Raw genomic sequence first — 144179 nt, forward strand, 5'->3', positions numbered from 1 at the left:
TAGAAAATTTTCTACAGATTCTGATTAAAAATTTGCATTTCAGTTGCAATTTTATTGAATTTTTTTAATTTCGTGCAAGGCTTGACACTTTAAATGGTTATTTGCTGTAATAAGAACTACTTTTTATATAAAAGAATTAAAAGAAAAGAAGTTAATTAAAAAATATATTAACTAAAAGTCGCAATAAATCGCGCTGCCATTATTGTCAGCACAGGTCCATATGAAGGCAAGACTAAGCAAATGCAATTTCTTGAAAATTTGTAGGAACAAAATATGAACGAAAGACATAGTGGACTCCTGCTCTCACGATGAGTTTCTATCTTATATTTATGATGAATTTCATTCTATTAAAAATAGAGAAGGCGTGCAAGACGCATTCTTTAAAGGTGGTGACACTAAACCAACAACAATGTTTTGTAATATACGTTTGATGTCACGGCATCGTATTGGTAAAATAGAAAGCAAATAATGAATTCACCTTGTTTTATTCTGCGCTGACAGCCACATGGACACGGCGAAAGAAAAAAAAAACCAAACAGCTGATACCTTTAATAGATTTGCCTTGAGGGCAGGGTAGGCAGAAGTTACGAAATATTCTTTTAAAACTGTGAAAGATTTCAAGGGTCAGGATTGAGAGGAGCACCGGAATTGTGAAATTTGGTCACAGTTGGGATCACCTCATCCACCTCTAATTTTACTGCACATTTAAATGATATTACTTGTTGAGTTACAATTGTTAAAATTCGTATTTTGAATAAAATATAAATTTATTTACTTTTATTTTCAAGCGATATCACTTCTAAGGCAAAAAAACAAGACGCTCAGTTTGTAATTATTTATTTCTTAGAATTTATTCGTAACTGGACTGAGAGGTATTCATAGATTTCATCAACATTTCTATATTCTTCATGTTCTCACTTTCGCATTCTATACTTGTAAGCCTGAATTTACAGATAACAAACAGGTTTCAAAAAATTGAAAGCAAAAAAGAATGTAATATATTTACATATCTACATACAACATGCTTGCTTTTCATTTGCAGAACACTTGTTGTATGCTGATGATCTTAAAATATTTGCGGTGATTAACAGTGTTAGGGACTCTGAAAAGTTGCAAACCGACTTGCACAATGTCCGGAACTGGTGCTATTTAAACCATCTGTCACTAAATATTAGCAAATGCTTTCACGTAAAATATGCTAAATCAAACAACACTTTGCATACTTCGTATAATATTGCTGGCTTACCTTTGCAATCCGTTGAGGAAATTAAAGACTTAGGCGTTATTTTCGACTCTAAGCTGAATTTCACCAGCCATGTTAACCACGTCATAAGACGATCATATGCGATGCTAGCATTCGTTCGCCGAAATTGTTCTGCATTTACCAACCCACACACTCTCAAAACATTGTATTGTGCTTTTGTTAGATCAAGATTAGAGTATGCCGCTATTATTTGGAGACCGTACCAAATAGGTCTGTCTAATCGGATTGAGAGAGTGCAGAAAGTCTTTCTTCGTTTTGCGCTCCGATCTTTAAACTTTTCTGAACCTGTACCATCGTACCGCTCTCGATGTTTACTAATTGACTTAAAACCACTTGATAGCAGACGGTCTATTCTATCGTGCTCATTTATTATTCGTATTATTTCTGGATCTATTGATTGTCCTTCCCTCTTAAGTAAAATTCAATTTAATATACCCAATATGAGGCTCCGACAGTACGAAACCTTTAAAATTGGCTTCTCGAGAACCAACTATGGGATGAATGCTCCGATTCCTAGGGCATGTTCAGATTTAAATAATTATGTTTTTCAATTCTTCTGGTGCTGATTTTACATGGCCGTATGGCATCTTAGTCAATCATCTTAAATCGTTCTTTTCTTAGTAACTAATAAACTATTGTAATAGGTCTATTTATAAGTTCGTGCGGTTTTACAACAGATGGCGTAACTTGATTATTATTCCATCGATCCACATTTCCAAACATTAATTGGAGAGCTACTGTCGTAAGGCACAAACGTCAGTATAAGTTTTTTATTTGAAGCGTAAACAACAATATTTTTACCACACTTGAAAATGTCGAATTTCGTGCCAAATAATGTGTTTTTGCGGGGAATTCTTCTTCATTATTTTAATATGAAGAAAAAAGCAGCCGAAAGTCATCGTATCTTGGTGGAAGTTTATGGTGAGCATGCTCTATCTGAGCGAACGTGCCAGAAGTGGTTTGCACGCTTTAAAAGTGGTGATTTTGGCTTGGAAGACGAAGAACGCGAGGGTGCGCCGCCAAAGTTCATGGATACCGAATTGGAGGAATTGCTCGATCAAGATCCGGCTCAAACGCAAGAAGAGGTTGCAAAAACTTTGGGAGTTGATCAATCAACCATTTCCAAACGTTTAAAAGCCATGGGAATGATCCGAAAGGTAGGCCATTGGGTGCCGTATGAATTGAAGCCAAGAGACGTTGAACGCCGTTTTATGGCATGCGAACAACTGCTTCAACGGCACAAAAGAAAGGGTTTTTTGCATCGAATTGTGACTGGCGATGAAAAGTGGGTCCATTACGACAATCCAAAACGTCGGGCAACGTATGGATACCCTGGCCATGCTTCAACATCGACGTCGGCGCAGAATATTCATGGCCTGAAGGTTATGCTGTGTATCTGGTGGGACCAGCTGGGTGTTGTGTATTATGAGCTACTGAAACCGAATGAAACGATTACGGGGGATGTCTACCGACGACAATTGATGCGTTTGAGCCGAGCACTGCGAGAAAAACGGCCGCAATACGCCGATAGACACGACAAAGTTATTTTGCAACATGACAATGCTCGGCCACATGTTGCACAAGTGGTCGAAACATACTTAGAAACGCTCAAATGGGATGTCCTACCCCACCCGCCGTATAGTCCAGACCTTGCGCCATCCGATTACTATCTCTTCCGATCGATGCAACATGGCCTGGCTGACCAGCACTTCCGTAATTACGATGAAGTCAAAAAATGGATCGATTCGTGGATTGCGGCAAAACCGACCGAATTTTTCACACAGGGAATCCGTGAATTGCCAGAAAGATGGGAAAAAGTAGTAGTAAGCGATGGACAATATTTTGAATATTAAATTTGTAACCATTTTACGTCAATAAAGTTTCAAATTTCGAAAAAAACCGCACGAACTTATTCATAGTCCTATTACATTAGCTTAATATAGTCTGTAAGAATGTATCCATTCAAAGACAATAAATAAATAAATAAATAAAATAAAAAAAAAAAAAATAAAAAAAAAAAACATTTTTTGTAAAACAATATTTGACGCTCTTCAACACGACCCCGAACATAATTTTTGCTGTTGGAATCGCTGGGTGGTATTGCGGCTTAAATGTAATTCCTATTGTGTAACTTCATTTCCTTTCCAATATGAATCTCGTCGGACCATAAATAGCGAATAAAGTTTAGGCCAGTTGATGGATACTTGTGAACTTCTGCCTAAATACCCATAAATATTTTTTTCCATTTCCGAGCCTTTTTATGCAACCAGCTTGTAAGCAAAGAAAACCGAATATTTTTTTTATAAAATTCTTTCTCAAAGCCGGCGACTTTTCACAGCCAGTGTATACAAATATGAATTATAATTGAATGTAGGAATATTTGTTTTTTATTACAGAATTCTTTATTTATCACAAAGCAAATATGGCTTAAAATATACCAATTCAATAACGCACTCATACATATGCATCTATTCATATATACTAAACCGATGTGGTATGAGTATTTTCGATGGCACGTGTTGATAACGAACGGAAGCACTTATCAGCTCCATTGTGGCAGAACAAGCAAAAAATAATAAAACGAACAAAGGTGTGCATATTGATTTCGGTAGATATATACACAAACACATAAATAAAAATTGAGTGTCTGTTTATGATTTTCGAGATGGCATCAATTTCTGATTTCTTCGAAATTTTTATGTGCAATGTACAATGTTTGCGATTCTGTTAATATCTATTGGCCATGATTACTATAAAGAAAAACGAAAAAGTGAACTTTTCAACTTAATAAAAAAAATATTCATATATGAAAGACGAAAGAAAGGTTTTTGAAAAAATGCTTTTTATGTTAGGTTGGGATTTGAATTTTTATATAAATATTGGATACAAGAAATTCAATAAATACTTAATTTTCTATGGTTATCACAAACTCTTTTAAATAAGGTTAGTTTAGGTTTGGCAACCGCATCGCACACAGAGCCAACGATGCCACTTAGACCACGAAATGGGTCCGTTGTGAGCCGCGGGGGCTGGGCTACATTTCCTTCTCCATATTGAACCATCCTGAGATTTTGACAAAGTGTAAAAGGTTGTTGATACCTAAAGTGTATAGATTATCTATATTCGTTAAGAAGTAGGGGCCCCTATTAAGGTCCTGATTTGAAGTCTATTCACTTTTATAATATTCTTGGACAGACGTAAATTTAGCCTTGGCCATGTTTGCCTAGCAATTTCACAGGTGTTAACGCTAATCCATCTTTGATTTGCAGAAATGATTAGTGCCTCCATAATGAGAAACTTACAAGTTGCGAGAGGTATCTCCTTTAAATAAAATAACATCAAAAATACAGTGCACAATACCGCTCTAGTGCTGGCATAGGCCCTCGGATATTATTTCTAGGAACATTCGATTGAAAATGTACGTGCATACATTAGACGGCATTTTTGATTATTCTGATTCGCTGACTTAACTCGAAAAGTTGTTGGAGCCCCAATACGAAACTTTCTTGATTACTGTGCATAGCTTCTCAGCTGCAGTAGTAGCAGCTATTGATGAAAAAAAATCTGAGTAGTGTCCTTCAAAAAATTTGTTTTTAAAAGTATATATTATAGTGGGGGAGTTTTTCAATATTAAAAATAATGAAGTAAAAAATCGTCTACAAATTTTAAACAAAAAAATTGTTTTTAAGGTACATTTTATTCTAAAAATAATCTGAACTATTAATAAAAAAAATACGAAAAAAAATGTTGATGGTAAATTCCGGCTATTAATGAAAAAATAAGAACGAAATCCTAGGGTTTGACAAAAACTGGACAAAAAAAAGAGAAAATAAAACCCACCTTAAAAAAAGTATATTTTTTATTCTCTGAAAATAGTCTACAAATAAAAAAAGAAAAAAAACAAAATACAATAAGAGAAAAATTTGGTTCGGGGTGCTTTTCAAAATTAACGAAAAAATTTGTTTTTAAAACATACGTTGTTCTAAAAATAATCTCAGCTACTAATGAAAAAATGAGAAACAAAAAAAAATCCTCTAAAAATTTTTAACAAAAAAAAAAAAAAAAAATTTTTGCCGATAAAATTCGTTTTTAAAAGAATACTTTATACTGAAAATGGTGCCAGCTATTACTGAGAAAAACGAGAAAAAAATCCTAATAAAAGAAAAAATTCCTCTAAAAATTTAGAACAAAGGAACTAAAATTTTTGCCCAAAAAATTAGTTTTTAGAAGTATATTTTATTCTAAAAATGGTCTCAGCTAGCATTAAAAACATGAGAAAAAAGTCTGTGTGATATGTTTTTCACAATTGACCAAATAAAACAAAACATATTTCTTCTAAAAATTTAAAACAAGAACATAAAAATTTTTTCCAAAAAAATTAGTTTTTAAAAGTATATTTTATTCTAATCTTGGTTTTAAAAGTAAGTTTTATTCTACTTTTGGTTTTAAAAGTGTATTTTATTCCAAAAATGTGAATGAAAAAAATAAGAAAAAATTCTGAGAAGGGGAGGGAATTTTTTTTGAAAAGTGACAATAAAAAAAATGCCTACCAACAAATTTCAAATTAAAAAGTAAAAGCGTTTGGCAAAAAATGTTGTTTTATTCTAAAAAAGTCTCAGCTATTAATAAAAAAATATGAAAAATATCAGAGGAGGTGTTTTTCAAAATTAACAAAAATTAGAAGTTTCCACAAAAATTACAAAAAAAAAATTAAAATATTTTTCCTTTTTTTTTTGAAGCATAAGATTTCAATTTTTTAAAAGTATATTTTATTTCAAAAAATTAAAAAAAAAATTTAAATATTAAAAAGAACCGAAGATGCTTCTTTGTGCGCTCAAAATGTTCAACTTTGAAGAAATTTTAAAACTACTAATTTTTTTTTTAAGTTTTCCAGTTTAATTCTTGTTATATTCGATACAAATTAATGAAAAACTAGCTAATAAACCTTTTTCTGTACAAATTGGTTTTTGAAAGTGTATTTTATTCTAAAAATTGTCACAGGAATTAATGAAAAAACATGAGTTTTTAAAAATTAACAGAAAAAGTTTCCTCAAAAATTAAAAAAATATGAAAACTTTTGCGAAAAATTTTTTTAAGTATATCTTAGCCAATTTTAACCAACAAAAATCTTAATTATTAAAAGGAATCGAAACGGTTCCGCTTTGAAATACTTTATACCAAATTTTCCAAATAAATCTTAAAATGAATGAAATAATAACAAATTAACAAATTTTCACAAAAACTAACGAGTATGTCAGAAATACTTGGATCACTTGAATGGGATGGAATCGCTCAATAATGGAAAGAGTTGTTTTTCAATTACCAAAATTTATTTATTATTAATTAACTTGATGAAAATTACTGACTGCACAATTGAGGTGCCATATAATTGAACATACCTAAAGAAAATTACTGCAACTAGCACTTCTCCTGCGATAATTTGTTTCTTCTCTAGACAGTTTTTCTCTCTTTAGTCTTCAATGTGAAGAAAATGTGGCAAAATTTAGTATAGTTGGGTACCTTTGGAGGCAACAGAAAGTAATACAATTACAATAAGTTTTTGAAAATCGGGGGTGGCGTGGATTGATTTCAAGTAAACGAAGAAATATAATTTACTTCGAACTTACACTGAAGCACAGATTCGCATCGAAGATAGTTGAAGACTTCCTTGTCTTTGGAAATATAAAAATTTATTTTTATGATTTTAATTTTAGAGTAGTTCTTAACACTATGTTAATACTGGACTAACTGCCAACATATTTGACAGTCGTATTTATACTTATACCTCATTTTACTGTTTTAAGTACACGACTTGTGCATTAGTTTCTTTGTTTGCTGTTTAGGAAAACATGTTTAACCTTTCTTATTCTTAACATATGTTTATCTTTTGTGATTCTCAAAATACATATAATACGTTTGGATTTGTTCAGCCCTGCATGATTATACGTAGAATTTACCCAACTATCTTTATCCATTATTTGTGAATGAAATCATTCCTTGACTAGATTCGCTCTCAAAAGTATTTATACTCTCCCACACAAATTTATATACATACAGTTATTATCACCTCGAACATCACAGCCACGCAATGCGAGAGAGAAATAAAACCCACGTAGTTTTCTATTTTTGTATCGGCAACTCTTCGATTGTTCTTAGTGAATGAAGCCTCGACTCACCGTGTGCATGCATTTTAATTACGAATGTTGGTTGCTTGCTCTAATTTGTACACAATGCACACGGCACAAGCACACACATTCGTGCAGTTATATTTAGCTACAAATTGATTCACAATCCTTTGCTATCATTCAATTACTGCTTCAATAGCGCTTTATTCAAGCAATATGTTTTATTTCAATTAAGTTTTTAATTAAATATACCAGTGTAATTACAAATGAAAATGACACATTGCTTGAGCACGAACACACATACATGCATACACACAAACATGCATACTCTCGTTCTTTCATCCGCATGTAGCGGCATAAGTAACATACCATTAAATATACAGAATATTTTCATAGGTACGTATGTATGTTTGTATGGATGTGTGTGCAAGAAGAAAAACATCACACATTTGCATATCAAAAAGTCGCAAAGTAATTAAATAAATCAACATAAATAAGTAAATACATTCTGGGTAATTATGGAAATACGAGCAGCTGAACAGCTTTTCTCTCATGGGTGGGTGCAAATATTATTATTTTTGTGGTAAAGTAGAAGTGAGTAATTCAAAGCTAAATAATTGAAATTAAATAAAATATTAATTATACTCGTAATTGAAAGTGTAGTGAGCTGTCAGTGTTAGCTGAAAGCGTTCTGTCAATTTTCCGCCAGACATCTTTAGTAAGCCATATCTCATGATGTATACATTGACTCTGGTCATACTGTACTGCAATTTTTGAAGTGGTATTAAATTTTTGAAAAGTTCTTTGACTTGAACTTGCTTGAACCATATGCAGAAGAATTCGAGTTTCTATTCACCAAATTTAATTCTTCATTCTGTGTACGAGAGGAGCAACACAAGTAATTCAATTTCAAGGAACGACAACTGAAATGTTCAAGGAACACTTCTAATATTCCATTTAGTTACTTGTAATTTATTTAGTTGCTTCGTCAAATTGTTTCATTTGTCCTGAATCAACACTGATTGATTGTCATGTCACCGGACTCTGATTTGCAAAGCGTCAAAGGTAAAACTTGAAAACAAAATTGATGAGGTTTATTGAAATGCAAACGCAAAATACCCTGCAGGACAACTAACTACAACGTTTCTCATAGCGTTTAAATTCTATCTCTTGTCAACGCTTACAACTGGTAAATTTAATATGGTAATGCCTTCTGAATTGTTCACTATTTATCTGACAGTGCTGCTCCAATGGGAAATAAGGGAAAAGATGATGACTTACGCACTTACATTAAAGATACCAAAAAATAAAAAAAATAATAATGAAATAAAATCCAAATAAATTTGAAAATCTTTAAAAAATTGGGAAATCTTTAGAAAAATTGAAAATCTTTATAAAATTTGAAAATCTTTATAAAACTTGAAAATCTTTAGAAAATTTGAAAGTCTTTAGAAAATTTGAAAGTCTTTAGAAAATTTGAAAATCATTAGAAAATTTAAAATTTTTTATAAATTTTAAAATTTAAAAATCTTTATAAAATTTAAAAATCTGTAGAAGATTTGAAAGCCATTAGAAAAATTGAAAATCTTTATCAAATTTGAAAATCATTAAAAAAATTAAAAATGTTTATAAACTTTGAAAGTCTTTAGAATATTTGAAAGTCTTCAGAAAATTTAAAAATATTAATTTAAAAGTCTTTATGAAATTTGAAAATCTTAATTAAACTTGAAAATCTTTAGAAAATTTAAAAATCTTTAGAAAATTTGAAAATCTTTAAAAAGTTGAAAATTTTTATAAAATTTGAAAATCTTTATAAAATTTGAAAATCTTTAGAAAATTGGAAAGTCTTTAGAAAATGTGAGAAACTGTAGAAAATTTAAAAATCTTTTTACAAAATTTGAAAATCTTTAAAAATTTGAAAGTCTTTAGTAAAGTTGGAAGTCTTTAAAAAGTTTAAAAATCTTTATACAATTTGAAAATCTTTATTAAATTTGAAAATCTTTAGAAAAATTGGAAATCTTTATAAAATTACAAAATCTTTATAAAATTTTAAAATCTTTAGGAAATTTGGGAGTCTGTAAAATATTTGAAAGTGTTAATAAAATTTCGAAATCTTTAGAAAATTTAAACATCTTTAGAAAACTTGAAAATCTTTATAAAATTTGAAAATCTTTAGAAAATTTAAAAATCTTTAGAAAATTTGAAAATCTTTATAAAAGTTGAAAATTTTTAGAAAATTTGAAAATTTTTAGAAAATTGGAAAGTCTTTAGAAAATTTGAAAATCTGTAAAAATTTTTTTAATTCAAAAATCTTTATCAGCTTTTAAAATCTTAATAAAATTTGAAAAATCTTATTAAAATTGAAAATCTTTATAAAATACTAGCAAACCCGGCCCCCTTCGCTGGGCACACTAAAATATAATAGATATGGTTTAGAACAGAAAATATATGATTTTCATATTATTTATTTCTTTATTCTTTATTCAAGCGCTTTGGCATAAACAATATTTTTTGTTTTTCTATTTGTTTTTGAGTAAATATAAAATATAAATTGAAAATCAGGAAAAAAGAAGATTGTTTTTAAATTCCAAATCAACGCATATGAATAAACAATCGTCTTTTTTCCTGATCATCCATGAATTTTTCGTTTCAATTTATATGTTTTATTAAGCATTTTAGCTTTTTTAACCATTATCCATTTATATTTTTCAAAAAAAAAAAACGAAAAAAAATTTTTTTTCCACGAACACATAATTTCATTCGGATTTCACATTAAATTCTCAAATTTCGTAAGAAATTATTCATTGTTCCAAAATCCACTCCAAAAAAATTCACAAACAATTTTTACATGTTGCACTTACGTTTTTTCCTTATGGCATCCAAATCAGAAAGAAATATTGACACATTGTAACTCACACCTTCAATTTGACAGTTCAGTTCCGCCCCAAGCGTTAAAAAAGTAATCGACATTATGGCTGGTTCAAAAGAACGCTGTACCCGTTGCCAGTGCTCCGAATTACAACCAAACTTTACGAAACCCATTTTCAATACTTACTTAACAATGTGTGTAAGTTTGGTTTAATTCGGTGCAAAGACACGGCGGGTCCACGTTTTGGCATATATTTCGAGACCCTAGTCATCAATAGGTATGAAAATTACCCCGTATTAAAGCACTTATCAACAGCTTTCATTTGATACCCATATTGTACATACACAACCAAAGGTTACCCGGGTCCACGTTTTGACCTATATCTCGAGACCCCAGTCACGGAGCGGCATGAAAAATACTCTGTACTAAAGCATTCACCAACAGCTTCAATTTGATATTCATATTGTACAAACACATTCTAGGGTCCACGTTTTGGTCTCTATCTCGAGACTCTAGTCACGGAGCGGCATGAAAGATACTCTGGACTAAAGCATTCACCAACAGCTTTCATTTGATACCCATATTGTACATACACATCCGAAGGTTACCCGGGTTCACGTTTTGACCTATATCTCGAGCCCTATTTCCAAAATAAAATATAATCCATGTTACTCGTGGACGATGTAGGTTTCGAATGGAGAAAGAATTTTTAAAATCGGTCCAGTAGTTTTTGAGCCTATTCATTACAACCAAACAAACAAACAAAGTTGTTTATAATATTAGTGTAGATGAAAATTTCTAAAAAATTTGAAAATCTTTATAAAAAGAAACCTTTAAAATTCGGAGGGATAGAGGTAGCTAAATTTTAATGCATGAATGTTTTTTAAATATAAAATTTTTCTGATATTTGAAAATATTTGCTTAATTCTTACAGGATTGTGAAAGAATTTTGTCGTAATTGCGTAGTGTAATCATTCTTAATTATATTTCGTGTAAATAAATAAATATATAAATAAATGAGATTAAAAAAAAATAAGCGCTTTAAAGTTTTCAAAAAATTTCTCCTAAACAAAGTTGAAAAATTTTTAAAATAAGTTTTTTTTTTTAAATAAATAAGTCCCTTCTCTGTTTTCTATTTTTATGTGACATTCTAAAGTACACAATGTTGTTGTTGGCCTAATGATATTACCTCTACTGAATTCGCTTTGGTTTTTCATCGTTCAACGTCGGATTTCAACATTAAAAAAAGGAAATTACTGGTGGGTCTGAAACTTCCAGCGGAGGCATGACATCACCCTGCAAGAAACCTTTTGACGGCTTCAGAAAGAAGTATACTCTCAAGAGCAGTGGCTAATAACATAATTAGTAAACTTTAGAGGAATGTTGTTAGCTACTTCATGCGCGCTTCTTATCGCATTCACTTTGTTGCGTAAGTCTGTGCGTGACTACCATTCTAATATATTTACAGAGTATTTACAGAAAAACAATTTTATATTGTCATTTTTGCCGAAATGATAGGTATACAATATTAAAGCTTTGTCTTAAGCTGAATTCCATTAAAGAGTTAGCCCACTGGCATTAACAACAACCGTTTTGGATTTTTTTTATTCAATAAAAATTATGAAAAAGGCGCCACGTTTGAAACGGACCCACTACTACAGGAATACTTCTATAACAGCAAATAGCGGTTGGGCGGCTCTTTTTCGACGAAGATTCCGATTTTTTATGAAAGGCGTGCACTTGGAACAACTGCACCAGCAATTTTTAGTTTAGGGTGGACAAAGAGGCTTTCTTTGTTTGTGCTGTGTATGACTCTAGCAGTAATTTGCTGTCTACATGTAATTTTGCGCTGGCTATTGACCTCGACCCATACAAAATTCCTTTTATGAAAAGGTAATCGCTACCGCGCGAAATAGATAGAGATGTCTACAGTTTTGTTGTATAGTTGAAGCATTTTTTTCTATAGTTGAACATTTTTAGATGTCGACGCTCTTGCCTTTTTTGTCCAAACAAACCAAATCGAAAATGATCCGTACATCATGCGAACTGCACCTCTCGTTAAAAAAGTTTGAAATTTCGATGTGGGGAAGGGCAGTTTTATCCATGTGACAATTTATTAATATATATTAAAATAAAAAATTTGAAATCGGTGGAAAATGGGGACAAAAGGACGGGGAAAGGCGGCCGCCGTAACCGAATGGGTTGGAGCGTGGTTACCATTCGGAATTCAGAGAGAACGTAGGTTCGAATCTCGGTGAAACACCAAAAAGAAAAAAAAGTTTTTTCTAATAGCGGTCGCCCCTCGGCAGGCAATGGCAAATCTCCGAGTGTGTGCCTGCCATGAAAAAGCTTCTCATAAAAAATATTCGGCGTGAAACTGTAGGTCCCTCCATTTGTGGAACAAAATTAAGACGCACGCCACAAATAGAAGGAGGAGCTCAGCCAAACCCCCAGAAAGGTACGCCCCAATTATATGTATACATATGTATTGATCTTAGTTGCATACAGTAGTTCTGTGAAGTTAAATAATGTAATTGTGCATGTACGGTTAAATTTTTCAGTTCAATAGGTCAACATTTTTTCGAGTTATGAGTACGGCTGGCAGGTTTCGAGAGAAACCTATTTAAATTTTTCGGTTTTATATTTTCAAAATTTATAAATTAAATTTTTGGGTAGGTAATTTTTATGGCATTAATGAATCTTTTATGCAAAACGATTTAATTTTAATTTTCACAGTGGCTAGGTTGGTTGGGTCATGTCGTCCGAATGCATACAAACGCTTCGGCTTTGAAAGTATTCGATGCGGTACCAACTGGTGGTAGCAGAGGAAGAGGAAGGCCTCCTCTGCGTTCGAAAGATCAGGCCGAGAAGGACTTGGATCCACTTGATGTGTCCAACTGGCGCCGGTTAGCACGAAAAAGAAATGACTGGCGCGCTTTGTTAAACTCGGCCAAAATCGCGTAAGCGGTTATCGCGCCAATTAAGAAGAAGAGGTTAGGCTATAATGGTTGCTAAGGAAGTTGGCCCACTTGGACGGCGAATTTTCGTTAATCCTTGTGATTTGTACAGAGAACTAATTGCTTATTTGTCGTCTGCTTAATTAAACTTTTTTTATCAGAAATAGCTGTTTGACGAAGCCTCGGATAACCTTTACTTACAGCTCATTATCATAAGCAGCATTAAAGTAATTTCATATATTTCTTCTACGCAGCAGCAACCTTCGAATACAATTAGTGAAATTAAAACAAGTTCAATCATCTCAACTTACACAATTCAAAGCATTCGCTTTTCTTTTGTTCTCGAATAATTCCATATTTTACTTGCTTCCTTAGCTGCTTGCAATATTTCCTATTTGTTTACTCCTTGATTTTGTTGCATTTACTATCATTCCCTCTCATTTTGTCGCTGTTTTCACATCTTTGCTGCGTTGCTCACCTTTGCAATGTTTTAGCGAGTCTAATAGTCTCGGTTCAAGCTTCTATCCAAATACACTCGAAAGTTTTCCTTAACATCGTAGAGGATTGCTTAAGGCTAAAGCACTCAAAAATTTCTCATCCTTTCTTTGCAAATTTGTGCGCAAATTGTTCGAGTGGAAAATCTTTGGCATTTACTTTAATACTCATATTTATAGCGGAGTGGAACAGGCTTAGTACGAAACATATAAGAACACTTGAATACTTTTGTAGAGTAAGTAGACATGCAATAGTCGTATTAACACTCAGCCAAGCGCAGAGAGACAAAGAAGTCAAGTGCGGCAGCTCTACGAGCCATAGTACATACATACACTCACACACACATACATACCACAACTCATAGCGACTCAAAGGAATACCAACTGCAAATGGTAAATAAAATGCCAGTGTAAAGTGCGCTTGTAGTGATTGGTATGCGTAGGAGTGAGTGAGTGAGTGAGTGTGTGAGTGTGTGAGTGTCTGCGTCTGTGCTTTGTGCAACATGGCACAAGTCTTGAAAACCAACTGTAATGTACAAATTTACTCAAGCATGCTTAGAGTCTCATAGCCAGGTGGTTCAGCTGCCCCACGTCCAGGTGCCAAAGTGCTGACTGCCAGCTGCTACGGCTCCCTGCTGACACTGCACCACCTTTGCTCTATCATCACTTGGCCGCTTCGCTACACTTAAATGCACAAAATGGGCACAAATGTTTGCTATTACATTTGGGAGTAATCGGGGGAAAAAATTCGCAAAACAAATTCCAACAAGTGTTGCGCTATGGCACACAAATACACACTCGCATTTGCAGATAGGCAAACATTTGAGGTACACAAGAGGCTTAGTAGCTCAGCTGCCAGTGAAAATAACAAAAAATTTATTTTTTATATTTTTTATTTCTTTTTTTTACTTAATTTTTTTTAGTTCCCCCATTTTTGTCAGAAATTCTATAAAGGTGCCCTAAATTGTGCAAAAACGTCTCACCCTCACCTGCATGTATTGTGTGTTGTTTTGGGGGAATTGCAATATTTTTCTATACTACTTTGCTGTTATTTCTATCCTTGAGATTTGTGGGGTGGCATAGTATTGCTTGTACCCTCCTTATATCAGCTTGGGTCTCGTGCCCAAGTCGCAGCAATATTCGTTAATGCATTTTGAAGCATTGGATTATAATTGATTGCATTCAATGTGTGCACAATAGTGTAGCATACGCTTAGGCGAACAAGCGTGCACAATAATGCAGATGTTTGTGCATGAGACTGCAGGCAGCTTTACTCGCACTTGGTTGGTTGGCTTTTTGCATGTCAAGTGGCATTGTTTATGGAGATTACGAGAAGACATTAAAATCAATCAGTGTTAGAGATTTGTTAATCCATACCAGCGTAATTATTTGCATGAATAATTGAATTTGTAAATTGTGTAAATGGAACTCACATACGCTTGTGTGTAAAGGTAGACTTATCAGAGTGGCTTAAGTGATTTTAGTGTTATAAAGCTGGTAGGGATATTTGCGACTTTATGCTTTCGAGAACAACCAGTTCGCGGTTGGCGGCTTCTATTTGAGAGGTTGAGTTAGTTTAGGATAAATGGCTTCTCCACTTGGGCAAATAATTAAAATTCGAACATTGTAATGTCATACAATTTGAGAAATTTGAGAGGCGATCCTGCTAATCTGGAAGAAGACGAAGAAATATTTCAAACAACAGTCGAAAAATTCATCCTTCATAATAGTCGGTTCGATAAATGGAATATTTCATCCAACACTTTAGCAGAAACATCTGCCTCCATTAGGATTCCTACGAATGTGAATTAGATCAATATATTTTACAGCCTTGAAGGATATTGCTGGCAAAAGGCAAAACGGCTTGCTAAAACTCTCGAAGATATGCATTCAGAATTACATTAAATAATATCTTCGATTCCAGATACATAGCGCTGGCAACACAGTGCACCCTAGAGGTCTAAGTGAGATCTTTGTACAGATCAGTCAACACTACCTAACCTAACCCAAAGGATACCTTCGACAACTGAAAGTGTCTGATCTACTTTGCCAGAACACACAGCATTGCAATGAGCCATAGAAGATAACAGCGTTGAAATATCTTCTCATCAACTTGGATAGTTCACGCTTGTCTTATTATATGAGATTTGGGGCACTGCTGCAAAAAGTAATCTAAGTATACTTCAACGAGTCCAGTCTAAAATACTTAGAACCTTAACTAATGCACCTTGGTACATACCTAACGCAGATATTCATCGCGACCTTGACATCGATACTATTGATGAAGCAATACAAAGCGCTAGCAGAAGACACATAAATAGGTGATTAACGCACACAAATCCTATGATGAGAGGACTACCAAATAAAGAAAAATCTACCCAAAATCGGCTTAACCGTCAAACACCAACAGATCTTGCAAAATGCATGTAATCAATTGTCAACTAATCGTATATGTCATTGTTAAACACTTGTTTTTAAATAATATGTATGTATACATTTCTTCTAATTGAGCTTGGGGGCATTGGCCCTTCAATATCACTCTCATTCCATCGTTTTGTAAATCAAATTACTTATTGTCTAACGACAGGTGTAATATTTTATGGAAGAAATAAAAAAAAAAAAAAAAATTTTATGACGCAGCAACTTAGGCAAAGACATAAACTGGTTGGTAATATCGTCCGAGTGGATGCAAATGCTTTGGCTCTGAAATTACTCAATGCAGTACCCGCCCGTTGATAGTAGAGGAAGAAGAAGATCTTCTCTGCAGTATAAAATCAGGTGGAGAAGGACTTGGCTTCCCTGAGGTGTATAATTGGCTCCGGTTATTTATTTCAGTTTAGTCAAAAACACAAAACTTCTTACGGACTATTGACTTGGCGCTAATATAACATAAGCCATTTATTAATAAAATAATAAATAAAATGAGATAAAACTAAAATACAATCTGATGGAAAGAATGATAATTTTATTAGCGAACTAAATATGCATTGAACAAAGAAGATAATTGATTTTTAGTAATTCTGTTCCCGCAATTCTATGATATGAAATTCAATAGCTCATTAAATTCGTGAAGAGCCCGAGCTATAGGTGCACTGGGAATCTGAATCTGAATATCTTGAGATAAAAGAGTTATAACTCAATCAATGTCACTTTGGATTAAATAAAACACAAAAGAACGCACTCAAGTGACTTTAATTCAATAACAAACGGGAGTTATAGGAGAGATATGGGACAGAAAATTTAACAAATCTTAGAACAAATTTAAGAGACATGTTTTGTACCCATTGTATTCTTGTGATAGCAATTTGGTGATAAGGTCTCCAAATAAACGAATCATTTTCCAGTCCAGCTCGAATAAACGTGATAAGCTTTAGTTTAATTGTGTAAGCATCTGAAAAGTTTGAACTGTTACGTCTAACAAAGCCCAAGATCAAATATGATTTCGAGATAATAAAGGGTGGTTAAGTTTCAAGGGCCGGTGTTGATTTTGAATAAAATACAATTTTTTTAAGAAATTATTGTAATTTCTCTTTATTATGATAATAAAATCTAGCTCAACTACGCATAGAAGAAAATATTGGCCAAATGGCCGCCGGGGCCTCAGCGACAAACCCCCAAAAACTACCAAATCAAAAAGTTCCTTATCTAAAGGATGGTTAAGTTTCAAGGGCCGGTGTTGGTTTTGAATAAAACACAATTTTTTTCTTAAATTATTGTCATTTCTTTATATTATGATAATATTGGTGGGGCTTAATTACGTATTGAACAAAATATTGGAAATAAAGACATGGTAAAATCCCTAGTCAACCAGATGACAAATATGATGAATATAATTACAATGCTTTTAAAGAATATGAATGGACAAAAGTGAAAAAATTAAAATTCTAATTTGGAATGCAAATGGACTAATACAGCACTATTTAGAACTAAAACAATTTTTAGCTGACAAAGAAATTGACATAGCATTGATTGCAGAAACACATTTTACTGACACAAGTTTTCTGAAATTTCCTAATTATAAAATGTATGTGACAAACCATCCTGATGGAAGAGCCCATGGAGGGACAGCTATAATAATTAAATCAAGCATAACTCACATAGAACAACTCCAATATTCGACGCCTCATCTTCAATCCACGACATTGCAAATATATGACAAAAATGGACCAGTATCTATTTCTTCCATTTAATGTCCACCTAGACATATAATAAACTCAGATGAATATGACAAATACATAAGAACGCTTAACAATAGATTTATTGCAGCTGGAGATCTCAATGCAAAACACATTGACTGAGGCTCAAGACTCACCAACAAAAAGGGCCGTATTCTAATTAACGCAATTAACAAAAACAATTGCAGATTTATAAGTACCGGAGAACCTACCTATTGGCCAACTGACGTAAAGAAAATTCCAGACTTGATCGATTTCTGCATAACCAAAAACATAAGCCATAACCAATTGACAATTCAGTCGTGCTATGAACTTTCTTCTGACCACACGCCGATATTACTTGAATATGTAAGTTATATAAAATCTATAGATACATCTTTTCGCATATTTAATGACAGAACCAACTGGGAAAAATTCCGCCACCATATTGACGATCAACTTATACCAAATGTGATATTGAAAACGCAACTTGACATTGAACGTGCCATTATCCATTTCAATGACGTAGTACTAGAAGCAGGGATCAGATCGGCACCAAAGCAAGAAAATAGAACAAATTCAGCAGTAACTGACGTTTCTATGAAGAAGCAAATTATTGAAAAACAAAGTTAAGAAAAAGATGGCAAAAAACTAGATGACCTGACGACAAGAGAAAACTAAACTTAGCCACAAAAATTCTTAAGGATACTTTAAACAAAAGAAATAATAAAGAAATCGAAAACTATTTGAAGAACCTGACTCCCAACAAAGATACAAACTACTCTCTTTGGAAATGTACCAAAACATTAAAAACCCAAATAAAACATCAACCACCATTAAAGAAAGATGACAATTCATGGGCCGTTACAAAAGAGGAAAAAGCGAAAACTTTAGCAAAATACTTTGAAGAGGTTCTATCAAATGACGAAGAAAAGAAAATTGACAACCAAAACAACTATCATTATGACTTTACAAAAATAAAAAGGACGAATACACACGAAATAATAGGTTGCATCAAAAAAGGACTAAAACATAAAATAGCACCCGGATATGACTTGATAACAGGAAAAGCATTAGTGGAGCTACCAACCAAGGCATATATATTTTTGCGAAACGTTTTCAATGCCATGTTTCGCTTGCAATATTTTCCGAAACTCTGGAAAGTGGCAGAGATTATTGCATTGCCAAAACCGGGTAAAGATCCAACTACCGTATCATCTTATAGACCAATAAGCTTACTACCGACAATATCTAAAATTGCTGAAAAATTACTGCATGATCGACTAACCCAATTTCTGGAGAAAAAACGTATAATACCGGATCATCAATTTGGATTTAGAAAAAAACATTCGACTATCCAACAGATCCACAGAATTACAAATAAAATCCAATCAGACTTTGAAAACAATCGTTATTGTGCGGCAGTATTCTTAGACGTAGCTAAAGCGTTTGACAAAGTGTGGCACAAAGGCTTACTCCACAAAATAAAAAGAATGATTCCTTTTGACTACTATCTTATCATAAAAAGCTACCTAACTAACCGAAGTTTCTATATTAAATATGACAGTCAATGTTCAGATATTCATCAAATAACTGCTGGAGTTCCGCAAGGAAGCGTTCTTGGACCTCTACTATATGTTTTATTCACCGCAGACATACCACCTCCTGACGAAACTAATTCATCAATTGCTACGTTCGCAGACGATACAATACTACTGGCATCGGATAAAAGCTTAACTATCGCTACTGAAAAACTGCAGCGATACACAAACGCAGTTAAGGAATGGTTCGATAATTGGTGCCTAAAAATAAATGAAGACAAAACCGTACAGGTTATATTTACTACCAAAACAAAATTTACTGCAGTTCCAATAAAAATAAATGGCAAAGCAATTACTACAATTAAACCAACTAATAAATACCTTGGAATACATTTGGACTCGAAACTAAATTGGAATCACCACATAAAGCAAAAGGTCAAACAAATAAAGGAAAAACTTCGACAACTTCATTGGTTAGTCAGCACAAAATCCAGACTTACTATACAGAACAAGCTATTATTGTACAAAGCCATGATTAAACCAATCTGGCTATATGGACTACAGGTGTGGGGAACGGCTAAAAAGTCTCACCTAGTAAAAATTCAACGACAGCAATCGAAGATTCTTCGAATTTTGACCATGTCTGACAGGTACACGAAAAATGATGACATCCACAGGACTTTTAATATAGCAACAGTAGAAGAAGAGACCAAAAAAATAGCAAGGAGCCACTTTGAAAAAATACAGGAACACAATAATGCAGAAATCAACAAACTTCTGGAAAGGGAAAAAACACTGAAAGACGCTTAAAGAGAACTCGACCAAGCGACTTAATGAATGCTAGAAAATAATAAATGTGCAAAGGGGTTAAATTGCTGTTAAAGTTTTGTAAAATTGTAATTACGTAGAGTAAAACTTGTATTGAATATTATTTAATTGTATATAGTATTATTTCGTTTATTTTAATTTTTATCGCTTTGGCACTGGTCATTAAGCGATGTATGTAAATCCTGGCCAAATTGTTAAACAACGTACTTAATGTCAATGGACAGATGTATAAAATAAAGGGGGGGAAAAAAACAAAACAAAATGGCCACCGCCACCTCGGCGACACACCTCCATCCGATGGTCCAAATTTTCGATGACGCTGAGGCATAATTGAGGTTCTATGCCTTTAATGTGCCGAATTATCTCGTCCTTTAGCTCTCCTTTAGCTCTTGAATTGTTGCTGGCTTATCGACATACACCTTTTCTTTCAAATAACCCCAAAGAAAGAATTCCAACGGTGTCGTTGACGTTTAGGTCTGGTTCACATTCAATATCGGCCCTTTGTAATTGATATGCCTTGAGAATAAAAAGTTAGAGCGAAATATTCTACTTCCAGGTCTATGATCTCATCTGCAGAATGGAGAGCATTATTAGAGATATGATACGACGATTGTAGAATATCATGAGATTTAGAGTAAGTGACTTGAAAACATTTTTTTTTTTTAATTTAAAGGGATGCATGAATTTGTGCACCAAGAAATGAGTTCATTAAGGTCGGCGTGGAGCTTAAGCACATCCTCTGGATTTCTTATTGAAGCAAACATGTTTAAGTATCTGCATATAAAAAATGCCTAGCAAATGAAAAGGCAAAAGACCTTGAGAAATCAGTGTAGATGCATTCAACTTGAAGTCCAGAAGAAAATAGTTCATTTCAATACTCACTGAAAAGGGCCAGGTTGGAAACCGAGGACGTACCTGTTACAAAACCTTGCTGGTTGTTATGTTTTCTGTAATAAAGTATAATTTTTCTTTAATTATAGGTTCGAATAATTTGGAAATAGTGGACAGCTTTAAAGTAGGTCTATAGTTATGTGCATCATTATTATTGTCCCTTTTAAAGATTGTAGTAACTGTTGTCATTTTCCAATTATCAATGAATACTCCGGCTGCAGGTGATTTATTAAAGATAATTTTTAGTGGAATTGCACTCCTTAAAGAGAAGAACCGAAACACTCAACCTAAAATTCCATCTGAAATGCCCCAAATAGAGAGATCCGAATTCCCAAAATTTGAGGATCTAAACTGACTAGATTGGGAAACACTTTTTTTTCAATTTCAAACGTTTATTAACAAGAAATGGTAACAAATTTAATCTTTAAAATAATAGCCATAGCTAGCGACACATTTTTCCCATCTCTCAGGCAATTTGTGGATTCCGCGCCAAAAAAAATGGCCGTCTTTGGCCACAAACCAATCATCGAACCATTTTTTTGGCTTCTTCGTGAGAATTGAAGCGCTGCTCGGAAAGTGCGTGGCCCATCGATGCAAACAAATGATAATCGGAAGGCGCCAAGTTTGGCGAGTAAGCCGCATGCACTAGCGGTTCCCAATCAAACGTCTCCACCAATTCCCGGGTCGCTCTTGTTCGATGTGGCGGTGCATTGTCATCAAGAAAAATTACTTTGTGACGCCGATCGGCATATTCTGGGCGTTTTTGGTGTATAGCGCTGTTCAAATCGGCTAATTGTCGTGCACCGTCAACTGTTTCACCTGGTTTTAATAGCTTGCACCAAATCATACCACGCTGATCCCAGAAAACACACAGCAATGCCTTGCGGCCGAAGCGATTTGGTTTGGCCGTTGTTTTTGGCTTGTGGCCGGGCGAAAAATACGATCGTTTACGCTTGGGATTGGAGAAATACACCCATTTTTCATCACCCGTAACGATTCGATGCAAAAAAGACTTCCGTTTGAACCGGGAGAGCAGCATTTCACAAGTGGTTTTTCGATGTCCGTAAATTGTAGTTTGAAGGCACGAAATTTGACATTTTTAAGAGCTACAAAAATGCATTGTTGTAGGAAACGTAACAAACAATGAACTGGGTATTGTTGACAGATGACAGATGAAAAAAACAAGACATTTTGGAAGGTTTAAAAATACTCTTAGCGACATCTATGGACTAATAGCTGAGCATCTCATTTCATAGGTATATACCTGGTAACAGTCACTAATGTCACAGGTAACGTTTCACTGAAAAAACTGTGTAAATGGAAAAGGTACCCATAAAACACCATCTGCACGCATAGAACTGTAGAAACAACATAAAATTGTAGGTTCCTCCACATATTGAAAAAAATATCAGGACGCACGTCTCAAATTGAAGGAAGAGCTCGACCAAAAACTGAAATAAATATCTACTAGTATGTAACCCCCGAAAATCGGGTGGGCTTTTTTCCCACGGAAAGTAAACAGCATATGTGACACTTTTTTTTTCACAGATCTTTACGTTTTAAAAAATTTTAAGAGGGATGGTAAAAAAAATTTTCAAAGTTCATATTCATATATGATTTAATAATAGCTGCATACATAAAAATATACATGTACACACATAGAATACAATACAAAGAAAAAAAAACACTTAAAAATGTATATCTGTGTCAAAAAGTTCGTTGATTTGATGAGTAATTTTAAATGGCGTTGGGCATCGTCTATTACTATAAAATTTGTCTGAGAATAGCCCAAATACCATACAGTTTACCTTTGAAATAGTATCAAATAAATAACTATTTTGTCTCTCTCTCCTCATTTTTTAAAACTATTTAAAATTTTGAGTTTTGCAAAAAGTTTGATCCACAAAATTTTTAAATACATACATACGTTTATATAATGTAGTTCAATTGTACCATATATGAACGAAAACAAAAGTGGATGCTTCTACCAATCATATCCAATACGTGACGTTTCAAAAATTTATCACTTACTTACCTGCTCTATTCCTCCACTTAAAGTAGGAACTCTTCTACGAACTCTTCTTGGTCGTCCTCTAGGCATATTTTAAAATTAAATATGGATGTACTTTTTTCTTAAAATAAATTCTATTTTGCGTCTGTCCAAAACTATTTCTAATTTACACTGTTACCGTTGTTTTAAGTGAATTGACAAATTTCAAGTCAATTGTCAATTCATACCAATTATTGCCATCACAACAAAATTTTGAAAAAAATTCGCTGCACCCGTTGGGACTATGTTCATGAATACATATTTATTAGTAAAGAGAACAAAAAACAATTATTGAGAATCCAAATGTATACAATATTGTGCTCATTAGAAAGAGAGCTAAACAAAGCAAACGTACTAATACCTATATATGCGTATATTTGTGTGTCATCCCGCTTTGCATAGACAACGCTGTTATCAATATAATTTTCCGGAAATATGCTCATCAAAACCTTTCTTTTGATATATATTTCATATCTGTACATATTGTAGTTTAGTCAGAATAAGCGCCATGTTTTAAAATAATACTACAGATAATATATATAATAAATATACGTTCTCACTTAATCAGCTTGTTCCTAGCATGCGTGACAAAAAAACATGCTGGAACATATTTTGGGTTGCCTTGGTTATAACCTAAAAATATTGATTTTCATAAGAGAAACAAAGTACAAGTGACGAATACGCTGCCGCTTAACTAAATTGCAGACAGTGAAAATTGAATTTTCAGGTGACAAAAGGAAAACAAAAACAGAAAGTATACCCAATTATAATAATTGATTGTTCAATAACAAACACTACAGACTGCATTGGCCAATTTGCTACGCTCAAATATAATTTTAATTAATCAATATGTTTATGGTCGCAAGGCCAGCAGCGTTTTGGAAATCAATTTGCCAAACCAAATTACACATCGAAATGCAACCGCATTGGAATTCATTGCCTCAAAGGGTTATTAATGCATTTAAGTTAGCCGCACCGCCGTTGAACAACTTCACTCACACACTCGCGCTGCCTTAAATACGTGCCAGTAATGCCAGCACACCAACATATTTGTCTTGCGGTTTCATTGCCAAATCATGGCATAAGTTATTAATGAGCGTCAAACCTTAACCACAAGCCAAACTTAACTCAACATATGTATGTGTGTGTGTGTATGCGTTTACAATAATACGTAACATAGATAAAATGAAGGTGTACAGGTCGTATGAGTAACACGTAAAATTTTAACGACTCTCATCATTGCCCTGGTAACATCTGGATTTTACTGAAATTAATTTCTGCTTAAGCACAAAAACCAGCAACCATGTATTTGAAGAATTCGAGTAAAAGCTTTTAAATTAATATCACCAAAGTTTTACGAAAATTCACGCGAATTTGTACTTGTTTTAATCTGTTGTAAACTTATCCAACCAGCTGGCTTGTGAGCGCTTTTGCTTGTAGCTGTTGTTGGTGCGGGTGATGGTGATGGTTATGGGGGTGGTGATGGTTATGGGGGTGGTGATGGTGCTGCTGGCGCTGACATTGATGACAACGTGCAATATGTATTTATGAAAAATTCTTACGAAATGCTTTTGATGTGAAAATATTTGGTTAGCCGTACGTTGTGCAAATAACTCTCCCATATCAACTTGTGACAGGAGCTAGCAAAATGCAAAAAAAGGAGGTGGGGTGTAGAGCTGAGTGTGTGGTGGTGTGGTGAGTGGTGAAAGAAAAAGTTGGCAAAAAGTATTGGCTGTGTATCCACGCTCACGCTGTTGGCTTTGAAAGTTGTTGCCTGAACAGTAATTTTTCTCCTGTTACTTGTTGTTATTTGTATTGCCGATGGTGTTTGCTACCGATGGTGGGTGCTGCTGTTTTTCATTCGCTTGTTGACAAGCAAACGAGCTATCTGACACAAAATATATCTCTTTTACCAGTGCTTGCATATTCATGTAAAGGAGATATATATATATGTACATATATACTCAATCTTGCCATAAGTTCTGATACATGTTAAGTCCGTTATAGATATGAAATTATAGTAATTTTTTAACGAAGTTAGTTTTATTTAATCATATAAATTTTAAGCAAAAACTCTTAATTTTCATTCGAAATGGTGACCATTTGCTTTTCCACAAACGTTCAAACGATTAGGCCGCAGCACGCACCGTTTTCGTGGGGTATTGGCGTAGCTGCTCATACCAAAGATTGTTGGAGACTCTGCAAATTTCTGTGAGGTCTTCGACAGGCCATATTCTCCAATTTTAACCACAAACTGTAGTCCAATGGATTCAGGTCTGGACTGCCAGACGCTCAATCTTCTGCGGGTATCAATCCAGGAATATTGTTTTTTAGCCACTGCTGGTTGGTTTTTGCCTTGTGGGCTGGAACGGGATCTTGTCGGAAGATCCAACGCGTTCCATTGAAAAGAGTACTGCGTGACTGCTTCACTATGCCTTCAAAGACAACCGCCTGGTACAATTTTTCACTGGTCTTAATCAATTTTTCCGCAGAAATGCAGGGATGTAACACCATTACGAGACACTCCTCTCCAAATCATTACAGAGCCTAGATGGCGGCCATGCTGAATACTTGGAACAACAGATTTTGCCTCTTTAGAAGTTATAGCATAGATGTTGGCGTTTTGCTTATTAAAAACTTCTTCAACAGTGAAAATGTTCTCATCTGTAAAAATACTATTTTCATGGCCGTTGACGCGTGCCATCGAAGAAGCTACTTGCATCTGTTGAGTCTAATTTTCTTCAAGCTACCAGGTGATCAGTGGAAGTTTTTCATATGAAGATCATCTCTAATTAATCTTGACATGGATCTGGTCGATACATTCATTTCTCTGCTTTCTAAGAGAATTTCTGCGAATTATTTATCGAACGGCTGTTATGCCTGCACTGGTTCGAACCACGCAAGGACTACCATATCTTTTTCTGTCTGTCACTTTAGACGTTTGGGAAAAACGACGAGTGAAATTTACCACGAAACTGCGAATAATTTATGAGTAGACAATGCACACGAACAAAAGCTTTTTTTCTGCAAATTTGTTCGCGCCGCATGCATTGTAAAATTTGTCACAGAATTTATGGCAAGACTAAGCACGCGAAAATGTATCAGTACACCAAAGCTTATATGATAGTTATAACGTTAAGTTGAAAAGTCTGCTACTCTTTGTTCTGACAATGGCAATAAAAGCAATGCCTGTGAATAACAAAGGAAATAAACTCGATTCAATAAATAAAGTTGCATAACTTTTACTGGCTTCTCTCATTTCTTTTCCACGATTGGTCTTTTCTTTTTGATTATCTTTGCGTTTAAATTTTCCTGTACTACTAAGGATTCTAATTGTATTCTCACTTTGTACATTATGTACAAAACACCTGACAAATGGCTCCAATATAACGGGAGCATTTCATTGAAGCATTGAATTCGTTCAATAAACTGGTAAAATAGTATCTAAGTTCAGATATCATATACAGGGTGAACGATATGAAGTGTTACCAACTTTACATTGCTTGTATCTCTAAAACAGCTCATGACATCAACGTCAAAATTGTTCTAGTGACAGTTTAATAGATTGGTTATAAGCCATTAAAAGCATTTGCGTGTCAGTTTTGTTGATTTTTTTTCTGTGATGGAATTCAAACGTAATATTGTGATTGCGTTACATTTGACTGGAAAATCACAACCAGCCATTGTTCGTGAGCTCAGTCACCTCAAAGTGAATAAAATGTTTATGTATCGCACTATAAAATGTTACAATATTAATGGTAGCATTGCAAAACGCTATGGACGTGAACCAAAAAAAACCCCAACAACGCCAGAAATGGTTCGGAAAGTGAAGGCTCGACTTGAACGAAATCCACGTCGAAGTGGAAGAAAAATGGACAAAGAACTGAAAATATCACAAGACAGCATTCGACGCATATTGAAAAATGAGCTCAAGGTCAAGGCTTACAAGTTCCAAAAAGCACACAATCTTTCACCCCAGCAAAAAAAAAGTTCGGTGCGAAAGAGCAATGGAGTTGTTGCGCTTGCACGAACGCGGCGAATTTCCTAACATTGTGTTTTCTGATGAAAAAAATTTCCCAATTGAGCAGTTAGTAAAGACTCAAAACGATCGTGTTTATTTGACCGACCGCTCATACGAGAATCTGAGCCTACGTATGGTCACTCGAAGCAATTTCCCATCGCAAGTAATGGTTTGGGCCGCAGTGACCGCTGATGGACGCTCTCCAATCGTTTTAAATCGAGCCTGGTGTCAAAGTGAATGGGACTTATTATTGGGAAAATGTTTTAGAAGCTGCTTTAGAGCCGTGGACACGCGAACATTTCGGTCGTAGACCATGAACGCTCCAACAGGACTCGGCACCGTCTCAAAAAGCTCGTGTGAACTAAGAATGGTTAAAAAATCATGTTCCACACTTCATTTCGACCACACAATGGCTTTCGAATTCACCAGACGCAAATCCGATGGACTATCCCGTCTGGTCCATTTTGGAAAGTAACTTGAGGACTAAAAAATATGCCAGTATGGATGCGCTGAAAAAAGCGATTATACGAGAATGAGCCAAAATACCTCAAGATCACATTCGTGCAGCATGCAACTCATTTTTGACCGTTTGAAGGCTATAGTCAAGGCAAAAGGTGGTCATATCGAGTTAAAGGGAATATATGTTAAAATTGTAATCATTTTTGAACAATTTTTCCTTTGAAATCATATATACGAGTATATATAGCTTTCATGTTAGTATTTTCAATGTCAAAACAATGCACCAAGCAAAGCAATGGCTATGATCTGCCTTACACTTTCCTTTTTTTTTTGTGCAATAACCGCTGAACCCATAAATGTGTACACAGGGCTACCTAGTAAGCCATCCCAGATATTGCACTTAATGACATTAGTGAAAAATCATAAAATCATAGCTACATCAAGCAGTCATTTTGAACTGTCGGAGCTTTGTTAAAATTGTATTGAGAACTTTTATTAATTGACGTACCCTTTATCTAAAAAGAAAAAAACAATGGGACTCTTGAACTAACCGTTAAAAAAAACGAATACACAGCAACAAAAAAAAAGTTTCTTTAAATAATCTTGAAAATCGAATTAGGAGTGACTTAATGAACAATGACCCACTGCTGCCATACAACTTCTATAGATTTCGCCACCTTCTTTTTTCTTATTATTAATGGCGACGTTCAGCATAACCTTTTTTCATAATTAATAAATATATTTGTGGAAATGAGCCGAATGACTGCACCATCTAGCGAGCGACATTTTTGCAAAATTTGTTGGCCTTTTATGGAACATGTTATGAACATCGGGTTGGTGCGTGTCTACCATTCGGGAGTGCATAGGTTCTAATCCCCGTCCATGAAACAGCAAAATGATAGAAACACATTTTTTCTAATAGCGGTCGCCCCTCTTTAAACCTCCGAGTCTATTTTTGCTATGAAAAGGCTCCTTAGAAAAGGCCATTTGTCGTTTGGCGTCGGTTTAAAACTGTAGGTCCCTCCATTTGTGGAACAACATCTAGACGCACCCCACAAATAGAATAGAATAGAAGCTCGGCCAAATTCGTACCAGAAGTGTAAGCGCCAATTATTTATTTATTTGTGGCCTAATGAGGCCCCCTCTAGAGGTAGATTTTTACCTAACCCAGTTCTTGAGTGGCCACGCTTCAAAGCATATCTTCATAGGTTCAACAACGACGGCAATCACTTCTGCGATTACCGGAATGGGAGAGTTACGGAAGATCTTTATCATATATTCCTCGTATGATCGCGTCTCCATATTGGGAAAGTTAAACTCCATGGAGCCTTTGGAGATCAAAAAACATTCGTACAACAAATATATGGAGCGCTCGAAAAGAAAGTGGAACATGGCATGCGAATAGTTTTCGTTTCTCAATTTTTTCTTGTAAAATAAAAATTTTTAAAAATACCCTAAATTTTTTAGCTTTAGACCACCTGGACTTCTTAATTAATTTCCGCTTCTTGGGTGTTTTGGTTTTGAGACTGAGCTACCAACCCTGCGCAAACACACGTAGGTCAGTGGGATCCATGCTGTATCTATCCCGTCTCTCTATTCCTTCCCCTATAATCTATGCGGGATTAGAAGAATCGTCTTGTTGACTAGGTGCTTGTACTTGTCCAACTCCCCACAAATCTACAATAATTTAATCCAATTTACGTCATTGAGGAAAGCGCTGGTGAATACATCTTAAGATATCCAGTTCTTCCTGGGATATCACATTTTTTTATAGCAAGCCGCTTGCATCTCACAGACACTCGCTTTCGACCGCATCTCACATGATGAAACAGACGCCGCTCTATATTCCGACCCTATGGAACGTTGCATAAATTATTTTGTTTGCGTTCTATTTATTGTCAAGGAAATAAAAACAAAATAATTTCATGTTTGTTTCCGATGTATTCTGCTAGCTATCGCTTGGCAAATCAATGATTTCTGGGAAGACTCATCTTCATGAGAAGTCCTTTCAATTCACTTCTTCTGCGAAATTCATACCACAGACTCGATGCGTGAAAGGTTAACAGAAGCGTTGGTTTATTTAGTAGTTCGTATGCATAATTCGCTCTAATTGCAAAATTAGCAAGAAATCGTTCCCTTACGTATGTATTTATGGATACATTTTACCCACCCCCTTTAGCCGCCCACGCAATCAGTGTCTAATATATTGTTACGCACGTATGCATGTACATATGTATGTATGTATGAATGCATATAAATTTTTATTCAAGTTGAATATGCAGAGCAGCAAATTCACGGAAATCAGCGATTAATAAAACAATGTGTGATTCATTATTGTTCTTGTGCTAAATATGTATGAATATATGAGCATGTCGACGATATATGAATATTTTGCGAGGGTATATGTAAGTATTTCAGGTCGCTTTGAGGTACGTTTATGATATCTGGATTTTGCATGGCACACTTCGCTGTTGACCTACGCACATACATACATACACACATACACACATTTGTGTTCATGTGCGCAAACACGTGTAATTGCCTGTTTGTGGGTGAGTAGCCTTGGCAAATCGGGTAATCGCATTGAAAGAAGTAGTGTTTCACATTCATATGGCTTGCAGGATGCCCAGTTGGAAGTTAGTTGCGTCAGTGACAGGGAGTCTGAGTGTGTTAATGAAAACTAGTTTCAGCTGAAAGCATTAATTGCTAAACCTGTGTTTCTTTTTATTTATTTAACTATTTTATTGTTATTTAAGCTTTTAAAACATGAAAAAGGAAATTAAAAAAAAAAAATAGTTTCTCAAGGGTAACTTTTCCTATATTTTCTGCTTTAAATTTTCATAAAAAGCTATCTATTTTTAAATATTTTTACAAGTATGTATTTATTTTTGGTTTTTTTTTTGTGTCTGAACAACCAGTAAGTACAGCATTCAGCCATTATTAAGTCCATTATACTGCATTTGAGTTCCCTTTTTAATTTAATTTTCTTTAAAACCACAAAACCTCCGTAAAAATCCGATTAGATCTTGTGGTGCCAAGGAATTAAGGTGGTCGCTTCTTAACACATCAGTGCCAAAGACCTCAATTCTGATACGAGCGAAGGCCGCGCAGACGCACAGCAAGTGGCCCGCCGTCTCATACTCCTCTCCACACGCTTAGCAGAGTGCACGTCTGAGATGCCTACCTTTTCCATGTGTTTCGTAAAAAGTGGCCCGCAGTCCAACCAGATGCGACAGTTGGTCGGACATGACAGGTAACATACTTTTGTCCATCTACGTGCAAGTATGTTACACTTTTGGAAAAAATCGGTATTCCTTGTGATACTATTCAATCCTATGCTGATGTAGTCTAATAGTGCTGTTATTACGACGAATAGAAGCGTCGGCAGTGTCAGCATGCTTCCATCAGCTATACGAATATAAGCTATTGTAATATAATTTTGCATTCAACTAAAGCATAGTTCTAAGTTCGCATTTCACGTGAAATGACTGTCAAAATCCAAATTGCGGTGAAATATGCGTGCAATTTCATATGTACTCGTATATCAGGACAAAGTGGTATTCAGTTTACGGCGTGAAAACCACGCGCGATATCCCAGCAATATTTTTTCAAACCTATTTAAAATTCAGAAGTCAATTAAAATTGAGTGAAGTGCCTGAGCTCGAATACTCCAAATACATGGCATTTTAAGCAAAACGACTTCGCTAAGAGTGTTAGTGAATCTTTTTTTACTTGGTAGACGGCTGTAGTGATCGATCTCTCCTACAATTTCGATCAAACAATTTAAAGTTTATGCTGGCTGTCAAGGTGACATTTCACACTAAAAAAATTCCCCATTAATTTGTGAGTTACAGAAGTCAACAAAGAGAAAATTCGGTACATTTTAAAGTTTTTTTTTGATAAAGGGGAAAATGCTAGCCAGGCCGCTGGAACGGTGTAAGGTGTTAAAGGTGCCGACACTGTAACAGTAAACAGCTAATTACGTAGAATTTTAGTTTCATCGACATTGTTCAAGCATTTTTGATGTTAAAGAAAGTGTCGATAATGTCGAAAAAGTCGATAAAATCATAGCAATAATCGAAGTTGACTGACATATTAGTAGTCCTAGCATCGCCCAGGAGTTAAATATCAGCCATAAAACAATTTTACACTATTTGGGTAAAAATTTAACGCAAAAATAATGGATTTACTTTTCCCAAAAAATGTTAAGTTTTGTGTGAAATTTGTTAAAACTGTTGACGATATACAGGGTGGGCCAAATAAGACCTACTAATGTTAAGCACAAATAACTTTTTTATTTTTTGACATATTTATTTTTCTCTTTTTGTAGGTCAAAATTGATTTGTTGGAAATTTATTGTGGAACCCTACAGTACAACACAGCGCGTTAAAATTATCGGGTTTTTCTATTCTTGTCAACGATCAATTGTTTTAACGTAGCGTAAATATCATAAATATCGTCAGTTGCACCCATCTAGATGTACTGTTGGTGCCGTGTTATGGCCACTAGAGCTATCGGTCCATATTTCTTCGAAAATGAGGATGAAACGCCGGAATCGATTTCAGGAGCTTCTTACAGAACATTGATTGAAAACTTTTTGCGGCCAATGGCGGAGCAGTATCCTGATTTGTGCTTTCAACAAGATGGAGCAACTGCGCATACTGCAGGGCAAACTATGGACCTGCTGCTTGAAATTTTTGGCGAACGTCTGATTTCCAAATTTGACTGCGCCCGACCTATTTTTATGGGGATATTTAAAAGACAAAGTGTATCTTAATAAACCAGAGACTATTAGACAGCTGAAGCAAAATATTCGAGACGAAATACTGAGCCTTCAACCAGAAACATTATGTGGTGTAATAGAAAACGCATTAAAGATCCAATCTTTGTATCGAGAAAAATGGACATTTGTTTGATGTAATATTTCATACATAATTTCCATAAAATATATTCAATGTATAAAAACAATTAACCAAAATAAATGATTATTGCAAAAGTTATTTGTGTTTAACATTAGTAGGTCTTATTTGGTCCACCCTGTATTTATGTTGATGAGATGAATGCTGGTAGTAGGCACAGTATAGCACAGGAACTTATTGACAAGTTTTAGCAACTTTTTTGCTTTTTAATTAATTTTAATAATTTTTATTTGCAAATTTAGTTCATTCTTCTAAAAAGCCCATAAGCATCGCATTTCAAACTTTGTGCAAATTAAAAAATATATTTATATCGAAAAATTACTCACAATTCCCCACTTTTTAATCTGAATTTTTAGAAAAATTTTCGATATGCAGTTGTATAGTCCATTAAATTTTAGTATAAGAAAAGTTACAGTTTAAAATAGCGCAAAAAGCGCGTTAATTTTTGACAATTCGTTTGCTGACGGTTCTTCGTATTTCTCATTGGCTTGCAGTTTCCGAGACTTATTCACATATTTTTACAACTCATTTGCTTTTCAATTAGTTTTAATAATTTTTTTACGAAAACATAGTTTATTCCCTTACAAAACCCATAAGCAACAAGTTTTCAAAATTTATGCAAACTAAAAAAAAAATCGAAATATTTTACTCGAAATTTAAAACTTTCTAATCTAAATTTTTATAAAAATTTTTGGTATACAGTTTTGTAGCCCATTAAAATTTAGTGTAATACTTTATCCAAAGTAACGCAAAAATCTCGTTGATTTTTGAGAACTTTTTGCTCAACGGCACCTCTTCATAGGCTTCCCGTCCATAATTATTCAGATTTCAGATCTTGTTATTTGGTATGCCTTTCCACTGCTAGTCCATTATACGGCTTATCTGCTGCTCATACCCTCATTATTTGATACACTAAAAAGTACTACTGGTATTTTCAAAGTTTAAGTGTCATATATATTGAACTCATTCCTCTGCTGCTCCCTTCCTTCATTTCCTTTCTAGCAGGATTTTCCAGCTGATGACGTTTTTGCTATGCGAGTGATGAGAGGGAAGCATCTTCATGTCTGTCAGAGTTATCAAAGCAGTTTCGCGTACCCTCTCATTAGCTCAGATTTTAGATGGGTTGTAATATATTTTTTCTGTCAATTGACTTTACAACTTTACATTTTTCATTAAATTTCAACTCTTTGACCAGTCATTCGACTTCATGTCAATATTCAAATCACTAACGAAAGTGAGTCAGAATCCCTGCGCTTGTGAAGTGCATTAGATCCCAAAGGTCTGCTCACACACTGTTCTCACAGGAGATTAGATTAGCACTTAGTCAGGAGGACCATTCTACTACACTCGGATAGATTACAGTGGAAGGAATAGAGAGGCAGGATAGATACATCATTAGAAGAGTATGAACTTTATCCATGCTCACTACATCGCACCCCAATAGCCTTAGTCTAATTCTAGAAAACGCCTGACAGCTATAGAGAAAATGATCTGCAGTTTCCTCATTCTCACGACAGCAGCTATATGCTGACCACCCGGTGATTACACCCACCAGTACTCTCAGGTCCTTTCTATGATACTAAGTTCTCAGATTCTATAGCAGCACCTCTTTTCAAACAAACAAACAACTGATAAGGTCGTACTATCATCGAATACCCAACTTTAGTTAATTTAATTGGAGTTGGCCCAGGATAAGCAATCAAACTTTTACCGCTAATACATCAGGGCTTTAGCTCTTTGCAACACTCTTCACTGCTGACAGTTATGACATCGGAACTGTGAAGGCTTTGTCTAATTAGAAACAAGCATAAACGCCATTAGGTATCTCAGTCGGAGATCAAGCTAAAAATAATTCTTGCACACACAATGAGACGACCAAGTTTCTTGTCATGATTTCCAGCTGGCTATTTACGCATTCGCGTACATGCATACATGGATATGTACCTATGTATGCGGGTATGTTAACTGTTATATTGCCTTTGTACCACGCGTTGGCTGCGATGGAAATGCCACATTGTATGCAGATGTGTAAGCCAGAAATGTGGGCAAAGCTGCCAAATCCAATGCACAATTCAGACAACCAAACATTCAAGCTGCGAATCAAGCAACAGTTGCTGTGGCAACAACGATACGCAATGGGATGCTGCTGGTTCAGCGCGAAATTTGCACAGTGTCAGTGTGTGGGAGTGTTGGCTTACGTCCGGATATATTCATGAATATCCTGCCGCTGCACGTGGAAGCTACATGCTGAGCGCTACAGTTATGCAGCTGGTTGGTGTTTATTTTTTTGTTTTCTTTTTGATTTGCACTCAACAGAGTGAAGTAAGTTCCGGTGCAAAAATAATAAAAAAATAAAATAAAAATAAACGACAGTTGGCAGAGACAGTTAGCAAAAATAAAACAATTAAAAAAAATAAAATAAAAAATGGAAAATGGAAAAACTCAACACGTTGCCAACATCACCTGCCATCACGGCCTGACTGCCTCTATTGCCATAGCAAAACTGCGATTGCAGCAAACCCGGGATTTATTGATTCAACACCCGCGCTTTAGCGGCTCATAAATGTGTAGTTACACATGCACAGTAATGGGCATACAACACATATCCACACACACACACACACATGTATGTGGGCACATTTGTCAGATGCAGCACAATAACTGTCTTCATGGAAAAAGAAAAAGTGTGTTGCAGGTAAAAAGCAACAAACAGTCAAAGCGACATACATGACACATAAAGGGTGATCCAAGTTTTCTCATGAAGCTAATACTAATTCCACAGGGGTGAAATATTGCTAGCAAGATGCATTTAGTTTACCGCGAAAAGGCAACATTTCAATATTGATTGTCAAATGAGAAGAAACGTCATTGGCACATTTCGGTAAGAAAAGTATTTTTAAATAAATTAATTCACATCAATATTGACACAAAAAAATATAAAGAAGTTTTATTTGCAGTCTCTGCGAAGACGTTTAGCTTAAAACTGCCATATCTTCAAAGTATTCGAACTCAGGCACTTTACTCGCAATAGAACTGTCAATATTCGCTCAAGATAGGTCTGCCATCGTGTTGCCCGGTGTATTCACGGCGTAAACTGAGTACTATTTTGTCGTGAAATATATATGAAATTTCGCGCATATTTCACGGCCATGAAATTTGTATGGATTTTCTCAGCCGTTTCACGTGAAACGCGAACTTAGTGCTATTCTTTAGAATAAAAATGAGATATACAAAATTTGATTTTTCAGCTTTGCGATATGGAAATCGCTCGTTGTTGAAGAGTATGTAATGCGAACTTAGGACTGAGCCCATTTACAGTTTTATTTATGAGTATTAAAGCTTGCGTATTGTTGTCAAGCCCACAAAAAGTCCATAAAATCTTCCTTAAGCCTACGAAAAATGGCTGAGGGTTTGCTAAGTGAGTATAATAAAAAAATAATAGAAAAATAATTAACTCGCCTAATTCAGGCTCCTCTACAATTGTCTAAAAAAACTGACGAACTGTGTTCTAAAACTTGATAGAAAACACGTTCGGTTGATGGTCGGTATTATTACAGCACACAACCAATGGGGTCAGCATGCGACCACTGGTTTGCCTGTCTTGTTTAGAGGAGGCGGATAGCACTGAGCATTTGTGCATCAGTGAGTGCCCTGCCTTTGCTAGGGAAAAATACGATTTTTTGGTTCCGATGTCGTGAGAATGAGTAAATTCGTTCTTTCAAACTGAAGGATATTTACAGATTTACCAAAGAGTCTGGAAAATTCTAACAGCACTAGCTATCTCTGTCTCTGTCTCTATTCTATCCTATCTTTTTCTCTCTGTTCCTTCTCTCCTCTCCTCCTTGACTATCAACGCTTTACTTTCCAGAGCTTCGAATACAATGGGCTTTTAGCCTGAGTGGTTTAGGAATTGCCATTCAATCTGTGCTTCTTTGCTGGGACTTTTTTCAAATTTCAATTAAGTGTACTATTCAACATTCATTGGTGTCCGACAGAAAACCATGTTTCAAGGAAGCGCTTGTTGCTATTGATGAGTTCAGGAATTGGTGTGCGCTTAGCCGGGAGCTCGATTCTAGTTTTATTGGCTACAGATCAATAACTCTTTATTGGGAGAGGTGAACAAAGAGGAACTCAATCACACGGCATGCCTATAAATTATTTCATAAGCCTGTTGGGAATTGCAGCGATGTTGCTAAGCCAGTCAAATAACAATGAAAGCACATGGACTCTCTTTTTTTAATTGTTTATTTTTCGCTAATTTTTTACAAAAAAAATAGTCTATTGTAACACAAAAAGGTTATAAACAAAGTTCGACACTTGGTACAAAATTCATTGAAATTTAACGAATTTCGAAAAAACGTTATGAAAATTTTCAACTTTTTACGAAGGGACAGTTTCAAGTTTCGTGTCATTTTTGACAATTTTTCCGTTAACGGTGTAGGATATTCAATTATTCAAGTTTTCTTATAGTTGTAGCAGCTTTCTAGGGTTTGCCAAAGCGGTGTAGTTACCGATCTTGCTTACTTACTTAGCTGGCAACTACAACCGATGGTCGGTCTTGGCCGCTACTAGAATATTGCGCCAATCGCCTCTGCATCGCGCGCATTGACAACAGTCAGAGAGACCAAAGGAGCCCAAGGAACGTATATCAGGATGTCATTTTTGGCGAGTTACTCCAATGCATTTCGAAAAGAGCACTTTCTTTGCTGGAGTGGTATTGTCTATTCGCTCAACGTGACCTATCCAGGGCAGCAACTGAATTTTAATGCACTTCACTACGTTGATGTCGGCGTACAGCTTGTACAGCTTGCGATTCCATCTTTTCCACACAATTCGCACAACAGATTTTGCGAAGAGCTTTTCTCTTGAGAGCTCTAACATTCGTCCATCGGTGTTCGTCAATTTCGTTCGTTCGTCTAACTCATACAACAGTAGTACCAAGAAATGTGCTGTTTCGACAGGTTGGATCCAGAGTGAGAGGGGTGTTAGGTAAGTGGATTTGAGTGCGGCGTACCTTCATATATTGAGTATGTCAGAGTCGATTCTGGGAGGGTAGGAGTTTAACCTGCTACAATATCCATACCGTAATTGAAGTTACGCGGGCCTCACGATTCAGCCGATATTTTTCGTCTGCAATGGGTGGTCGTTGGACTCTGATAACGCTATTCAGGGGTCGAGAGTTTAGGAAGGTGGGGAGTCTCCCGATGAATGTCGTTTGATGTTTGTCTATATACTGCCTGGCCCAATAGTTGCAGTCGTGTTTGGTCCTGTGTCTTGTCAGTGTAGTTGAATAGATACCTCCAGAGTCTCATGAGAAGTGCCTCAGACTCTACCAAATGCCTGCAAGGGTGATTCCTACAGTAGCACTTACCCAGGAGTTGTTTGCTGAGCATTTTTTGTTCTGGTTGAACGGGAGCATGGAAGCTTCATCGTGAAGGTGTTGCCGGGGAGACATCAGGAGCTATCCTGTGGCTGTTCTGATGGCAGTTTTTTTCAGTCAGATTGTGTTGTTATTGTTTTCACTTGATTTATGGGGACTCGCAAATATTGTAAATATTATAAAGTGACTTAATTATGTGAGCACAAGTGTATCTCACGAATTCTCAATGAAATCGTTATCACTAATATCGGCATCAAATTACTACTCCAGGGAGCCAAGTTGCCTCGGCAGGTTATGGAAGGCTACAGTATAATGCCAAGTCTTTAATTTTAACCAAAAAAGAGCCGGTAAAAAAATCAGCTAATAAATTCCACGTACTGAAATCCTCCCCTAATAGTTACTCTCCGTCACGGTTGTATTGCCTTCTTGGCCATCACTTGCGGCATTTTTGTTACAACGTAGCCCAACTTCGACATCCCATTCGATTTCTTGCGATCTGCTCTTAGATCCCAACTGAGAAGCCACAACGAAGCAGACGATCGTATGTCTTCAGCAGCTGCATCAGTTGAGCGCTGCCAGCCCCATTGTAATGCAAAACTTGTATCCAAAATTCTCATCAGGCTTGTGTGGTACCCTGTACTTATGCATATTTATGTGTATGCAGGCAGTTGTCTTTTAACAGGATATCCGCTTGATAGTTAGAATATTGTTGCATACTTGTGCCATATTTAGATGCGCATATCAGCAGTACGTAGTTGGCACTGTACCAGTGCATGTACGGGGAATAAGGGAAGGCAACAGCATTGTGCTGGTGTAAATTTTAAAATGCCTCCAGTGAGTTGCACAGCATGATGTTGAAAGAGGAAATGAGTCTGAAATTGATACAAATGCTGCTTTGCCCGCTCATACGTGTATACTTACATACATATATTAGAGGCTTTGCCCAAAGGGTATACAAAAAATTCAGCTAGTGAAATTCAAAAATTCATCTAGTAGCCCCAGGCCTTAGTGAAAAAATTGAACGAAAATTGTGAAAAAGTAAAGGCAATTGTAATAGTTTTCATGGTTTATTTCGGAATTTATAATTCAAGGCGAATTTGTTCCCAAGGCGATTATTTCCGCAGCGATTCGCGAGAAAGAGCCAAAAACCGTCAACAAGTACTAGGAAAATTGAGTTGATAGAATGCGCGAGTATGAAACCAGCAAAGTCTGATGAGTGTATGCAAATGTAATTTAAGTATAAGACGCAAATATCTAGTAGAAAATCCTGGGGTTGTAGCCCCTCATGATAATAAAACCGATGATAACATACGAGGTGGTCGCTTGGGCATCGAGAGTCACTTCCTCGACGGTGCGAGCAGCGCTTAACATGTGTGTGCATCATTGCATCATTGCCCCACAGCTGCGATGGAGGTGGTGCTAGAGCTGACACCGTTTCATATACATACATAGTTATTCAGCAATCAACCAAGCGTACCCTGTTGAATATTATCAGAGAAGGTTTCGGTAGAGTAAAAGTGCTGCCATGTAAAAACATGGAATTGTTGAGTCTGCAGCTCCCACTTACTCAGATACCCGGAGATAAAAGTCATGAAATTCAAAAAGAATTAAAGAATTTAACTGTACGACAAGGTAAACTGAAGTAGAACTGCTTTTGAAAGGCAACTACAGGAGTATATCCGGCACTGGTACACATATGGCTTGAAGACACCAGAAGGCATAGGCGCTGAAATCTATGGCCCCAGTACAAAGCGTTCTATAGGAATAGGTAGCTTTCCAAGCATACTCCAAGCGGAGGTGTATACCACCTGTCTAAGTGCAGAGATAAACTTAGACAGAAATTTCCGGAATGAGCGGATTGTTATTCTGAGAAACAGTCAGGCGGCATTCAAAGTTCTGCCCATCCTATGAGTTCATGTCCTCACTGGTTCTTGAGTGTATCTAGAAACTAAATCTACTAAGAACGCACAATCGTGTTTGGGTCCCAGGACTCAGGGGTATAACTGGGAACCAAGTAGGAAACGCATTGTCGCGAGAGGCTGCGGGCTCGCCGAAGACCCGAACTCCTCCTTGCCATGGGACAACACAAAATCAAGGAGAAGCTTAGGGGTGAGGAGCTAAGGCTAAGGGAGGTTAGCTGGCACCAAACTATGGGGAGGGAACAAGGACAACCTGAGACAGCGTAGTCATCTGCACATGGTCGGTATATGGTCCACTCATTCTTGGCGTTTCTGCGATCCGAGATTTACCTCAATTCACTTTCTCCTTGAATGCTGCAGTATAGAGTGGGGAAGGTTGAGACATATCGGCCAACTGCAGCCAGAAGAAAAACACGTCCGCTTTTTGTGCAATTGGTCTATCTTTAGCTACTGGGCGATGCTACGAGTACTAATATGCCGGTCAACCTCCATTCAAAATTCCCTGTAACTTACAACTGAATGGAACAAACAAAAAAGCAAAAGAATATTTTTAGTGTGAAATGCCACCTTAAAAACGAGCAGAAACTTTAAATTGCTTGATGAAATTACTAGAAAATAATGGATTTATTTTTCCGCAAACTTATATATGATATATAAGTATAATCGGTGTTGGCACACGTTATTGAGTTTATATGGCTTTTCATGAGGAGCTTTTTCATGGCAGAAATACATTTGGAGGTTTATCATTTCCTCCCGAGGGTCTATTAAATCAACGTTTTTATTACTTGGGATTTTGTACCCGGGTTTTTAAATTCGAGCACTACCGAATGGTAGTCACGGATCAAAGCATTCAGCTACAGCGGCGGCCACATACTCGTACATGGGTATACTCGTAGGTGTAGCAACTTTTTAAGTATTGGAAATAATTTCTTGCACTTCTTTTGTTGTTATCTCATGGCACGTAATGAAAACTTTGCAATTATTGCAGCTTTCACGAGTTTTGCAAGGGATAGATAGAGAAGTCCCACAAAATCAAATGTTAATCAAGTTTTTTGGTGGAAAAATATGCGAGTCGTTAAAGTCATAAATGCCAAATTTCTACTTTCGTGTGTATGGAGGAAGAAACTCAAGCAACTAGGTAAGAGAGTTTATTTTGATTTATTTTAAACGAAATTTGTTTATTCTGTAAGTAAATACCCGATTTAAGTTAGGTTAGGTGAGCCAGGTTGCTTGTCAAAGCCAAGATACTCGATGGTTCTAAGGCCCATTATGATACCTGCATTTGATTTTCATCCGCTAACTAAGTTGCTGAAACCATTTAGATCTTTGTTAGAAGTCCGTCCAATGAGACATTGTGCAAATTTTCAGGTCTTCGCCAAGATATTTGGCACGGTTTCTTTGAAGTGCCGGGCATTCAGAGAGAAGTTGTAGTACAGACTGAATTTCTTCTTCATCTCCACAGCTCCTGCACAAATCATTGCGAGGTACACCCATCTACTGACTAGGATGCCAATAGTGCAGTGACCCGTTATAATAAATCTAGGGATGCTGATCTATTGAATCTAAGCAGGCATTTTGTCCTTTTAAGATTCAGTTTTGGCCAGAGCGTTTTGCAGACCCCGTAGTTAGTAGGCAGAGACCGCCTTCCGTCATTACGCTTAAGTTAATCGCAGTGTACAGTTCGTTTAGAGAAATGCTTATGTCCTCTGCCACTCGCTGAAGGTCCAGCTCAAAGCCTTTCCTTGCACACTCATCCGCTCTTTCATTTTTCTCTACTCCAGAGTGGCCGGGAACGCAACAAAGTGTGGGGTTGTGTTTTTGGATAAGCGAGAGCGACCTCCTGCATGCTTTTAACGCAGCAATACTCGATTTACCAGCACAATATTTGTTCTTTTTAATCGCAAAATCAGTCTTAAACTACAACAAAAAAAATATTGACTTCAACGCTACGCAGAAAATATGAATAAAATCTCTTGACCCGGTCAGCTGCAAATTTTCAAATTAACTGTACAAGTTCCGAGCCGCGAACTCCAATACTGTTTCGCGCGTGTGTGACCCAATAACATTTCCTCGAACAAGAAAAGAAATTGGACGAAAAAAAAAAATACTGCAAACGTATGTTTGTATGTAAGTTCAAAGGTAAAGCCATCAATGCAGCAGACAGACTCGCCGTGTGCACAAGTTTCGCCATGTGTTTGTTACACACAGGGACTAAAAAATTCACATGAAGGTGCCACAAAATTACATTCACTCATACTCGTACATGCCGACACACATGCCCATATCTGTGCCCTTGCACTGCAGTGTGCGGCTTAATGACAGCAACACCAACGCCAATGGCACTGGCAGCAAATGTACTTTTAACAAGTTTATAAATGCTCTCCAATTGTGGGCCACCAGACTGCTTTCATTTATTCATACCTGTCTATATACAAGCACCTACATATCATACATTGGGAAGTTGCTTCGTTAAAGGCCGCAGTGAAAAAGGCGCAGTCAGAAGTGCATTTATTCGTACGGGAATGGTACTTTGGCACAGCTTGGCATATATTTAAATACATTTCCACATGTATAGGCACATGCATTTTTAAATATGCTTACTCATGTAACCAATGCACCCAGATGCACGCACACATTGGCACATGTTTTGAAAATATTGCTTCCTATTTGCTTCAACCTTTCTGAAGTTGCCAGCAATGTTTGTGGGTAATACTTATATATGTGTGTGTATGTACAGATGAATGTTTGCATTTGGATAATTGATGCATTGCAGCAGTTGAAAATTTCACTTGCTTGCAGTTGTATTTAGTTTCTCAGAGCTGCGCCCAAAGCCTACGAGTGCAGACATGATTAATGAAAACTTAAATTGGCAAAAAGTGGGCCAACAAATCTTTTTTACAAATATTAAATCAAAAGACTGGAAACTTCGTTTTGAATGAATGAATGATGGCATTGAATTCTTGTAAACTCGTTGAAGTAGAAATTTGTATGTTTATGTACATTTTCGAGTATTCGCAATCAAAAATTCTATGCTAAAATTTGCATCTCTGACATTTTTCACTTTCACTTTTCACCTCTTTCACTACAAACAAATATTTAATTAAATTGGAGTAACAGCTGGCGAAATTCACGGACTGTGTGAAAGAGAGAGAGAATTTAGAGAATGTTGTTTCAACGGGACAACAAAACATGCAAAATAATCACACGTAAATTTTTCATGAAAAATATGTAACGTATCAAAAAAATGCATCTTTGCAGGCTTTTGCTGCTCAATCACTGTAGCTGAGGAAGAATACGCATATTTCGAGAGTGTTTTTCAATGGAGCGACAAAATTTTGAAAAATAAATTTTTAATGCGATTCCATGAGTATACATATTTAAGGTTATATATATGTAATTGGCGCGTACACCCACAAATGGAGGGACCTACAGTTTCAAGCCGACTCCGAACGGCAGATATTTTTATGAGGAGCTTTTTCATGGCAGAAATACATTCGGAGGTTTGCCACTGCCTGCCGAGGGGCGACCGCTATTAGAAAAATGTTTTTCTTAATTTTGGTGTTTCACCGAGATTCGAACCAACGACCTCTCTGTGAATTCCGAATGGTAGTTACGCACCAACCCATTCGGCTACGGCGGCCGCATATTTAAGGTTACGTTTGATGAAATACAACTCTATATTATGAAAATTCGAATTCTCTCAATACTTGCACGAATTCTGCCAGGCCGAAATTATTAAAGGTGGTGGCACTAGACCAACAACAATAACAACGCATAAAAGCGTTAGAAAACAAAAAATTAATTTGCTTTGTTTCATTCTGGGCTGTCAGCCACATGGACACGGCGAAAGAAAAAAGTCAAATCAGCTGATTTACCAATACCACCTTTAATAGATTCGCCTTGGTGGCAGCAGTAGACCAGTTGATTTTTGTTTGTTTTTTCGCCGTGTACTTTCTGATGTCAGCGCAAAATTAAATTACGAAACGTATTATTTAAATTTAAGTTTAAAAATTTTGTAAATGTTTGTAACCTTTGTAATGCAATTAAGTCCAAAGGGTTTTTATAAAGAAAACAAAAAATGAGAAAGTGGGCATTTTTTTAAATAAATAAACCCCTTCATTGTTTTCTACTTTGATGTGGCATTTTAATGTACAAAATGTTGTTGTTGGATTAGTGGCATCACCTTTAATGAATTCACCTTGGTATTTGACATCGACTTTGTACTTTGTAGTAAGATTGGCGTCTTCCGAAAACTGCTCATTTATTTTTCGCGATTCTAACAATAAACGACTTCAAATTAAGAAATAGAAGCAAGAGAAGTGACTTGTTTGTTCCCGGAATCGCGGATAGGGTTTTTAGATTTTAAAACGAAGCTTATTATTTCCAAGGATAATAAATTACCTGGTTTGACCAACCGAAAAAATTGCGGGGGTAACTTCGGCAGGCAAGTTACCGAATACTTGGCCCCAGAATTCGGCCTGCTCCTTTCGAACGTATTCACACACTCGTCAATCAGTCGTCATTCAGACGGCAACGACTGTGAACGGTCCGATGTTGACCACATCTCAGCATTCTATGGATTATTTATAAGGCGGTTTATTTCAAAGTAGTTCACTTTGATAAAAAAATGCACCCGAAATTCTTATTCTGCTTAACTGCAATTTTTTTATAAATGCAAGAGGACGTAAATCTCTGGTTACGCGCAGAATGCCTGAAGAATTTGATGAGGTACAAAGATCTACAGAGAATACCAGATATGGTATACCAGTAATTTGTATGGCTGGATGGAAAACTTTACACAAAACTACTTTCAAGCGCTTTTTCCGTTATAAATTAACACGCGATGGTCCAACAGAATCAGTCAGGGATAGAAAAAATGGTCTATTCCCGTTCATATGCAAATCAATATCCCATTTTGGCATTCCCAAGCCAAGACAAATGAAAAAAAATCAAATCAGCTGTTCTACTGATATCACTTTGAACCGATTCGGCGTGATCGCCGGACATTAAAATAATATTGTACTTCAAAAACCTACGGCATTCAATTTGGAAAGAGATATCAAATTTTGAACTCGCCCAAAAAAATTATTTTATGTATTCAATCTTTAATGCTATATAGTCATATATGTTATTAACCTTCGGTAGATACACTGGGATGTGAGTCACTCTACAAAGTGTTTGATGGGATAGGACTTGCTACTTCTAACGTCTGAGAATATACCGTTAGCTGTATTTTAGCTATTTGCTATTTTAGAATTCGCTATATTTTTTTGGTATTCTTACTACTTTATTTTTAATTTATATAGTTTTCTGAAGTCCAAGATAGGTTTTCGATATATTTGTTTCTCTTTAGGACGCAAAGCCTAGGTAGGTAGGTAGGTAGGTAAGATGGCAAGAGTACCCCAGGTACGCTACAAGTAGCACTTATGTGCCGTTTTGATACCATAAAGTGGGCCACTACCTGTGAAAGGATTAAGGGAGGAGATAAGACCGTCTACAGCCATCCAGTGCTGTTGATGTAGCGGAGGAGAGAAAAGGGATCTAGGCTGGAGAATTTCATCAAGTCATCCCCAAAGGAGACGCTGGGAATCTCAAGCGCCTAGCCGCCAAAGCCGGACATCTGCAGAGAAAGTGTTCCACAGTCTCTTTCTCTGTAGGATCCCCACAGCTTCTGCAATGGGGGTTGTACGGAATTCCAAGCTTCTCCGCGTGAGTGCCGATCACCAGTGGCCAGTGATCACCGCAATGAGTTTGGAAATTGAATGGCGGGGGGTTCCCATCACGTAACGCAAAGCCTATTTCTGATACAAATTTTCTTTATGTGAATAAAGTCCAAGCAAGTCGATATGTTATCTGATATCCTTCAATAAATTAATTTAAGAAATTCATTTTCAATTTATTTTATCTAAATACTTACAAAAAAAGTATAAATAAAAACTTGAACTCTGTTTGTGGAAAAAAGTTTATGAATTGGTGTGAAACTTACCCAAGTGTGTCGTTTTCGTCACTAAAATAGGTGTGTCTACCGAAGGTTAATGCTTTAATTGACTGCCCAACACTTCCTCAGCGGATAAGGTTTAATATACTTAATAGGATGCAACGTTTCTAATATGCTTTTCATGTTGTCGTAAATTTGTAAATTTTTAATTTTTATCCTATTACTCAATAAAATCTATAGCTTTCTTGATTTGGAGATCTCTGCGCTTTCTATTTACAACAAAAAGAAATTACAATTAGGATAAACATGAAATGAAATTATTAAAGGTCTCATGATAAGATCATAGATGGAGTTTTCTTACCATTTTCCAAAGTAATTTGCCCTTAACAGCCATTTTCAAAAATCATACGGATAATTTATTATATATTCTGTCAAAAACATATCGGGAATTGTTCATTTAAAAAGCGCGATTTACGTTTTTGCCGTTAATTCGAGATATAAAAAAAACTAAATTTGTTTCCTTTTTTATTTTGTATATTTATTAAACTCAGCAACTATTTCGATGAACGGGAGGAACAAGACTGACTTTATTATTCCACTTAAGGTTCAATCAAAGCTTAGATATGTGTACATATTTGCTTACTCGGAATATTTTACAATTCTGTTTTTCTTACTTGCTAAATTACATTGATTTAATAAAATTGCTGATTGTGTTTTAATAAAAATTTGTTTATTCTCTGGAAATTTTATGGATTGCGACATGTGCCGCAAATTGATATTTGATTACTGCTATTGTCAATTTTATTTAAAGATTCTTCGAATTTATCAGGTGCATTGGCTTTGAAATCAATCTAACTGTTTGTATATGTAACTCGTGCGTTACTCATAAGTCTGAATTTTTTTCGCTGGAATATTGGTACAACTGTCCTCTATAGTGTCGCAGAGTTTGGGCGTGATCTGTCAATTAGCTTGTTTTTAGCATTTCATTATATCAGTCAACCGCAGGTGTGCTCTGCGATTTTCATTATGGATAAAAATATCGAACAAAGGATTTGTCTTAAATTTTGTGTTTTGAACGGGATTTCGTGTGACCAATCATTGAATCAATTTATCAAAAACACGGGTCTACGAGTAGTATAAGGCTTTTGCTGACGGCCGAGAAGTAGTGGAACATTTGCCCCGATCTGGTCGCCCATCAACGTCTTCAACGGATGAAAACGTCGACAAAGTCAAGGAAATGGTGCTGGAATACCATAATTTAAGTTTGATAGGATTTCAGGGAGATAGCTCTTAACCTTAGCGTGTCTCACTAATCAATTCGCAACATTTTACAACATCAATTGGGCATAAGACGCGTGGCTGCTCGACTCGTTCCAAGACAGTTGAATTTCTTTCAAAAAATTCATCGTAAGAAGGTGACTGAAGACATGCTTGAGCAAGTGAATTGGGACCCAACGTTTATCCAGCGTATTATAACAGGTGATAAGACGTGGATATATGAGTTTGACATATAAACCAGTCAAGAACACGTTTAATTGAGCACTTCAGTTTTATTGAACATTTCAATAGAAAATTCAATTTCATATATCAGAAGATTACAAAGAGATTCTACATAAAACCTTGTTTTTTCACTGCTTTTAAATTGCTTTACTTTTTCTTTGCTCACACACAAATTGCACAGTTTGCTTTATCATTTAATCTACTCATCATACTTCTACATTCATTTCTCAACGCTCATATAATTTTAATTTTCGCCAAGGGAAATATTTCGGAAGCTCATTAAATTGTTGTGCCACATTTGACCTGATTTCATATGGTGTCTGCATAAGTTACGACACTCTGCACCAGCAGTTTGCCTTTCCTATTGCTGTGTCATAAATCAACTAGTCTCCTATGCCATTCTCCCCACTCTGCGCTTCACATTTACCTATTCCGTTTGATATAACCATTCATTCTCGTATTGCAACAGTACTCCCTTGTCTGCCACCTAATACCACCTTTTCAAATATTCTCGGCTCTTACTTGCTGTTTTTCGTCCTAACCTCACCCATCCACTACTATTTCTACATACTTTTACTTGCTGTTCGCTTCACTTGCCCTCCTTCTATTTGAATTTGGCTCACGAACTCAGTTGAAATGGTGCTATTATATATTGTAGTTAAATTGAATGCAGGACCCAGTCCGATTTTTATTTGATCATTTGCAATTACATACTCGTATGTACAGTTATAATGGCGTTGGGACCTGTATTTGTATGTATGCCATGTGCCATTTTGTATTCAATGTCGATTTGTAAAACGTGCGATTAGATGTAGGTAAGCATAAATATGTATAAAATGCACAGCTAGACTTGTCCTGCAGGAACACTTTAACTAGTGAACGAACTGGCTGGTTCAGAACTGGTACTCTATTGCAAATTCCGAACCAAATCACTAGTCATGCCGTTAATAGCTTCATCTCCCTATAAGTGTGAGCAAAATCTCTCTCTATCTTCTCATTCACAATGACCATGACTTGTTGAAAATACTTCAGGCCTCTTCTACAATCCATTTCCCTGTTTGCTATCTTTATGCTCGATTAACTTAACGAAAAGTTTGCATGCGAAAGCAACAACAAAGTTGTCGAGCAAGTTTCGCCGCAGTAGCTCCATACACGCGTTGCCAATACATATAAGTATGTTCATTTATACCAATCGCTTCATCTATTCACAACTTGCTAACGCTTGGCGAAAAGAAGAGGACTTATAATACTTTTATTTATTCATTTATTGTATTTATTTAAGTCTACCGAGAGAGGTCTTACAGACTAATACAATTAGTTCAACTTTACTAAAAGATTAAGGTTGAATTAAAATCTACAATTTGCTGTAATTATTACACAATCGGGCACATGGCATAACAGGTTCATTCAACGAATAATTGGTTTTTTTTAGTTGAATGAACAAACAAGCGATTATTTCTAAGACTATAGCCATCATTCTTATTGCTTTGTTCGCTTACGTTCGTTTCGTGTTAGGGTCCTATCGTTCCCTGTTTGTACTCAGCAATTCGACCACAAAAGCCGACAGAAACAGTTGAGGTTATATCGTAAGAAAAAACAACGAAGAGTAATGTCAAATTTAAACGAAAACAATTTTACCCAAGGCGCATTTATTGAAGGTGGTAGCACTGGACCAACAACAATGTTTTGTGCGTTTAATTGTCACGGCAAGATATTGGCGAAGTAGAAAACAAAAAATTAATTAGCCGCTGAGACAGCGAAAAAAAACAAATCATCTGATTTACCAACACCACCTTTAATAGATTCGCCTTGATTTTGCCGTAGTTGAATTTTATTTGAAATGGAAGACTCTTCTTCTTTCTCATTTTGCTACAACGTAAGCGTTGACCAACAACGTAAGCGTTGACCAACAACGGAGGCAGTAAACAAGATCGTTTGGAGACGATTCTTTCGTCTGACCTTTCGTTCGCATTAGAGAATAAGGCCGTATGAGGTGAGATATGATCTTGAAAGAGATCAACTTATTGAGGTTAATGTTGCCATTGATAATTTTTTTTGATTTTCGATTTTTTAGAATGCACTTCGTAGTATTCCATAGTAACACTAAATTTACGGAATCCGCCAATTTTATGGAATTCAAACTTTGCAATAAAATATCTTGAAACCCGCTTGTTCGATTTCAACCGTTTTGCATGGTAAATTAATCATTTCTTCCAAAGAATTTTTACTCACTGCTGTTTTAGTCCCAAGCCTTCTACTTTTTGAGATTCATATGTGGTTTACTTATCTCTACGGGATCCGTCAAATTTGCTTTGTTCGTCACTTTATTCATCCAGTAGGAAATATAAGAGTAAAAGCAATGTCTTTATATTCTCCGTTTCCATGAACAAGAAAAGATCTTTAGTATGAATGCTGCATTAACAGTGTATGATCGTTTCAGAAAGACGATGCAAAACAGGTTTCGGTTCTTGTAGAGAGTCTCCGCTTATTGCACGTATTTACAACAGGGTATGGGATCGGGCGGCCGCCGTAGCCGAATGGGTTGGTGCGTGATTACCATTCGGAATTCACAGAGAGAACATAGGTTCGAATCTCGGTGAAACACCAAAATTAAGAAAAACATTTTTCTAATAGCGGTGGGCCCTCGGCAGGCAATGGCAAACCTACGAGTGTATTTCTGCCATGAAAAAGCTCCTCATAAAAATATCTGCCGTTCGGAGTCAGCTTAAAACTGTAGGTCACTCCATTTGTGGAGCAACATCAAGACGCACACCACAACTAGGAGGAGGAGCTCGGCCAAACACCCAAAAAAGGTGTACGCGCCAATTATGTATGTATTTTTTTTAATTTATCCTGATCCTCTTTTTCCAGCAATCATGCGTAAATCCAGGAAATGTAATAAAATATTGGATAAAATCCTCGAGATCAACGAGAATTGTTCCGAGGATACCTCCGAAGAAAATTAATGTGAATTAGCTGAAAGCGAGCCGGAAAGTGGAACTACTGTTGGAAATGGATGAATAAAATTATCTTCAGATATTGATGAGCAGAAGTTATATACAGTCAGTCGGGACAACTAACTAACAGCACTGAAACTAGGCGTATTTAAAGATAGGACGCCCAACCACATGATTTTCAAGGATAGAATTGGTTGAAAGCCTAATTCTTTCCGTAAATTTTCTTTACCTTGCGGACAGATTTTAAAATATCTAACCGTAATAATAATAGTATAAAAAGGCCGCAACTAGTCCTGAAGTTTACAGAGCTCTATTTCGCGAACAATTTGAAAAGTATACTCAAGACAACTGGAGCTTCATCTACACAGATGGATCCAAAACCAATAATGTTGCCACATTCGCCGTAGTTTCCAACACAGGATTAATCATATCAGGTGGCTGGCTTTTCGGTGGAACCTCAGTCTTCACAGCCGAAGCACTGGCGATCAAAATTGCTATTGAATATGCGACAAAACTGAAGGGGAAATTCGTAATATGCACAGACAGTTTATCATGCTTGAGTGGACTCCAAAGCGTAAACACCTCCAGTAGTCTAATTAAAAATATTAAAGCAGCACTAAATACTCATCATAAAAAGATCAACTTATTATGGGCCCCGGGTCATGTTGGGATCCCAGGTAACGAGGCAGCAGATGCGGCCGCCAAACAAATCCATCTCCAACCCTGCCTTACTTTTGCAACATTTGAAAAACACGATTCGATTAGGACGGTTGCAGCATATATTGAAAGTGAGAAAGATAAGAATTGGAAAGAATTTTCATCCTGGTACAGCAAATTTAACCCATCAGGACAAAATCTCCACTTTCCAAATAATAACACTCGGAGCCAAACCACTACCTTTATACGGTTACGCATTGGGCACATCCTCTTGACACACGAACACCTCCTCACAGGGAAACCCAAAAACACATGTCCTTGGTGTGGATCACTTTCCACGGTCGACCACTTACTAGATGAATGCCACAATCTCCGAAGCCACAGGATCAAAATATTTGGCGACATTAAACCCTCCGCACTTCTTGAAAAAACTTCCTCTGAAAACATTCATAAAATTTATAACTTTCTGAATCAATGTAAGTCAATAAAGATTATTTAAACTCCATAATTAGAACTAAATCAACTCAGGTATTATATTCTTAAAGAAAGAGTCGTAAGCCCTGGCAGCTAGTACTCCTTTATATTTAGATATAAGCATTTTGATATATCTAATAAATAATAATAATAATAATAATATTACTCCACATTCAAGGAGAAGATGTATTGGAGTCTACAGGGACTGTGCAGATGATTGCGCAATCTAAAATGACCCGTGAGAATGTACGTGAGCAGTCTCCCTTTATTCTTAGAGAGGGTAATGGTCTTCCTAAGCCTCTCTTAATTGTACCCCAGGTTCTTGATTGCAATCCAAGTCTCGCGACATCAAGGAAACCAAATTAGTCATAGGTGTGAACTCACTAAAAGTGGGCCAGTGTGTTGCTAGTAAATTTCCCTACAGGGTAGCTAGATGCACAGTTGTTCGCCGCGGTGACACCGTTATGTGAGTAATTGCACGTTGATTTCCATTACTTTTAATATTAGATTCTGCTGCTTAAAGGATAATTAAATTGTATCCATTTTAAATTTGAAAAAAAAATAAGCTTAAGCCCTATTTACATACGTAATTATATAATCGAGGAAAGGGTTTTTGTTACGCATTTAAATATTTTAAATATTTTGAGCTAATTATTATTATTTTTTTTTTGCTTTTGGAGCCAAATAACTTAATTTAAATATCATTGATGCCAGTAATTATTACGACAATTAAATTTTTGACATTAAATGCAATTATTGTTGTAAAGTGTCTGGCCTCATCTATAGATAATCCATGAAGGACTACTTAGGTTTCTATTAAAAAAATATAAATTTCATCTACACTCATGAATTGTAGTGAGTTGTTTATTCGGGGTGGCTGCTCACATAAATACGCTGTTCGGTGTCACTTGGCTCGTCTTGAAATGTAGCCATATTTGAAAGGCTGAGGCGGTATTTAGTTCCGATGAACAAAGTTTACCTTCTCGACATTTTGGAAGTTATGGCACTTTGAGTGCAGAAACATTTTGATAAGGAGGAACGGACTTTCTACAAGATATATATAATAAAGAATCAGATATTGCGCCCTCCGAATTCGCTGCGACGTCATTTTCCGATGATACATAAACAAAAGAAGTTGAAGAGTAGGCGAAAGCAATAGGAACTACCAAAAAAAATAAATTATACCCACACACATACACTTTATTGCCACGGCGTCATCTGCATAAAACACCGAAAAGCTCCATTTGGAGATATTTCCATAATTCGTGCTTTTCCTTAGTTTTGGTTTAAATGCCAAAGAATAAAAGTCTAAACTGTTTATTGAAATTCGCTAAGACATGTATCACGACCTGTCTATGTGAGATATATTCAGATGATACAGATATACCTAACCCAATCTTAGTTTAAATGTCACAAATTACAATATAACCAAGCCAATCACCGAATTTTTACAAACATTAAATTTCTCCTCCTTTTGTTTGTTTGTTCAGTATCATCTGTATTTGTATTATCGCCACCTTGTGTATTTAATTCGCCTTAGACTTTCCATTCTGGACTGTCACACAAATTTCACACCGGAGAGCCACCGTATTCGCTCCATTTGAATCTCATTTATTACCCAGCAATTGGTCAATTTTGGAGACCAGGGCCTGCGCTGAGCCCCACAAAAGCTTCAGAGTCTCTGAAGCAATCGATATAGCGTGAAAAGGGCCTCTTATTTATTTAAATTGTTTAACTAAGAAATACAATTTTTTCGACAGAGGAGCTGCAATGAGTCTCCGAAAACTTAGAAAATATATGAAGATGTGTGTTGATGCCAGAGTAGGTCACTTTGCACCCCTTTAAGTTACAAATTACTTATTATATATGACGAACATCAAATTTCCACACACTTGAGCGTGCTTAGGGCCAATAAAATCGAAAAACCAATAGCCTTTGGACTTGTGCCAGTTAACGCCGTTCGAGTTTATTCTGCGTTTTAAGCCAAATTTATTTGCTGTTGCAGAGCTCAATTTCTAAATTTCAAAACCACACAAATTGGCTTCCTCAATGCACATTGGGAATTTCTCTCATTTCTCTGCCTAAAACCCCAATACTACTGTGTGCACCCAGCCGTAATGCATCTCAATGTAACAATCGGTTTTATGTGCACAGAGAGGGTATGCAAGAACATACATACATACGTACACATGTACGTAACCCCCAAGTGTTGAGGCAAATTAATTTCGAAAATAACAAAGGCAAAGTCAAAGCGGTTAGTAATTTTGGGTACAAGTACAATTTAGTTTAGTGTGCTACAAGTGGTGGGGCGGGAGATGCAGTGAGCAAATCATGATAAAGGAATTTAAACTCATTATTTTGGGTTTTGACTTTTATAGCAGTAGACGCAAACTCGCTTGCATGCATTTAAGTGTTTGCATGTGTGTATGTGTGTGAATGTGTGTGCATGTGGTGTAGCGAACACGTGTCAACTTATTGTTTCCCCCTCAAATAGAGCTGGAGGAGAGTAAGAAGAGGAGCAATATTGCATTGGTACTCACCGACATTGCCTTCGCCAAGTGCCGTTGTACTTGCCGACAGCAACACCAGCAATTGCAACAACAGCGCAACTGTTGCCATAGGTTGATACAACAATTTAAGCGTTGCATGCAGCCAGCAGCGCCAGCTGGATATTAACTGCTGGTGCTGCTCCTGCTGTTGCGACAATTGCTGGCATGCTGCCGAACTTTGCTGCTGCTGCTGCTGCTTGACTACCTCAAATTGTTGGTGTTCCTTTTGTGGATGCTGTTGGTGCTGTTTTTGTTGCCCTCGATGATTGTGTTGATGACATTGTTGCAGAGGTGATTCTTGTTGTTGTTTCAGCTGCCTAATACATTGTTGCTTTAATGAGTTTTGCTGTTCGGTTTGCCGCTGTTGTTGATGTAGTTGTGCTTGTACATAGCATGCCATGATAATGGGCCCACCTACAAGAAACCAAAAAGAGCAATGCTGGATATTAGAAAATATGGAGTGATGCTGGAAAAAAGTGCATTAACAAGGGTGAGCAGCAAGAGAAGAACTACGATTGCGATGTGTGAAGTTGAATAAGCTCAGACGCCTGTAAAGAAGGGTATGCAATTGCCAATGATAGGAATTTTGGGCGCTGCCGACTATACATTGTCAGTACTGTTGATTGCAAATTGTTGAAAAACTTTTGTTTCGTAGGAAGCTTGGAATATCTAAAAGATTTTTTTTTAAGCGTTTGGAATGATGGAAATTGGATGTCCTTAAGAATACACTGTGCCATAATTTCAAGGCAAACGCAGATAGAGCAGATTTCATTGTTATTTTCTGAAAGCCACTTGCGGTCAGTACAAGTAAGACGACCTGGGTACTGTGTACGTAAAAGAGGAGGCTGCAAAGTCTTCGTTTATTTAGGAACCAGCATTAACACCGATAAAAATGTCAGCCATGAAACCCCACGGAGAATTTCTCATGCCAAGAAGTGCTACTTTGAAATAAGTAGGCAAATGAGTAGTAAAGTCTCTTAACGAACAAAACTAACACTCCATGAGGCTCTCATCATGCCCGTCCAAACGTAAGGTGCAGAAGTTTAGACGATGACAATATGCGATGAAGCGTCCCTTGGAGTGTTTAAGATAAAGATTCTGTGGAAGATTTTTGGACATTTGCACGTTGGTGACGGCGAGTATCACAGGCGATGGAACGATGAGCTGTATGAGCTTTACGACGACATAGACATGGCACATCGAATAAAGATCCAGCGGCTTTATTGGCTGGGTCATGTCGTGCGAATGGAAACAAACGCTCAACGGCTCTGAAAGTATTCGATGCGGTACCAGCTGGTGGTGTCAGAGGAAGAGGAAGGCGTTCAAAAGATCAGGTAGAGAAGTATTTGGCTTCAGTTAATGTGTCCAACTGATGCCGGTTAGTACGAGAAAGAAACGACTGGCGTCCTTTTTTGATCGCTTAATCGATTATCGCGTCAAACAAGAAGAAGAAGAAAATTACTCTAAGGTTTTGGGCAGTATCGGAGAACACATACCCAAAACCTGACGTGCAATACCAGCTTTAGTACTTTGTGTATATGCAGCTTTGCTTCAACTAATTCCTTAATCGTATGGGTTTCAGGAAAGAAAAGGAAGGATTCAAGAACCAGCGACGAAGGCGTTGTTGTAGCTGCATTCTCGTGGACTGTCGTACATCCATTGGACTTCTGAATGCATAAGATTACTTGGCTCTCAATTATGTACTTGAGCCAGAAGTCTACTCTAGGAGAAAATACAGCGTCAGTTTGCCTTCTAAAATACTCCGGTTACCATACTTCATACGAAACTCAGCCATAAAAGGAGCCTTAAAGAGATTCAGAATCACTTTTAACAGATTTGGTTAAGCATTTCCGTGCGTATGGCTTCGAAAAGGGAACTGATGTTGGAAGAGATCAGGAGGAAAACATCAAATCGCTTTACACATCGAGTATTTTGTTGACGATTTTCAATGACAAATTTTAGAAATACTCTTCTTCTTCTTTTTCTTTTTCTTGATTGCAGCGATAACCGCTTACACGATTTTGGCCGAGTTTAACAAAGCGCGCCAGTAATTTCTTTCTCGTGCTAACTAGCGCCAGTTTGACATACCAACTCAATTCGCAATACTCAGGGCAAGAAATGGACAATTGAGAGAATGTGACATGTATACCTAAGCGGCTCTGCGTGGAATGTGCTCGCATATTCTATTCAAAAACTATTCAAGAAAAGTAGGTACTAAATTCTGTGTCGAAGAGGATACATTTTTAACTGAGACACTGTAGTATTGAGGCAATGCACTAACTGATTAATTGACGAACTGTGAATATGCAAAGGCTGCATAGCGGAATTAGCTTCTACAGAGCTCATCAGCCTGAACATCTGCAAAAGCCGCAGAGATCTGCAATGGAATTTGTCATCAATCTGACACGACTAGTATATGTATAGTTACCATAAGCATCATTATCTACTTAGTATGTGCCTCCTGGGCTCCTCAGCAGGGTTGGCATAATATATCACTTCTGGTCGCAATGCGCAGTAGCCTACTAATACAATAATAATAATAATGTGCCTCAGTGAGGATGTGCCTCAATGAGTGGATGACATTAGGAGTACATTCGCTTGACTAAAGAGGTACTTTTTCGATTAACTACATTCTTTAGCTCGCAATAAATTTCTCTCCAGGAGTTAAGTAAGTTTGAAGAGTACTTAATTCTATTTTATTATTATTATTTGGCTTCCAATTATGATCTTCCAGTTAACTCAAATCCACTTATTCAACCATACCCATCTAAGAGTAAAGCACAAACAGAATTATTAAAATTAACTCGACTTTTTTCAAACTATTATATCTTTCTTTCTAAAAGCGATCGGCGACCTCGGCAGACAATGACCAACCACCGAGTGTAGTTCTGCCATGAAAAAGCTCGTCATAAAAAAACTATCTGTCATTCCGAGCCGGCATAAAACCGGATATCTCTTCAATAGCGGAAAACCATCAAGGTGCACACAATAAATTGGCACCCACTGTAATCCTATATGTAACCCACTGTTATTATATATGGGTTGGGTACGTAATGCTGTAGGATACAATACAATATTCTGTTTACAAAATGCTGTATACAAAATTCTGTATTTCAGAATTCTGTATTATAGAAATCTGTATACGAAATTCTGTATTTCAAAATTCTGTAAAAAATATTCTGTATTGCCGAAATGCTGTAAGTAAATGATAAGAAATTCAACAAATTTAATAAAAAAAGTGCGCACTTTTTTTCTTCAGTTTCGATAGAATCCACCGTATTTTTGCGTAGAACTTCTTTTCGCGTGGGCGGCCTTCGGCCGCGCTTCAAAAAAATAACCCTCATCAGTCCGACTCCGGCTACGCAATCCACCGTATTTTTGCGTAGAACTCCTTTTTTCGTTGACTTTTGTCAACACAAAATTTTTTCAATACAGAATTTTGTTAATACAGAATTTCGTCAGTACAGAATTTCGTCAATACAGAATTTTTTTAAGACAGTACAGAATTTTGTAAATACAGAATTTTGTCACTGCAGAATTTTGTGAACGTTAATTTACAGTATTTCGTACGAAAAGAATTTTGATATACAGCATTTTGTAGGGATCCCATTATATACCTTTGCCACTAGCCGAGAACTAGTTATAAAATGAGTACTATGCAACTTCACGTCTGTGTCGTTATATATGCCCACTGTAATCCTATGTGTAGCCCACTGTTACTATATCCCTTTGACACTAGTTGAGAACTAGTTACAAATTGGGTACTATGTAACTAGTCAACTTCATTGTATCAAATTTACAATGTAATGGCATGTATATCCCTTTGACCCTAGTTGAGAACTAGTTACAAAATGAATACTATGTAACTAGTCAACTTCATTGTATCAAATTTACAATGTAATGGCAACGTAATGAAAACTTATCCAACGATTTTAAATATTTCACCACCTAGCTTAGATCAATATAATCGTTTAAGGCCCACAAAGCCTCACCACATCATGGATGCCTTGCCCTTGTCCGCATTACTGCAGCCTATATAAAATACACATCTCGCACTGCTATCAACAACTTTATTGGCCATTTTCGACATTTTTTTCTACACTACAGCTATAAATTCGCATTTAGCACATTGTTGCTATTGGCGTTTAGTAGCCCGCTTTTTGAGTCAACCATGTAAGCATTCGCAAGTGGGCGTACATTCTATTACTTTATATTACTCCGCCCGCCTCTCAACACTATCGCTTATTTATGTTTGCATAGCTGTTCTACGTGCATAGATATCTACATGCATAAATATGTGTGGGTGCGTTTGTATGCGTTTTTGTATATGTACATATTGATAGTGCATACATATATCTGCCTACGCTTGACTGCTAACCGGAAATATATTGGCGGATGTTGTGATGTGCAGCGCGTCACTGCGTCGACAATTTCGAGCAAAGCATCGCCTGCCTAAACAAAGCAATATCACCCACCCGCCTCCCGGTCATGGTGATGCAATTGATTGAGAGACTTACTTTGCATGAATTTATGCAGCCATAAAGGGTTATGGCATAACAGTTTTGCTGGGTCCATGCAAATAAAAAGCAACTATGAAGTCGTAAAATATGTAAGTAAATTTATACTGTTTTCTAATTTTGGTTTATTTTTTGATGTTTGAAGAAAAGTTCACTCAAATTAAAATTACATAAACTTTATTTGTGTGCATCGGTGCCGAGGGGAATGGACCAAAGGCTTAATGCAAACAAGTTGTTTTTAACGGGCAATGTTCATTCATACAACGATTTTAAGTAGGTTGGAGGTTGAATGGAAAAGTTGAAAAATTGTTGTCAATCGGAGGTTATGCCTTCGGTTTTAAATACATCTTCAACGCGTTTCTTTTTTTGCGACTAGAGAATATTGAGGATTAGAGCTTCTGGATATTTAAAGTAAAGAAGTTTTAAAAGTAATCAGCCCATTGATGGGTGCTGAGGAATAGGACAAAAAAGTAAAGAGATTTTTTGCAGTATGGCTTTGCTCACACGGCTTGTGGTAGACTGGAATACAGGTATACAGTGGTTACGAAAAAAAGTTGCAAAAATCCACCACTGTATTTAAAGCTTATGCTAGGATTGCGTTTTATACTTTGCGTCTACGCAACTCTACGTGTGACGAGCTGCAATTCGATATTTTTATCAAAAGATTTGGTATTTAACATAAATTTACATATAACGCTTTTCCGCATGAGCTTTTCTTTTCTGTTCTTTTTTCATTGAGTTGAAAACTCCGTCTCGCCGAAGAGATGGAATTAACCGCGCTACTTTGACGTAGATTATCAAGAAAGGAGAGCAATAATCAACTTACTACGACTTTTGGCATTGAAGCACCACATTTGGCCACTGTGAACCGCAGGTACAATTAGCTCAAATGTGGCCGCCAATTCTTCCAAGATGCATTTCACGACGGCTATCCAAAAATATTTGTCGATGCTGTGCGCCAGTTGATAACACAAGATCGTCATGGGACATATCGCGAAATAGAGGCATCCTTGGGTATTAGTGCGACCAGCCTACATTCAATATTGCATGAACATGCGATCATCAAGGAGATTTGTTCTCGTTGGTTTGAAAATTGTCCCAAAAATCACTACAGTCGATTGGTGTGAAGAAATGCTGAAGATACTCAGCCGCGTTGGTTCGAAACTTGTCTACGACATCGTAGCTGGAAGCGAAACTTGGATCTATGCAATCGAGAGCATGGGTGTTCTAATACGAGCTCAATCCAAAAAAAGTTGTTCGCAAAAGAAGCACCTCAAAGCAGATGATCGCCTGTTTTTCGGAAAATTTAGTCGTGTCGCAACTGTTCCTCTAGAGATACCTAAAAAAGTCAATTCTGAGTGATAGACAACCGCCGAAGATGAATAGTCCTTCGCCAAGACTATACAAGCTCTTATGTATCGACTCACACAAGAGAGTTTTTGAGCACCCAAAAGATCGAACTAATAGACCATTTCCACCTTACAGCCTTGATTTGACACCCAATAATTTCTTTTTCTTCCTGAACATCAAAAATAAAATGCAATGTCTACATTTTTCAACGCCGGCATAAGGTGTTGAAGCCTTTAAACAGCTCGTTCCGGTGGTATTCACTTTTTTCCTTACTCACTCAACTCGGGAGCATAGGGCCTCGACAAGACTCAGTCTTGCGTTGGTTTCGATAATCTATTTTGCTTTCTGGCAGGGTAGGTGATTAGCCTGCCACTACTAAATAGGTATTCACTTAAGTATGGTAAAATTGCTTTGCAAATAGGTCTAGGCCAATACAGTATTGGCTATCAAAGAGAATATTTTTAAGCCATTTTAATTATTATTTTACTGAATTTTCCTTAATGGCCTTAAAATATAAAAGGCGACCCTCGTACTGAGAGGATTTCGGCATCACAAGTGAAACAAAAGGTATATCTTAGGGATGTACAACTCCGAGTAACTGACCAAACTATATGAAAAAGACTTCGAAGCTCAAAAAGACATCGGAAAAAGAATAGAACTTTTCAAGACTTGAAAAAATTACATAACCACTTTTGAAAATCGGATTTAAAAAAATTATGTTATATTAAGAGTATATCTTATAAAAACACTTTTGGGAGAAAGGAACAGGACAAAAGTCTTCTTCTGCTGTGTAGTGATGTTAAATTCAAAAGCTGACATCGAGAATCGTGTGAAGGCGCAGGCTTTGAAAAGTTCAGCGGCCGTCAGGCAAGTTTTATAAAAGCTTTTTGTGTACGCTAAATTCTTCTTATGTACAAGGTGAAGTCCAAAATAAACAAGACTGCGCTAGAACAGAAACGACAGGAGCTTTGATCTGACAACTTCAAGTTTATTTATTCAAAATAGTCCCCTCTGGCCTCAATACTTTGTTTTGCGCGATCTTAGCTTTTCGAAAGAGTACAAGCCTTTTGGATGTCCTCTACGGACGCAAAACGTTTTCTTTCATTGCCATATACAATTTTCCGAATAGGCAGAAGTCGCCATATCAGGTGAATACGGTGAGTGATTGATGGTTAAAATTCGATTTCTAGTCAAAAAATCAGTCACAAGAATGGATCGGTGAGATGGTGCATTATCATGCAAAAAGCGCGGTATTCAGGGTGAATTCGACGATTGCGATGCAACAAACGCTCCAAAACGCCAAGGTAGAAAATTGCACTGACGGTTTGATCCGATGGCACGAACTCCTTGTGGACATTCTCTTTGAATCGTAAAACCAAATGAGCATCGACTTGATTTTTTACTTCTCCAAACGCGATTTTCTGGGTGGTGGCTCGTCTGGGGTCTTCCATTCGGCACTTTGACGCTTGTTTCAGGTTCATATTGGAACCACCACGTTTCATCCTCACCATCATCTTGCCTCTTTAATATTGAATTCTGAGAAATGTTTGCTCCTCAGTTAACTTGTGCCGAATGAAACGTGCACAGACCTTTCGTCAGCCCAAATGATCAGTTAAAATGTGATAAATCGATGTTTTGGAGATAGTCAACTCGGATTCCATGAATTTCAACGATGATTTCGGTTCATTTTTAATAAATTTACGAACAGTTTCGATGCAGTTTTCGGTGATTACTGATTTTGATTTGTCCTCACAACCATCTCTTAAACGTGTAAACCCCCCATGAAATCTGGCACGAGGTAGACAATCATTGCCATAACTTTTTTTCATCAATTCAAATGTTTCGGTAAATGTAAAAAGGTAAAAAATGAATTCAGGTCCTCTTGATTTTCAAATTAAATATTGCAAGCTGTTGAGCTGGCTGGATTTCTTATTGCAAGTGATACGTGTAAATGAAGAGATTTCTATTTTGTACAAATATTGTAGCACAAGCATTTTCTATTTATTTTTAAGTAACTAATACTTCTGGGTCAATAGCCAAAGTGCTCTACACTTAAATTCACAGTCAACAAAGTGAATGCTCGCCCAATAAAATTAATATTTATGTGTATGCGTAGAACATAGTATTCCAAATTTATGCTCCCTCTATTGTTGACAAACATCTGTAGGTATATACATATTTTTCCCCTAATGGCCTGTAACGTTTATGGCACACAACAATGGTTGCTCTTGCAAGCAATATTTTCTTGCTGGCTGCACAATTAGATGATTTTGTTGCTTACTAATAGTTTGTGGGCAATTGTTGTTGTGCATATACAATTTGTATATGTATATTACTTGTATATATATATGAGTATATGCACCATCTATGCAGCAGCCTGTGGCTATTGACGCAGTTGCATTTGTTGTTGCGGTTGCATTTGTGAGTATATAAGCATGTTGTTGTTGCTTAAATTTATTAACAAAGGAAATTGCATTTATTGAGTCTCAAATATTATAGTTATGCAACAAAAACAAGAAAACAAAAAAACGCACACACTCCGTTGCCACTAACGTTGCGTTTGTTGTTGTTGTCGTACTTTTGTTGCATACTCGTCGTGCCTGCTGGTTTTGCCCGCAAGTTATTTAGGTTGTTTTTATAGCTGCTTGCTTTACGCTGACTTTATGCACATCTACTTGCACAATTCCTGGTAAAAGTTATTTTTCTCTTCATGTTTTTCTCTATCTATCATATTTAATAAATTTTATTTTAAATCTCATTTCTTCCCTCTCTGCACTTTTCTGAGTAAAAGTAAAATCTATTACTGTGATTTTCCCTGAATTTTATTTTCTATATATTTTTCTGTACAAATTGCCAGCATTGTGCTGATGGCTGGTTCGTTATTATGTTGATGTATTGTAATTTTTCTGATTTGCATTCAGAAAAGTAAAAGTTTCTCTTTAAAGTTTATTGTAGTGACTCTGGGGAGTGAGTCAATGGTTTTAAATTGTACGCACTCAGCCACTAGTCGGAATTTAGTATTTCTATCTCTATTTCCTTCATAAAATATAGGTGGCACAGGTCAGTTAACGAAAATGCGAGAAATCGTTTCTTTATTTGCTTTTAGTTCCTGCAAGAACTACTTCAACATCTTCTAAAGACCCTTTCACATTTCCAGGAATTAGAACTGCGATTTTGCTAGGAGTGCACGCACTTTTTGAATGTTCCCTCTTCAATTTAGACCAATTAGTTATCTTCCAGGAACAATTCAAAGTTCAACTGCCATACGGTGAAGAGAGAATTAAATAAAATAAATGAAAAAATAAATAATTAGCGCGTACGCTTCTGTTAGGTGTGGTCGAGCCCGTCCTTCTATTTGTGGTGTGCGTCTTGATGTTATAATTATTTTATTATTATGAATGGATCTACAGTTTTAAGCCGACTCCGAACGCCAAATGGTTTTTATTAGGTTTAGCATTGCCTGTCAAGGGGCGACCGCTATTAGAAAAAACTTTGTTTATTAGAGATACCTTTGTTTCACCCAATCATAAAATACTGCGTCATTTGTGAGCTAATAATAATAATAAGTATTGTTTTTTTTTTTTTGTCAAAATACTGTAAGCGTCAAAAGAAAGTGTACACCACATATCGATAAGTTTTTACTATATATTTATTTATTTGTAATTTCAAGTATTTTTGTAAAAACACGATTCGTACTACAACAAAAAACATATGATATAAAGCAAAGTTTCAAACTTTGTATAAAATTTGTAAACGTTCGGCAAATTTTCCCCAAAATTTCTAACTTTTGACTCAGAATTTTTAGAAAAAATTCGGGTATGCAGTTTTATAAATCATTGCAAGTTTCAAGTGTTTAAAAAAGCGCACATATTTTGTACAATTTTTTCTGCTGTCGGTGTTATGTGCTTTCTATCATATAAAAAATGTGGAGTAGACGTTAAATGGAGAAAATGCACAGGACCGCGAATGAGAAAAAAAATCAATGCGATTTTTAATCTATTTGCAACTTGCACTTTATGTTACTAAAATTCGACCAGATGGGGGCAAATCTTCCACGACTTTTCGGCCCTCTGAAAAAGCCTTATACCACTCGTAGACCCGTGTTTTTGATAACGCACACTCGCCACAGGCTTTTTGCAACATTTTGAACGCTTCGGCACACGAATCCCGGTCAAAACACAAAATTTAAGACAAATTCTTTGTTCCTTGCCAAAGCTAATAGACAGATGACGCTCAAACTCTGCGACACTAGAGAGGACAGTTTTACCAACATTCCAGCAAAAAAATTTAAACATGTGTAACGCACGCTTTTTAAATGAACAACACCTCAGATATTACAAAAATTCTCATTCTGCTTTCTAGCTTTCTTTTTGAATTTCAACAAGTGATCTTTCAAATGATGAATCACCAGAATTTTTCCACAAATTCGGCAGAGGTTTTGGCACAGATGCTCTAATACACTTCCGAGTGAATTTTCATACAATTTACTGAATTAGATTTCAATTAAATTACAAAACCTGCCCGAATTTGTGATAAAATTCCGGTGATATCACGATTTTTTCAAGTGTGGATTCCAGTGCACTCTTGCACCTTTTTACAAAAAATATTTATTTTCGCATATAATCTGAATATAAACTGAACAAATATCTGAGCGTATGCACCACTTAGCAGAAAAAGAAATGCATTTTAACTGTTTTTAGACAACTTTTGAGTAGAAAATAACTCATTATTTCATAAATTCTCTGTCTTCTCTCTTCTTCTTGATTGGCGCGATAATCGCTTAAGCGATTTTGGCCGAGTTTAACACAGCGCATCAGTCGTTTCTTTCTTGAGCTTAACGACGCCGGTTGCGCGAACCAAGTTTAGCCAAGTTCTTCTTTACCTGAGCTTTCCAGAGGAGGCCTTCCTCTTCCTCTGCTACCATCAGCGGGTGCCGCATCGAACACTTTCAGAGCCGGAGCCTTTGTGTACGTAACCTAGCCAGCGGAGTAGCTCAATAATTCAGTTAGGAAAAATCGGAGAAAATCTTTCACTAATGTATGGTATTTAGTCTCTTTTTAAATACTGTAGAGCCTCGTTAATCCGGATCAACTAAAACCAGCTTAATCTGAACTAACCAGAAATCCAAATTACCAAAGTCATTAAAATTGTTGATGAAAAAAACTTATAATTTGTTTAATTATTTTAATGAAAAAAACTGTAACAATCACTCCAATATAAACGTTGTATGGAATATTAACTAAAAAATTTTTAAGTAAAGAATTGTTTTAAAAATTCGGATACTTTTACTCGCAGAATACATTTTTGCACAGCTTCCATTGCCAGTTTCATTGCAGTTTTTAATTTACTATGCCTCCCTAAGTGAAAGTAAGGGGAAATTTTAATATAATGTCACACGGTTAATAGATATCGTTCTGCAGTTTTTAAACAACAGTGCATACTTATCTAATTTTTTTTTTTAACTTTGACACTATTGAAGTAAAGGAACCAAATCGCAGAGCGAACTTCGTCCGAAGAAATAATGTTGGCGGGGTGATTATTCACCGAAGCATTTCGCCCAGCTAAACAGAACCAAAACGAAATACACATCAAAAATGAAAAAAATAAATACCCAAATTTTTCAATTAATTCAAATTATCAAAATTTTAAAAATTATGTTAAAAATGTGCAGGGTATTTCTGCAACGGAGGCAACATTTGCAAAGAAGATTTGTTAAAATTGTTTCACCAGTAGCTGCTTTTGCCGATCCGTTATCGATAAATTTCGTCCTCACTTAAGTAGGCCACAAACGGCGAGTGGCTGATAGCTGATAGCGTAAAGATGCATAGCAAAAGCACGGATGGTGCTATTGCAAAGTTTGTCATTATAAAGGGTGGTTAAATTTTACGGGCCGTTGTTGAATGTAAACCCCACTTAAACGTCAAGTTTTTTTCTGCATTTCATTTGACATTTTTCAATTTCAGAATTTGAAGGATGGAAAGATACACATTCGAGCAATGCGTTAAAGTTATTCAGGCTTCTTATGAAAACGGGCGTTCAAATCAAAATGCATATCGTGCACTTCGTGATTTTTTCGGTCAATTTAATCGTCCAAATGTGCCTACAATCGGAAAAATTGTGCAAAAGTTTGAGCACACCGGATCTGTAGGAGATGTGAAAACACCAGTGCATGCTCGTACAACTCGTACTGCAGAAAATATTGCTTTGTGGTTGAAGAGCCGTCCGCCTCACCTCGTCGTCGTGCCCAACAATTGCACCTCTCACGCTCGTCGTTGATGAACATTATGCATAAAGACTTGCATTTACACGCTTACAAGGTGCAATTGACTCAAGAACTAAGGTCTCTTGACCATTTCAAGCGTCGTCAATGGTCAGAATGGTGGCAGGAAATGGCAACAGTGAATGACCAATTTTCGAAGAAAATCATCTGCAGTGATGAAGCACATTTTCACCTCAGTGGATTTGTCAATAAGCAGAATTGCCACATTTGGGCGAAGTCCAAGAGTGATTGCCGAAAAAACAATGCACCCACAAAGAGTGACTGTTTGGTGCGGTTTATGGGCCGGCGGCTTCATTGGGCCGTATTTTTCCCAAAATGAGGCCGGTCAGGCAGTTACTGTGAATAGTGTTCGCTATCGTGAGATGATAACGAACTTTCTAAGGCCCGAATTGGAAGATATGGATGTGGACTATATGTGGTTTCAACAGGACGGTGCCACTTGTCACACAGCTAACGAAACAATGGCTCTTTTGCGCGAAAAATTTGATGGCCGAATAATCTTACGTCGCGGCGATGTCAATTGGCCGCCAAGATCATGTGATTTGACACCGTTGGACTTCTTTCTTTGGAGTTATTTGAAAGAAAAGGTGTACGTCGATAAGCCAGCAACAATTCAAGAGCTAAAGGATGAGATAATTCGGCACATTAACGGCATAGAACCTCAATTATGCCTCAACGTCATCGAAAATTTGGACCATCGGATGGAGGTGTGCCGCCGAGGCCACAGCTGTCTTTTGGCCCATATTTTATTCTGTACATAATTGAGCTATACTAGTATTATCATAATAAAGAGAAATTACAATAATTTCCTAAAACAATTGTATTTTATTCAAAATCAGCACGAGCCCTTGAAACTTAACCACCCTTTACATTTTTGAAAGAAAGATGTTCTACTCCCCGAAAATTAGCGAGGATACGGCCTATGCGTATTGTGCTAATTTCTGTGATTTGCATTTTTCCTTTGCCAAGTGTTTCTTTATCTTTTGTTTATATTAAATCATTTTCGCTATACTCCTAAATCTATCTAACAAAAGCGATAACAAATCAGCTGCTTACATCATCAAAGAAAGCTCGTGAATAATTGTGTGCGTACTTTCATGTCAAAAATTATTAAAAGCACACTGACGAATGTTGACACTGGCACTTAAGCGGACCCCATCGCAATGAAACTGAAATTTAATTTAGAATTATCAATTGAATATCTGGAGCAAATGAAAGGCGGAAATTTTGGAATGGTTGATTGCCATTTTTTTATATTTGATGGAATTTTTTTTCTAAAGTTAACTACTTTAATCAATTAATATTAGGTAATTTACGCTCTTTTGATGAACAAATCCAATGTATTAATTTTTAATCCATACTTTGTCATCTTTAATGTTAGATTTTTCAGCAGAATTAGGTATTTCGCTGGCAAATTTATATGTAGTTCCATATAAGTTTTGGAGTTGCATATTTAATATTTTATTTTAAATAAATTACTAAGGTAAAGCAAAGCCATTGTTTGTATGGACGTGCACGCACACAGTCTGCCCATTCATGCATTAAAAACCAGTAATCGAAAATATGCAAATACACAAATATTTACTGATGTTATTACTCAATTTGGTTTTAATTTAATCTCGATACGCATTTCTGTAAACAAAATTTCACATAATCAGAGTTAATTCAGTCAGTGTTAATTTGGTGATATTGTAAACAAATATTTCTCTCTGCCAATTAGTTGCATATGCAAGCATTCCGTATGTTGGTACTCGCATATGAGAATAAATGGAAAATTTTGTGAACAAAGTAAATTTTTGATGGAGATTAGAATTTTAATCGAATTAGAAATAGAAATAGATAAACAAAAATGCGATTGTATGCACCACTGAAAGGGTTGTTTTTTATTTAGATGTATATATCTTTTGTGGCCCTCATAGTAGAATACATTTCGACATGACCATCATTCGTAGATACTGGGTTTGAAATTCACTCCCGTCGGTATGGAGTATAAAATTATTGGAAACGTTTTTCTAATAACGTTCACACCTCAGCATTCATTGGTAAATCTCCGAGTATATTTCTGGCCTGCCGTGCGGTGATACAGGATATAGATGGGATAAATGGCTGCCCATCCGAGGGGGGCGCAATTGCACAAAGAATCACAATTTGTTCATTGTAAAAAGGAAGAAGGTGCTTTGGATTAGAGGACGACGACCAACGGTGTCTAATTACATTTATATAAACCGCTTCAAGCTATGTACTGATAAAATTCACGTGACATTTAAACCCGCAATAACCGCTGGTAGGGCAAAAAAGTAAGAGCCCAGATGAGAACAGGGTAATTGAGAAGAAGGTGCTGAGATGATTCCACCTCATCCTCCAGAGAGTTTCAGCAGAAAGGACTTGAAGCAATTCCAGGTCTCATCGCATCGGCATTTAGCGGAAATTGTGCGGTAAGGATAAACACCAAATTTTGATATGCCTCTCAAAGCAAATGTCCAGGTAAAATTAAAAAAAAAATTGATGTAGGTTCGTGACTACCATTAGCAAGTGCACGGGATCAAAACCTTGCTGGCGGTTATGCGGTTGATCAAGTGGCACGTGTCTGGCAGTGCAAAGGTGTCTTTAGGAACACGTGGGGTCTTCTCCCAACAAGATCCTACGGATATACACTGCTAAGATAAGACCTATTATCACATATGTAGCAGTGGTTTGGATAAGTAGACTCTCCTTCTTTCAAGTTGGGAGGACTGTTACGCCCCTGTCCGGCATTGGGGCAACAGAGAAGGCGTGGACTACGTTCCAACTATCGTCACCATGCCTCTTGATTCCATGTCATCAGGAGTCGTACTTGAAAAGAGATACAGTGTGGTGCTGCCAGAGGCTCAATTGTGGTCAAACTTTGAAAATAAGCCCGGCAAACACTGTTTTCGCGTTTTCGCATTGTTGTGGAAAACAGATAGAGAGAAAGCAAAGCTGCGCCATGGTCTTAAAAAGCCTTCCAATCACTTCAAGGGTAGTTGAATCCTGTAAGCTCAGGCTGAACTAGGTCGGTGAACATAATATCCTGATGCTAACATGGATCCCCGGACACGTGGGTATCGCGGATAATGAGCTCTGTGACTCTTTACCTAGGATGGGCTTTGAAGCCACCTTCTTTGGCCCGAAGCCCGTTTTGTCACTCCCTTCTGCAGGAATTAAAGCCACGGTTTGCAAACGGGTCACTTCAACCCACAAGTGGACCAAGCAGGCTGAAAGAGGCTGCAGATGAACAAAACTGATGTTACCTGTTTGTCACTCCCTTCTGCAGGAATTAAAGCCACGGTTAGCAAACGGGTCACTTCAACCCACAAGTGGGCCAAGCAGGCTGAAAGAGGCTGCAGATGAATAAAACTGATGTTACCTGTCATGTCCGACCAACTCAGATCTTCCTGTCATTCAGCAAAAGGGACTGTAGGCAGCCGGTTGGATTGATGACGGGTAGGCATCTTAGACAATGCACTCTGCCCAGCAAGTGGAGAGGACGACCACTTTCCGTGCGCCTGCCTGGCCTTCGCCCATATTAGGCTTGACGTCTTTGACACTGATGTGTTAAGAAGCGACTACCTTGACTCCTCGGCACCACTACTCAGATTTTCTCGGAGGTCGGGTAGATTTAACGAAAGGGAACCCGAGTGCAGTACAATGATTGATTATAATGTTGTCCGAGTGCTGTACTTGTTAGTTGTACCGACAATAAACAAGTAGCACGGGCCGGAAATTTTCTTAATGAATCTGCACCACTTGGAACTAAATGAGTATCTGTTAAATTTCGAGACAGTTTTTGGCCTTACTACAACAACTGAAAGATATACGATTTCCTAAGAAGGTAAAGTAAGTATAATTTTAGACTAAAAGCCAAAATGCAGGGTGTTTAGTCTATTATCTATTCTTCTCATACCGCAATAGGTCTCATTACTGCGAAGTTGAGTACTGCAAGGGACGGGATTTTTCCTGTTCTTGTATATATCCTACTTTGGCGCACTCCATACATAGATAACAGACTCTGAACTGTTTCTCTGAAGAAAACTAAATGCGAGCTCCAAGTACTTCTTCAACAAATGAAATGAACTCGTCGTCAAGCCAAATTTATTTGATGATAAAAGCGAATCGTGTCAAAAGAAGCTATCAAAATGTTGCCTCATACGAAAATTAGGCTCTAGGTTGCTTACTTTGAAGAAGGCAAAATAGGTTTGGAACAATGGCATGTCGCTGTTAATCTTCAATTTGTTGTGGGGATGTTTTTTTGGTATGAAAAAGAAGATCAGTTTCCTCAGCTATATGAATATTGACCCTAAAACCACTTAAAAACTGGTAGATATCCAATTTATGCCAGCGCAGCCAGCGCCAGAAAGTAAATGAATCCTTTACCCAATCGCTAATGGGATAGTTGGTAGACAAATTTTAACAGTTTTTGATAATTCCATAATATTTAAGTGCCAGGCTGCGTGTGACATAAATGAAAATTACTTTATCAATTCATTGTAATTTCGAATTTTGTAACAGTATTTAAAGCAATTTTTAATAAAATAAATGTCAACAGTTCACCTTTCCATCTTTCACTGAAAATTTATTCACAGTTTATAATTTATTAACCATAATTTCCGTTTAAGCGTAATGAAGTGAGGCATAAAAATTACTTTCTGCAACATTTTAATAACATCAAATTAAATATTTATCATATCCATATGCGAATGAAAATGCGAAGCACGAACTAAAGGGAGCAGGAGTGGACGGAAGCAAAGAAGCGTGAAAAATCACGAAATTAAGTTGTGCGAAAAGGTGAGAGTATGCAAGTAAATGAGTATTGAGTGGGAGCAAAAAAGACAAAAATACCATACGTATGTATGCATTATATCCTTATAAACAAGATATTACTTTAATATAAATAATGGGCATGACCAACATTTTATATATTTACGTACATAGGCGCGTACAGAAACTCATGATGGAGGAGAGTTAAGGGAACTTTTTTCGGAGAGTCGGGAAAGCAGTTGTTGTAAAGAATGAAGTACATAAAAGAAAATAATAAACAAAATTTAAGATTCTGACTTTTTTTGTTATTTGCCATTTTCTGTTTTTTTTTTCTTCTTCAAGTTCAGAATATACAATACTTTTTGTTTGATTATGAAAATCACTATCTTTCTCCAGTACTTCCAGGTTGGGGCGACTTACTTAGTCGTCTCTTTCTTTAAAGGTAAATGAGATCAAATGATTTTATGAATATTTACCGAATTCCATCGACAAGTGTATTAGCAAAGCGAAATTTCATTAACGATTGGATTCAACGAGTGGTATTTTTGAAAAATGTTGAACTTTATAGTAAGGCAAACTTTTGCTCAAACAAACTTTTACCGAAACAGCTTTTAAAGCCTTGGCTTGAACGATTGAGAGCAAGGAAAAAAATTTAAATATTATTTTGGAACTCTGAAAAATTAAGACGTCATATGTCACGTTTTATTTCTCAACGACTTGTTTAGTAGTAGTAGTATTAGTAGTACTTATTGCAAATAAAAATAAAATATACAAAATTTGAAATTTACTTATTGTAATATTAAGAAAAAAACATATTTACAATAATTTAACCACCATGGCATGAGCCGTCTGTCGATTTATTTTATGTGCAACACAATCATTCTGTTTACGGTTTTTAAAACCAGTTAAACTCCTTTATTAAGTAATCTCTGAATCGAGAGGCGTATTTAATGGAACGCAAAAGTTTCTCTCAATGAACATTTTCCCCATTGAGAATCTCAATCAGCTGTGAATCATTTAAGGTAAATTTTCCAAAAAATACTTTTCTACATTCTCTTAATATTCGGCAGCGCGCCAGGAAATGTGCTATGTTTTTAAGCTCGTCTAAATTACACATTGAGCAAGTTTTATTTTATGTGTAAAATCTGTTTTTATTTACATGCTTGATTCTAACTCATATTTTTTACATAAACCAGACCTTTTGACCAGTCTAATTCGTTATATACTATATCCTACTAGTACTTAAGGCGTGTTGTACGTACACATTCATCCTTGCCTGGTTGTGGTTTGTTAAAATAGATTTTGCATCTTCTATCCAGTTTTCTGATTGTATGTTATCTATTCGCCAAATGACACGGTTTACTTCAAGGTCCCACAGGTTGCAGTAGCTTTCAAGGTTATTAATCATCTTTTGTAGTTTGCCCGGGTGATCCACTACAAAATGTTATCATCCGCATACATTAGAAGTCTAATATTCCCTTCTATGTTTAATCCTCCTTCTAAGCTTTCATGCAAGTCGTTTATGTAAAGAACAGATAGTATTGGCGACAATAAGCATCCCTGTTTGACGCCTGAGTTTGTTTTGAATGTGCCTGAAATTTCAGAGCCATTCCATTCAGCCTCTCTTTGTATCGCTGTATATATTCCCTATGAACTTCACTAGTTTCGTTTAGCGCTTGTTTATAAAAACTATCCGAAAATGCTTCTACACTTTAAAAAATATTATTTTATTTCAACTAGAGGTTCGATTATTAGCTAGAAGTTCGATTTCCTTGCTATGCATTAATAATTTCTCAGAGAAGTTGTTGAGGCTAGAAATTATTTTAATATTTATTTCTCGCAAATTCCTGAAATATTGAAGATTTTCTCAAAATGCTGCAGAAAGTCGTCTTAATTTTTCACAAGCGGTTAAACATTTTAGAAAAACACATATTTTGCGGAAAATATAAGAAATAGAAAAAAAAGGAAATTTAGAAAAGTATTGGTAGGTAGGCAAAACGGTTCAAGTACTAGTCTGTCACTCCCCAAACCGTTTTGATACCATTTTGAGACCTCCAACGGGCAGATATCTACAGCCAGCCAGAGCTGTTGATGTAATACAGAGAGTTGACGGGATTTAGGTTAGCACACTGCCCAAGGCGGTCGAAGAAAGGAGCTCCCAGTGACCATCACCGTCCCCCTGCCAAGCCTTGGACAATTACAGGGAAAATTCTCAATAGTCTCCTTCCCTGAAAGGTCCCCACAGTTTCTGTAATGAGGATTAATAATTAAACCTAGCTTTTCTGCGTGAGTGCCGATCTTCCAATTGCCGCTAAGCACTACAAGCTGCATGGAGTAGAGTTCCCAGGGTTATCTGCGACCTGCGCCTATCGTACTGCTGTATAAAGTATAAATTGTTTGAAAATAATAGCGAAATTTTCCCATAAACACATGAAAATTTATATAGAAAACCCCAATTAACGACAGGGCAGCCGAATGCGAGAAAATAGAAAAGCAAAGCTGCCTACTTACTTCGCCTTTCATATAAAGAGGCTTTGAATATTTATTAAAGGGTTTCTTACATACGGCCAGAATTTTCAAAAAATCGATTTTTTCTACAGATTATTATTCTTTATAGTTTTAGGCGAATGCCTGTGGAAGTCGATTGTAAAAATTCCCCATAGATACAAAGTTATGGTAGAAAATGTAACTGCCCGACGAGAGTTCGATGCGCACAGGTAGCTGTCCTTCGTGTGAGGCAGAAAGTTTAAACTCGTTCTTCTCTAAACTACTTTTTTCGCGCGCGGTCTGCATGATAACTCATACAGTTTTTAATATTTTTTGATGCGGTTTTTTCCTTAAATATTCGAAGGTGTTTTCTCCATAATCTGTTCGGATTTTTTATATTTTTATAAACTTAGTTAAAGTGAGACATTTATGACGTCAAACGCTTACTTTTAATTAAAATGAAATTTTTATAAAGTTTAAGTAAAATTTTTTTATTTATTTCTTTTGTTATCCCTTCTAAAAACACTTTTTCTTTTAAAGCATTTTTGGCGCTGCTGGTAAAAATTCACATGTCGAATTGCCAAATTATTCAACAGTAATTTTGGAAAATTATAGCCGAGCTCGTCACAGCTAGGTGTCGTCTGCCGCAACCTCATAGTTACCGTTGTGCATACGTAAAGGGTTTTCAATAGGGACATGTGGAGACGAAGTTAAGCAGAGTCCAATTGGAAAAATGTACGCACTTTAAATTATCAAAAGACTTCAAATGACTTAGAAATTTCGAACTCATGAGAACAAAAATTCTCATTTGGAGCAGAATTGCTGCGTTAATTTCGGTACCTCGACAGTTGCGTTGTCTTACAGTCACCAAAATTTTTAATTATCAATGTATTGAGACTAAAGTCTGTCTTCTACAAGGTGACGCAAACTTAATCACTCTATCGAAAGGTTTATACTTTTTGCAAATGGCAATATATTGAGACTAAACTCTATCTACTACAAGGTGGCGCAAAATCAATCACTCTATCGAAAGGTTTATACTTTTTGCAAATGGCAATATATTGAGACTAAACTCTATCTACTACAAGGTGGCGCAAAATCAATCACCCTATCGAAAAATTTATAAGTTTTGCGAATGGCAATATATTGAGACCAAAATCTACCTACTACAAGGTGGCGCAAAAATAATAACCCCATCGAAAGATTTATAAGTTTTGCAAATGGCAGTAATTGAGGCTTGTTAATAACAGTGGTGGGGCGATTATTGTAAGAGTCTTAAAATTTCGACTACCGACGCAGAGTTTTTAATCATTTCTAATCTTTCGGATGAAAGTGTTAACGTTACGTTATGTAGAAAATATTGAGGTGCGCTTGCTTGTAAATACAAAATCGGTCTACCCCTATTGGAAAACCCGTTATTATAAATTATTCGGCACATATAAAGGGTGTTTTTTTTTAGAGGTTAGGTTTTCAAGATGAAATAAAACGTATATAATTTAATGTTATGGCCAAGAATTTAGCTTTATTATAAAGATAAGGGTTCGCCACTATGTTTTAAAAATGATTTCGGGCAAGTGGCCGCCGCGGCTGGCTCGAATAAATTCCAGCCGAGAGGCCCAATTTTCGACCACTTTTTGCAGCAATTGGGGCCGTATGTCAGCAATAACGCACCGAATATTCTCTTCCAAGACGTCAATCGTCTCGGGCTTATCTGCGTAGACAAGCGACTACACATAGCCCCACAAGAAATAGTCCAGCGGTGTTATATCGCACGATCTTGGAGGCCACGCCACAGGTCCACGGCGTGAGATAATGCGCTCACCAAAAGTTTCCTTCAATAAATCGATTGTTGCGTTGGCTGTATGGCATGTAGCGCCGTCTTGTTGGAACCAAAGGTCGTCCACATCAACATTGTCCAATTCAGGCACGAAAAAGTCATTAATCATGGCTCTATAGCGCTCTCCATTGACTGTAACATTATGGCCGGCTTCATTTTTAAAGAAATATGGACCAATGATTCCCTCTGCCCATAGAGCACACCAAACAGTGACTTTTTGAGGATGTAACGGCGTCTCAGCAATGGCTTGTGGATTATGTTCACTCCAAATGCGACAATTTTGCTTATTGGCATACCCATTCAACCAAAAGTGAGCTTCATCGCTGAACAAAATTTTCTTGTGAAAATCGGGATCGGTGCTCATCTCGTTTTGGGCCCATTCACCGAACGTGCGACGCGCTTGATGGTCGTTCGGCTTCAATTCTTGCACGAGTTGGATTTTGTAAGCCCGCAAACCAAGATCCTTCCGCAAAATCTTCCATAAAGTGGATGGGCACATCTCCAATTGCTGCGCGCGATGGCGGATGGACTCATTCGGGTCTTCTTCGATACTCTGCTCCACAGCAGCAATAGCGTCTTCGGTGCGCACTGTACGACGTCTCTGAGGATGCGTATTATCCACTAGAGCAAACGTGGTGCGAAACCGATCCATGGTTAATCGAATTAGTGACTCTGATGGACGATTATGTCGACCGAATATTGGACGCAGCGCGCGATGCGTCGCCCGAACCGAACCATTATTTTCGTAATAAATTTGCACGATTTGCAAACGTTGTTCAGGTGTAAGTCTAGTCATTATGAAATGGCAAACCAAACTGAGCATAAATCAAGTGACAGCTGTCAAAAAGACCATCTACGAAAAAAGTAGTGCCAACTTGAAAACCTAACCTCTAAAAAAAACACCCTATACATGCAAGGGTATAAATTACACATGTACACATACATACACAGATTAACGCAGATACGTATGTATACACGTAATTTGCGAGGATTTATTTCATTCAGCGGCGATTTTCAACATCCCAAGCTTTTTACATGCACAGCCACGTTCCGATGCAAATGTGACTTCCTGCGGACTGCTGCTGCTCACTCCATCCGACTAATGAGAGTTGTAGGTGCGTCGTGGCATAAGTAATGGTAAAATAATTAATTTTTATCGCTTTTGCGCTTTATTATGCAAGCAATTAAGTGACCGTTAAATATCGTTGGCAATTTGGGTAGACCAAGTTGTGCCAAAAATTAACAAGCACAAAATATGCAACAATGAAAATTGAAATTTAAAATTTAAGCGCCACTTGACAGGCTGAATTACGCGAATGCAAATAAAATACTTGGAAAATGTAAGGCAATAAAAATCTGCACACAAACCGCTAATTGTACAAGGAAAAGGCAGCACAAGCTGGCCACCACCAAATTAAAGAGAAAAACAACCAACAACAACAAGCTGTAAAAAACACAAAAATAGAGCAACCAACAACGAAAAGCAAAATCAAAATGAAAATAATCGTTAACAAGAAAATTGTGCAACAAAAATGCAACGAACAACTGAAGCAGCAAACTTCGGGGGCGAAAACTATAAAAAATTGTTAATATGCAAATTAATGACAAACTTTGCCAACCCTCATGAGCAACAATGAAATTGTCAAGCGCATATTAACCACAACAACGACAACAGCAAGCAATTTAAAGTGCAATGGCGAAAAATAATGTGACTGCCAATGACAAGAAAACAGCAAAGCTGCTTATGAAAAGGGCCAAGTTAACAAATTTACAAGGAACTACATAGTAAACAACAAGGACAACCATCAATGCAGCAACAACAACAACAATAAGTAATCGTATTGCGTAAAATAATTATAACTTCCAATTCTAGACCAGCGAGCGCTTTAAAGCTTTTTACTCACCACACAGTGGGAAATTCAAGTGAGCAAATTCTTGCCGCATGTTGGAAGGTATGATAAAACAAAAACAAAGTGGGGAAAACATCTTGCGTGATTACAACAACTATTTCAAGAGAGTGCTTGAAATCTCATTGGTGCAGTTGTGCAGCGTTGCCAACTATTTGCTCTACGCGATAAATTTAGTGCTTTTTTATACCCAAAATGCGAATATTTTTTAGTTTGGTGTTGGTTTTTTTTTAATTTAAAGCTACCAAAATTGTAAGTAAAAAAAAATTATAATCTATATTAGAAAAAGGCTGAAAAAGGTTAAAGGTTATGCTGAGAAGATTTCAGTGCAATTAAAAATTTGTTGATTCTTAGAAAATTTGATATTTTGAAAGTTCAAATCTCATTTTTTGTTCCTCTCGAGGTCATGCAAGAATATTGGAGTTTCTTCTCTCCACTCTTTGTAACATTTAAAACATTTATATAAATATTGAAAAGCCGTTGAATTAACTGAATACAAATTAAAGCCATATGTAGATGTGTGTTCATAGTAAAAATAAACTTAAAAAAATAGCAGGTAATACTAAAGGAACCATAACGACCTTTTCGGAAAAGGAGTACCTTATCTTATTACATAACCTCAAATATAGCAAAAAAGGATGGTTCGGTCTTTTTTGAAAGACATTTTTTTTTTATTTTTTTTCTGTTTTTGAGTACAGTATATTGTATAAATGGCGGCTTCCGTAGCCGAATGGATTGGTGCGTGATTGCCATTCGGAATTCGGAGAGAACGTAGGATCGAATCTCGGTGAAACACCAAAATAAAAAAAACGTTGTTTCTAATAGCGGTCGCCCCTCGGCAGGCAATGACAAACCTCCGAGTGTATTTCTGCCATGAAAAAGCTCCTCTTAAAAAATATCTGCCGAGCGGAGTCGCGTCACAAATAAGAGGAGGAGCTCGGCCAAACACCCAAAAATTGGTGTACGCGCCAATTATTCTTCAATTAATTCAATACAATTTCGGTGTTTTCTTTTATTTAAATGGAAATTTTAGTGCATTTTCATATACAAAACTAGGCAACACTGCAGGGGGAGAGATTCGACTGCCTTAAGGAGAAGAAGAGCAAACTTGGAAAAAAATGTAAATACAGCGAAGAAATGTCATACGCAACTAACGCACGAATAATCGCCAACACCAACAATAATGCACACACCAACATTATAACCAGCTGATAAAAAAAGTGGAGCTGAATAGAACTGAGTAAACTATTGAACACTACGATGCTTACTGAGAGTTACAATTTCGAGTGGAACAGAGACGCCAAAGTCTAAACGACACATTATGGATGAGAGATTATCAGGTTTGGCCATCAGTTAGAGCGAAAAACTAAATTGTGAAGAAAAATGAGCGCCGACTGTGTTGATTTTTTTCATAAAGAGTGATCAGATTGCAGGTACTTTTTTCAATAGGGGTTTTTTCGGCTGATCACGCGTGACTACTGTCAAACTAAATGCATAATTTTCTTCAGTATTCATTGGCATTTCATGATTGAAAGACGTATATCTAAACAATATTTATAAATCGTAAAATTGTATTACGGAAATAGACGCTCTCTGAAAAGTGTTCATCGCGCGCTCAGTTCAACTTTGGTGTACATAACTGTTCAGCGATGAGGCCCATTTTTAGCTTACTAATAAGCAAAATTGCCACATTTGAGCTGAAGAGCACCCGGAAGCTATTCGAGCACAACCCTTATATCCATTGAAACCAACCGTTTGGTGTGGGCGTGGTGCCTATGGACTGGAGGAATCATGAGCCCATATTTCTTCTAAGACGAGGCTGGCGCCCATGGCACAGAGAATGACGAATGCTATCGCATCATGACAAAGGACTTTTTAATGCCGGAAATTGAAGTCCTCCAGCGAGCCATTGAAAATTGGTGTTTACGGATGGTCGAATTACGGCGCAGTTGCGGCCAACATTTGAAAGAGATTATCCTTAAAAAATAAATGTCGTGAATGGTTCTACACAAAAACAAGAAATAAAATTGCACAATAAATTTTCGTTATTTTATTTCAATTTAAAATCCGAAACCTCTAAATTGGTTACCTTTTATATATTATTATGACATTTTCTACATCATATTTGAATAACCTTGATTCGATATAAGTATTAAACTATTGGCGACATAAATTTGCATGACTTTGTACCACTGTGCGGCAGCACGGCGAGCTTAACTCTCGAGGCAAATTAAAAGCGACGGCAGTGCAAAGTCGCTAATGGTTGGCACACAAGCGACAACGGCAAAAAGAACTAGCAACTACAACTAAGTATTTAAATTGTAACAATAACAAAGGCAGTAGCGATATTGCCAACAAGAGGAGTTGCATATGTGCATACACTCACACACACAACTCTCTATGCAGATGCAGCAGTTTTCTTATTGAAAAGCCTTCTCACCTGCCGGTAGCTGCTCCCAGCTGGCAGTTGCACGACTGCTGTCACTTTAGCGAAAACTTTGTGGAAAAGAAAAACGCCCCGATTTGTCTGTCACCTACTAACTAACTTTGTTTTATTTACACGCTAAAGAGAAGAGTTTTTATAGAACTTTTATTTGTACTTCATTTCTTTGTAATTTCAATGCTTTTGCAAGTTTTTTTTTATATTTACTTTTCCTCTTCCTCTTTCGCATTCTCGCAATAATTTACCTGCTAAGCCTTTTCAATGAATTTTTTTCTATTTTTCTTTCCTTTCGGTCTCTAATTTATTTTTCAATTTCCTTTTCATTAAATGAATTGCACTAAAAACAAAGTCTTCATTCGCTAGTGCGGAAAATCTTAAAATCGCTTGGCCGGAAACAATTTGCAGTGGCTTCCGGCAGCTCACTCGCATTGAGCGGGTGGCTATAGAAAGTTCGCTAGGTTTAAGATCAAAATTGTTATGTAGCCAAGTACGTAAGTAATTTGTTGAATGAAGAATGGAAATGAAGAGAATAGAGAGGGTAGAAATATAAGATAAGCAGATTATTCTGCAAGCATCGTGGTAAATAAATAAAATTAATATTAATTAGCTATGCGCATATTTAAGATTCATAATCAGCGCAAGAACTCAAGCAAACGTTGTTGATTTTACTTTGATACTTGGCTAAAATCCAAATTGAATCAGCTATTATTATTATTATTATTATGACTAGGTTACTACCATTTGTGGAATAACATCAAGACGCACTCCACAAATAAAAGGAGGAAATCAGCCAAACTCCTAAAAGAAGCGTACGCGCCACTTATTTATTTTTATTTACGCACTGCGACCAAAAGAGATCTATTTTGCAAACCCCGCTAAGGTACCCCATATTTTAAGGCTTTTAAAAAAATTAAGCACTTTCTGGAGCTTATTGTTCCGTAATTTTTATGAATACTTTCAAGGTGGTGTAGAGTTTTTCTCCCTAGGCAGGATATTTACAAGAAATGTGTTCTGAATTTTCAGTGTCCATTTCACAGAATCGACAGATGATGGTATCAGAGGGAACCATTTTGTTTAACTCATACCTCAGGCTACAGCAGCCTATAAAGTAACCAGTTGAAAGTCTTAACTCTGCTCTGCTGAGTGAAAGTAGCTTATCAGAAATTCTTCTGTTCGGCGTTAGGAATTGTTTCGCTTGTCGCTGACCCATTGAATTTCGCAATGTTCAACGAATTTCTTCACCTCTCACTTTTTGAGAAAATCATTAATGTGGCCTTTTGTAAAGTCACAGAAAGGCTCAGGTACAATAAAAACCATGTTTTCTGTTGTTTTAGCTAACTCGTCAGCCCTTTAATTTCCCATTGAACCAGCTAAAAATGATATCTTTGAAAAAATTTCAATTCAATTCAATTTCTTCAAATTTCTTCACTTTTTTTAATCGACTTATGATTTTTCTAGGTTTATTGGTTTTATTATTAATTAATTGTTTATTGGTTTTGTTCTCGATTTATTATCAATTTATTATTAAATCATTATTTCGTTGTAGACTTTTTATTTGTGTCCTTGACTTTTTATGTTATGTCTATTATCGGTTGGCGATTTTTACTAGTAACGCCTTATTTTTTAGATATTTTATATTTTTATTAATAATGTAAGTATTTTCGTTATATTCTTGATATTTGTATTATCGATAATTTTTTTTTATATTTTATTTCAGTATAGTTTTATTTTACCGGTTTGATATATTTTTATTATTCGTTTATATTATCGATTTTGTTTATCAGATTGGCGCTTTTACCATCGAACTGATATTTTTATTGCAAGCATCTTTTTGTGTTATCCATTTATTTTTTGTTATCGATTAATTAGTTTTATTATCGACTTGTAGTTTTTATTATTGACTTATAATTTTCGAAGTGAAACTTCTTAGGCGTCGATAGACGAGTAAGAATGGATAATAAAATTTCAAGGCCATGCAAAGTTTTGAGCATTTTCGCTCCGCGAGAAAGAAAACTATTTTTCCTGAGTTTTTCTTTGTGGTTGCTAATTTCTAGTGAGAAATAACACTGCCTACTTTCTGGCGTTATATTTCCTTTGGAGCCTACTGTTTGGGCGGTTTTTTGGTCCCAATTTTTTTGGCGTTTTTTTTTTGGTGCCAACATTTTGGCGCTTATTTCCGTTTCCTGGCTAGTGCTTGTGCATGCTATAAAGTGCTATCCATTCTGGCGTCGGATTTGTTGGTATTGCCTTGTGGTAATTTGTGCCATTGCTGCGGTGCTGAAATCGCTGCGTTTGTGCGGGTGATAAACGCTCGGAGTTGTGCGCGTTGTTGCCATGGTTTGTGTCAGGCGTTCACCTACACCGATCGACCCTTCTCCGTTGTTTGTAAATTTTGTCTATTTGTATTCTCTGCAAATGTTGTGAATTTATTTAGATATATATTCTTTCTTCCTCTCTTTAATTCTCTCTCGGGTATCTCTCTCATTATCTCTCGGGTCTCTTCCTCTGTCTTTATCTGCCTTGAAAGTTTCATTTCTGTTATGGGTACTAGGCTACACGCACGTTTTTTGTCTTTCTCCTATTTTTATTATCCACTTTTTTATCGATTTAATATTTTTATAATCGATAAATTATTTATATTTTATCTAATCATTTTTCTGCTTTGAATTTTCATAATAAGTTTTTAACATCAAAAAAAGGACATATTACCAACTTAGTTTTTTATTATTGATTTCTTTTTTTATCGATTTTTATTTATTTTGCTATCAACTTATAAGTTTTGTTGTCTATGTGCTTGTGTTATATTCCTTTTTTATCAAACCAAATTTTTACTTTGAACTTTCACAATTAATTTAATTTAACGGGTTAAGTTCGATAGTTAACGTTATTGGCTCTCCCAGTGATGTAAATTACTCAGCTCGAAGCCAGGATTGGTACTTTGAGTTTGATTTTTGTTGTATATGATAGCGTTTGATTATGAAAGAGCCACTTCGCACCAAGACAATCAGAATAAGTTCTAAAGAAATAAATGTATATCACTGAATTTATATTTTTAAAATGAAGCTGATATTGGGGCCGCCTTTGAAAACTTTGTTTTCGTGGAATTATATATTTATAAGATTAAATACGTATCCGCACCCTTTGTTTGTGATTTGGCCGAGCTTCTGCCTCAATTTTTTACACCTTGACAAACGGGAAATGGTTTTTAGGAGAAACTCTTGCAAGACCGCAATACCCACCGTGAGCGACCGTGACACGAAAAATCCTTTCATGATTCCATGTATGTTTGTATGTGACCTTAGTTACACCAACTGCTGGGATTCATGAGCTTTACTTAATCTGTTTTAGTTATCCAAACACTTTTTAAAGCAATTTACGATTCTAACCATTTTATACCTTAAATATTCAAAACTTTATCTCAACACCATCAACTATAAAGTTCTAAAGTAATTGGTGGCAATAGCAAAAACAAAAACCAATCGCAATTGTAAAAATACTTAAGAAGCTTGAAGTGATGGAAAAACGAGCAAAGTTCTGATGTGTGACAACGTGACATACATTTTACATTTGGCTGCATTATTTTGAGGAGATCCACCGATTTCCATTACCACTTCACTCAAATGCCTCAGCCTCAGCAAGAGTGGCAGAACTTAAGCACGCAGCAAAATGTGCGAATAATTTTCGATGTTTACCACGACGTGCACTATTATCTGCTGCATTGCAAATAACGTTAGTTTTTTCTTTGCTTTTGCACTACGAGCACATTGTTAGAATATCAAATATAAATGCAATCCACTCATTTCGACACTTTAAACGGGAACACTAACTATCAAAGTGTCACATCGAACCGAAAGCAACTACCCCTTCTTACCTTTCATTCTAACGGTCGCCCACATGTGCAAATAGCACGTCCATGCATGTTGTTGTACTAACGCAGTTAACTTTCAGCGAATGCAAGAGAGCGCTGGAGCTTGGGAGTGTGTGTTGGTGTGTATGCGTGTGAAAGTTGAAAACCAGAAGAAGATTCTCGCCATAGTTGTTGTTGTGTTTGTGGTAAGTTGGAAGTGCTTAAGCTGGGGTTGGTGCTGATTGTTTGCCGCTGGAAATCAACTATTCATGTTTGCAGCAACACCAATGTTAACAAATGAAAATGTTGCATGCAACTTACGATGTGTGGCAAGCGTGAAGTGTCAGCATGGTGTATATATGCATGTATAGCATTTTGACGTTGTCGTTGTGCTCAGACAGCTTACCAAGTGACGGCGAGTATTGTCGCTGTCAGAAGAAAGTTTAAAAGCGTGCAATATTCAGTAGCAAAAATGTGTTAATACTCGTATGTGGCCAGCATTTGCGTACATGCGGACCGGCAAGTGTATATGTTAGCTGTTATGTGCATACGTAATTGAATTGAAAAGTTGCATGCGTAGCTGCTATTAGAGCGCGGGGAATTCGCTGTCCACAACTTCGCCACAGCAGCGCTTGCTTTTCCTCTATTCCTCTGTGCCGAAACCCTTGCTGACCAGTCACTTTATGCGCTTTTTTTGCACCACTCAAATCCAATTCACTTACTGCTTACCCTCTTCCGAGTGTGTCGGCGTGGCTTGTGCGTTGTCTGCTTTGCGGCTGCATAGTTGCTTTCACTTAATTTGCAAATGCAATTTTCGCTCGCTGACGGCAGTTTTGCACATTTATATGTATGCATGTGTGTGTGTATGTGGCCAAAGCAAGAGGCTACACATAGAAATACATTTACATGTTGACAGCTACAAAAGTACTTTCTGCCGCCAGCTATTCTTGTGGGAACGCCGGTGGCTGCGCCGAATAAAGTAATTGCCGTGGCGCTGCCTACATACTTTTTTGATTTAATTTTTTAATTTTCACCATTTTTCCCAGATAAATATTTACATGCCACAACCACTCTCTCCTTCATCCTCCATCTATCAACTCTTTGCCTTTGTGGCAATAAGTGAATGAATTTTTGTTAATTTAGTTTTTAAAACTGCATTAGTTTCATTTCAGTGGCTAATTCAAGCCCATAAAGGATGTGAAAGAAGTACAGTGGAATAAAAGCAAAGTTCGCTCCCGCGCATATTTTAGTAAAATTTAATTTGGACTGCGAATCTGCACCAAGTTGACTGATGAATACCCAGCCAATGGCATAGGCATACCCTTACAGACTTGTCCAAACAGAGGCCGTGTTTTAAAGCAGCAGAAAGGTGTGTGAGGTGCGTGTTAATATCACAATCGGGGGACATGAAATTGTCTCAAAAGTTGGCCTCAAATATTTGAGCAATATGTTTGATGCTTTAGGAGCCACAATGTAAATAATGCACTGACTATTGTGCGGGAGTGAGGATGGAAAGGATAAATTTGGGTTTAAGGAGCAAATTTTTTTTCATATACTTTAAGAAAGCTGTTCGTAAACTTTAAGAAGGCGTTCAACAAAGGCAGGTATTGGTTGACGGATGCCCGGTGGAATTTGCCGAACGCTTCTGTCAACTGCAGACTAAATAAAGCAAGGGCGGTATTTGGGCAAATACATACAGTATGGGAGAGTTCAGGGTATATTCGACTCATGCGTGAAGTCCGTATTGTTGTACGGAAGCGAAACATGGCTGGTCCCTAAGTTCACCACACAGCTGCTACAATCTTTCGTCAACAAAAGCCTCCGCATCATGTGCAGAATATTCTGGCCAAACACCATCAGTAACGACGCACTGTGGAGGTTAACGAATGAGGAACCCATCCTTATGCAACTCAAACGCAGAAAGTGGCGATGGATAGGTCACAAGAGAATGACTCTGGTGGAACCCGCAAGGGAGCAGAGGTCGCGGTCGACCAAAACACACTTGGAGAAGGTCAATGTTGCGCGAACTAGCAGATGCCGACATCTCAGATGCATCGATAGATGCAAAAACAACAGCACATAACCGTGTACGATGGAAGAGTCTTGTCGGGGCTCTATGCTCCCGAGAGGAGTGAACAAGGAAAAAAATGTTTAATGAGTTTAATAAGATCTATAAATTTGTTAAGAAAGGTTTTTCATTTTCAAAAGAACGTTGGCCACGTTGGAGCTCATTGCAATAGCAAAAGTCGAAGTAAGTTAATTAATACACTCGTGTTTCTTTAATCCACTTCGAAATCGTAATAAATCATCGCAGGAAAATTTTCACGAGTTAATTCCAACTTTTTCTTAAAAAATACCAAACTTTTTGATAAAAAATATCAAATTACAGTTCAGCACACGTAGAGTTACAAAGGCGCAAAATATTAAATAAAAACCACTATCGTATGCAACAAAAGTGAATTATTCCAAAAAAGGCAATATTAGAATCGTTTGAAATTTAATATTTATCATAAATTGAAAGGATTCAAAATATTTGTGAATTTATTCCAGCACAAAAAAGTGTTTGGCATCACAATTAAATATCGGAAAAAATACGCTTGAAGTAGATCAGACGGTCAAACCTTAATATCTAAATATTTCAAAAAATTTACCTAATTATTGCGTACATAAAAGCTGAATAAATACTTCAAAGCAGCTGCATTTGCTTCACTTGTTCACAAACTAAAGCAGTTTACCCATTGATACCGGCCATAATCCTTTTTCGCAGAAACATACTTTTTCAGCAAAAAACAAAATTAAACAAAAATCGTTTGATGTTAAGCGCTTTTGGAAGAAGCAGCATGCGGTCCATACACACAAACATACATACAAACGTGGGTAAGAGCAGCAGTTATATAGTATATGTAGGCATCTTATTAAAGTTTGTGGAGGCTGATAAATTTACCCATACTACAAACTCTCATTTTTGTGCGCATTCAGAGTTTTCTAAAATCTTCAGCCAGCGAAGTCAACTTCAGTTTTACATGGTGAGCCTGAGCCATTTTAAACTAAGTGTGGAATGCAGTAAATCAAGCAGAGTTCCTTGCGCTGACGACTTAGCCAGCAAGTTAGCGAGCAGCAGTCCTTTTTGCTTAAATTTCAAGCTTAGTGAAAGTACGTTGAATCTCTCTTTGTAGAATTTTTTGTTTGTTTCAAAAATAAACTTCAACAAGCAGATCCTATTAGATAAATGGCGCTTAAAGTTTTGCCGATAAGCTGACGCTGTGGAAAATCTGTAGCAATTAAAGAGACGACAGCGTACGAAAGATAGAGAGAGGAGGATAGTGGACGCTTCCTAAGTTCGAAAGTAAGTGATGTGGATGGCATAAATAGAGTGGGCAAGTAACCCGAACGGATGTTTGTTACGAATTGCGTAATTTAAATTTGAGTGACCCAGTAAAAGTGATAAATGGTTATGGTGTCCGATTAAAAGCGAAAAATAAAAACCAAAAAACACTTTGATTAATACAATAAATTTATGGAAAGTTTCGAACGGACGACTAAAAATATAGAAATATAAAAACGCGCACTTTACGTGAGTGCATAAAGTTTTAAATAGAGTCGAAGTAAGAAACTGCCACTCAGAGAAAAATGACTAATTGCATGAAGAGGAGCTTTAATTTTGAGCTATTAATTGCGATGAGTGTATGAAGACCTTAATTGTTTGCCTGCTCCGATGCAAAATTGTTGCGAGTTAAAGCTACTTACTATATACATAACTTCACAGACGTAAAATGTTGCTAGCAACATGCATTTGGCGTGTCGCGAAATGTTGCTAGCGACATTGATTGTGAAATGCGAAGAAACGACAAAATAAAGAACATCGGCCCAGAAGCGATTGGAAAATTATAGCAAGAAAAGTATTTCGAAACAAATTAATAAATTGACACAAAAAAATATGATGAAGATTTACTTGCACTCTTTGCGAAGACGTTTCGCTTCAAAATGCCATATCATAAACGAACTATCATTTTCGCTCTACATCTTTTAATTACCTAGGTTATTCTTTTCAGTTGTTGTACGCTGCACTGAAATTTTATTGTTGTATTCAATATGATTGCCTTTCGAATCATCGGCCTTTGAAATCAATTGCCCTTTAAGAGTTAGGGGTACAATAAACTACAAAAGCAAACATGCTTTTCTCCTTATTTCAGTGTAGTTATGTATGTGCGAGAGCACTCTTTGTTCACAATCCCTTTTTGCTCAGATGTTGAGTTATTGGTGTGCAAATTATGAAGCGGAGTTTCATGTGAGTGGCCAAAACGTCATATGCGGCGAATTGTTGCAGGAGTTTATTTATTGCATATTCATTTTAAAAATAATGGATACCAATGAAGAAAAGGTGATTTGTGTTTACAGCTTAAAATTGGAAGAAAAATATCCATATTTATTTTTTATTATATTTATAACGCGTAAATATACTTAAATTATTTGAAAAATTGCCCTTCATTTTCGATTCATATTTTTGGTCGCGGTCCGATAGTTCACGTGAATAGATGCATATATTAATTTTATCAAGCGTGAACTCAAGCAAGCTAGCTAAGCATAGAAGGTTTGCAAGTAAAATAAGAATTTCGTTAGAAATAAGAAGCGAAAATAAGTAAAGAAAATTGTATTGTTAAGAAAAAACTTAGTGGGTGAGTTACTCGTAAGTTAAGGGAAAACGTATTAAGTACGCAAATGAGTATTTAAGAGATTAAGCGAGTGAGTGAACGAGCGGCTTAGCTCGTTATTGCCAGTGAAGCGAGTTGACGGAGCGTAAATATGCTTTTAAGCTAATAAAATGCAAAAAGAAAAAATAAAAAATAAAAACAAAAGCAAAAATAAAAAAATTCAAATGCAAACGGGAAGCGAAAATAGATGAAAACGAAAGTGAAAATGAAAGTAAAAATTGAAAATTAAAAGTTTGCATTCAAGATGAAGTGAAAAGAAAGTGCCGCCTGAGAAAAATAAAACTGCGCAGAAACATATTACTTGCAAGCTAAAGGCAAAGCCAAGTGCGGACAACAGCCATCTGCTATGCGCAACTCATTCAGCAAGAATTTTTTACAACCTACCACAATTATTTTTGCGCTTGCTGTCAATTTAAGAAGTTCAACCAAGTGGATAACACAAACTTTAAACAGAAATAAGGAAAATGTGGTCGGTCACAAGTGGTAACTCGGTACGAGTGCAAGGCGCGAATTGGGGAAAGTGGCAAAGGCAAAGTCTGCACCCATTGAGTTGATAGATGATGCGGTCTCTCGCTCTAGCCGGAAAACTTGATTATTTTTGCATGGATTGTGCAAGAGGTAAGTAGTGGTCGGGCGAATGCGAAAGCGACAAAGAGGTGAGAAATATGCAACCCCTTTTGGTGGACTCGATTTTTGGTGTTTGGAGGAAAGTTTTAAATCCACAAAAGCGTAAGCGATACAACTGTAGTAAAAACAAACTCGTTCAAGCAAGTCCAGCAACTGCTAACAGCCTTGACTTGCGATTGCCGTCAACTCGATGTCGAAGTCGAGAAGTGGGGAAATTCTGTGTATTGAAATAGAGCTGCACACCTACACACATACATATATATGGTGCCAGCGGGTGCATACCTACATGCATACAACTGCAGTAGTTGTTCGTGCACGTACTCGTGCCGTATTGTAAAGTTGTTGAGTCATCCCAATGCACATACCTACAAGCGCATTCATGTTCAAGTATGTATGTATGTGTGTATCTATGAGATTGCAAGCCGCCGCCTGAGAAATTCTCGTGTGAAAACTTTTCAATGAAAAATGAAACTTTCGAAAAAAACAAATAAAAAACCAAGCCAAAAAATATATGATTTTATAACTTCAACGGCGGATGCACTCTATCCATTTTTGCTTTTTATTTACATTTACCATAGGTACTTATTGCTGTTCGCTTTTGTTTCGCTGTGCTATTGGCTTTTGTCCTCTTAACCCGGCACCGCCATCCATATGCGCATACCGAACGTGATAAATACTAGTGCTCCTGATTCCTAACGGTGAAAAATTCTTTTCAACTTTTAGTTTTTCTCACCAAAAAATAAGTATTGCCCTACTGATTGCGACTAAAGAGAGAAAATATTTTTCTTCATAGATTTATTTGCATTTGTGGGAAATGGTAAATAGTCAAATAAATTTTAGAAGAGCGTAAACAAACCACCTACCATCACCGCCTTTGATGTTAAACTGATATTTTCGGCAGAGAAAACGAATTTTGAAGTAATTTGGCGTGACTATTAATTTGATAATTTCTTCATGCGACTAAAAAATATTATATTCCATACTGCAATACAGTCATGAACAAAAGTATTGGCACAGCAATATACTTCCACTTAAACATTACTTTTTGTCTAATTATGAAGTGATTTTTAATCACAAAAAAGGACGGAAGAACAAATTTTCAATTATACTCACTTTAATTCTTTTTATTAACTGTTATATTGAATAAGCCCTAATTAAAAAAGAAAAAAGTACTGCAAAAGATGTTTATGTTGCTTTATGAAAGAGATAAATCCTGTTTAGCAATGATACAATGAAATTTGATGGAAAGAGTTGGTATTATTAACCCATTTCACTATAGTGTTCCCTTTTTGGATAGGTTGTTTTTACGATTTTACTTTTTTTTTTTTTTTGTTTATATACCCGTATGCAACCGTAATTATTTTTGAGTAGTTGCAGCATTAACATAATCTTAAATAAAAATAATAAAATAAGGCGCTTATTATGTACCGCAATGTTACCAACCTCAAAAATGCTCTTCAGTTCTTCATACAAAGTATTCTATTGTTATAAATCTCATATAACTTATTTTTAAATAAATAGTAAATAAATGGAAATCTTTCTCAATAAATAGTAAAACAAAAAACTGGGAAAGCCTCAATAAAATTATTAATTATTATTTTTATCCTTTCTACGAAAAGTTCCGAAAATGTGTGGAAAAGTGGAGTGTAAGATTTTGCCACACAAATTATCGTGGAATTTCGCAACATTGATTGGAGGCGAAGGACTGATGCTAGACGAACGCAACAGCAAGAAGAACTGCCGTATTGATAAAATACAACAAGACGAACAGCAGACAAATGTAATGGACCATTGAGCTTATTGCTCACGACGGCCGCCATACGTAAATACCAAATCGGTATCCCGGTAGGATGAATCGTCGGACTTCAGATGTTTTTAGTGCCGTTAAAGCCCCACACTGACTAAGGCTTTCAATTGCTTTTACGCCTCGTAAAAAAATTCTCTTCCTTATTCATGCATGCAAGGAGACAGCATTCAGAAATTTATACGAGTAACATCGACTGGAATGCGGAGCAAAGGAGACATTTTCCGAGCTCCTTCTCCTATTTGTAGTGTGCGTGTTGATATTTTTTATATGAAGCTTTTCCATAAATATATTGGGAAGTCTGTCATTACCTACCGAGGGGCGACCGCTATTAGAAAAAAAACCTTTTCTATCATTTTGCTGTTTCATCCATGGAGATGCGAACCTATGGAGATGCAACCCATCCGGCTACGCCGTTAATTAATTTATATATATAAAAATTAAGCCGAAAAAAAGTGTGCGTTTGTCCGGAGTAATCTCAGCAACGCGTGTAAGAAAAACAATGAAAGTTTCACACATTGTTAGTGTTGCTTTGGCAAAGGTTTCTGTGAAGTTTGGTTGAAATCCGATAACGCGTGTGTGTGCGGTGCGTCGGTTAAGTGAGTGTGTTTTTGCTATTTGCCACACGTATTTTTTGTACCGCACATAGCATTCATTAGAATTGAATATATTTTGGCCGTGTGTGTCTGGGCCGATTATTCTGAAATTTGGTATATATATATATTTTTCCACGGTGAAGGTTAGTATAATATGCTTATTGATTCCACTCGCCACCAGGTGGCGCTGCCGAAGACCAAAACGAAGACCCGGGTAACGCAAGGATGTGTTTTTACATTGTGGGTATCAAATCAAAGCTACTGATGAGTGCTTTAATACAGAGTATTTTTTAGATCTCTGAGTGACCAGGGTCTCGAGATATAGCCGAAAAGTTGGACCAAGGTACCCTTGGATGTGTTTGTACAATATGGGTATCAGATGGAAGCTGTTGATGAAAGCTTTTTAGTGAAGTAATTTTTACTGCCCGTTTCCGGGATAAAGAAAGGAGATGGAGCTGGAGATGGAAGAGGAATAGCTGAAGTCAGTTATAGTGAAAAATTCATTGTATCATTGCCGGCGTGATTGGTGGCGGTTTCCTTAATTTTTTGCAGAAAGGTTATGCTAATATAATATGAGATATTACCTATATCATTCATATATTTACGTATTACATGTGTACTCACTAATATACGGTTATAGCAAATATATGTCAGTTTTTTTACTTCGCCTGGAAAAGTTTATATAAATTTAAGAAGAGTAAATAGAACTTATTTTATGTCAGACTTCACGCAAAAAAGTCATTTGCACCTGAACACATAGCTGGATTAAAGCGGAGGGGAATAGAACAGTTCTCTTCTCCTTCTCCGCTTTTTCGCATACGTAATTGTATTGGATGAGTGCACGATGGCACATAAAAAGTCACTGGGAGCGCTTGATAGGACATTACGAGATTTACGTAGTAAAAATGAAATGTTTGGTCGTGCCTTAGTGCTGCTGCCAGGTGATTTTAGACAAACACAGCCTGTTATTCCTCGAGCAACTGTAGCAGATGAATTGGCTGCAAGTTTGAAATCATCATATTTGTGGAGACATGTTCAAACACTCAAACTAACTACAAATGTACGTGTTCTAATGCAAAATGATCCATCAGCTGCTGAATTTTCACAGCAATTATTGGATATTGGAAATGGCAAAGTTCCTGTCGATAATTTAACTGGCTTAATAACTTTACAACCAAACTTTTGTCAAATAAGTCAAACGAAAGAACAGTTAATTCAAAGTATTCCCCCAAATTTGTCTCAAAATTACAAAAATCATGATTGGCTTAGTGAACGAGCCATCATGGCTGGCAAAAATAAAGATGTGAATGAAATGAATGCGGCTATTTTGGCTAACATACCAAGTCCAGAACAAACATATCGATCCGTTGACACTGTTACAAATCAAGATGATATTGTAAATAATCCCACTGAATTTTTGAATTCCTTTGATTTACCTGGATTACCGCCACACATGCTAAACTTGAAAATAGGAGCACCGATTATTATGTTGAGAAACATAAATCAACCACGACTATGTAATGACACTCGATTAACAGTTAAGAGATTGATGAATAACGTCATTGAAGCAACAATTTTGAATGGAAAATACTCTGGTGAAGACGTTTTAATACCGCGAATACCAATGATACCATCGGATATGCCGTTTGAATTCAAACGTCTTCAATTTCCTGTTCGCCGTGCATTCGCGATTACTTTTAATAGTCACAAGGCCAAACTTTATCAATTTATGATATTGATTTAGAATACCCATGTTTTTCTCATGGCCAACTTTATGTTTCATGCTCAAGAGTTGGTAAGCCATCGGTGTTGTTCATTTATTCAACAACGCATGGAAAAACGAAGAATATTGTATACCAAAGAGCATTACAATAAAAAAAGTAATAAAGTAAATCACATCAAACGCTTTTTAATTGCTACTACTATTTAAAACTTCTTTCATTACTATTCATGCGCGAGAATTTTTATAAAATACACACAGTATTTTTCGGCTTAATTTAATTAATTAATCTAGATTTTTTTAAAGACGACCAGCGAAACGGGCGGGTTTTCGATAGTAAATAAAAAAATTTAAAAAATAAATAAAACAAACTAATTTTAAAATAAAACAAAATTTTAAATTAAAAAAAAAAATAAAACAAACTACTTTTTTCTGGGCATTGTTTCGAAATAAATAATAATAAATTCCTTAGAGCTCAATCTCTTCAAAAAACTTGTTTAAAAACAATTTTATTTTTTTTATTTTTTATTTTTTTAGTTATTTTAATTTATACTTATACATATGTAGATATTATTAGATCACTTCATCCATTATAAATGCCCATTCAATTTTTTTTTTTAATTTAATTTAATAAAACAAACCAACATTCACCGGCTTTACGAGGAGCAGCACAGCATTTTCGGAGTTTATACAAATTAATAACTCAAATATTTAAAATAAATTTATTTGTGTTTGTGCTGGTAGCTCTGCCAACGTTGGGCAACACTGGCTTACGTCTATTTTCAGCAGATGAAATCAGCAAACGTCAATAAGAACACAGAAGTAACCAAAAATTCTTAAAAAACTAGATTTTTGTGTTACTAGCATTCGTTAGATCTCGAAATCGGAGCCCAATATGGGCTTTAAACATGAAATAAAAGAAGATTTTGGTAACATCAATCGTCCCTCAACAGATTATGACAAGCCTGCGAGTGCTATTCTGCCACGAAAAGCTGCTCTTTCTAGTCATTTGCTGTTCATAGGCCGCAGCTCGTATGTTCCTAATTCCCTTTCTACATACAATAACTTACATGAGAATATGGGACTTAAATGTGACTTCTGGGCAAAAAACCTAGTCAAGTAGTATTTAAAAATGTATTAATCTAAAAAAACCTGCATTCAAACAGAGGTTGGTCCCTATCGACCGACCAGCAGTCCAATGAGACAAACACTTTGTTTTAGTAACCCACAATTAAATTTTGTAACTTTATTAGCACGGATTTCATAAATTCCTGTGACAACATGACAAAACAAAATTATATCAAGTTTCTTAATTGGCAGCAACAAATTTTAAGAGCTTTCAAATGTAGTACAAGTATTGAACTACTCTCTCATCTCGTAGATTATTCGGGATTCGTCTGGGGTATAATTAGCACTAACGAGTAGTGACTTTAAAGCATGAAATGGGAAACATTGTTAGAAACTTTTAATTGCCATTTGCGACCGCTTCCACATAGTTATACATACATATATACGTACACTCGTAGTACTTTTGTGAGCACAGCGAGCAGTTGAAGGAATGAGTTTCCAATATTCAATTGCCAATCAACACAACTCGCACATGGCCGCAGCACAGAGAGAATTGTAATGACTGCAAACTTTCGCGGATCACTCGTACAGTTAATTGTATTAATACAGCTAATTTTAAATGAGAGGAGTGGGGAAGTAGAAGACAGGGTCTGCTTGAACTCGAATTACAACTTACACACAATTGCCAGAGAACACATACACACACAACGATACAAGTCAAGACTTGCGATACGGCAAAGTTGCCATAAACTGCAAATACGTATAAAGACACACGCATATATACACACTTACATATATTCATACATCAGAATTGAGCACGTTGTGGGCTGAGAGTGCTGATTAGGTGGGAGCATGTATCCACTATTGTGGGCGTTGAGGTGTTGCTAAAAAACCCACCACCAGCCCTAAGTGAACTAATAAATAAAAGTTGCAAATATTTTGAAGCAAAGCAGGACAAAGTTTGATTAGAACGCTTGAGAGATGAAAGCGAAACGGAATAAAACTACGGAGAAAAGTGAAATAAATTCAAATGAAAAATAAAACAATTTCAAACAAGCAATCCAAACAAAATTTCCACTGAACGTTTTAATTAAACTTTCGATAAATAACTGCAAGCAAGTGTAAGCTCACACACACAGACACACACGCACAAATTGAGCCAAATTGATGAGCACGTAAAATAAATATAAATTCAAGGAAAAAAATTGGAAACAGTGGAAAGGATGGGTCACAGGAGAAGAAGTGCGAAAGTGAAAATTACTGTTGAGGATTGGAAATCTTAAAAAACAAGCAAATTGAATAAGTAAATGGAAAATCACTTCAAGCAATTTCAAATTTTGCAGTGCCTGTTTCTTCAGCTGGCGGGGCTAAAATACTCAGGAGTCATTAGAAATACTGTCAGTCATCACCGAAAATTCATAACTTCACAAAAAATTGTACTATGTAAATTTCAGCTTTTAGGTGTATGGAGTGCATGGAGAGCATGGAGTGTTCAGCAGTTCTATGTAATAAATAAAAATAAATAATTAATGCGTACACTTCTGTTCTTCCACAAATGGAGGGACCTACTGTTGGATTGAATTTTTTATTACAAGAAAATTTGGTGAAAGGACAAGGTATAGGAAATTGTGAGAGTAGAGTAAAAGTATTAATGTCTCTTTCGGTATTCTCTATACACAAATTAAGCAAGAAGAGAATATGATAGAAAGAAGAAGAAGAAGAGAAGAATGATAGAAAGAAGATTGCGCCCATCAGAGAGTGCGTGACGTTACGTTTTTCCGAGTTGTGCAGTATTGCCAACCATTTGCTCTTCGCAATAAATTTAGTGCTTTCTTATACCGAAAATGCGAAAATGTTGAAGTTTCGTGTTTGTTTCTTATTTTTTTAATTTAAAGCTACCGAAACTTAAAGTTAAAAAAAAATTATTATTATTCAAAAGAAGATTAAAAAAGGTCACTCTGAGAAGATTTTAGTGATAATGAAAATTAGTTGGTTCTTATTTAAATTTGATATTTTGAAAGTGTGAATTTAATTTTTTGCTCCTTTTAAGGTTGTGCAAGAATAAAAAATGCCACTCTCTCAACTCTTATTAAGATTGAAAACCTTTTTACACATTTTTCGAATTTACTGAATGCGGAGTAAAACCACAGAGGTGTAATCGTTTCTTCCTGCCATCAATCCTTAGTGGGACATAGAGCATCAAGAGGTGTATTCATTGTAAAAATAAGCCACAAAATATTAGAAAATAATAAAGAAACCATACTGAAATTTTTACAAAAAGAGTACCTTATCTAGTTACATAACCTCAAATATAGCAAATAAGTCGTTCCCTTAACAAAAAACTCATAAATTAAATTGTACATAAGCTTAACACATTTATTTAAAAAAAACTCACATTCTAAAGACAATTTGTCACGCATACAAAGTTTTTTAAGTGGTTCAATAAAAATTTGGTGTTTTATTTTGTTTAAATGGGAATTTTAGTGAGTTTTTATATCCAAAGCTAGGCAACACTGCAGTAGCGAGAGAGAGATTTGACTGCCGAAAGCAGAAGAACACGAACAACACCTGCAATCGCAGGCAATGCCAAAAGATGTTAAAAAAAGTAAAGCGAAATAAAACTGAAGGAATTATTTAACTAAAAAAATGTCTATTTTACAAAATTTTAAACATTACATTTTAATTGGAACAGGCGAGAAATATCATGAAGAAAGAACTAAAACTCCGAGACTAAATAACAAAAAAAATGCTAAATCAAGTTACGAAAATGGTGATCTGCCCATACTGGAGCTAAAATCACGTAACTCGTTGTCAAATTCGCTGAGAGCAAAGTAACGGAACCACGATAGGGGTCATCTCATTATTCTTTCCATCATGTAAATTAAGAAGAGGGCTGGCGTATCTCTCAACAGCAGGTGGACTTCTATGAATACGTGCAGATATTTTATCTCAAAGAAAACTTTATGAATCCTAACTTGAATACTAAAGAGTCACTCAAAAATTTCCCATATGACCGCCGGTTTCACAGACAGCACTTCAGATTTTTTAATGAATTTTTTTGATTACACTCTGCCCAACGCCGCTACGAGTTACATAGTCTACTCGATCAGTTCAATTTTTAACTATTTTTTCCAATAAATCTGACCATTTGGCATCAAAAATTGGTAGTCAGCATGACTCGAAAGCGCTCGTCATTCACCGTAAAGGCAGCTTCTTTTTTCGTTTCGAAAGACCTAAGGTCCCATGATGCTCGCAGTGCTCAATGAGATTCGCAGGTTAATTAATTAATTTTTCCTTTTTTTCAAAATAAATTTCCACATTTTTTTGGCTTAAAGGATTCATAATTACTTGCAAAACTTTACTGAACCTTATAAAGAACGCTACGAGTAACAGCCGAAAGGAAGTAATCGAAAAATCGAAGGCGGCTTTGATGGCTATACCGTAAATAGAGTTCGGTTCAGAAAAGTTTTGAGAGCTGGATCAAACATAGTTGCAGTTTGACCACCAGATTCCAAGTCTTGCTGAAAGAAATGAAAGAGCCAGAAAACATTCAGCATCTTCATGTAAATGCAACGAACTTCAAAGACTGCATAATGACTGGCCAAATCTTACTGAGCAGAAATCTCAAGACAGTTAGCCGTTCTCAGCTGTAAATGAAGTTATCGATATCGATAGTTCTCATGCAGCTTAAAAAACACCCGATATTTGTATGTAAAAAAACAAAGTACAACATTTTTGTGGGGAAACAACCACTCAAACAACAACAAAAACAAAAACATTGGCCGCAATTTCTTTCCTATGCGATCGCTCACATCTCAAGCTAAGTTTTCACTAATTTGGGATTAAAGAAACAAGACGATTTTTTTTACTTTATTTGATTTAATTGAATTTCATATTCGAAGGAACATCGTTAGGCTTCGTTGTTGGGCTCAAATCATTGGCTTTCATTAACTTTTATTGATATCATCCTCATATAAATTATGTCTTACCCATCCAACTCCTCAGTTTTTCATGCCACAAAGAGCATAATTCATTGGCTTCTATATTTTCTCATTACTGATTACGGCGAAGCCACATAGGAGTCCATTTGTTAAACACAAACCTCAATTGCGAGCGACATTACTACACGCCCACACGCTTGCTTTTGGCCACACTGCCGATGCTGCCTCTGATGCCTTCCAACAATTTGTGTAATTTGCATGCTCAACTTTTCACTCACTTCTTTGTCTTCCATTCCTTTCCGCTTCGATTGTTCTTGCAGTCCACTCTCTCCACTTTGTCTCCATCTCTGTCTGCTGCTCTCAGTCCCTTTATCCGCCATACTAGGGTTGCTCTTTTCTATCGACTGCCTGTTATTCGTGACCTGCTGCTTTTTCTCAGCATTGCTTTTTTGGTCTTATAATTTTCATAACAATTTGTGTTTTATAAATTTGTTTGCATCTACTTCAAGCCCCTCCGCTGCATCTCTTCCACTTTATGCTTTTTTGTAAGCTTAGCTCGCCAGCTCTACCACTCCTCGCCTGCAGTTTGAATTCTTGTTGTTCATTCATTTTATGTTTATAAGTAAAGTTGCTACTTTTTTATTGCGGCAACTTTTGCAATTCCCAAAATGTTAAGCTTCACGTAGCCCATTCAAGCTTTCTGCGCTTACATACAATATTTAAATATATATTTTAGTAAACAAATGAGCATTGTTGCAGATATATTTAGGTTCCTATTAACAAAGGAAGACTTTTAAGCAGAGTAATAAGAAAATTTGTGGAATTTTTTCGTAATTGTTTTTCTTGTACCTTTCAGCAAAAAGATACCTCGCACGTGTTGAGTATTTTTTTCTAAACTTTATTCCAGCAGTAGCTTTATATCCTTCCTCACGGCACAGCAAGCCATGCGAAAGTTATATTGCCTTTCTTACACAAATACGACAGCTGCTTCTGCAAAGTGTTAAATTGTGAATTAACGAACTCAGTGTGAATTGAATTTATGTTTGTTAGGTTTCAAAATAAATGCAAGGTTCGCTTCTGAAACTTATCTAGAATTTATATTCAAAATGATTGTTCGCAACTCCGATTGTGACCGGTAGATTGGGGTTCGCATTCTAACTGAAATTTTCATAGGCGATTCTCTCAAAATGCTTCGTTAAATGTTGCTGATTTCTCAGAAGCAACTCCAACAATTGCGCAAAGTTTAAACAAAAAGTTACCGGCACAACCGCCAGGTAGCCCTCTAAGCCTACTGATTTCAGTTCTGTTAGGCTGCCACTGTGCATTTGTGATTAATACTCATACCCAATTTTATCGCCATTGCTTGACATTTGCAAAAGTTCCACCTTTTTGAGCAAATTGACAGTTTTAAAAATGAATTTGCATTTGCAGCAATATATTATATATTATATTAAACTTTGCATTAAAAATGGATCGTCAATGAAAATACTCTAAAGGAAAATAGCCATTTACGAGTGGCATGAACGCTTCAGCTGACAAGATCGTAAATCCATTGAGGATGGCACAGCCAGAACTTAATGGCAGGCCGTCGACATCGAAGACTGATGAAAACATCAACAAAGCGAAAGAAAAGCTGAAAATAACCACAAATTAACCAGCAGATCATCAGAAAGCCGGCAGAGGACTTGAACATAGCTTATGGATCCGTTGAGGAAATTTTGAAGGCTGTGAAGATATGAAGGCCTTCAATACACCCACAGCAAATAGATACCGGCTGAACAGCGGCTGATTGGGGATCGCCATGTCACCGGAGGCTCGGCAAATTTTTACACTCGTCCAGTCAGTCGCTGTTCTGACCATAACGATTTGCTGTGGGTGTGTTGAAGGCATTCAAAGAGTGTATAAATATGCCTAGTCTCGGGTGACAAGGCGCACGCAGTTACTCTCATAATTTTGCTTTGGATGGTCAAATTTTGTAATCTATCATCTTTGAGTACGGACGATTCATTATTCTCAGTTTCCTAGTTATAATGAAATTACCAGAATTTAATTTCCACCTCACGCATTTGACCTCTTTCAGAGTACTTAGAGAGTGGACGCAGAAAGGCGGTGAATGTAAAGACGGAGTCAAACGCCTTAAAACCGGGTGCACAGAATTTATTACCTAAGTGCGGAAACATCGCACAGTGGAAATAGACCGGACCCGAGAGCAAACCTAATCAGCTTGAATGCGATAAATTTAGTTTGAAACTATTTTTCTTCGCTGACTCCCGCTGAAACGGCATCTGTTATTCCCGAACTTCTTATAACAAGTGGTCATTAATTATTTGAATTATTTTTTAATGGGTATTGATGTCTTGATCAGCGAAGTGCTTTCTCGTCCTGCTCTTTTGGATAAAAAAAAATTTAGGAAATCAGTTGAAAGTGAAATTATTGCTTGGTTTCAACAGCTCTTCCTTCAGTAAAAACTTTTCAAAACAGAGATCGATGCAAAATATTCCTTGTTTGACAAGTCCATTTCTTTTTCAATGAAAGTGCAAAATTTAATACACATCAATTATCGTATCCATTCTTCTTCTTCTTAGCAGACAACTACAATCGATGGTTGGTCTTAGCCGCCACCAAAATGTTGCGCCAATCACCTTTGCACTGGGCGCGTTGACACCAGTTAGAAACCCCAGGTCGCCGTCGACTTGTTCTCTCCAACGTAGATAAGGACGTTTTCCTTTTGCGAGTTCCACCAGCGACCAGTGACCAAATCGAACCATAGATCGTGCGAAGAATTTTTCTCTCGAAAGCTCCTAATAACCGTCCATCGGTGTTCGTCATTGTCCACGACTCAGCGCGATACAGGAAGACCGGGACATTTAGTGATTGATAGAGTTTTTTTTCGTGCATCGAGAGAGGGCTCTGCTTTGAAATTGCCTACCCAGTCCATTGTCGTTGTAAAAAATTGTTCCGTATCAAATAAGTATCGACTTTATACTGAGCAGGATTAATTCTAACCTGATATTATTAATGGTAATTATTCTTATTGGAAGGAAAAACAAATTTATAAAAGAATCGGTAGCTATTTAATAAATTTTTGTATAGAGCACTAAAGTAGGGAAAATATTCAATCCGATGTATTCTTTCATTTTTACCACTATTTGGGTCATACCTTCTTTTTTTTTAGGTGTTATTATTGTTTATTCTTATTCTCTAAATCTTATTCTTCCCAGGTACGCTTTATTTCAACGTCAAGGGTGCAAGATTTCATGCTTTAAAGCCTTACGACACATATTTTCTCAAAAATAATCTTACATCAGCGCCATCTAGTGATTTCATTCCAACGCCACAGATCGGCACATCAATTTTATTTACAGGTACTTTTGTTTATGTTCTGTTTTCCTACTCTACATCAATACAGTTAACATGAAAAATACTTTTAAGCAAGTTGAAGATCCCGATAACTTCTTTGGCAAACCCAGCCTCAATTTCTACGGGATGCCGGGACAGCATCAGCAAATGAAGAAGCAGGCGAGAGGAAAAAGAACAGGAGATTTTGTGAGTAGAGTCCAAGTATTCTTTCTACACAAATTAAGAAGAGGGCTGTCGTATCTATCAACAGCAGGTGGACTTCTATGAATACCTGCAGAGGTTTTATCTCAAAGAAAACTATATGAACCCTAGCTGGAATACTAAAGAGTCACTGGATAATTTGCCATTTGACCGCCGGTTTCCAAACCTCACTTAAAAATGTCTATAGAAACTATAGGGAAGTGAAGGAACCGGATCACATTCAGCAAACTTTATATTATATAAATGTCGTGCACTATGAAGACTGCGCTTCAGTTTTTTAGGCCACTTAAGCGCCAACAAATCTAGGCAAACTTTTTGTAGATATAATTTCGGTATCATCGATTCAGGAAAATATGGGTTTCGATTTCGATAATTAACTTCTTCTGGAATATTCCGCAAAATATGATTGCTAAAAGTCGGAAAACTGCTGGACCAACTTCAGATTTGCTAACATTTGTAAACCTGTCACTCGAAGAACCGTTTAACTTATTTAGCTGCTTCAAATACTAAAATGGATACCCATAATCTGATTAATTTTAATTCAACTTAAAATCATGCAACCATTTTTCATGGCACTAAGGTACAGTTCCACTCATTCGATACCTTTTCGCTCCCCCTCTCCACCCCACAAAGGATAATTTCAAAAATGGCAATCGCAGGCAAAATCTCATAATGATTTGTAAGCTATTATTTTTACCTTTTTCTGCTGCGATAAAAAATCAGTGATCCCTTAATACACATACACTTACGAAAATATGTACTATAGTGTGTGTGTGTGCAGTTTCATACAAATCTATTACACGCCATTTTAATGTAATTTGCTGGTAACACAGGTCATTTCATAGCACAAAAATTACTTCTACAACCTCCAATTCGACAAACCTCAGACTACACGAACCTACGAGCTTAAATAACACAGCATCGTTTTGTATGCGCACACCGATTGCTCATACCACACACACAAGGAGATGAATAAATATTGAGTCAATGCATACATACATTGGACAAACCCAGTAGGAAATTAAGCTAACGTAAAAGTGACTTCACACTGTGTTCAAGTCAACTAGTGCTCACACTTTCTTTGATGCAACAAAGTTAGCCCAGGATATCTCTGCAATAGAGGTCAACTAAGTGCACCAAAAACTATGCCAAATCAATAATTTTACCAATTTTTACTATTTTTTGTTTGTTTTGAATGTACATTATTTTTGTATAAAAGTATAGATGATTACCTAATAAAAACCATATATATAAATCCAATTTTCAAAGTTTTTGCAAATATTAGAAAAATTCAACAAAACAAAGATTGGGAGCCTGAGTGCCTCACGAGCTCAAAAAAAAAAAAAAAGAAAGTCGCCTTTAAATTGCTTCTCAGTATCTCGCCCGGCATCGAGAAAGACGCGGACATAAACAACACTTTTTGTACCGAATCGTCACGCTACACGGGGAAATGCTCGAAAAGAATACCACGGTCAACAAGGAGTCCTACATTGGCCAGCTAAATCACGTGAATGAGACTAATCGAACCTAAAGACCTCATCCACATGGTCAAATCACACTCCTCCACGTCAAGGCCAAGCCCCATGTGGCTCAAGTCGTCAAAGCCGCAATCCAAGCGCTCGAATGGGAGTTCCTTCAGCATACCCCGTATTCTTCAGATCTTGCACCGACCGATTACCATCTTTTCCGCTCTCTCTAAAACCATATGAAGGGCGTTTTCTCCGATAACAAAGAGGTAATTAAAAACTGTCTCAATAGCTTCTTTAACACCAAACCAGGCGAATTTCGGGGGAAAGGCATCAACAAATAGGTCGAGAGGTGGGAGGAGGTTGTAAACAACAACGGTGAATATATAATTGATTAACTTGTTCATATAATTATTATTTTTTGTTTAAATAAATGTGTTCGGTAAAAACCCTACGAACTTATTCCCCAATCTAATATTTTTGTGAGTAAAAAAACCATGCTCACGCTCGCACTGCTGACAGTGTCAATAGAAAAGAACTGGAAAGAAAAAGCGCTGTCGTTTTATTCTGGAGATTGGATTCGCAAGTGAGCAAAACTATTCATACTTCTTGCTTAAAATCAGTGAAAAAAATGTTAATTTATACAACTGATAATTTTAATTTTTTTAAAGTTAACTCAATTTGTATGGCATTTCAGACACCACAGCCTGATTCGAGCAAGCAAGAAGTCATTCTACGCCGCAGCCGACATGCGCGTAATATGCGTAAGAGACAATTGCTTGCGTATACTTTTCAGCTCTGGTATTGTCACATTTCAATGACACATTTCTTCATGCACTTCGCAACTGGCGAAATCGTAGTGGTTTCGCACCATAAACTCACTTCACGAGGCGGTTCAGGCTTTTCCTGCAGGGTAGCTAAATACTGCTTGTATGTGTGCGTGTTTGCGTGTGAAAAAGAACCGCCGCAGTAGCAAACAGAATTAAAAATCAATGGGAATTTGAAAAAAAACACTGCTGACAAAACTTTAATTAACTGACAAATGTGAAGAGGGATTAAAATGAGGCGGGAAAAAAATTGTAATCAGATAAATGCGCAAACTTATTTTTATATTGGATATAAAATTTGTGTTTTTCTCCATTTTTTTATTTCACTCAGTGTGTTGGCTGTTTGCTCACACCTGTGCATGCACACTGTAAAAGTATTCTTGCGGGACACTTAAAATTCATAGATAAAATAAGAAAGGTCACTTTAAAATTTCGCGGGCAGCAGATTTTGTAATTTAAAAATTTTTTTTATTTTTCTTTTCTTTTCTTTTTTTATGCTATGTTGACCCTAATTTTCACATTATCAGCTATTTTGCCTTTTTAGCTTGTTTTTGACAGATATAAAGGTTAGACGTGTTGTGGTGTGCTTGGTGATTTTTTTCTATCGTAAAGCCAAAAAATGGCTAAAATAACTGTCGTATGAGCAACGTCCAGAAGCTGTGGAATGGATTCAACGAAAATCCGCATTTTTTCAAGGAAGTGGGAACTGGAGACGAGACATGGGTTTATGATTATGGCTTTGAAATTAAGGCCAAGTCAATCCAATGAAAGTGCACCGAAGAGTCAAGACCCAAAAGAGCGCGACAAGTTCGGTCTAATGTGAAGGCTTTGCCCACGGTTTTCTCCGACTATAACGGCGTGCTGATTTCGTGAGTTCATGGCAGAAAGTCCTACAGTCAAAAAGAAGTATTTCCCTGAAGTTATACACCATTTGCCTAACTGTGGACGACCCGGTCATAGATATTGCACCATACTAATGCCAAGGTCACACGTCACTGCATGCTCACATATTCTGTTTTTTTTTTTGGCAAAACAAAAGCATGATCAGACTGCTGCCCTCAGAGGCTTTTTTCTGTTCTTAAAACTGAATTGAGTTAGATATGGCACCACTGAGACGAGCAAAAATGGCAGGGCATGCCAAAATGCAGATCATGCAGAAATGCTTCGAAAATTGGAAAAAGCGCTGGCGTAAGTTTTTTATACAATGGCGAGCATGGCTGAGCGATCGTTTCTGCGACTAATCCCAGGAGACTCCAATCCATTTTCCTTTTGAATGCCGCACTATAGCGCGCAGAAGGTTGAGACTCGGCTATTTGCAGCCAGAAGAAAAGCACATCCGCTCAGTGTAACCCAGCTTTATCCTGAGTTTTATAAGGGGACTGGGTCTGAGAAGTCTGGGTGCGGATGAGTAGATGACACAAAACACCAAGTGGTCAAAGTGTAAACCTCAAATGAATTTAATCTAATAACTGAGTGCATGATGATTTTTGTTTTTATATTTAAAAAAGCTTTTCGAGTTAAGTTTTTATTTTTTTATTTTTGTTTTAAATTTTTTTTTAAATTTTTTTTGTTTTGCTCATTCTTTAACCAAAACTATTTAAATCAACTCCCAGACTATACACAAAATTTAAAAAAACTCAAAAAGTTTTCATCTATATTTCGAGCTTTTTAATACGAATTTTTAGAATAAAAATCAAAATTTATTAGTTTTGACATTTAAAAATTTTATTTACTTATTAATTTTTATTATATACAATTTGTTTATTTTTTTTGTTTTTCAAATTTCTCAGGTCTTCAAAGGGGTCAAGGTTTTCAAATATCTTGGCCATTATATATTTGGCAAGACTTATTTCAAGTGCAGGACATTCACGGAGGAGGTGATGTACCGACTCAATCGAAACTTAAAGTAGCTAAATAATTCCTTTGATTAAAAAAAACAAATTTTTAGTAACTGCTTTTGAATTTTTGTCCATATAAAATGTGTAATTTATAAAAAACTCTGGTTGATTCCTTTTATGTATATTTTTTGAAGTTTCTAATCGGTCTTGCGCTTTTTTGCCACCAGAAACTAGTTTTTATATCGAATAATGTGCAAAAGTCATGCGAAAAATATATTAAAAAATCAAACGATTATTGAGCCATCTAAAATTTGCACTTATTTTCGTAAAACTTCATGAGCCAGTTTTTTCTTATTCCTTGATGATAGAGATGCTACATGACATTTTTAAGAAAAACTAGAGCAACAATATAAAAAAATAACATCTCTCTGCACATATATTAGCATAGTGTTCATCGCGCGCTCAGGCGAATCACCACTTAAACCAACCAACGCTCAGGCCAACTTATCACGTACAGCGATGAGGCCCATTTTTGGCTTAATGGCTATGTCAATAAACAAAATTGCCGTATTTGGGCTGAAGAGTAACCACGAAGCCATTCAAAAACAGCCATTACATCCACTGAAAACCACCGTTTGGTGCAGCCTATGGGTTGGAGGAGTTATTGGCTCATATGTCTTCAAAGGCGAGGCTGGCGCCAATTGAACAAGGAATGGCGAACGCTACCGACTCTTTGATGCCAGAAGCTCAAGCCCGTGATCTCCACAACATTTGGTTCCACCAAGACGGCGAACGGCACTACTTGCCATAAAACCAGACAGCCCATGAAACAATGGATTTACTGCGTCGTTGTTTCGGTGAGCAATTTTTCTCTCGTCTCGGACCAGTGGGTTGCCCACCAAGATCGTGTGATATCACACCTTTGGATTTTAATTTTTGTGGATATCTAACGTTTAAATGCTTTGTGGATAAACCAGCCACGATTGAAGTATTGGAAGCCAACATTCCTAAAGTTATTCAAGAGATACAGGCCGAAGCCCTCCAGCAACATTTGAAAGAGATTATCTTTAAAAAATAAATGTCATGAATGGTTCTACACAAAAATAATAAAGTTTTCCAGATCAATTTGAATTTTCGTTGAGCTCTGGAAAGGAGAAAAGTATCAGAGAAAGAGATAGGAAAGAATAGAGACAGAGACAAAGGTAGTTAGTCTTGTGAGAATTTCCCAGTTTCTCTGGCAAATGTGTAAATGTCCTCCACGAATATTACTCATTCTCACGACATCGGAACCCAAAACTCGTAGTCTTTCTCTAGCAAAGGGAGGACACTCACCGAGAAAATGTCCAGTGCTATCCGCCTTCTCCAAGCAAGACAGGCACATCGAGCCCTCAATGATTCTAATGGTGGTCATATATTGACCCCATTGGGTTGTGTCCTGTAATAATACCGACCATCAATCGAACGTCGATCCTTCCAAGTTTTAGTAGAAGGCTTGACAGTTTTCTGTTGGAACTTGCCACAAAACACTTTGAAGTTTTGCAGCGTTCTAGACCGGACCATCGCTCTTTGAGCTTACTTCCCTTTTGGTATTTGAGTATTTAGCCGAGTTCCTCCTTCTATTTGAGGTGTTCGTCTGGATGTTTTTCGAGAAATGGAGGGTTTTTCAGTTTTAAGGCAGTTGTTTGTTATGAGAAGCTTTTTTATGACAGAAATGTCGAAGAGGAGCAGCCGCTACAAGATAAAAACTTTTTCCATCGTTTGGTGTTTCATGGCCAAACATTTAGAAATTGTTCAGCCTAAAAAGTTCAAAATGTGGATTTGCAAAAAAATCAAAAATAAAAGAACAAATAAACTCGAAAAGCATAGTAAATATGTATTAAAAAACTAAACATCTATTTCAAATATCAGTTATGCTCGGCACCATATGTCAGGAGGATTAATTGAAAATGGATATTGATGAACATAAAAAAGCCATCATTGCTTTGAACAAACCTCTTATACATACACACAAATATATTCTCTTCTTATGCGATATGCACCGATATTGGTTGGTTTACAATTTTCACGTTATTTTTGAATACTCTTGTGGCATGCAACACATAAAAATACCACGGAGCGTTACTTCAAAAAAGTTGAAGTAAAAAGTGAATCGAATCAATATGGTGAAAAGCAAATTGAAAAACGAAAAATATGTACCTACTTGTAAAAATTGCGATCACGTTCAAACCAATCAAGTCAACACAATAAGAACTGCAAGCGCCAGTTTTTTTCATACGAGTAAAATGAACTCAATCACTATTCAAACAAATATGCACCTGTGAGTATGCAAGTGCATGGCAGTACATATATTATATATACATTTTCTGCGCAACTACATTCACATATAGAAATAGGATAGTTAGTTATATGTCGCTGTGTGTATGTACGAGTATTCACTCACTTACTATACTTTCTGAATGCCGTGAAAAAAGGAAAAATTAGAGAAACCAAATTCTAAAGCAATGCAAATAAATGGAAAAACTTGACAAAGCAAACAACTGGGCAGGTGTTGGGGCGAACACGATAAATAAATGGTGTGTATGGAGTGCAATTTATTCAATTGTCAGTCTCACTGCCAGTTTTATTGCTCAGCCTTATGCGAAAATTTCCACTGCCATTTCTATTTCGTTGTCGGCGATGTTTTAAATGGCGCTTAAATTCGAATTTTCTGAGTAAAAGTTGATTTTTATTAAAGGTGTTCAAATGACAGGCAGACAAACAAGAAATTGTAAAGTGCACAATTGGCGAAAATTGCATTCAAAACACAAGAAATTTGAACTTCAAGAGTGGAAAATGGAGATCTTATCAACGAACGTCAGCGCAATAGCTAAAAGCATATCAAAACCTGTGTAAAGGGGCTAGTTGTGTTAAATTTTAATATTATTTGCAATATGTACTTGCATTGGGTGTTTTTTTAGCTGCATGAGAACTACATATGTTAATGTTGTTGTAGCAGTACCTTTGCCCTGTCAGTGTAGCGTAATCACCGGTCGACTTCGTCTAGCTCATCTAACGGTAGGCCCAGGAAACTAGCTGTATCGAGTTGGGTTGGAGAAGGGTGTCAGATGAGTGGGTTTAATGGGGCGTGTGAAAAGGTGGTTAGTGCCGTGTGGGTGCCTTTACATGCTGGACATATGTTTAGTATGTCAGGGTCGATTCTGGATAAGTAGAGGTTTAACCTGCTACAGTATCCAGAATGTAATTGTGCCAAGGTTACGCGGGACTCTCGGGGAAGTTGGAGCTCTTCGCCTGCGATTGGTGCTGGTTGGACTCCGATAACGGCATTCGGGGCTCGGGAGCTTAAGAAGGTGGTGAGAGTCTCGCGATGGATGTCGTTTATGGCCTGTCTGTACACTGTCCGATCCAGTAGCTATTTGTCTGTTTTGTCTAGGATCTCGTCCGCGTAGTTGAGCAAATGCCTCCTGATGTGTCTGGGAGGTGGAGCAGGTGTCTGCATGCGTGAGGCCTGCTGTAACACCCTAGCAGAAACTGCTTACTGAGCAATTTGTTATGCTCCTTAACAGGCAGCATAAGGACCTCATCGTGTAGGTGTTGCACAACGACGAAGCACAACGACAAGGTGGATATCACCTTCAACGGTCGTGCCTCGTCGGATCCGAAGAGATGCGCGAGCTATTTTAGCCGGCAATTCATTCTGCATCCTCCGGCCGACAGATCCAAACATAGTGCTACCAGACGGCTGCACAAACTTACATACAACAGTGCGCCACTTGCTTTCTCCAGCGATGAGGTTCAGGGGGCCATCAAATACATGAAACCATCCACAGCCATTGGCCCTTACGGACTAAACATGCTGATGCTGAAAAAGCTGGGTCCATTGGGAGTATAATATCTCAACAAGGTTGTCAACTTGTCTATGGTCTAATTGTCTATGTCATTCCTGATAAGTGGAAATTAGGGAGAGTGGTCCCACTACTAAAGCCTGTGAAACCAGCCTACTAAGGGGAGTCTTATCGCCCGATAACTCTCCTTTCCCCAGTATTGAAGACTCTTGAGGCCCTTCTACTCCCACTCTTTAAGAAACACCTGACCCCAGCCTCACACCAGCATGGTTTCCAAAGAGTGCATAGCAGCACCACGGCACTCACCGTCATTAACAACCAGGTACACCGCGGACTCAACCAAAACCGCCCCTGCGAGAGGACTGACCTAGTAGCGTTAGAAAGGCTTTCGATACAGTCAGCCACGCCACGCTACTAGATGACATTTCACAGTCGACACTCCCGCCAGGGCTGAAGAGGTGGACCGCGAACTACCTAAGTGGTCGTCATTCGTCGGTGATATTTAGAGACCAAACATCTAAACAGAGGAAAATAAAGCAAGGAGTACCGCAGGGTGGTGTCCTTTCACCTTTCTTTTCAATTTCTACATTTCAAAACTCCCCCAGCCACCAGAGAGAGTCTCCCTGGTCTCATACGCCGACGACTGCGCGATAATGGCGTCGGGCAATGACATTGATGGCCTATGCTCCAAGGTAAACGACTACCTCGCCAGCCTTTCTCACTTCTTCACTGCGAGGAATTTACAACTCTCTCCCCACTAAATCCGCGGCGACCCTTTTCACCACCTGACAAAGGAGCTCAAGCTACAACTCAAGGTGAAAGTCGATGATACACAAATTCCGACGGTTAACAACCCCAAAATATTGGGAGTTACCTTTGACAGCTTGCTCTCCTTAACATACAACCACTATTGCAACTAAAGTACAGAATCGCAACAAGGCTCTCAAGTCGCTTGCCGGCAGCACTTGTGGCAAAGACAAGGAAATGTTGCTGTCGACTTTTAAAGCAATAGGCCGGCCGGTTCTTAACTATGATGCGCCTGTCTGGTTGCCTGAAACCAGTGATTCGCAGTGGGCGAAGCTTCAGACCTGCCAAAAAACTGCATTAAGGACCGCGACAGGATGTCTTACGACGTCGCCAATACAACACCTACACGATGAGGCCCTTATGAAAGCCCATGAGAACTATCGATAACTATGGTTTGACAGCTGAGAACGCAAATTGCGTGGACTTTTCTGCTTAATACGGCTTGGGAAGTCCTCATGAATCGTTTAACGCCAGACCAAGGCTTCCAGATTGTGGGAATGTACTTTGAAAAAAAAAAAAACATTAATTAATTAATCTCTTCTCGAAATGTTCGTTACGGTGAATGGCAAGCGCTATCGAGCCATAAAAATTAATCAGCTAAGTATCTCCAACATTTAGGTACAACAAAGCACCGCAACTTGCCCCACAGTGCTTTTTTTCGCTTTCACCTCACCTCCTTCGTAATGGTATCACAAAGGACGAATCCGTTTATCTTGGTCCAAGTGTTCCCATTCCTTGGGCAACCATTCCAATCTAACCTAACCTAACCCATAGTGCTTAGCAATCGATTTGTTGCAATATTTAAGCCACCACTGGTGCCATACGGTCAAATTGATTGAAAAAAGTAGTCAAAAATGGGACTGATCGAATGGGCCAAGTAACTCGTAGCCAAGGCCAACAAATGACGGATAACCATTTAAAAAAAAAAACACAAAAAAATAAAATAAAAGAATTTATTCCAACAATATTTATAATTTGTATTTTAAAGTCTCAAACTATTAAACAATCACCCGAATAATCACAAACGGCTGCTGTGTACGATATAAAATAAAATCAAAATATATAAAAGATGCGTTCCAGTATTCCGATTGAACATTTTGTGTACTTCTTTTTATACTTATATAAGTATATTCTAGTGCAAGGTGGCGCAAACTTAATCACCCTATCTAAAGTTTTATAATTTTTGTAAATTGGAGCACGTGAAGGTTAAAATAAAGATTACCATCACTCAAAATAACTTTTTTAGTGAATACAAACAAAAATTGGGTGATTAATTTTGCTTTTCTTTAGAATATCACTAGACACCATCCAGCGCGTCCAAACATATTAATTTATTCATTTCGTAAATCTAGCAATATAAGGTTTCTTAGTTCTATAATAACTGTCAAGAAAGCAAATATTTATTCCGATAGCCAAGCGGCGACTAGGGCCCTATGCTCAATGACGTTGAACTCGAAACTGGTAGGGAATGCCTGGTTTCACTTTCGATTGCATTCGAATTCTTTGACATACGGCTCATCTGGATACTTGGTCATAGTGACATTGCGAAAAACTGCGAAGTGGTTAAGCTGACCAGACAAGGGTCCTTTAAGGTAGTTTCCCAGCGAAAAGAGAGGATTGGAATCCCCTTAACAGCCTGCGCTCTAATCTTGGCTTGGCGATAAGCTTCGCGTCAACTCAACACAAACTTGTAAGTTTGCGAAATCCTTCTGGCAACACGTAATTGAGAGCCGTTCGAGGGATCTTCGGAGGATGGCAAAATCTCAGCTCTCAAATTTCGTGGGCATCCTCACAGGGCCCTATCCGCGCGGTATGCATGCCATGCGACTCGGAATTACTTCGAGTCCTTTTTGCGTCAGCTGTATGGAGGATGAGATGGAATCATCTCAGCAACTTCTTCTTAGCTGCCCTGCTCTCGGGAGACTAAGATTTAGACATCTTCGTTCTCACTTCTTTTCTACGCCTACTGATACAGCAGGGCTTGATATGAAAAATCTGATGAACTTCATCAGCAGTATAAAGCACCGATGAATTAGTTAGTCTTTTCAGTTTTAAAAATTTTTGAGTCGTCTGCATTTAAAATAAAGTCAGAAAAATTGAAATATTCAGGGATGTCATTAATAAAAATTATAATGAACAATGAGTCCAAAATGCTACCAGGAGGAACACCGAAAGAAGCAATAAAATAATATAAAGATATCCGTTTAAGAAAAATAGTGTGAAATACAAATATAAATATTTTGCATTAATGATTAATTCCAATAAATGTCTCACCGAGAGAACGGTCGTGTTTTTCTACTAATATTCATTTGCAAATAAGTTTCAAATAATTTTTTCAACTGCTGTTTTTACATATCAATAACACTGTGCTCGGATTTTGAACACCTTTTTTTGCAAAAGTTTTGATACCAAAAAGCTACCAACACCTACTGATTAGTTTGACACATTTGCTTTAAAAACAATCTGTATGTCAAAAACACCAAGCTAAATTTTCCATGAAATCCTGCTAACATTTTTGGAGCACTAAATTGTGCTCGCAATCCCTTATTCCCCAAATTTAGCTATTTCAGTATTATTGAGCATTGCTGAGTCACGTATTTACATAGCGGTAATTATATTCATACGCAGTGATATCAGCAAACTTCCCAAGAAATGAAAAAGTGTTTAACTACAGATAAAGGTTTCACATATACACCTAAATTCTCAGAACCCTTGGATATCTACTGCCTTTGGCGAGTGAATAAACGTCCCATTGTCAGATTTTTGGTGTTGTTTGTATGTCAACTTATCAACTTTTATATCCCGCTTTTTCCCTTTAATAGCATTTAAACTTTTAATCTATTTAATTAGCGTTGGCATATCTAAGCTTTAGTGAACGCGCGGGTTCCGTTCAAAGTGAAATCAATTTAGCGCCACATTTTGTTAGACTTGTTTGCGGCCTTCACGTGAAGCATGCATTAGCAATTTCATTAATAATATTGTACATATTTTGTTGTAATTGTACTGCATAAGGCTGGCAAATCTAATTTTTTATCTCATGGCTTAAAAGCAATCGCCGCTGAGCTTGATAACTAAAAAATTAATGAAAAAGTGAAGCTACTCATAAACACCATTAGCCATTTAGTGGGTTGAATTTCATTAGAATTCAGTTCCAATAGAGAGATTGGTGTATATCCAAAGGAGTGGCTGCAGTCGACCTTCGGCCCGTTGCCTTAAAAAATCCAGAGCTAACAAATGCGACGATTATCAACTCATAAGTTTAATTAGTCATGGCCTGAGAATATTCCTGAAGATTCTTCACGACCGTTTATTTACAAAATGCGAACAACCAATGGGTCGTATACAATTTGGATTCAAACAAGCTATGGGAACGCGTGAAGCCTTGTTCAGCCTTCAAGTCTTAGTACTGTAAACCCTTGCTAACCCACGCTGCTCTTCGAAGTTGGTTGAATGTAAGACAAAACTGAACAATGTTGCAAAATACAACAAAGTTAGTCTTATTTAGATGCCTGAACATTGTGGTATTACAGGGATCGATAAATTGGCAAATGAAGGCTCTGTAAGTATGCCACTAGGCCCTGAACCCTTTCTAGGTGTCAATTCCGCTTTGATTCAACTATAGATTGACGACTTCATGAGGTCTACCCACAGAGGTCGTTGGTGTGAGTTGAACTCGTGCAGAGTTGCCAAGTGCTTTGTGAAAGAACCAAACAGGAAAACGGCGACCTTTCTCCTAGAACTCAGCAGGAAGGACCTGAGAGTACTGGTGGGTGTAATCACAGGGCACAACGTTTATGGTCAGCATATGGCTACCATGGGGGTCGTGGCCAGCCCGATATGCCTATCCTGTCTTGAAAATGACGACCCTGCAGAGCATTTTCTCTGTAGCTGTCCTGCATTTTCCAGAGTTAGTCTTAGGATATTGGGTTGCAATACATTGAATATGGACAAAGTTCATACTCTTCCTCTTCCAGATCTCTTAAAATGCATCAATGAATCCAAGAGATTTGTGAAAGAGTGGCCTCAAAGTAATTTATCCGTTTTGACCATCCACATTTTATCTTTCCTATCTCTATTCCTTCTACTGATATCTATCCGGGTGTAGTACAATCGTCTACTGACTGAGTGCTTGGGCTCGTCCAGCGCCCCACAAATCTAATCTAATCAAATCTAATCTAACTGTAAAGATGTCCACAAAGATATTTTTATATACTTCACTGACTATGAAAAGGCTTTTGCGGAGGTACTACACACAAAACTATTTGACATTTTAAGTCAAATGGACATTACCATGAACAGAAAAAGAAATAAGGTGCATTTCCAACTTTTATTGGGGCCAAACTGCGAATGTGAGACTACAAAATGTTGGGACGAGTGATGTTTCAAACAAAATAGGAGTTCGTCAAGGATGTGTTTTATCACCAATGCTCTTCAATTTATACTCGGAATATATATTTGAAGAAGCTTTGGCATCACTCAAATTAGAAATAAAATTCAATGCTAAAATAATAAATAACATACGATTTGCCGATGACACCACAATAATGGCTGACAAAATTAATGACCTGCAATATGTCCTTAAAGAAGTCAGCGAAAAAGTCTGCAATACGACCTAAGTATTAACACCAAAAAAACCAAATTCATTGTTGTTTCAAAAAACTCTCAACAAATCACCAATTCAAACATTTTTGTATCTAACAACCTTATCCAAAGAGTATCTCGATTTAAGCACCTAGGATGTTGGCTTAGCGAAACATGCACCAATGACAAAGGAATTTTGCTGCCGGATTGAAGCAGCAAGGGAAGCTTTATTCAGTTACAAGAAAGTTCGTTCCAACAAAAGCTTGAATATAAAATTACATCTTCGATACCTTAAATGTAACGTTTGGTCTGTTTTGTTGTACGGTGTGGAGAAATGGACACTAAGTGGAGTGGTCACGAGTATGAATAAATTAGAGGCGTTTGAGATGTGGTGCTATCGGCGGATGATGAAAATATCGTGGACAGGCAAAGTTAGTAACAAAGAAGTCTTAACGAAACTTAGAAAAGATAGGGAGCTATTATGAACGATAAATCGCCGCATACCGCATATTTTGGTCATATTATGCGTGGTCCTAAATAAGGTAAAATCGAAGACAAACGAGGAATTGGAAGGAAGCTAATGTCTTAACTTTTAGTTGTAATTTTACCAAGTGAGTAAATACTAATTCGACTTAATGTGGACTGATAGATTCCCTATTCCTGTGACGGAGTCGACGGAAGAGAATGCCAACTCAATGTTGAGAGATAACAAATAACACTTAACAAATAATGCTAAAGACCCATATAAAAAATGTGCATTCCTCTCGAACGATTTATTGGCTATTCTTTAATGAAAAAGGTAGACGTCGCTAGTAATTAATATAATTGAATCGACTCAGTAGGAAGTGAAAACATAACGAAACATCGATTACACTACCTCTTTAATAGCTGGTATAATCTCAACAATCGAAGAAAGTCGGCTAAAATTTTTTTGCGGTCGATAGACTATCCATAAGTGCGGCCTCACTTCCTTTATTTTTCTAGTCTACTTACGCGCTATATCGAGCTTACTTCTTCTTCTGACTGTGTGAGTTGACTCCTGAACTCGATTTTTTAATTAGAATAACCGATAGACCATCGATGTCTGAATTTGGTATCCCCGCAAAACTAATACGGCTATGTAAGATGACGTTGCTCAACACCAGCAGCGCCGTCAGAATTGGGAAGGACCTCTCCGAGCCGTTTGATACCAAACGAGGTTTCAGACATGGTGACTCGCTGTCGTGTGACTTCTTAAACCTGATGTTGGAGAGCATCGTACGAGCCGCAGAACTTAATCGCTCAGACACAATATTTTATAAGAGCGTACAATTGTTGGCGTATGCCGATGATATCGATATCATCGGCCTTAACAACCGCTCTGTTAGTTCTGCCTTCTCCAAACTGGATAAAGAGGCAAAGCGAATGGGTTTGGTGGTGAACGAGGGCAAAACGAAGTACCTCCTCTCTTCCAACAAACAGTCGGCGCACTCGCGTATCGGCACTCACGTCACTGTAGACAGTTATACTTTCGAAGTTGTAAAAGACTTCATTTATTTAGGAACCAGCATTAACACCGATAACAATGTCAGCCTTGAAATCCAACGTAGAATCTCTTTTGCCAACAAGTGCTACTTTGGACTAAGTAGGCAACTGAGCAGTAAAATCCTCTCTCGACGAACAAAACTAACACTCTACAAGACTCTCATCATGCCTGTCCTAACGTATGGCGCAGAAGATTGGACGATGACAACATCCGATGAAGCGACGCTTGGAGTGTTCGAGAGAAAGATTCTGCGTAAGAGTTTTGGACCTTTGCACGTTGGCAACGGCGAATATCGCAGACGATGGAACGATGAGCTGGATGAGTTTTACGACGACATAGACATAGCGGAGCGAATAAAGATCCAGCGGCTTCGTTGGCTGGGTCACGTCGTCCGAATGGATACAAACGCTCCGGCTTTGAAAGTATTCGATGCGGTACCAGCTGGTGGTTGGAAAGATCAGGTGGAGAAGGACTTGGCTTCACTTGGTGTGTCCAATTGGCGCCGGTTAGTACGAGAAAGAAACGACTGGCGCGCTTTGTTAATCTCGGCCAAAATCGCGTAAGCGGTTATCGCGCCAATTAAGAAGAAGAACATAGACCACCAACATCGGTGCTAGTGGAAGACTTAAGCTGATTTATGCCAACAATGACATCCTTCTCAGTCAAATTTAATTTCCTAAAGTTGATGGAAGTATCTAAATTAGACAGGAAATCTTGAGCAAACGCAAAATCGGCATTGCCTGAAATAAAATTCGAAGAAAAAACATTAGCAAAGACATTGACTGACAGCATCAGAAATGGAATTAGCTGAGACCTCTTTAAGATGGGCTGTTTCAATTTCATTTAAGTTACAGATGGAGCAGTTTTTCTTATACAGTCCGTTTAACATAATGCAATAAATTTCTGTACCTGTTCAAATCGGCCCAAAAGTAATTATGTCCTATATTATGATGTAAAAATCGTATATATCCGCACTGTTCATTGCACGTTCCCACATTTTTTCTTTACCGGGTATTTTAATGTTATTCAGCCTTATTTTGCATTTGTCGTTCTAATTTCTTAAGTCATTTTCCATGTCATCGCATCTTAGGTCTTAAGCATTTCCTATTTAGTTGAGTTCTCTAACCCAGAAAATTTTTCGTTTTAAAACCGAATTTGACAGAATAATTAGGAAACATTCTTTCACTCTTGTATTCGAATAATGTCTTCAAGTGTGGTGCTAGATATGATATGTATAAATATGTCTTTGTTCTAATTGATAGCATAGGAGTGTACGCAGTGAGATCACCTCTTCCTCATTTAGGTAGCTTCTGTTTTCTTCATGATGCCGCCCGTTTAGAGGACTTTTTTATGAGTACTGCTATACCGGCACAGTAGTATGCACGACTTGTAGCCTCACAGCTACACCTACGAACTAAACAGCTCTACAAAATCTACCACTCTCCCCTCAGAACTGCCCACAAGATAAAAGGTGGTTAAATTTCAAGGGCCGATGTTGAATGTGAACCACACCTAAACGTCAACGACACCGTTGGACTTCTTTCTTTGGGGTTATTTGAGGTGTTATAAAGGTGTACATCGATAAGCCAGCAACAATTCAAGAGCTAAAGGATGAGATAATTCGGCACATTAACGGCATAGAACCTCAATTATGACTCAGCGTCATTGAAAATTTGGACCGTCGGATGGAGGTGGGCCGCCGAGGCGGCGGGGACCATTTTCATCCACATGTAATTCAACCATACCAATATTATCATAATAAAGAGAAATGACAATCATTTTCTAAAAAAATTGTATTTTATTCAAAATCAATACCGGCCCTTAAAACTTAACCACCCTTTATTAACTCACGGGGATGGTTAGCTTAAAGGGTCCTAAATTTCGTGCACATTTTCAACTAATCCATGCCCTACACCTGCGCAGGGTAAGCTTGAATGACTCGACAAACAGGCTGGAACCTCTTCCACTTAGTACTTGGGTCTATTGCCTTTTCCACTATTCCATAAGCTCTTTTTACTTGCTATCACCGCGAAAATTGCAAAAGTTATAAAGCTTTCGATAAGATCATTAATTTTGCACCTAACTGTACAATTGGCTCAGTCCGAAGAATACAACGAATCTTCATAATAAATCTTCAAGCCATTCGCATACAGGAGTAAATTATACTTAGAAAAAAATGAAAAAATAAAATTAATAATCCAAGTTGGGCTTGCAGAAAATGTGGTAGTTGTTGCGCAAATCGAACGTTACGCAAACTGGAGCGCTTACGTGAAGACATCGACACATACATATTTTTTTATATCTACATATTATTAGCCATTTATGAGAGCCAATGATAGGAAATAATTTTAATTGCAACATGAAAGGTCAAATTGCGCTATTGCGTCCGTAACATATTTCCAATGAAATCGCTTTTTTTAGATAATGGCAGGCGCATGGGACAAATTTCGTCATGAGGTATTCATTATCACTTTTTATAGAGTAATTTTTTTTATCTTTAATCGTAATATTTCAGCAGGCACAAACATTCCTCTGCATAATTAAATACACCCATGCGAATTTACGCAAACCATAAAGCGCCCAACAGTATGCTATCTTTATTGTCAGCTTTCAATCGATAGTCTCCATAAATCAAGCATTTCATCAACGCAGTGAAATTGCAACGCAATTAGGTTGAAATTTGGAGGGTGGACAAATGAGTAATGCACTAGCATTCCATCATCGCTCTCATATTAAAATTTATGAGCTTTGTTTATTGGGCAACACACTAATATATGCTATTATTAATTTACGAGCCCACACTTGTCCGTCTGTACGCTTTTCCACAAGCATTCATTTCAACAGGTCGCACCGCAGATTGCTCTTATACACTTACAGTGTAATTTTTACACTAAACTTGACACCTCATCAGGCTGTCGACGCTTCAAGCTGACTCAAGAGCACTCAGAAAGGAAAAGAGACCCTTTGGCAAGACTCACGCAACTTCTTGTCAGTAGTCTTTTGTTTTTTATCTTATTGCACTTACCCTCGCTCTCACCTACACGCCACCGCTCACACACACACACGCAAGGGGGAATAACTCAAAGACAATTTCGTCTTACTTACCATCCAACAGCCGCTGCCTCATTAAGGCTAAATTGGCGATAGGCGTATTGCATATTTTCATTCAGTGCGGATGGCACAAATGCTGCCATATGTTAGCGAATTTTGTGCGATACGAAGGAAAATTTTACGCCTATAGAAGAATCACTGTCAAAGCAACACCAACTGCTGCTGCGAATCCAAGTAGTCAACAAGTACTGATGTCGATCACAAATGGGAATCCTTTTTTTGTTTTTGTTTTTTTTGTTAGTCTGATGGTATTTGCCTGACGGCGTTGGCAGCAGGTTAATGTGGTTGACGCTGCTGCTAATGATGTTGACTATTGCAGTAATCTGCTTCTTATTGCTTACTTTCACTTAACTGAGGATTTTTATGCTATTATTGGATACTTGCACCTATTTAACCGCTCAACTCGAACGTTTAGTCTGCGCTCACCAGGTCGAACTGATGCAAAGCATCAGGTTGTGGCAACAACGAAGCTATCCAATGGCCAGCGCTGCCGTGCGACAGGCATAAACGAACATCAACGAGCATCAGCGAAGTGGTAAAAAGAACGAAGAGAAAACGTTGCCAAGGAACCGGGGAGTAGGTGTTGCGTTGTGGTAGAAATGTGCAAGGGTGTACCGCCACTGCTGGCAATGCATTGGGTTAAGACGAAGCTCACCAATCACCCGCGTAGCAAAAGAGCGTAGGTAGTGAAAATCGCGTCGACGCAGTGTAGCAACCATTGAGCGCCATCGAAACGCCTCAATTTTAGATTTGGGGTGTGAGCTAAATTTCTACCAATGCATCTATACGACGCGTGCAAGTACAAATACACCAAAGCGTTAAACAGCTGTTGGCGGTTTGAAGCTTTTAGCAAAAGCTGCTGCGCGATATCAACAGGAGCCATTTTTTTTTTGGCTGTGTACAACTTAGGAAAACCATCGTTTATATGTGTGAGTATCTGAGAAGCTTCAAGTATTTTTAAGCAACCTTTCGAAGCTTCGAAAGAAAGCGCGCAAGTTAAAGTTTTAGGAAATATGCTTCTAGCTTTTTTGCGGCAAGTTCGGTAAGCTTGGCGTCCACGTCGTGGCGAATTTTGGTGTGCTTATTCACTGATAAATGTATGTATGTATGTAAGAAAAACGAAAGTGTGGTAGGGAGATTCCAATTTTTTTTTAGGCAGTGTGAGGAAATTACGCACATGTTTACCATTATCAAGAAAAGCGCGCAATGGTACTGTGCAACAAATTTATTCATTTTTTTCGATATCACTAAGAAGTGTTTAGCCGCATTTAGTTAAATTAAGGTGCACTGGGTACTAAATTTGGCTGCCAAATTATTCAACACGCTCCAAGCCGCATCCATTAAAAGTGGTAGCACTAAACCAACAACAATATTTTGTACGTTTGATTGTCAAGGCAAAGTAGAAAACAAAAACTGAATTCGGTTTGATTCATTCTAAATTTCGCAAAATTTAAATAATAAATAAATAAAAAATAATAATTTAGCTCAGAAAAGTTTCAAAATTATGTCAGATATAATAACAGTTAGCGAGTGAAAAAAAATGAAAATAGGAAGGCTGCTACTATTTTGCTTTCACGTGCGTCATTTGAAGTTTTAGCACTCCCAACGAAATATTTAGTGATGTATTTATTCTGAAATGAGTAACCAATTCTTCTCACTGACTACGAGGTATATACCTATGAAATGAGGCTTTCAGCTATTAGTCCATAGATGTCGCTAGGAGTATTTTGAAACCTTCCCAAATGCCTTATTTCTTTCGTCTGTCATCTGCCAACAATATTCAGTTCATTGTTTGTTACGTTTCATACAACAATGCATTTTTGTCGCTCTTAAAAATGTCGAATTTCGTGCCTTCAAACTACGATTTGCAGACATCGTTGATTTTCTGTTATCAATTGAAGAAAAACGCTTCTCAAGCTCATCAAATGCTTATAGAAGCTTATGGTGGACATGCTCTAAGTAGAGAACAGTGCTTCAGGTGGTTTGAAAAATTCCGAAGTGGTGATTTTAGCGTGGAGAACGAGGGCCGTGGCCGGCCACCGGGAAAGTTTGAGGACGCCGAATTGCAAGCATTGTTGGATGAAGATGATGGTCAAACGCAAGAAATGATGGCAGAGGAGTTGGGAGTGACCCAAAAAACCATTTCCAAACGTTTGAAAGACATGGGCATGAATGATTTTAAAGGTCGGAAGATGGGTGTCGGAAGATGGGTGTCGCATGAAAGGCAGCAAGAGAATCGAAAAATCACATGTGAAATGATGCTCCCCCGGTTCAAAAGCAAGTCTTTTTTGCATCGAATCGTTACGGATGATGAAAAATGGGTGCATTTCTCCAATCCCAAACCTAAACGATCGTATGGTCCGCCCGGCCACAAGCCAAAAACAACGGCCAAACCAAATCGCTTCGACCGCAAGGCAATGCTGTGTGTTTTCTAGGATCAGCGTGGTATGATTTCGTACGAGCTATTAAAACCAGGTGAAACAGTTGACGGTGCACGCTACCAACGACAATTGGCCGATTTGAACAGCGCTATACACCGAAAACACCCAGAATATGCCGATCGGCATCACAAAGTAATTTTTTTTTATGACAATGCACCGCCACATCGAATAAGAGCGGCCCGAGGATTGGTGGAGACGTACGATTGGGAACCGCTGGTACATGCGGCTTACTCACCAGACTTGGCGCCTTCCGATTATCATTTGTTTGCATCAATGGGCCACGCACTTTTCGAGCAGCGCTTCAATTCGCACGAAGAAGCCGAAAAATGGGTCGATGATTGGTTTGCGGCCAAAGACGGCAAATTTTTTTGGCGCGGCATCCACAAATTGCCCGAGAGATGGGAAAAATGTGTCACTAGCGATGGCTATTATTTTGAGGATTAAATTTGTAACCATTTTTTGATAATAAACGTACTTACTACTCGAGCCTACCTAGGCCTACGTCAATAGATTGGAGTTCAAAATATTGGTAATCTGTTAAAATTACCCAGCAACAGACAAACTTTGGCAAATATTGTAAAGAATTTATAGATTTGTATTTACACATTTTATTGTATACATTCTTTTTTAACCATTTTATTTTATTTTTTACATGAGCAACGAATTGCAAGTAAAGAAGAAGCAGAAGAAGAAGACTACTCACCACAAAAAAGTTTAGTTTAATAACAATGCACAGTTTAATTGAGCAAAAAAACATAGTTCAGATAACGTGAAATCAAGTTCACTAGAATTCGAGATCTCATTCAGTTCATGAAGAGAGCGAGCAATAGTAGCATTGCAGGCATAATTTGTTCTGAGCCTATTCAAATGGCACGGATATTTATTACGTAAAGACCTGGCACAATTATGTATGCAATTTACATAAATAGCGATGGTTCAGTCTAGAACGCTGCAGAACTGCAAAGTGTTTTGTGACAAGTCCGAACAAAAAACTGTCAAACTTTCTACTAAAACTTGGAAAGAAAGACGTTTGGTTGATAGTCGGTATAATTACAGGACACAACCCATGGGGTCAGCATATGACCACCATTGGAATCATTGAGGACCCATGTGCCTGTCGTGCTTGGAGGAGGCGGATAGCACTGAGCACTTTCTCTGTGAGTGTCCTGCCTTTACTAGAGCACGACTACGAGTTTTGGGTTCCCATGTAATGAGTAATATTCGTTCTCTAAAACTGGAGGATATTTAGAGATTTACCAAAGAGTATGCAAAGTTCTCACAGGACTAACTATCTCTATCTCTGTCTCTATTCTTTCCTATCTCTTTCTCTGATACTTTCCTCCTTTCCTCCTTGACTATCTACCCTCTTTCCAGAGCTCTAAATACAATGGGCTTTTTAGGCTGAGTGTTTTAGGAGCCACCAAATCTCTCGGTGCTTCTTGGCTCGACCAATTCAAATTTCAATTTCAAAGACCCGGTAGGGAAAGTCTAGAAAAAGTTAATTCTTTGTAAAAGAAAGGAACAACCAATTACACCTTTGATAATATTAAACAAACAAAGACAGCGGCAAAATCGATATTCTACATTCTACTTGTTTAAGATTAATTAGAAGTAGACGGGATTTATATGGTGGGACGGGATGAGAGCAATTCAGGAAAGGAAGAGTATGCATAAGTTTGAAAATTAAAAACAAATAATCGATTTAAATGAATATTACGAGTGTGCCTTGAATATTCAACGAAAATGTGAAGCCTGTTAGAAAGAAAGTTTAACGCATTAAAGCTTAGGAAGTTTTGCTCAATAGCCCACATCGGCCTAATCCATTGCATTCTTTCACGTTTTTCTCAAAACTTTATTTTGGTAGACGGTTGGCATGAAATATGATCTGGTAATGTTAAAATTTGGCACAATTCATCAAGATAAGATTACTTAGGATTTATTTCTTTATCACAACTCATTCTACTCGGCAAGACTTGTTGGAAATGATACCAAAAACCTACACCAATTATGAAAACAAAGCAACAAAGTAAAAGACTCTGCTGTAGCATGAAATTTTTTTTTTTACTTTTCCCCCTTTTTCTGACCCATTTTTTTAATGGCGTAGGGCTCTTCAATCAACAAGCGAAGGGTTAAGCAATTTAAATACTTTTAAATCTGTAAAGCAAAGCATTGCAGACAACCATAGCCAAATGCCATAGTTCAAAATGCTTAATGCCTTCGCACTTACAGCGACCGTCGCCTACTACGTTCAGTGGTGCCGCCACCTCTTATGGGGAGACTCCCTTCCTTTGACTACTTTCTGCATTATTTTGGACGTTCGTAAAATGAACCAATTGTATTCCCCCACACCTGGGTCGCCCATGCTATATGCTCGTCTTCTTATGTCTCTGCCTGGTAGGCTCCGCTTCGTTGTACTGTGTCGAGTTCCAAATTTTTCCCCGTAATATGTCTTCAATGTATCTTTTAATCGCATTCCAGCTGTTCTCGCGTTCAAGCATTTGGCTGATTGTATTGGTGAGCGCGAACACGCCAATCTGCTGGCTCAGACCATCTCTTTCCACGAGCCAACTGTCGCAACAAAAGAACGCGTATTCGGCGTCATCATTCGGTGCTTCGCAGTATGAGAAACAGGGGTCGCTTACCTTAGCCATGCGATATAGGTATTTGCGGAAGTAGCCGTGGCTCGATAGGAACTAAGTCACGAAATATGTAGTTTACAACCCCAAAGTTCCTTTGAACCCATTTACCTATTGTTAGAATGAGTTTCGCCATACATCTGCCACTCGGTTCAGAGTTCCATCGGCATTGCCTCTGCTGCCTGGTTTGGCATCTCCATTCCGCTGCGGTTGTATTGCCGCGTTTTTTGCTAGAATTCCAAGCATCCATTCGTTCCCAGGCCATGGGGTCGACAGGTATCTCCCCGTTTATCACAAAAACTGCTGCTCCTGAGACAGTGCGTTAGGCTGAAGCAACTCTTAGTGCCGCTGTTCTAATGCTGTGCACTTGTTTCAGAGTTTGTCGCATCTTCTCATATTTCGCTGCCGTACAAGAGTATTGAATTTGGGGCCGCCAGGATCAGCCTTCTTTTGCTTTTGTTGGCCCTCCGATGTTTGCCATTACTTGAGAGGATAAGCCTTAATGTTCCACACAGAAGTCTTAGAAATGTTTACCACTTACAGGGTTTGATTGAAAAGTAACGAGCCTTATTTTTTTAAGCAGTTTTATTAAATCTTTTGGTTTATACAACTAATATTCTTCAAAATAGGACCCTTGAGCGCCAATACACCGCTGGTAGTGGTCCTTCCACTGCAGGAAACATTTTTTAAACTCATCCGCCGGAATCGCGTTCAATTCGGCTGTCACAGTTTTTTGGATCGGCTCGATGGAGTCGAAACGCCTCCGCTTCAGCTTTCTTTTCAGGAGCGGCAACAAGAAGAAGTCCGGAGGGGACAGGTCTGAGCTGTAGGGAGGGTGGGGAAGCACCGGAACCCCCATCTTGGCCAATGCAGAAGTGCAGAGGAAGGCGGTGTGCGCCGGCGCATTGTCGTGATGAAAGGTCCAATTGTTGACGAGGTCGAGCCGAAACCGGGCGACGCGGATTTTCAGCCAAAGGAGCACTTCTTTGTAAAATGCCGCGTTTACAGTGCTTCCTGGTAGTACAAACTGTTTAGCTTTACGCAAAATTTGATCGAGTAACGTTGCTCCAACGATCGCTGCATTTTCGCCACTACAAAATCCTAACACTCTTTTAAAACAGCTTTCACGCGCGGAGCGATGTTGACTGCACCGCTGTTGCCAGCGAACTGGGACCGGTTTCTAGTGGACGTTCCGCGCGGGAAGGCTCATTACTTTACAATCAAACCCTGTACAAGTGCTCGAGCATTTCGGGAATTCAAAACATGATCAAAGCCAAAAGCCTCAGTCGCTAGTGCTTCTTTTCAAATAATGTAAAAATAATAATGCATTATCAGATGCAAATCATTTAGACTTTTCTTCATCTAAATCGGCTTTAATTAAGATTCTTAGTTGAATTGCTTAAATTAATTTTAAATATAATTGTAAATTTCTTTTCCTTATATTTCTAGTCTGTAAGGTACTGTGAAATATAGATTTAATATAAATAAATAAATAAAGGAATAAACCTGGCCTCCATCGAAATGTTCCCAATAACGTAAAAATTCTTCCCTTAAGAAGTAGAGAGAAAGTTCCAGTTGCGGGCATCAGCACATCTAGTCTAGTTTGAGACTTCTTTCAAACTTTCGACGCTAAAAATAAAGTATCTAATGAATGTGAAATCCTTCCAAAAGTTGTTTGCCAACATCCTGACATTCGTGACCGCGTGAGCTATTCAACATATTTTGATAACGTAAATCGTCGAGCTTAAACGTAAAAAATGATTCCGAATAATATTAGACCATTTTTGCTGAATTAATCTGATTTTTCTGGAGTTTTTATGTTTACAGCCACGTATTTACTTGGAAACGCAACTTGTTGGTCTCTCCAAAAAACGTTTTCTGATCAACCCAAGCACTGTATTAGCCCATGCAATGCCCAGTTTATTGGTATTTTAAATAATATTTCCAAAATAGTGCAATACCAAGGGTTGCGCTTTTCACGTTCATTCAAATTATTTCACCACGACAACCAGCAAGCATTTATTCCTACATACTAACACACACACATACATACATTATCCTATATATTTTTAAAGACTTCTACGCACTTGCTTTTACTCTCTTTCGAGGCTTCATCAGCTCAATTATTGCCACTAAATTTTGATTCGCCGGATTCACACCGTAACGCAGTTACACGGTAGGTACTCACGGCTTTCCATTTTTCCTCTTCTTTTTTTTTTTTGTTTGATGCTCTCGTTTATCTGCTACTGCGAAAGCTTTCCTGCACTTCATTCAAATAATTTGCCCCCCCCTACTTTTTCCACAATTGCCTTTAGTATATTTTAGTCACCTACTCATACCCATTTTTGCTCCTCTCTCTCTCTCTTTCCCTACATTCCCACACATGCTCGTGTTTCTCTCTTTTGTCAAAATTTCGCATATTTACTCAATTGGCTGTGCTATTACAGTTAAACGGCCTACTGAAAAAGACTTTGTTTTTAATCTCGTTTTTTGTACGTAAATCGCCGCCATCTGTTTCTGCTTGTAGCTAAAAATAGCTGCTACATCCGTTATTATTTGTTTCATTTAAACGTGAACCGGCCAGCACTTAAAATATTCTTTAAGCTGCTGGCTAAGCTTATGTGCGAGGATTTATAATGGAAATCACTTAACTTGAATTTGAGGCAAGAAAATTTATATGCCCGCTTTACTTGAGCTATTTCGCGGCCATAAACTAGAATAGCTTATGTGCCACGGGGCGTATACGTAATTTGCATATAAATATTTATTATTCCAATGAAAGGTGTCTGGGAAGGTTATGGGATTTGCAATTATTTCTGTGACAAGAGGGATTGAGTGCGATTGGAGTCGAGTGATGTGTGATGAAGCATATTTTCTTATTTCCTCAATTATTGTGGGTGTTTTGAGATTACAATGAGTTTGGGCATTTGTGATATAATAAGTAGCGTTTGAGATCATTCTGATGGTTTTCGACTGGAATCTTTGAAGATTTCGACATTTGTGTTAGTTTCAGCGCCCCAAAGTTGCAAAGTTGGCTGCCATAGGCTCATAGCGGTTTCCAGATAGCTGAGTAAAGTGAGAGCTTACTTTCGCGAAAAACATGGAAATTTCGTTGTAGTAGCCAATATAGGCTTCTGAGTTTTATTACTAGAGCCTTCTGGGTGGTTAAATATGGGTTTTCCATATAATTTTGCTATCAGAATGCATGTCGACATATTTTGTGCCCTTGGCGTGGTGTATAATTATTTTATTGAATTTAAGGAGGACCAAGTTTTTCGATTTAGTGTAAAAGTGAGCTGGGAAGATTTCGCTTTATGCGCTATTCTTTCTGTTGTTTTTGGAAGCCCACATGGTTTGAAGTCAGTTGTGAGTACGGCAGAATCATACGCGAACGTTCCGACTATTGTTTCTTCAGAAGCCGGGGGTCCATAATACTGTCTTGGGCTACACCAGCTGAACTTTCACATAGTCCAGACTGTTCTTCGCCTTGTTTGACAAAGAAATATCGATTTTCCAGGTAGCATTTTTTTGTTTACTAGTTCAGTTCGAATCTCGGTGAAAGCAAAATTAATAAAAACATTTTTCTAATAGCGGCCGCCCCTCGGCAGGCAATGGCAAACCTCCGAGTGTATTTCTGCCATGAAAAAGCTCCTCATAAAAATATCTGCCGTTCGGAGTCGGCTTGAAACTGTAGGTCCCTCCATTTGTGGAACAACATCAACACGCACACCACAAATAGGAGGAGGAGCTCGGCCAAGCACCTAACAGAAGTGTACGCGCCAATTATTTATTTATTTTTTAGTTCACTCCAATCAGGAGCGTAGGGCTTCGACAAGACTCAGTCTTGCGCTGGTTTCGTTAATCTATTTTGCTTTCTGACAGGGTCGGTGATTAGCCTGCCGCTATCAGCCCTAAGTAGTCGGAATGCCCACCTGTCGTTGCTTAGGAACAACGCCATCTTACTGTGAAGTGAAGCGCCATCTGTGTGTTACGTGGGATGCGGGCCCACAACCTCTGGGATGGCAGGCTAGTGCACTTACGCTAAACTACCGCCTTCTGCCAGAAATTGGAAGAGTATCTTTTACTTTATTGAGCAAGCCATCACCGCGTTTGGTCAAAGACTTGAGACATATCGAGAAAAACCGCTGTGCAATATTTTTTTTTTTTTGTTCAAATGCTTTGCTGTTTATGAATCTATGGACTTGTTCGTTGGTACTGTGATTTTTCCTGAAACCGAATTGGTGATTTGGGATTATGTTTCGGTCTGAGGGATCCCATTACTTTAGAGGGGGCTGAAGATTCGACTTTTTCAGCGCTATTTCCTAGTTTAAGGCTCATTTTTAATTGAACTACGTTCCATTGAGGCGGAACAAAACCAGATAGTATAATAGAATTATATACAAATATGTACAAAAGGAAGTTACTCCTTCTTCTCGGAGTTATTTCAGTACTTCTCCTGTTATGAGGTCATATCCAGGGGCCTTCTTTTTTTCTGAATTTTTTCTGTCACTTCTTTAACTTCATATTTCGAGAATTTTTCTATAGATGCGTCCATCTAGTGTGTGTGTTCTAGAATAACTTTTCCTTTTTGAGCAGGTCTTGGAAAGAATTCAATTTTGTTGAGGCTGAGCACTTGGGTTAAGTGACGCGCATATGTGTTTGCCTTCTCGAGGCATATTTTAGCCCATTTGTTAGTTTCCATTTTAATGAGTGATTGTGCTAGGGTTGGCCTTTTTAAACTTTTTATTGCTTTTCATGGAGGGTGGTCAATGGCAGAGGATGCATCAAGTTTGCTCAGATAGTTCTGGAACTGGGAGTTGTGTTCTTTTTTAAGGAGTTCTTTGAGTTCTCAAGTAAGTGAGTTAAGCATCTCTTTGCCCTCAGGTTGATATATAAAATATAAAATTTGGCGATAAAAAATTCCATAGCTGTCAATATTTGATATGCTCAGGGGCGATTATATACATACACATATATACAGGGTGATTTTTTAGCTATTATCTTTGTAAACAGTTGGTTTAAATAGCTCTCGCACGTTTCGTGTTTTGTTTCACTGTCAAACATCTTCAGTTTGGTTTATAATTTAACCATGAATCGTCTTACAAACGAACAACGCTTGGCCGCAACAAGTTGGCCGAAGATCCACTTTTTTATCGAAAAATTGTGTTCAGCGATGAAGCTAATTTTTGGATCAGTTGATACGTAAATAAGCAGAATTGTCGATTCTGGAGTGAAGATCGGCCAGATGAATTGCAAGAGCTACCAATGTATCAATGTATCAAGAAAAGTTCACAGGTCATTGGGTCGTACTTCTTCAAAGATGCTGCGAATCGTAACGTAACTGTGAATGGTGAGCGCTAGCGTGAAATGATATCCAACTTTTTTTGCCCAAAATACAAGAGCTCGACTTGCATGACATGTGGTTTCAGCATGACGATGCCACATGCCACACAGCACGCGTAGCAATGGACTTGTTGAGAGGCGAGTTCGGTGAACATTTTATTTCACGTTCGGGACCTGTCAATTGGCCACCCAGATCGTGCGATATAACGCCTTTAGATTATTTTTTGTGGGCTATGTTAAAGTTCATGTCTATTCAGACAAGCCTACTTCAATTAACGCATTGGAAGACAACATTAAAGCATTTATATGTGAGATACCGGCCGAAACATTGGAAAGAGTATGCCAAAATTGGACTAAGCGGATGGACCATTTGAAGCGCAGTCGCTGTCAACATTTGCATGTATTTCAATTCTATTGAAAGTGGCTGGATAGTGGATTTTTTTTTTATTTTAAATTTTTTCTGGAGTGCCTTATGTACCCTCTATGTGTGGGAGGTATTTATATAAGTGTGCTTGTACTCGTATACTAAAAGGTGCTTTGGACAAGGGCGGGAGTGCGTAGTTTTCCGACCATTGTTAGCTGATGCTTCGCAGCGTTTGCATTTTGTGGCTTACCATTTGTGCTATACTTCGAATAACAGCCATAACCTACTCACTAACACTAACAATAGCGACATCAATATAAAAGTCAACAATTCATCACCGCAATCATGTTAATATGAGCATTATAAATTTTCGAACGTCGCAATCAAATTTCAGCTAAGCATTTGAATAAATATTCAGCGGATGTAATTGTATATGCATACGTGTATGTATGTGTATATGTAACTGTATATGTATATATATATGTGTATGCCGTATTGTAACAGCATAAACACACACCATAAATGTTTTTGTGCTACTACTAAACCGACATTCCTTGGCCGGATATGAATCCGAGTCGTTCCGCGTTCCCGACTATCGCGGGAACGAATCGCATAGTCAAGGCCAGCACTTGATTGGCTTCTCATTTCTGCTTCACAAACGCTTTGCTTTGATTTCGTGATTAACTTTTTCCCTTCAATAACAAGCGCTGCTTTTACTTGAAATCAATTGTTGAAAGAAATCTATTTACTTTCGCTTGTAGAGTTGGTATAAAATTTGCTTGTGGCTAAATTTGCGGTTATATGAAATTCTGCTAAAAGCCGCACACATACGCATATATTCGTAATACTCATACGCACTTACACATACACCCACACGCCTTTGTATGCATCCTCACACATTTTCATTATTCTCTTCTTCCGATTGTCCGCAATGTCGGTATTCATTACCAACGGAGACATTTATTTAATTGAAATTATGTGACCGCAAATCGACAAACTGGTTTTGGTTAATATAAGCACAGCATGCGATTGACGTCAGCAGTAAAAGCGAACGCGCTTAGGACTTTACGATGTTGGGATATGCGGGCACGTACGTAAAAAGTGGAATGTCTTGAATGAAAGTGCGAATTGAGCTTAAGTTACAGTAAAGCGTTAATATGCCTTTAAAGTTATTTATTTTTCTTTTTAAGCAGGCATAAAGTTTTTATGCGAATTTGAGCTGCTCCGAAAGGAGTCGTGGATAGTCCAGGCATAAAAAATATCAAATAAATTTGTTGCTATTGGAAGGTTGCCGGTGTCTGGCTGAAACACATAAATAGCATTGCCTATATTAGCTTTTAAGGCCTGAATTGAAATTCAAAATTATCAAAAATTTACACCAACCTATCACCAAACTATCACTCACAGCATACGAGCACTCGATTTGGAAATAAGTTTTCAATTCAATTTGCAATTTTCGAGATGTTGCTCATGAGCAAAACTATTTGTTTCGCTTTATGGAATCATTAGTATAATATGCAAAATAATATGAATATAAAAAATACAATTAAAATAAAAACATATTTGTATGATATTTGGGATATCAATCGATGTCTGAAGGAATATTCCAAAGGGCATTACGGAGCTCTAAGGCTTGAATAAAAGTGAATAGATTTACTATTAATAACGTAAGCTATGCCGATGATTGTTTGCCGATAACATAAATGATCTTCAAACCTTGAAAACGCGATGAATAAGCAACAAATATGGCCTAAGGATCAATAGTAATAAAGCAAAATGTATGGGGGGTTAGTAGACGAAACACATACGAGTATGACAACTAAAGGCTGTGAAATGCTGTCTAAATTGAAATTTATTGACTGCTGAGTTAACAGAAATTGGTGCATAAAGAAATAAGAACAAAAATTTAAATACCCTTGCCATTCTTTTGCATTTTTAAGAAGATTTATACATATTATTCCAAGATGGAATCGGGAGTAGGAGCAGGGGTTTTTTCTGAATCAGCCAATCCATCTATCTCCTTTAAACTGCCGAACACTGCTTGTGTTTTTCAAGCAGAAGTCTTTGCGATCTTGCAGGCATGCAAAATGCTTAAGGAACGCGGGAGCGAGGAAATTATTAACATTTTCTCCGATAGTCAAGCCGCGATGAAGGCTCCATTTCTTCATGTGCTATTTTGGAAACCCATTAAAAATGCAAATCTTACTTGAGAAGACCTTTCAGACTTTCGTCATATAAGTATCATAAGAGAGGTACCGAATCACATTATAATATGTTCATTAATAGACTATATGATTCCAAAACGTGTTTCTAACCGTAGGTTCGAAGTCATAATCTCAGACGGCGATGAACTGGGAACTGGGAGGAACTTGTGTCGATCCCAGAAGTCTCGATTGGTTTAGAGACGATCCGAAAACAAATACTGGAGTTGGTGTAACAATATATGGTTCAAACACGAAAATCTTCAAGCCAATGGGCAATGGCCTAGCGTCTTTCAGGCTGAAATACAACCAATTTCAATCTGTGCGAGAATAAATCATATGAGGGCAACAAGGGTGCAAAACTAGGACAGTCAGACTGCATGAGTAACCTTAATCAACTTAGTGCAACAAACAAAAATTGTAGTTTGCTAAATTCGGGGTCGCTCTGGAATAAAAGTAAATGGTTTTGCTGATGAACGCGCTATGAAGGGGTCGGCAGCAGATTTCCACGGTCCAGAATTACATTGTGGTATCAACTGTAGAGAGAGTACTCAAAGAATTACCCACTCGGAAGTCAGAAAAGAAATCCGTCACGCCAAAAGGCTTATAAGACCTTTTACCTACAATGGGGAACTGCATATTATTCGGAAAGTAGACATCGAAAAATAGTAGGTTTTCTGACAAGTCACTATTACTTAAATTATTATCTCACAAAAACTCACATTGGGAACGAGAAAGAGTGTAGACTCTGTCTAGAGGATGATGAAACCACAGAGCCTATCTTGTGCAACTGTATTGCCTCGGCAAAGAGAATTAGGTGTACAGGTGTATCGCGATTAAATGAATCCGAATAAAATCAAGAATACTCCTGTTGCAGATATTCTGAAAGACGGAATTCCGTAAGACGAAATTTGGCTATCAACCAATTTCCAACCTGAGGCAGAGAATATTTGTGTTAAATAGAACCTGATGCCATACATTCAGAGATGGTAGTGTCAGTCAATAGGACTAGTATTCACTACTTCCAAAACTTGTAGTAGGACACATAAGATATTTTAGGTCGCAGTGTCGCCCATTGGGCACTCTAATGCCACAAAATTATTTGTATTACGGATGGTCAAAAAAGTTTTACAGGCAATGAAAATATGAACAATCGAAATCGCTGACTTGAACAGGTTAGAAGCATTCGTAATATGGCTGTACCGACATACACAGATCAAGTTGCTAAAAACTTTTAAATACAATTAAGCGAAGGAGGCTAGCATATTTAAGTCACATCCTCATAAATTCAATGTACCAAATGTTCCAGCTAATCCTAGAAGGTAAAATTCAGCGAAAACAACTGGCATGGCCGTGAAATATTAGAAATTGGACAGGTTCCAGAAATATAAGAGAGCTATGCAATGTTGCCTGAAATAGAAAAACCTCCGTGCGACTATTTCATATTTGCGAATGCGAGGTAATAACTTGGCGCTGAAAAATGTTGTTCGAGTGAAACACAAATATCTATTTTGAGGACCTCACGAAATCGTGTTATTAGAAGGGCATACAAAATTTAACCAATATGGAATGAAGTGTATCGAGCTGAACTGAGATACGTGTAGGTAGTTAGGTAGAAGTGGTCGTCGGTCTTTAAACTAACTCACTTAGACCCTTGCCGATCCATTGGGATACCACAATCGAGGTTTACCTTCTACTTCTCGTTAAACCTTTGCGTTTTAAGTGCATACCCTTGGATCTGGCTGACTTATATCCCTAAGGTAATCAGTAACATTACAAACGAAACTAACATTTTATAAGGCTCTCATCATGCCCCTCCTATCGCATTGTGGAGAAGCTTTGACGATGAATACATCCGATGAAGCGTCCCTGGGAGTGCTTGAGCGAATGATTCTGTGAAAGATTTTTGCACGTTAGTGACGGCAAGTATCGTAGGCGATGGAACAATGAGCTGTATGTGTTTTACAACGACATAGACATAGTGCAGCGAATAAAGATCCAGTGGCTACGCTGGCTGGGTCATGTCGTCCAAATGGATACAAACGCTCCGGCTCTGAAAGTATTCGTTGCGGTACCAGCTGGTAGTAGCAAAGGAAGAGGAAGGCCTGAAAATCCGCTAAGCGGTTATCGCGGTTATCAAAAAGAATACAAAAATAAATATCATACAAGAACGATGAGCCAACATGTCTATTTAACCTAGTGCCACGAAAGATAGTAACAGAACCTGATAGACTCTTCCTCCTCCTCCTCATTCTTGCGGCTTCTGCAGTTACGAAATGAGGTGCATTCAATATTTGAATATGTCGACCTTAGGAAATGGCCTGTGATCAAAGCAACTAGAGACGTTCTTCTTTAACCAATTAAATAACGCCTTTGAGTGCCGGGCATCCCATTCTGGTCAATTTTTTCGTAGCGCTACATGTCAGATTATCAACCTATCTCATGTTGACTGAAGAGCTGACAGGAGATTAAGTTGAAAAATTATATGCATTGCGTTTTTTATTTAAATTTCTGAGAATTTCCCGGCCCACTCTCGTACATACATATCACACATACATATACAGAATTGTTTGATGCTCTCGCTCATTGCGTGCTTTTCTGGGAAATTCTTATTAGCAACATTTCGTGTTAATGCAACATTCTGGGGAATCGTATAGCAACATTAAGTGCGTGGGCGAAACTTTTTTATCTGCGCATTTCGGAATTTCATTATTCATAGTCAAAGGTGCCTACACTGTTTCGACGAATTTCATTAATGGTGATTTTTTCATTTTTAAAAGTATTTGGAGCATCCGCCTTTAAATTAAGCAGAATACGTTTATTCTGCACACTTTTATTCCATTAAAATTCTCTGATTATTGGTAAAAAATGTGCTTTTCGAAAAGTTACAACAAGCAAATGTAATTTATAAACTTTTTTTGCACTCAAATACGCGCATAAAATTTTTAAGAAGAAGCTCATTTAAACTCTCCCTTGAAGCAGAAGCCATTAAAAGCAAAAATATGCGTACTTTTCATAACGCGTTAATTTTTTTGGAATAATTGTAGGATTGGGTGTATGTGTTAATATTAATTTTGTATTGCATGTCGTAGGCGTTTTGCCATATATAAAGGGTGGTTAAATTTCAAGGACCGATGATGAATGTGAAGCACACCTAAACGTCAACGACACCGTTGGACTCCTCTCTTTGGGGTTATTTGAAAGAAAAGGTGTACGTCGATTGGCCAGCAACAATTCAAGAGCTAAGGGATGAGATAATTTGGCACATTAACGGCACAGAACCTCAATTATGCCTCAGCATCATCGAAAAGTTGGATCATCGGATGGAGGTGTGCCGCAGAGGCCGCGACGCCCATTATTTTGTTCCATACGTAATTGAGCCATACCAATATTATCATAATAAAGAAAAATGAGAATCATTTTCTAAAAAAATTGTATTTTATTCAAAATCAACACCGACCTTTGAAACTTAACCACCCTTAGAAAATGCGATACTCGCCGTCGCCAACGTGCGAATGTCCAAAAATCTTCCACAGAATCTTTCCCTCAAACACTCCAAAGGACGCCTCATAGGATGTAGTCATCGTCAAATCTTCTGCGTCATACGAGGGCCTTATAGAGTGTTAGCTTTGGTCCGGAGAGGACTTTACTACTCAATTGTCTACTTGATCCAAAGTAGCACTTGTTTCACAAACTGCTAAGAATTTGAATTAACATACGACCTTAATCAAAAAGTTCCAGGAATATATTCAGGAAATTCAAAATACAAACTTATTCCTTAAAATGAATATTATGGTCTTCAAAGAACTCCCCATCAACTGCAACGCACTAACTATAAGCCAGCGTGTAATCCAGCGCTCGAAACATTTCTGAACCGATATCTATTTTCCGTATAGCCATCAGAGCCGCCTTCGATTTTTACATTGCTTCCTGTACTGGGGTTTTTACTCGCTCAAACAGAAAAAATCGCAAGGCGCCACATGAGGGGAATTTGATGGCTGCTGGATAGTATTCATTTCGTTCTTCATCAAAAATTCGGAGATAATGATGTCACTGTGCGATGGTGCTTTATGATGGTGCAAAATCTACGAGTTGTTTTCCCACAAATCCTTTCTTTTTTGATGAATCGCTTCACATGAACGTCTCATAAATCTTAAATAATAATTTTTATTATCTGTCTGACCTTCTCGTAAAAATTCATGGTGTAAACTACTGTTGTAACATAATCCACAAAATCCATGAGAATCGCTTCCTTTTTTGACTGAAAACGACGAGGTTTTATGTTCTTAGTTCATTCAGAGCTATCCATTCACTCGCTTGGTATCGTCTGCAGTAATGACGCGTTTGTTGATTGTTGGATCATATCCAGCCATATAGATCATTTCTTTGCAGCAATACGGCGCACACCCAAACTATTAACTACAATGTCCTGAACGGATCCATAAGCAATGTTCAAGTCCGCAGTCAGCTCTTTGATGGTTAATTTGCGGTTATTGTTTCTTTTCTTTCGCTTTATTGATGTTTTCATCAGTTTTCGATATCGACGGCAAGTATCTTTGTCTGATTTCCTTCAGTACAGGGCACCTTCCTAACAAGTGAGACGTATCTTCTTCTTCGTTTGAGTTGCATAGTGTGCAAATTTTTACCCCGTTTCCATAGGCTAATCCATTCAGTTTTAACAAACAATATCTTGCTTTAAACATTGTTATTATTGTCAGTTAGCCGCATATCTTCTCTAAAGTATGATTCTCCTTTTGAGGTTTTTACACCTTTGAATTTATTTGTAACGCAAAATTGAATACAAACTCGTTGTTGGAAATTCAAATCCATTTTTAAAACTATAAAAAAATCGAAAATACGTGCAGAGATAGATTTACTCACGACGGCGTAACTTTTACAAATATCAAGGAATGGCGATCAAATTTGATAGGTATGTGACAACCTAACAAAAAAAGAACGTCACCTGGCGGTTGGCCCGAGAACTTTTAATCAAGTTTGTACGGATTTTGTTCAGTTCACTAATTTATCTAGTAGGACCTGCACAGATGCAATGTGCGAAAAAGTGCGAAAGACATCCAGAGCTCTACTAGATAGTAAAGTCATTCATATTACACTGGGGTTTAAACAAAGTTAGGTACTGAACGGATCCGTCGCAAAACTGTATACCAGTAAAAGTTATATACTTTCCCTGACACTGACAGAAGGTATTGAAAATATAATTTTTTTTTTTTTTTTTGCCAAATGGAGTTAGGGGAAACGCAGCCTAAGATGAACTTTGTGAAAATACCTTAGTTAATTTTTATGATTGACATCTTCAGCAGCAGCTTTATATGCTTTTCATGGGCTTTATATCAAGATCTCTATCATCTCTTTGGCTGTCAGGTCTCTGTATCCCCAGAATACTTAAATAAAGTGGTGTTCCGAGATATGAAGCAAGGGATGATTGCATGAGGAAATGGTCTGCAGGTACTAATTATGAACGAGGACAAAACGAAGTACCTCCTGTCTTCAAACAAACAGTCGGCGCACTCGCGTATCGGCACCCACGTCACTGTTGACAGTTATAATTTCGAGGTTGTATATCGTAGGCGATGGAACGATGAGCTGTATGAGCTTTACGACTTTACGACGTTGACTGGGTCATGTCGTCCGAATGGATATAAACGCTCCGGCTCTGAAAGTATTCGATGCGGTACCAACTGGTGGTAGCAGAGGAAGAGGAAGGCCTACTCTGCATTGGAAAGATCAGGTGGAGAAAGAGTTGGCTTCACTTGGTGTGCCCAACTGGCGCCAGTTTGCACGAGAAAGAAACGACTGGCGTGCTTTGTGAAGAAGAAGAAGGTACTAATTTAAATTAACTATACAGGAAACTGGTTTGCACTTGAATGCAAACCTTGTGCACCACTCGATGAACGAAAAACTTTCACAGTCAGGCGCTCAAAAAATAAAAATAAAAGACTACTCATACAAATGCTAAGTGATCACTTAATCGTCAGTTTTGTTGTTGTAGCAGCATAAACGCCATTCGCCATTCATGTACCGGAAGTGGTGCTGGAGTGAGAAGTCTTTGGCCGGATATAAATCTGGATCAATCCGGTTACGAAAGACCGACTGTCGTGGGAATGGCATAAATATTTCTATAGATACTGCAGATATGCAGAAGAGGCAGAATTCTTCAATATTTTCTATGGAGACATGCTGCACTTCGAAGTATGCATTTCAATTATCCAGTGAACCACTTCTCGAAGGCTTTCTGGATTCGGGTTGATGCAAGGGCATGCGGGCGTGGAATTGGAAACAAGTTTTTAATGGGCACAACAATGTAATACCGCCAGTAAACGAGCGAGCTCCACAATAAGCCTTAACTAAACTGGAGCAAAAATTATATATATTTGCTTAAATAACATAGAACAAATAATTGATCCCCTCTTATTTTTATCAACTCAGCAAACTTTTACTCGTACCAATTCTCTCGCGTAATCTCAACACTTTTGTTAGTCATGTAGCCATTATGCGTTTTTTTTTCTTTTTGTTTCTTGTCATATAACTATGTTTTTTTTTTCTTTTTGTTGTTACTTGAAGCAATTTCAAAGTGAAACTCAACATGACCAGCAGAACAACCATTACGAGCTGTAAACCACACAACATTGACATCGCATCAAAAAGTTTTCATCACATCAACATATCAACAGCTCAGATTGTGTCATCGGCTAGAGAAGTACTCGTAGTAGATTATTAACGCACGTTGCGTTAGTATGGAGGAGAATGCCAACTCACGTAATGTGAATGCAATTTTACAAACAATAACTACCACAAAAACAAATAGCAGTACGTACTCGTATGAGTATTACTTCTGCTCCGACATTAGCGCCAGCTATAGTTTCCTACGAGCCAACACGTTTGCACACTCGAAATGCCCGTCATACACACACATACACAGGCACTAGGGTTGCAAATCGCAGTGTTTCTCAAGTCCCGGAAATGTCGGTATTCGCTTTTATCAATTTCAAAATCCCGAGAAATTTTAAATTTCGGATAGAAAGATGTAAAAACTTTTTTTATTTTAAAGGGTATTTGAAAAGTGGCTCCCGGATGCCAGTAGTGAATAATTGCTAGACTGTACCTTTTTTAGTATACATCTGTCAACTTGACAAATGTCAATTTTACACTATACACCAACGCGTTAAAATTATTGAAACTTATTAAGAAATGGTCGACCAACATACAGCAAAACTAGTGAATGTTTTTGGTGGAAATAATCGTCCGAATGAGTCGACGACAGTTCCAAGGTTGGTAAAAAAGTTTCAAAAACTGGTTATTTCGAGGATAGTAAAAGGACTGGCAGACCAGACTGGGGTTTTCTCAAAATTAAAGTCATTTTGAATAGCCGTATTAGTTTTGCGGGGATACCAAATTCAACCATCGCGGCATATAGGCAACTCTTTTTCGTACGGTCGAATGCGCCTCTGAAGTCAACGAAACGATGGTATGTATCGATTCTCCTTTCATATGTATTTTAAAAGACTTGGCGTATTGTGAATATCTAGTCGATGGTGGACTTTCCAGGTCTAAAGCCACACTGACAAGGTCCAATCAGTTGGTTGACGGTGGGCTTCATCCTTTTACACAATACGCTCTCTAGAACCTTATAGGCGATATTTAGAAGACTAATCCCGCGATAATTGGCACAGATTGCCGGATCACCCTTCCTAGGGGTTGCGCAGAGAACACATTAACTCCAGTCGACAGTTATGCTTTCATCTGACCATATTTTGCATGGAAGCTGATGCATGCACCTTAGGTTAGGTTAGGTTATGGTGGTAGTCGGTCTGCACGTCCAACTCACTTAGACCTTACAGGTACGTTGTGATACCACTGTGCTGCACGGTTTCCCCATTTACCTTCCTTCGTGGAATCATTTTGTGCCTCTTATGAAGGGTAGAATTGATCCCAACCCCACGCCAGACAGCTCTCTAAGAGAATTAAAAAAGTATGCACCTCACCAGCTCCTAGCCGCCATGTTTGCAAAGCTCAGCCGGTAGCCACGTTAGCACTATTTTCCCCTTGTTATGGTCGGGTAGCGGAATGACAGTCGTGTCGTCAACGATTGGGTTATCGGGATCTTCACATTCTCTGTGACATGCGGAGTTGTCACTATTCAGCAGGTTTGAGAAGTGTTCCCTCCATAATTCAAGCACCCTCTGGATATCAGTCACCAGATCGCCGTCATTGTTCTTATAGGAAATCTCCCCGGCCTTGAAACCTTCTGTAAGCCGCCGAATTTTTACTCATTTAAAAAAGTGAAGTCAAGGTGAGTCACGAAATTCCGCGATTATTTTACCATTTCATGGTATTTTTAAATGCTTTCAATTATTAAATTTTTACTCATTTAAAAAAGTTAGGTCAATGTGAATCCCAAAATTTCGGGGTTACTTTACCATTTCACGCTATCTGTAAATGCTTTCAATTATTGAATTTTTACTCATATTAAAAAAGTTATGTCTCAAGGTGAATCCCGAAAACCAGTGACAACTTTTAAGAATACCAAAATCCGACCATCAAAATTTTCCACCAATATTGGCATCCCTAATACGCACACCAACCGAAGGCGCAGCATTTGGCGTGCAAAACTTTTAAGGACATATCAGGGTGATGCCATACCATCGGTGCCAGACATTCTGTGCGATATTTTATGCAGAAAACATTCATATATGAGCGCGCGTGTGGGCGGCAAAACGAATGAATTACGAAGGAAACACATTGGTATGTGCATTTTATATTTTCTCTTCACAATTTCATGCATACCTACTTTTGTTCTCAAATTGTTGCTTTTCCATTGTTTGTGTACGAATGCGCTGAGTGTGTGCGCTGGCGGCATTTACGAATGTACTTACTGTATGGGCGTATGCACACACACATACATGCACATACATAGGTGTTATCTCGCTGACGTCACACGTTCGCATCTTAAATTATGACATTTTAAGGACAAGATACTGTCAGCAGCATTTATTCAATGGCGACTTGTTGTTATTATCATTATTATTTTGCCTGGTCTTGTTCTATTTTATTTTTAACATAAATGGATGCTTCCCCCTCTCCCCGCAGTATGTAGGTGTGCAAGAAACGTGCTCAGTTGCATATGAAAAACATTTCAGTATTATACGAGTGTGAGTACTGCTATAAAAGCGCCAAGTGCATAAGAGTTTTTGTGCTGAGTGCGAGTAATTAGCATAAAAGGTGCTGCGAGCGCATGATAACAAGGACTTATGCCGTTGTGTTGACGAAAAACACCTAACGAAGGTGGTATCCATTTTGTGTCGCACTCGTACAATAAATGGCCATATTTACCGCGGAATAAATGTTGTTTGCTTTCGTCTCAGATATAGTGTGGCGATATTGTGACACAAAAATCTCATTATCTGCTTTGAGGTGGAGAAAAGTGAAAACAACCAGGTAGAAAGAAGAAATATTTCCTTGTTTGCTGTGAAAAATAAAAACAATTTTTCTATTTAACTTATAGCCCGAACACATTTTTACATTAGCACTCCGTCTTCGTTTTAGCGTAAGTTATGCGCGAATTAAAAAATTACTAATTACTATAAGAAAAATCTGCCGGGAAATGAATAAGAATGACTTCATTTATCAAAACATAAAAGCTCTTTGTGGTTAGTATTTAGATGTGGTTTTAAGGAAGTTTGTGGATTTTTGCAAGTCGAAGACTGAGCCTACAATATTTAAAATTTAATTGTGGGCATAAAGCACGTGAAAAAATGTAGCACCTCGACGTTTTAATCAGTTTTTATTATTTTTCTGTTTTTAATGTTCGTTACCTTTGTGCAGTCAGCTATGTCTAACAAAACCACAGAAATACACATTTCAAAATTTATACATAAATTAGAAAAATTTCCACAATTTAAAATTAGAAAAATTAGATGAATTGTAGCAAACAAGCATAGAAATCCTCATTTCAAACTTTATAGAAAATTTCAAAATATTGGAAAAATTCCAAAATAGGAAAAGTTATCTTAGGTTAGATTAGGTTATGGTGGTAGTCGATCTGCACGACCAACTCACTTAGACCTTACGGGCCCGTTGCGATACCACTGTGCTAGATTTACCTTCCTTCGTGGAATCATTTTGTGCCTCTTATGAAACGTAGAATTGATCCCAACCCCACGCCAGACAGCTCTGTAAGAGAATTAAAAAAGTATTTACCTAGACAACCTGCTCTGATTTTAGCTTGGGCTGGACAATTGCAACTGTTTCTTCCTATTCCTCATCTCTACAACTTCTGCAATATTCATGGGAGAAAACTCCTAGTCTTGAGGAATGCCTGCCAAAGAGCCAATGGCTGGTTAAACAAGCCACGTCCTTTGAGATATTGTCTCTTGAGAGACTAAGCAATTTCTTTGTTCTTTTCTTGTTTATTTGTGGCCATAGTAGCCTAGCTGTTACACATGTATCTTCATTTCTCCATAACCTATTGGCCTCTTGGATAATGCTGTCTTTTATTATTAGTTTATTTGTGGTCATGGGTATTCCATTGGTATTTCTATCACTGAGCAGTTGAAGAGTAGGACCTTTCCTGGCTAGCTCATCAGCTTTACAGTTTCCCTCAATATCTCTGTGCCCCGAAACCCAAATAAGGCTGACCTTGAATACGACACTAATATCATTTAGGGCTGCCCGGCATTCCTGAGCAATCTTCGATCTGAGTATACCCGCATTCATTAATTTGATGACCGCTTGGCTATCCGAGAATATATTTATAGTAATTTTTTTACGGCATGCGTGTTTAGATATGTAGCCACTTCTTTTATAGCTAGAACTTCTGCCTGATAGAAGCTGCAGTAGTCTGGTAGTCGAACGGATAGTTCCAGTCCTGATTCCTTCGAGAAAACTCCATAACCAACCTTATCGTCTAGCTTGGAACCGTCTGTATAAAATTTTAATTCCTTCACTTTATAGTCCACTTTTTGAATCAGTTCATCGGTAATGGCTGAAGGTCTCCCATTTCGTTCCTCGTCATGAATGTTTGTGCGGCCATCTTTAAAGGCCCTAACCTATTTCCGCACTATTCCATCACTCATAATGTTTTCACCATACACTTCACTGATTTGGTGATGAATGTCAACTGATTTGAAGCCTTGAGCACAGAGAAACCGTATTACAGCACGCACTTCACAGTCGGCGGGATTCTCAAACAGATAGAGACTCGATAGGATGGTTCCGTAATGGCGCCACAAACGCCCAACAGATGTAGCTACACGACGCGCATGCGCTAAACGGCGACCGCAGTGCTGCGGCGGCGTAATTTAAAAACGGTACTTACTTTAAAAACACGCCTGGAACATACAAATAAATAAATACAAAAAAAATCTGTTCGTGAAGTTCATAGAATACTAACGGCATCATCGGCCCTTATTCCTTTCGAAACGAGAAAGGAGCTGCAATGAATTTTTGTTTACAAAAAAATATTCAGCTACACAACGACGACGTTTGGCTCCTACAAGACGACGGAACTTGCCCCACAGCGCGCTTTACAATCGGTTTATTGCATTATTCAAGCCACCATTGACGCCATATGGCCAGATTTATTAGAAAAGTTGTTTAAATTGAACGTAACTCGTAGCCGTGACGGTCATATGCCGGATAGAATATTAAAAAAATAAATGCCATAAAATTATCTACGAGATTATAAAAAAAGAATTCATTCCAGGATTCTTGGATTCTTGATTTCTCTCACAGGTCACAGTATGCGCTTTGCTGCTACAA

The 144179-nt window shown here is 37.3% G+C and overlaps 1 protein-coding gene across 1 annotated transcript; it reads right to left on the reverse strand.

Moving 5' to 3' along the window:
- Positions 1-53869: 53869 nt before the first annotated feature.
- Positions 53870-119873, reverse strand: LOC128864855 (putative uncharacterized protein DDB_G0271606). Its single transcript, XM_054104613.1, has 2 exons — positions 119411-119873; positions 53870-54360 (listed from the first exon to the last, which is right to left on the reverse strand). The coding sequence occupies exons 1-2, from the start codon at positions 119469-119471 to the stop codon at positions 53870-53872; spliced, it is 552 nt and encodes a 183-aa protein (XP_053960588.1). The 5' UTR covers positions 119472-119873.
- Between the last annotated feature and the right edge of the window lie 24306 nt (positions 119874-144179).

The sequence above is a fragment of the Anastrepha ludens genome, chromosome 5 (genome assembly GCF_028408465.1).
Source record: "Anastrepha ludens isolate Willacy chromosome 5, idAnaLude1.1, whole genome shotgun sequence".
Classification (NCBI taxonomy): Eukaryota; Metazoa; Arthropoda; class Insecta; order Diptera; family Tephritidae; genus Anastrepha; species Anastrepha ludens.

What these genes read in the sequence shown, in the direction of transcription:
- LOC128864855 (XM_054104613.1), bottom strand. Translation starts at nt 119,471, where the DNA reads ATGAAAATATGCAATACGCCTATCGCCAATTTAGCCTTAATGAGGCAG. An exon ending in GAGGCAGCGGCTGTTGGATG is followed by an intron (nt 54,361 to 119,410) that starts GTAAGTAAGACG and finishes GGTTTCTTGTAG; the next exon opens with GTGGGCCCATTATCATGGCA.